The sequence below is a fragment of the Loxodonta africana genome, chromosome 12 (genome assembly GCF_030014295.1).
Source record: "Loxodonta africana isolate mLoxAfr1 chromosome 12, mLoxAfr1.hap2, whole genome shotgun sequence".
Taxonomy (NCBI): domain Eukaryota; kingdom Metazoa; phylum Chordata; class Mammalia; order Proboscidea; family Elephantidae; genus Loxodonta; species Loxodonta africana.
In genome coordinates, this window is record NC_087353.1 from 34571396 (window position 1) to 34715574 (window position 144179).

Consider the following 144179-nt stretch of genomic DNA (forward strand, 5'->3'; position numbering starts at 1 on the left):
GATGGATTTATATCTGGGTTCTCAATTCTGTTCCATTGGTCTATGTGCCTGTGTGTTGTACCAGTACCAGGCTGTTTTGACTACTGTAGCTGTATAATAGGTTCTGAAATCAGGTAGAGTGAGGCCTCCCACTTTCTTCTTCTTTTTCAGTAATGTTTTGCTTATCCGGGAGTTCTTTCCCTTCCATATGAAATTAGTGATTTGTTTCTCTATCCCCTTAAAATATGACATTGGTATTTGGATTGGAAGTGCATTATATGTATAGATTGCTTTTGGTAGAATAGACATTTTTACTATGTTAAGTCTTCCTATCCATGAGCAGGGTATGTTTTTCCACTTAAGTATGTCCTTTTGAATTTCTTGTAGCAGAGTTTTATAGTTTTCTTTGTATAGGTCTTTTACATCCTTGGTAAGATTTATTCCTAAGTATTTTATCTTCTTGGGGGCTACTGTGAATGGTATTGATTTGGTTATTTCCTCTTCGGTGTTCTTTTTGTTGATGTAGAGGAATCCAAGTGATTTTTGTATGTTTATTTTATAACCTGAGACTCTTCCAAACTCTTCTATTAGTTTCAGTAGTTTTCTGGAGGATTCCTTAGGGTTTTCCATGTATACGATCATGTCATCTGCAAATAGTGATAGCTTTACTTCCTCCTTGCCAATCTGGATACCCTTTATTTCTTTGTCTAGCCTAATTGCCCTGGCTAGGACTTGAAGTACGATGTTGAATAAGAGCGGTGATAAAGGGCATCCTTGTCTGGTTCCCGTTCTCAAGGGAAATGCTTTCAGGTTCTCTCCATTTAGAGTGATATCTTCTGTTGGCTTTGCATAGATGCCCTTTATTATGTTGAGGAATTTTCATTCAATTCCTTTTTTGGTAAGAGTTTTTATCATAAATGGGTGTTGAACTTTGTCAAATGCCTTTTCTGCATCTATTGATAAGATCATGTGGTTTTTATCTTTTGTTTTATTTATGTGATGGATTACATTAATGGTTTTTCTGATATTAAACCAGCCTTGCATACCTGGTATAAATCCCACTTGATCATGGTGAATTATTTTTTTTGATGTGTTGTTGGATTCTATTGGCTAGAATTTTGTTGAGGATTTTTGCATCTATGTTCATGAGGGATATAGGTCTATAATTTTCTTTTTTTGTAATGTCTTTACCTGGTTTTGGTATCAGGGAGATAGTAGCTTCATAGAATGAGATGGGTAGTATTCCGTCTTTTTCTATGCTTTGAAATACCTTCAGTAGTAGTGGTGTTAAGTCTTCTCTGAAGGTTTGGTAGAACTCTGTAGTGAAGCCGTCTGGGCCAGGACTTTTCTTTGTTGGAAGTTTTTTGATTACCGTTTCAATCTCTTTTTTTGTTATGGGTCTATTTAGTTGTGCTACTTCTGAATGTGTTAGTTTAGGTAGGTAGTATTTTTCCAAGAATTTATCCATTTCTTCTAGGTTTTCAAATTTGTTAGAGTACAATTTTACGTAGTAATCTGAAATGATTCTTTTAATTTCATTTGGCTCTGTTGTGATGTGGTCCTTCTCGTTTCTTATTCGGGTTATTTGTTTCCCTTCCTGTTTTTCGTTAGTCAGTCTAGCCAATGGTTTATCAATTTTGTTAATTTTTCAAAGAACCAGCTTTTGGCTTTGTTAATTCTTTCAATTGTTTTTCTATTCTCTAATTCATTTAGTTCAGCTCTAATTTTTATTATTTGTTTTCTTCGGGTGCCTGATGGATTCTTTTGTTGCTCACTTTCTATTTGTTCAAGTTGTCGGGAGAGTTCTCTGATTTTGGCTCTTTCTTCTTTTTGTATGTGTGCATTTATCGATATAAATTGGCCTCTGAGCACTGCTTTTGCTGTGTCCCAGAGGTTTTGACAGGAAGTATTTTCATTCTCGTTGCTTTCTAAGAATTTCCTTATTCCCTCCTTGATGTCTTCTATAACCCAGTCTTTTTTCAGGAGGGTATTGTTCATTTTCCAAGTATTTGATTTCTTTTCCCTAGTTTTTCTGTTATTGATTTCTAGCTTCATTGCCTTGTGGTCTGAGAAGATGCTTTGTAATATTTCGATGTTTTGGATTCTGCAAAGATTTGTTTTATGACCTAATATGTGGTCTATTCTAGAGAATGTTCCATGTGCACAAGAAAAAAAAGTATATTTTGCAGCAGTTGGGTGGAGAGTTCTGTATAAGTCAATGAGGTCAAGTTGGTTGATTGTTGTAATTAGATCTTCCGTGTCTCTATTGAGCTTCTTACTGGATGTCCTGTCCTTCTCCGAAAGTGGTGTGTTGAAGTCTCCTACTATATATGTGGAGGTGTCTATCTCACTTTTCAATTCTGTTAAAATTTGATTTATGTATCTTGCAGCCCTGTCATTGGGTGCGTAAATATTTAATATGGTTATGTCTTCCTGATCAATTCTCCCTTTTATCATTATATAGTGTCCTTCTTTATCCTTTGTGGTGGATTTAAGTCTAAAGTCTATTTTGTCAGAAATTAATATTGCTACTCCTCTTCTCTTTTGCTTATTGTTTGCTTGATATATTTTTTTCCATCCTTTGAGTTTTAGTTTGTTTGTGTCTCTAAGTCTGAGGTGTGTCTCTTGTAGGCAGCATATAGCTGGATCATGTTTCTTTATCCAGTCCGTGACTCTCTGTCTCTTTATTGGTGCATTTAGTCCATTTACATTCAGCGTAATTATAGATAAATAAGTTTTTAGTGCTGTCATTTTGATGCCTTTTCATGTGAGTTGTTGGCCATTTCATTTTTCCACTTACTTTTTTGTGCTGAGACGTTTTTCTTAGTAGATTGTGAGATCCTCATTTTCATAATGTTTAACTTTATGTTAGTTGAGTCGTTACGTTTTTCTTGGCTTTTTTCTTGAGTTATGGAATTGATATTCCTTTTTGTGGTTACCTTATTATTTACCCCTATTTTTCTAAGTAAAAACCTAACTTGTATCGTTCTATATCGCCTTGTATCACCCTAGGTTTTTCTTTTTTTTTAATTTAATCATTGATACCCTTATTTACTTTTATTTATCTGTTTTGTCAAATACAGAGAGATGATGTTAAATTCTCCAATAATGGTTATGGACTTCTCAGTTTCTTCTTATGTTTTTAATGAGATTTAGTTTTAATATTTCAAAGCTGTGCAGTTATGTACCCACCAATATTTAAAAAAGATTATAGTCTTTTGATGGATCAATTTGTATGTTTCACTTTGTAGCTTTTTTTTTTTTTCTCTTGAATTCTGTTTCATCTTATTTTAAATTTATCCTGTCTTTTTTTGTTGTTGTTTTTTTCCTTATCCTTTGCTTGGCATATCTTTTTCCAAAGCTTTATTTTTAAGCTTTCAAGTGTCTCTGTATAATCTTTTTTTAAAAATTTATTCTGCTTGGCCTTTGAATCTCAAGATTTGTATTGTTCTTTAGTCATTTGTTGAAACTTCCCTATTTTTTTCCCTGTCCTCTCCAGCTGGAATGTCTGGACCTCTTTTACGTCTTTCTTGATATCACTCAAGAAGTTTTTGATGGTGTTGTAAAAATATATATAACATGACATTTTCCCATTTAGCGTTTTTCATGTATACTGTTTAGTGATATCAATCTCATCAATGATGTTGGACAACCATCACCAATAATAGTTGACAAATTTCCATCATCATAAACAGAAACTCACTACTTCCCACACAATGGCTCCCCTCTTCCCCTCCTTTAACCACTAATAAACATTGGTCTCTATGCACTGGCCTGTTGTAGACTTTTTATCTATATTTCGTTTTATGCAAAAGAGTCAAGGAGCATCTATTGGCTATATCTTCCTGATAACTAATTTTCTTCGTGTCTGTGTATATTCTGGAAACCTTGCTGGCATAGTAGTTAAGAGCTATGGCTGCTAACCAAAAGGTCCACAGTTCCAATCAACCAGGGGCTCCTTTGTAACCCTATGGGGCAGTTCCACTCTGTCCTATAGGGTCACTACGAGTCAGAATTGTCTTGATGGCAATGGGTTTGGTTTTTGTGTATGTAAATTCTACTCCTCATTCTGAGTACTGTGATTCTGATTATGGCAGTCATATTCAGTTAAACCTGGAAGTACACCCATCTGAGTTTGAAAAATTCTCAAAACCCAACCAATGGGTGTTACTTTCCATTTTGAACGCTTCATGAGCTGCAAAAGGAGGCCCAGCTTCATAGCTGATGTGTGTTGCATTATGTTCTTTACTAAGAATACTCAAGGTTTCCCAGTTTATAGCAGTGATAATTTTATGCATAATGGCGATTATAATAAGAACTTATTTGATAAGTGTGATATAATTTACCTTACCTTCACTGATTCATTGTTTATTTTAAATTAAAGGTTGACTTCCCTAAATTTTGGGTCACATATGTATTTTCTATCTGTGAGCATTTCTTAAGTAGACAGTGTATAGAAACTACAAGAGTGTATGGCAGGTAAACAGCCAGCCAAGTTATAAAGTAATAAAGAAAGGAAAATGCCTTGTTACATTACATCGTAATAGTTAACGTAAAGTGTGGAAGCAATTGCCTCCATTTGAATGATACTTGATGCTGTTTTACCATATGCATTATCCAGAAATACATACTTTTTTCACTATTGAAACAAAAGCAGTTACCTGAAGGTTTTTTTTTTTTTTTTTTTCAAATGGAATAATTACTTTCATAAAATAGAAGAGGACTTATATCTTGTCTCTGTTCTATTAACTTCTTTGGGGATTATAACTGACAGTGAAGTTTGTTGATTGCACTCGTCACGTATTTGGTACTTTCGGTTGTGTTCCCATTTTGGCTTTATGAGTTTCTCTTTGCTGTTGAGTGGGTGATGACTTTGTCCAATCTGGTCTGCCTTCAGTGATTCCATGGGAAAGAAGGACTTGTAGAAGTTAGAGGACAGTGATAGCCCACCTTCTGGGTGTGCCACTGTGACTCCTAGAGATTAGGATGTGGTCAGCACCACTGTCTTTGCCTTCATGAGGAAGGAAATGCCTGTGTAGCTCCCTGCTGCATGCAAGTCAGGAGCCAGTTGGCTTATTTGTTCATAGGGTTCTCCCAATCATCCACTGTTTAACACCCCAACTCTAAGTCTCCTGGAAACCCTGGTGGCATAGTGATTAAGTGCTATGGTTGCTAACCAAAAGGCTGGCAGTTTGAATCCACCAGGTGCTCCTTGAAAACCACATGGGACAGATCTACTGTGTCCTGTAGGGTCACTATGAGTCAGAATTGACTTGACGGCAATGGGTTTCAGTATATTTTTTTTTTTCCTACACCTCCCTGAATTTTATTGAGTCTGAGCTTGGAGTTCCCCAGAACTGCCTTTAGCCCTGCGGCAGTCTTCATCTGTGTGTTTGGGCTGTATTTTCCATGTTTGTTTCTACATAGACCCAATTCTGCTTATTAACCTATAGAAATTCCTGAAACCTTCTTTTCTGCTAGTAACACTGGCATAGTCGTTTATTTTAGAAATACATTTTCTATCCTTTCATGTGATTTGTATCTGCTTTGGGTAAGTAAGACTTAAATGCTAGTCATCATTGAAGCCAATTTCTTCCACATCAATATGTTTTATAATTTAAAAAAAAGTCTTTACTAAAAGAAGGTTATTATATGTGTGTGTGTGTGTGTGTAATTACTATTCCCTCCGTCAGAACAAAACAGTTGAGCAAAATCTAACTGATCTGCTGCCTGCACTCAGGGAGGAAGAACATGGCTCTTTGCGTAGAGCTGACGAATATTTGATACTTTAGAAAAAAAAAAAAAGGATAAAGGTAAAAAGTACAGCTTTTTATTAATAACAAATTAATGACTGCTCTGCCTTTGTAATCCTAAGCAAATAGAGAATGGTGAGAAACCAACCTGAGTGAATGTGAATAGAAGAGAATATTTTCAGGCAACAGGTTTTATTTTTAGGCCTTCTGTGTTCTTCCAGCACTACAAATTATAGCCACCATGAGGTGAGCTGCAAAGGGCTTGCTGGGGCCACTTTGCCCGACTGTACTTTGAACAAAGGCAGCCCCAGGCAGAACTGGCTGCATTGTCACTACTAACCATGCATGAGGATCTCACGAGAGCATCAGCAGCAGTTCGGAAGGATAGGAAATTTTCTTCATCTCTAAAATGTGTATCAGAGTCAAGGGAAGCTTAATCCTTGATATTTCTAAGTCCTACCAACTGGTTTTCTCTGGCACTATTTGTAAACCTTGTAATTTTTGTTAGGAAAATTTTCCATAGAGTCTATTCTATTTTGCTGTTTCAGCACGTATAGTTTATGGACTTCAATTAACCAGAATTAAATGCAGCGATATGCAGATGACACAACCTTGCTTGCTGAAAGTGAAGAGGACTTGAAGCACTTACTAATGAAGATCAAAGACCACAGCCTTCAGTATGGATTACACCTCAACATAAAGAAAACAAAAACCCTCACACTGGACCAATAAGCCACGTCATGATAAACGGAGAAAAGATTGAAGTTGTCAAGGATTTCATTTTACTTGGATTCACAATCAACACCCTCGGAAGCGGCAGTCAAGAACTCAAAAGATGCGTTGCACTGGGCAAATCTGCTGCAAAGGACCTCTTTAAAGTGTTGAAGAGCAAAGATGTCACCTTGAAGACTAAGGTGCACCTGATCCAAGCCATTGTATTTTTAATTGCCTCAGATGCATGTGAAAGCTGGGGAATGAATAAGAAGACCAAAGAAGAATTGATGCCTTTGAATTATGGTGTTGATGAAGAATATTGAATATATACCATGGACTTCCAGAAGAAGGAACAAATCTGTCTCGGAAGAAGTACAGCCAGAATGCTCCTTAGAACCAAAGTTGGCAGGACTTCGTCTCAGATACTTTGAATATGTTATCAGGAGGAACCAGTCTCTGGAGAAGGATATCATGCTTGGTAAAGTAGAAGATCAGTGAAAGAGAGGAAGACCTTTGATGAGATGAATTGACACAGTGGCTGCAACAATGGGCTCAAGCATAGTAATGATCATGAGGATGGCTCAGGACAGGGAAGTGTTTTGTATTACATAGGGTTACTATGAGTCAGAACTGACTTGATAGCACCTAACAACAAATGAAGCAAAATTTTGAGTCCAGTGATTGTGTTTTTATTTTTAGTTACATCTCTATCTTAAGATAAAGAGAAATTCTTAGCAAAAATCTGTTATTTAGTTCAACACTACACAGAGAGAGAGAGAGAGAGAGAGAAATCACTGTTGGAGCATACCAGTTAAATTTCTATGAGTTATTCTGTGGTTTCTGCACCTTGCGCAGTGAGAAATGATGCTCCAAATGAAGCCTTTAAGAACATGCAAGACAGTCAACTGATGAAAAAAGATATACTGAATATTGTTCACTGGACTCTTGTTACCCAGCAGAGACGTGGATAAAGAGAGCTGTATGAGAAGCTTTGCCTGGCAAGAGCTCTGGTCATAGATGCACTACTACTGACAACTTGTGACCTGACGGGAAGCCAGCCAGACGAATAAATGCCCCGCACCCTCTGTGCTCTGCCCTTCAATTTCCTGTTGGTTTCTCACATTAGCTGAAAATTACCAGAAACTAGAAGGCAAGGGAGTCTGAGTTTTGCAATTTTCAGAGGTCACCATCTCAGGGCCTAAAACAGGGTGGGCGTGCAAGCAGAGGATGTCTTCTGGAGTATGGGAGGGAGTGGTTAGTCTCTGTTCACAAATACTTAGCTGTCCTCTGACATCAGTGACAGGAGGGGTTGCTGATGCCTGAAGTTTTATCAGTGGCAATTCTTGCCTAGAAGTTGCTGATTTCAGTTCCTGGTAGTTGTCTGAACTTTGTGGGATATTGTGTTTCTCAGCTCTGTGATGGAAGCCCAGCAAACTTCTCAGTTTCCAGAATCATCTGACAATACCTATTCTCTCATATGGAATCAAGTTTCTGAGAGGGTGGAAAATTCAAACAAGGTTGCAGCTTATATATGGTGCTAGGACTAGAACTAAAACTGATATCTATTTGGCTCCCGTGTATCTGATTTTTCAGTTTTCTTAAAAGTGTATCTTTCTACTTTATCTACTGAACTTAGTTTTTACCCTCTTTATTTTCCTTAGAGTCAATCTCTTAAAATTTCTCAATGGATTAGCCCTTTCTATATTATCTTGCTGTACACTTATAATATTTTAACCACTTGTTCTCCAGTGTCTTCAATTCTTTTAACCACTTGAAACCAATACATGTGACAATTCCCCAATCCTGGGTCATTAAACCATGTTTCTTTTCTGGAAGTGAGTCATATGATCAGGCTTAGATGCTCTACTCTGTAACAATACTTTCTATTTCCATCTGAACATACAGTACAATTTTACATGCTTTTTTTCCCCATTTCTTCTTTAGTTTCTTTTGGATCCTCCAGAGCCAAACCCTTACTGCTTTCCTTAAAGAACCCAGGACAACTTATGTTTCCCTCCCTAGCAATAGATGACTTTGCTTCCTATCGCACTGAGAAAATAATGACCATCAGAAATGAAGTTTCTTAACTACCCTCATTCTACCTAAAAGTCATCAATATTTTCATCTGTCCTTGTCTTCTTTCTTATGGTTTCCATTTGATGAAATCCAATAGATGTTTTTCTGAGCACCTTCTGTGAGTCAAGCCGTGTGCTGGGTGCTTGGGACATGACGATTAATCCCGTACAAAGAGGCAGTTTTTGTCTCTAGTCATTCACAGTCTGATTTGTGTGGTGTAGAGGAAGGGGAGGAGACAAACTGGGACATATAGATGCAAGCAAAGTAAAACAGTACAATAAGTGTTCTGATAGGCATATGGGTGGGGTATGGTTGATCACAAAGGACAGACTAACTACCTTCACCCAGGTGAGCCAAAAGATAATTCACAGATGAGAGGATGTTTTCTCTGCCAACCTGTTCTTCCTCACTCCTCTCGAGAAAATCATTCTATTTCATTTAGAAAATGTGAAATCCTTCCAAACTCTATAGAATAAAGTCCATACTTTTTTGCACGCCTTTAACAGGCCCTAGTAACCTTGTCTCATCTTCTCTTTGCACCCTATTTCTCACCATTTCCTTCTTGCTCTCTGAACTCCCACCATCCTGCAGTACTTGCAGCCTTCAAATCTCTGTAACGTGGCTCATGCTCTTTTCTTTGCTTCAACCTTCCTCCCAATTTCTTTAAAGCTCCAAATTCTTTTCTTCTCTGAAATCAAAAACAAAACCAGTTACCATTTAGTGGATTTTGACTCATGGTGACACAATATGTGTCAGAGTAGGCTGATTTTTCAGACATAAATTGCCAACTCTTTCTTCTAAGGCACCTCTGGGTGAACCCGAATCTTCAACCTCTAAGTTAGCAGCTGAGTACATTAATTGTTTGCACAACCCGGGACTCCCCTTCTTTTGCCAGGGTTAACTAAAATAGTTTTGTGAAGACTTATCTGACATCTTATCCCCAGAGTTACTATTTCCCTTGCTTATGGCTCTTAGCATACTTTGTTTACATCTCTATAATAATGCCTGTGACTCTGAGTAATGGTTGTTTAATTCTGTTTTTTATTATAATTTAGGTGAAAGTTTACAGAGCAAATTAGTTTCTCATTAAACAATACACATATTGTTTTGTGACATTGATCGCCAACCCCTGACTTGTCAACACTCTTTCCTTCCCACCTCAAGTTTCCCATTTGCATTTGTCCAGCTTTCCTGTCCCCTCCTGCCTTCTTGCCCTTGCCCTGGGACTGGTGTGTCCATTTAGTCTCATATGCAAAGTTGAACTACATGTGTTATTGTTTGTTTTATAGGCCTGTCTAATCTTTGGCTGAAGGGTGAACCTCAGGAGTGACTTCAGTACTGAATTAAAAGGTTGTCCAGGGGCCATACTCTGGAGGTTTCTCAAGTCTTCATAAGAACTGTAAGTCTGGTCTTTTTGTGTGAGTTTAAATTTTGTTCTACATTTTCCTCCAGCTCTGTCTTGGACCCTCTATTGTGTTCCCTGTCAGAGCAGTCAGTGGTTGTAGCTGGGCATCATTTAGCTGTGCTGTACTCAGTCTGGTGGAGGCTGTGGTAGCTGTGATCCATTAGTCCTTTGGACAAATCTTTCCCTTGTGTCTATGGTTTTCATTCTCCCTTGCTCCAGACGAGGTGGGATTTTTAACTAATTTGAGTGCAAAATCCTTAACTCATACCTGGTATACTGCGAGTGCTTACACTAAAACACACACACACACACACATATTTTGAAATAAAGACCTGACTCCAATACTGGCTGAGTAGTATTCAGAAGGATTGTAAATTCTTTGACTCCCAATTTTTTCAGCTGTAAATGGGCATGATAATACCCTGTCAACTTTACATCAATGATCACCATCTTAAAAAAATGTATGCGAAGTTGCTTTAAGCAAAATTCTCTCATTCATTCATTCTCAAATGTGAAGCAGGGCAACTGTGTAGTAAGCACTGGACAAGGCATTTGAAAAGCAAAATTTCTCTGGTCCCAACTTGAAAAGCTAACTTTTTCATCAGCCAAATGTATTAGTTAAGATATACACTTGAATAAATGTACATGTAGAATGTGTTTACATACAACACACCTACCCAGACCCCTGGTGGTGCAGTAGTTTAGAGCTATGGCTACTAACCAAAGGTCGGCAGTTTGAATCCACTAGTCACTCCTTGGAAACACTATGGGGCAGTTCTACTCTGTTCTATAGGGTTGCTATGAGTCAGAATCAACTCACTGACAATGGGTCAACCTATACCCCTATACACATACATGTTTGCAAATGGCCACTGCTATTTATTTGCTGAATATCAATAGAAGAGTAATTAGGAGCAAGGGCTCTGGAATCAGATCTACCTGAAATCTTGGCTTTACCACTCCTCAGCCGTGTGCCCATTCTGAGCACCAGTTTCATCTTTTGAGAAATGGACACAGTATTATGCGATGAGTTTGTTGGAAGGATTAGAGGAGCAAAGCTCTTTACTAGGACTTACGTGATGAGCTCTGATCAAAACTAACCTAAAAACTTCACACATCAGATGCCCAGCTCAGACAGCCTGCAATGCCCAGGCCTTTTGCCCACAGAGCTAGATTCACAACCAATTCACAGCCTATGTGACTTCAGTAAATGTACATTTCCCCATTTGTTCATTGCTGTGCTTTCAATATAAATCCCATTCACAGCAATTTGTCAAAGACCAGATTCACATCCCTGAAACTCGACTGGGAAATCTGAGGGACAAGCAAGGCGCAGGATTTACCAGGATTCAGTTCTGCACACCAGCCCTGGCTCTTAAAGGAGAGAACTGCTGGCCCCCAGTGGAGGTATGGCCCTGATCCCCAGGAGAGGTTCTTCCTGCCTAGACTCCAGCCACCCAGTGGGAAGAGGTAGTTGGAGCCCAGAGCGTATCTGAATCTCATACGTGGTGTGCTTTGTTTATCTTTCCCTGTCATCCCACGGCCCTCTGTGCTGAGCCTAACTTGTTGTGACTAGGGTTGATGGAAACTGAAGACCAGAGGCAATTTACATCTTGTAAACCCCAGAACACTGGAAACCCACACATGGCACATCTGGAGAGACCTGCATTATTTAGTGCCTCTACTCTTTTCTGCTGTCTCTAAAGTCTTACAGCATGCAGAGCAGCTGTCTCTCAGACCCACACCTGATTACATGCTCTCTCATGTTATTCTCTAATTGGGACACCAGAGTCACCCTTTTCTCCCTGCTGATTGTGGGCCGCTTTTGGCCCCTCACTATCTACTGTCAGCACGAAGCTTGGTGCCTCCAGCAATAAGACTGATGTTTAGCTGATTAATTAGCCACAGTTAATATGTAGTAAGGACATAAGTAAAAAAAAAAAAAAAGTTAAAATATGTTCAATAGAAGGATGTTTCTATTAATTTTGACATAAGAAATGATAGTGTCCTTAACCAGGAATCTCTCCTGCCCTTGGGCTGGGTTTCTTCTAATGCAGATGTGGAGGCAAGGACTTGCGTGCTGATATTTTATGTAGGACGTGACCCCAGGAAGCATAAATAAGGGAGGGGAAAAGGGTGACAGGGAAGGGTGCAAGCCAATAAAAGTTGCCACTGAAGACTGAATCCTGCTGATGGTTATCTGAGGAATGGGCTAGAATGCAATTCAGAACTGTCCCACCAAGAGGCAGGATGCTGAGGTATTCACCCACTGATTTCCATCCCTCACTGATTGAAGGTGACCTTTGGAGAGGTGAAATCCCTAGCACTCTAGGCTACAAGATCATAGCTTCACAGAAAGTCCTCAGGCACAAAACATGGGAGTTGAGGGTACTTGGAGTGGGCGGCTTTTGGTGGGTTTGAGAACTGTTCCAGAGGCTGCAGGTAAACTCACAGGTGAGCTGGCGGCTATGGAGTGGGGTATCAATGGCATCATCTATTCACTATCCTCAAAAAAGGGTGACAAAGTAGTCAATATTCACTCACTCCAAGGTAGGAAGGAGCGTTGTAAGAATATTCTTTTCTACATTTTCCCAGGCCCTCCATTTTGCACCTTTGAAGGTTTCAAAGGCAAGCCTACCTCTCTCTCTTCTGAGCTCCTTCAGCCCTGGTCCATCCTTGTATACTGCACCCTGCCCCTGGACACTGGTGATGCTACACAGGGGAATATCCACATATCTGTCTTTCAAGGAGCCCCTGGAGATCATGTACCAGGTCCCAACTAAATAAGAAAAATTCAAAGAAGCATTGTAGTCAATCAATCTTGTGATTCAATTCTGACTGTGTTACTTGTTACTGTGTAATCATGGACATGGGATTTATCACTCTTAAGGCTCATCTGTAAAATTACGATGACTATCTTGTAGTTGGAAACCCTGGTGGCATAGTGGTTAAGTGCTACGCCTGCTAACCAAGAGGTTGGCAGTTCGAATCTGCCAGGTGCTCCTTGGAAACTCTATGGGGCAGTTCTACTCTGTCCTGTAGGGTCGCTATGAGTTGGAATCGACTTGATGGCACTGGGTTTGGTTTTGGGGTTTATCTTGTAGTTATATTATTAGCATTCATGACTGTACTGAATGTGAAGCACCCATTGTGTGCCTGGTACACAATAGGTTCTCAAAAAATCATAGTTATTATCACGAACATTTTCATCATTATTATTCAGCACAAGGCTGGATTACCCAATAAGCAAGATATGCATAGTCACAATTTTGCCTTCCTACCAACCTGCAGTGCACAATTTCCCCTGTCCCCCACCATATCAAAGATGTGGTGAAACCTGTGTGAAATTGCTCGCCACAGATTAGCAAATAAATACAATTAAGCCCATGCGTGCCTTGCTTAATGCAAACCTGTGCATACAGTGTTTACTAGTTAATCCATCCTGATTCAGCATTATGTCCTGCACACAATATATCTCAGAAACAGGGCTTTGAACTGGTTCATTGTGGTTCAGCTCCTGCTGAGAATTTGCATTTCCACCCCCAGATATACTGACTCAGAATCTACATTTTAACAAGATTCCCAGGTCATTCCTGTAGATCCTTATAGTCTTATGTTTACATAAGAATCATCCAGGGATCTTGTTAAAATGTAGGTTCTGATTCAGTATATCTGGGCTGGAAGTACTAATCTCAGCAGGAAGTCAAATAGCAATGAACTGGTTCGAAGCCCTGCTCAGAAAAACGTTTGCTGAGTCAATGAATTTAATCAAACTCAAGCTCATAGTTTGCTCATAGATTGAAGATATGTAAGTTGGTAATGGATTGGTTCAAACTCTAAGCAGTCACAGAGCTGCTAGGTAGGGATTTCAGGCCTCCAGGTGATCAGGCCTTCAGAACCACTGTTGAAATTATTGCCTGTAGTGTTTAAAGGCTAAATCCCTATGGGGTTCTGGGGTTTGCTCAGCTTCCTTGTGGTTTGAGCCTTTCTCAAAAATAAGAAGAGGAGAGATAGTGTTAGAAAGTCATTGGAGAAGACTAAAGACCCATCAACTTAATATGATAGATAAAAAATGGCAATATTTTGAATGTATACACTGTACTGAGCACTGTGAAGCACTTTACATATATTTTATTATTTGTATATAAACAGTATATTTTATTTTATATAGTAGAAAGCCACTGTAACCACTGTAACCATATACTGTAACCACTGTGCCACTGGGTCTTCTTATACTATTTAACTGTTAAGACAAACTTAAGGAGTGAGTGCTTCATTTGAGAAAGGTTTAGAGGGTTTGGGCTTGTCCAAGGCCACACAGCTGCTGAGTGGGGAGCTTGAGTGTGAGCCAAGTCTAGTTGTATGCAGTAGCCCAGTACGCTTGACCACTACCCAAAATGGAAAATGAAAAATACACAAAACCACATTGAAGACAGTCAAGGAAGTGGATGGGTACACACGTTATTTCTCCCAGTAAGTCAGTCCTGTGCTGAAAGTCTGGACCAAAAGCCAGGTGGTGTGCTCTGGACAACTCTGCCACTCGCCAGTTGTGTAACGATGCATGCCATAAAGTGGTGGCTAAGAATAAAGACTCTAGCACCAGACTGCCTGGGCTCAAGAACCAGTTTTGCTTTGTGACCTGGCGTGGTCCTTCACTTTTCTGCTTTTCAATTTCCTTGACTACCAAATGGTCTAATAATAATAATTTACCTCAGAGAAATGCTGGGAGAATTAAGTGAGTGTGTGTACACAGACACAGATACACACATACAATATCAATAATATTGGACATAGACTAAGGGTAATACCAGGGTTTTCTCTTTTTGTTAGAATATGTTCCCCATTAGGTGAGGGAGTTTCTTGTTTTATTCGCTGCTATATCTGAAGAGCTTAGAAAGCACACAGCACATAGTGAGTACTCAAAGATTTTTGCTCAATGAATGGACATAACATTGTCAAGTCTCTGAGGCTCTGTATTGTCATCTCTAAGATAGAAATAGTAGTACATGTCTTACAGAGTTCATCACTTTACTGTAATGGTCTGATAAGCTGCTGGCTGCCTGAAGCCCTTTAGAAACTCCCAGAGACCAGATAAATGGGAAGCTCTGTGACCTTTGCTTTCAGTTATTTTCAGTGAAAAGCTTGGTCTAGGAGAGAATGTGTTAATAAGAATGTCCTGAAGGTACAGATGGTGCTTATGAAGAAAGAGCCTATTTTTCAATTTGCAAAAATGATTAGCTGGGATCCTACTGAGTTCACTGCACGGGCCACTGCTAGTTTTAATTTGTGCCAACAGGATGGAGGGGTGGACTTTAATGAGGATCTGCGTTTTCTAATCATGGGCAAATTTAGGGAAGGTGGTGGAGAAGGCAGGGAAGATAAAAGACGATTGGGAAATTTAGAAGATGGGCCTGCTTCCTGGGGATGGATGAGTGCTTTGCTTCCTTCCCAGTTATCCATCTATCATAGTCGTTTTCACCTGGCTGGGGATGGGGGAGTGAGGATGCTGTAATTTTCCATGGAAGTGAATAGCAAGGTGGTTCTGAACACACACTCCAGAGTCGGACAGCCTGGGGTTAAGAACAGGTGTAGCCACTTATTTGTGTGAACTTTGGGCTTCTGTTTCCTCATTTGTAAGATATGGAAAACAGTTATATCTATAACATAGGATTATTGTGAGTATAAAACATGATAATATGAAAAAGAGCTTAGAACAATGCCTTGCATCTATTAAATTCTTGATAAATCACTTTATAATAAAAGTCCATGAAATTATTTTACATATAAGTGCCCACCCATCTAGGGAAGTAGCACAGTGCCTCTTTCCTCCACAAAGTCATTTCTTTCAATATAGCAGCCCCCGTCCTTGAATGTCCCTTTCTTATATGGGTGAAAGGTAGGGTATGTGTACTTTGATAAAAACCTCCTGAGTCGTTTTGGTATTCACCCTCATTCTTAATATCAGTTGAGCATCACCCTCCTTTTATAGTGCAGAAGTTTGTGACAAGTGCATTGTTGATGCAATAGCAATATGTGGGCCCAAACCACCAAGGCAAATTTTCTACAAGAGAGATTTCAACTGAGGCAATGGTCCTAGGCTTTTCCCTCTCTTACATTTCTCTACACACATAAGAAGGGATCACACCATGACTGTATTGCTGGAAGAGCTCATGTGTCCTTCCCTTCTGAACTTCAGAAGGAAGTACAGTTGATCCTCGTTATTTGTGGATTCCATATTTGTGAATCCTCCTGTTTGCTAAAATTTATTAAAAAAAAAAAAATTTATTGGTAACCCTAAAATCAATACTCACGGCACTTTTGTGGTCTTTGGTGGACACATGCAGAGTGGTGAAATATTTGAGTTTCCAAATGCATACATTCCCAGCTGAGGTAAAAACAAAAAGGTGCTGCTCTGCCTTCTTGTTTCAGCTCTCATACCGTTAACAAGTGTCTTCACCATCTGTTTAGTGTCGTATTTCATATTTTTATCCTTTTTGTATTGATTTTGCAATACCTAAAATGGCCCCCAAACATAGTGCTGAAGTGCTATCTAATGCTCCTAAACACGAGAAGGTTGTGATGTGCCTCACAGAGAAAATACAGTTACAGTGCTGTTGGCTGTGAGTTCAATGTTCATGAATCAACAATATATATCAAATTTAGGTGTCTTTACACAGAACTACACATAAACAAGGGTATGTATTGACCAGTTGACAAAAATATTGTAACCTGATGTTCTCATGAACCTAACCCAAATTTCCCTTAGGAGAAATCACTCTGTATTCATGTTTTTAATGTCTGTGGTGACTTTATAGAACATAACTATTACGATAGTGGGAATGGTCTGTATTTGCAAACTGAAGACCCTGCCCATCGTTTTTCAAAGAGATTAAAAAAAAAAAAATTCTGCCTTAGTTGTATCTGCCATATCTCAGATGCAGGTCCGTCATTACCTTTAATTGGTCTTCTCATGCTCTGACATTGTTTTGGAGGGAGAGCAGAAATAGTGCAAGGATTCTCCTGGAGTGAGTATATGTGTTTTGAGAAATGAGAGGAGTCCGTAAATTTTCTGAAATATTATAAAAACATTATAAAATGTATATATGCATTTCACTTAGGGACGGATCAATAGACTCACCCAAAAAAACCCAGTGCCATCGAGTCGATTCTGACTCATAGTGACCCTATACAGGAATCTGAGATTCGGAAAGTATAAGAACCACTGAATTAAAAAAAAAAAAAAAGATTTTATTTATTTTTTATTGGTTTCTCTCAACAGGGCATGGTGGTTGAAAGATGAATGACATAATTCTTTCCCATAATGAGATCATGGTCTAGTGGGGGAGACAGACATATTAAACAAGAAATAACAACATAAGTCAAATAAATTCTATGAGTAGATGCAGCCTCTGGAAAGTCAGGTCATGTTTCGTGGTGGTACTTGAGCAGAGTGAGAAGGATTTGTTGGCAGGGAAGTTTTCCAAAAGCATTTCTAGCGGATGAAACTGTGGGGCTTGGTGGTTCCTACATAATCACAGGAAAGCTGACAGCTTCCCCCTGGCCAGGTCTTACCTTAGAGACTATAAACGTTGTTCTAAACCACCTCAGGAAAATGTCTCCTCATCACCTTCGCTCAGCAGCTTTCACCATTCGGGGTTCTGAGTCTTCCTTTGAGGACACTTCAATTCATTTGCTCTGGGGACAGGAGCAAAAAGGAAACATAAAACAATTCTCTGAGAACACATCCAGGAAACATATTGTTGTGTGAGCTAATTAGTTTTGGAAAAAGCAGTACTCTAATCAAGATTTCCATACAACATGCATGACCTAATTACAGCAACAATAATACCCTAGATTTACAAAGAGCCTTTCAATGCACATCTGCAATTATTTCAATTATTCAGCAAATATCCTTTGCAAAGGGAAAAGAATAGATGAAGATGAAGATACCGAGTTTTGCAGGGGCCAGTGAAGCATGCATTATTTTCAGAGTCTTGATCCTATTCCATCCTCAGTGCCTAAGACCTTGGTTTTGGTAACACTAATGTTTACAAAAGAAAAAAATCCATGGTAATAGGAGAACTTATGCTAGACTTGATTATTTTTTGTTACTGACTAAAAGGCTCCAGGTATAGAATCTGGATCATAGCTATCTCTCAATTATTTTGTGAATGAATGACTAAATTACTTAATCAGTCAACGAATCACAGAGCTCCAGATCTTGGTGGTTGAAGCAGATGCCTAGGTCGTGATCCGGAAGTCCAGACCAGACAGGTCAGGTATGAACCAGTGGCAAAAGGATTAATGCTTAAACTATATGACACATGATATTAAGGTAGTTTAGAAAAGACTTCTTGAAGGGAAAAAACTCAAAGAGGACCTCCATGGCAGTGAGTGGGAAGTTGCTTTACCTGTTTAAAGCTGCAAAGAAAATGTGAGAACGAGTATGAGCGATCAAACAAAAATGATCATCCTAAGCACATAGTAGACAATGAACAGCATAAAGACTTTGAAAATATGTTTTTCTTGAATGAAACCAATCCATTTATTTTGTATTTAAAGTGTGAGATCTCAGTAGCTTCCAGGAGAGTTCAAGGAAATCCATATTTAATTGTTTCCTCTAGTTTGCACTTGGCACGTCATGTAGTAGGTTTTTTTTTTGTTGTTGTTTTTAATGCTTTCAGTGATATTTATGACTTTGATGGGACTTAGACTTATAGGGAATGCAAACTCTTCAATTCCTATGTTCATGCAAAGCCTATGCTTGTATGAATATATCTCTTGATTAAGCCCCTAACACATATTTTAAACCAGTGTATTGGGAGGTGCATGGCAGTGGAGCAAAGTTACCCAATGAATGCCAGCAGTTGGGTAAGTATATGCAATGTCTTATATCCTACAGATAAGATTTAGATGTAGTAAATCCTAGAGGTCAAGGGCAAGTCAGACAATGAATTCAAATAGAAGAAATTTGGATTGACTACTAAGTTGGTTCAACCATTTCAAGAGGTAGCATACGATCAGGAACTGATGGTACTGAAGGAAAAAGTCCAAGCTGCACTGAAGGCATTGGCAAGAAACAAGGCTCCAGGAATTGCTGGAATATCAATTGAGATGTTTCCACAAATGGATGCAGTGCTGGAAGTTCTCACTTCTCTATGCCAAGAAATTTTGAAGACAGTTACCTGGCAAACTGACTGGAAGAGATCCATATTTATTCCTATTCCCAAGAAAGGTAATCCAACTGAATGTGGAAACTAACTAACAATATCATTATCACACACAAGCAAAATTTTGCTGAAGGTTGTTCAAAAGCAGTTGCAGCAGTATATCGGTAGGAAACTGCCAGAAATTGAGGCTGGATTCAGAAGAGGATGTGGAACCAGGAATATTATTGCTGATATCCGATGGATCCTGGCCGAGAGCAGAGAATACCAGAAGGATGTTTATTGTGTTTTATTGACTATGCAAAGGCATTCAGCTGTGTGGATCATAACAAATTATGGACAACATTGCAAAGAATGGGAATTCCAGAACACTTAATTGTGTTCATGAGGAACCTGTACATGATCAAGAGGCAGTTTGTCGGACAGAACAGGGGGATACTGTATGGTTTAAAGTCAGGAAAGTTGTGCGTCAGGGTTGTATCCTTTCGCCATACCTATTCAATCTGTATGCTGAGCAAATAATCCAAAAAGTTGGACTATATGAAGACGAACAGGGGATCAGGATGGGAGTAAGACTTATTAACAGTCTGCGCTATGCAGATGACACAACCTTGCTTGCTGAAAGTGAAGAGGACTTGAAGCACTTACTAATGAAGATCAAAGACCACAGCCTTCAGTATGGATTACACCTCAACATAAAGAAAACAAAAACCCTCACACTGGACCAATATGCCACAGCATGATAAATGGAGAAAAGATTGAAGTTGTCAAGGATTTCATTTTACTTGGATTCACAATCAATACCCACGGAAGCGGCAGTCAAGAACTCAGAAGATGCACTGCATTTGGCAAATCTGCTGCAAAGGACCTCTTTAAAGTGTTGAAGAGCAAAGATGTCACCTTGAAGACTAAGGTGCACCTGATCCAAGCCATGGTATTTTCAATTGCATCATATGCATGTGAAAGCTGGACAATGAATAAGGAAGACCGAAGAAGAAATGACACCTTTGAATTGTGCTGTTGGTGAAGAATATTGAATATACCATGGACTGCCAATAAAAAGGAAAAAAAATGAACAAATCTGTCTTGGAAGAAGTACAACCAGAAATGCTCCTTAGAAGCAAGGATGACGAGAGTGCATCTTACATACTTTGGACATGTTTTCAGGATATTAGAATCAAGTCAGCAAAATCAGGAAAGGTACTTTGGCACTGATCTGATCAATGCTGCAATAGATGGACCGAGATAAATGGGAGAAAAACATGAAACAGAACTCAAATTATTAAGAAGCAGAGACTGGAGGACCCTCTGAAACTATTGCCCCGAGGTAATCTTCAAACCTTGAAAGAAACTCTCCCATGAGGTCACCTTTTAGAGAAATAACAGATCGGCACACAAAGGATATTACCTATGAGTATGGGGCTCCATTAAAAAATCATCTATATAAGGCCAAAAGGTCAGCAATTACTCTAAATCAAAGATGAGAAGACAAAGGGGACAGAGAAAGGAACAACCAGAATGCAATTAATGAGAATATTGACACATTATGAAAAATGTTAACTGAAAAGTTGCTTAGAAATTGTCAGATGGGAACCTAATTTGCTCTATAAGCTTTAACCAAAAACACAGTAAAATATTATTTTTAAAAAAGCAGAAAAGATAAAGTAGCTGGAGTTCCAAAATTTATGCAAAGATAGCCATGCCAGTCAGGCTATACCATAAATAGATCTTAATTCCTCCATCTTTCATGATATATGTTGGTGGACACAGGCTTTAAGATATATGCTAACAGCCAGAAAGCAGGATATTCTCACTGAAGTAAAATTGCTTCTGATTAGATCAGAGGCAGATAGCTAGTCTCTCTGGAGAGTCTAACACACATCTTGCAAGTTATATGTACCAGGATGGAGACTATAAAGTGTCAAGAAGGCTAGTTCTGAAATGTTGTCTGTACATGTGAGCACCTATTCTCTATGGCATTCCAAGACAACCATTATTATTTTCCCCTGGCAAATAGTATCACAAAAGCCCTTCTATTTCTCACACATAGTATGTATGTCCTAGTTATAATCCTAAATTCTCAACCTGCAAAGTTCTCTTCTCAATTTAAGTAAAAAATAATGTTTCCTTTCATCGTATCTATCTAAAATGAAAGCAAAAAGACGAATGCTATGTTACAGATGAAAAATTATTAAGGAATTTCAATAGAGATGCTTTGTTATAGAAAGGAAATGCCAGCAGAGAAAACTGTTCATACATAGAGTGACTCTGAGAATGATTGATGGGTCAGCTTCCAAGACATTTGGAACTCTGCAAACTGTTCAGAAAATAAATTGCAAATGAATACAATTTTATGGATTTGGAGCTTACAAAGTAAGCCTTGATTTTGACTATTCATTAATGCCTAGAAATAAAAAATAAATTGTAAACAATTGGTAATACCAAAGGATTTTCCTCCAATTAAACCCATCGTAATACGTTTTGCTCTACTAGATAGATACATCCGTTGTAAGTTGTTCTGTGACATTTGACTTAAGGCAAGCGATGCAAGGTAATCGTGGGCAGAAAGGCTTCCAAAGGGGAGAAGCAATGTGATCAATAGGCTTCTTTTGTTGTTGGCAAACACTGTCAGAGGATGATCAGCGTCAGAGCTTAGAGCCAGAGAAAGCTAATGAGTGGCATGTTTCCCACAATATGCTCTAAGTATTTATGTGCTGTTCAAAGCGAGATCTGTAAACATGATGAGGGCAAAGAGAATACAACATTATTGATGATATCCTCCTGATTTATGTTTACAGCATCTGTGGATAATAACTCCATTTGTCAGAGAGAACTTCATGAATACTAATTTGGGGTGGCAATCCAACCATGACCACACTGGCTTTGGGGGAGGCTCTTCCACTCTCACGTGTTTGCTGGAGCAGTAGTACTTGGACTGTCCTTAATCTCTAAGAAAGGAGTTGAATTTGAGGAGATTTTAGGCATAGTCATTTTGCAGATGTTTGCAGGTGTGCACAAAGTCACGTATAATAAAATTAGAGGCCATTCACAGAATATTTGAAGTGGAGTCCATGCACCCTGAAAGTGATTCCAAGTTTAATTCCAAATGTTTCTAAATCCAAAAGAAGAGAAACGCTTAAAGGTAGTTTTTGTTTTGGAGGAAAGATGACAACAGAACAATGTCATTAAGCTTGTTTTCTTTCAGTATAGGTAAGTAGTCTGTTTTCTCCTAATGTTTGCTATAGGACTACCCTTTAGGTTGTTAGGGGCAGTGTCTTGGATCTCAGGGAGGTGATGCTGTAGAGATAGGGAATTAGTGGGTCATTGGAAGGGGTGAAATGAGCCATTTTCCATACTGTCTGTGAATCGGCTAGAAAATATCCAATCTGTTTGAGAGTCTTAGCCAAAATGCAAGCAATCTAACTTACTACCTGTGGTTCTGAAACTACCTCTAACTTGAAAAAAAATTCTTAATCTATATTAGGAAGAACTTGTTCTATATTCAATCTATATTGGGAAGAAATCTATATAGGAAAAATACAGTGTGTTTATTTTTCATTAATCTTTAAAAATTCTGGTATCTATATTACCTATATATAATACATATTAGATATACATGTATATATTACACACACACACACACACACACAGAGACACAAGGAGCTCTGATGGAGCAATAGTTAAGCACTCAGCAGCTAACCAAAAAGGTTGGTGGTTTGAGCCCATCAGCAGCTCTGTGGGAGAAAAGACCTGACAATCTGCTCCTATAAAGATCACAGCCTAGGAAACCCTATGGGGCAGTTCTACTCTGTCTGCAGGGTTGCTGTGAGTCAGAATTGACAACAACTACAACAACATATATTCATACACATATATAACAAAACATTTGCCATGTCAACATTTGTTACACACACAATTCAGTGGCATTAATCATGTGCATCAGGTCGTGCAATCATTACTATTATCCATTTCCAAATTTTTCCCTCACTCTTAACAGAAGCTTGGTGCCTCCTAAGCAATTTCTCCCTCTTTCCCTTTCCTTCCCACTCCTGGTAACCACTAAAAAACTTTGGGTTCTATGCATTTGCCTATTCTAGGTATTTTCTACAAGTGGGATCACATAGTATTTGTCCTTCTGTGACTGACTTATTCACTCAGCATAATGTTTTCAAGGTCCATTCACGTGGTAGCATGTGTCAGGACTTCATTTCTTTTTATGGCTGAGTAATATCCCATTGTATGTATAGTTGTCCCTCAGTATTCATGGGGGATTGATTCCAGGCCCCCTCTCTGCACCCCTGAAGATATCAAAATCTGAGGATGCTCAAGTCCCTTATATAAAATGGGGTAGTATTTGCATATAAACTACACACCTCCTCCCATATACCTTAAATCATCTCTAGATTACTTATAATACAATGTAAATGCTATGTGAATGGTTGTTATGCAGTACTGTATTGTTTAGGGAACGATGACAAGACCTGAGGTAAACAATGCTCAGACAGGGAATGCTGGATATAGACTGAGGATCTGTGATGTGGTGGGAGGCTATAGCAGGGTATGCCTACACATCACTTCATTCACGTGGATTCAGCATGGTGCTCTCATGCAGCTGATTCAAATTTTGCTTTTTGGAACTTACTTTTCTTTTTCCGAATGCTTTCGATCCACAGTTGATTGCATCTGTGGATATGAACCTGCAAATTTGAAGGGCCGACTGTATGTACCACATTTTGTTTATCCATTCATCTGCTGATTGACATTTAGGTTGTTTCCATCTTTTCACTATTGTGAATAGTGCAGCAATGGATATGTAAAAAATTTCTACATCTTACCAACAAAAAGACAAATAACCCAGTTGAAAAATGGGCAAAGCACTTGAATAGGCATTTATCCAAAGAAGAAATACAAATGGCCAACAAGCACATGAAAAGATTCTCAATGTCATTAGTCATTAGGGAAATGCAAATTAAAACCATAAGGAGATACCACTTCACACAGACTAAGATAGCTATGATTAACAACAAAACAGAAACAGAAAACAGCAGGTGTGATGAGGGTGTGGACAACTTGGAACCCTCATTCATTGCTCGTGAGACTGCAAAATGGTACAGCCACTGTGGAAAACAGTTGTGAGGTTCTTCAAAAAGTTAAATACAGAATTGCTATATGATCCAGCAATTCCTCTCCTAGGTATATAGCCAAAATAACTGAAAGCAGGAGCACACACAGATGTATATACACCAATGTTCATTTCAGCACTATTTACAATAGCTGTTAAAAACTTTCTATCCCTTTGTCTATGTACAAGTGAGTTGCCTTTTGCCAATCCTTCCTGCCAGAAATGGCCCTCTCTGTACTTGGTCCCGCCCTGTTCCTTGGTATGTGGTTACGTGAATAAAGCAGGCTGAGCATGTTGGAGCTGGGGGAGAGGGGAAATAAGCAGGAATGTAGACCATGATGAGGCCATCCTAGAGGTATCAGGCAAAGAGGAAACCAAAACTACAGATACCCTAGCCTACAGGGTACTGAAATAGGGCTCTATTCACTATAAAAAAAAAAAAAAAAAATTCACTATAGAAACAGATTATTTTTATTTTTCCCTTAAGTCCACCCAATAGAGTTATTGCTACTAATAATATAGAGGATGCCCCTAAAAACTGATATTATTCTTGCATTTAGCAGATAGATTTTTGACAGGTTGGGTTTCCACCGGTGCTCTTCAGACAAATCCTGTATAAAGCTTTCACAAGTCTTCACATGTTTATTTCATTTACTAACATCATATGTATTGTTCTACTACACCTCCTTCTCTGGCTTCTCTAACCACTTTTGGGGGCAACATTGACAACTTCAGATGCTCTGAATTCTTAGTAGTATTTTTCTGTGAAAAATTTTCCTGATGAAGACAGAATGTGGGGGCCATGGCTGCACAACATCTGTTGAGTCTTGCTAGTCTCTTGATCAAGTTTCCAAATGTTAAGCCATGTGAACCAAAATGCATTCTTATGAAAGGTATAGAAATGCAGGCCCAAGTGAGATTACTTTTAATTTCAAACCACACTGCAGAATACCAGTAGCATCTATCCCAGAGCAAACCCTATCTGACCTAAGTTCAGGCTGAGCTTGTTTTGAAAGCTGCTCCTTACTAAGAATCCACAGGAAAAAAAATTATGCTCAGAAAACAGGAAGAATGGGTTGAGTGATCTTGAGCCAAATTGTGAGTTATGTTATTTTCATCTTATTCACTAAAGAAATGGTCTTGATACACTATCTCAAGAACCTGGGCTGGAAAAGGAGAACAAATTACATATTTTCTGAAGAAGGAAATCTTATTATATCTATTTTGTAAAGGCTTGACCATTTTTAGCAACTTCCCCCATCGTATGTCTCCTTCCTTCTAGTCCATCTTAAGAACATCTGTTGTGCCCACAGCTGTTAAGCACTGACTTTATTATTCCAGTCTCAATTCCTGATTTATCAAGTTGGACAGTTGGCAGCTGTGATTTATTCGGTTGCTACCGCGCCAGAACAAGTTCAAATAACAAGTAAAAGTTGGGGGGTAGGAATGTTAACCCCAAAATGGTCTAATTGTCCACTATTGCTAGTACCTCAGAAAACAACTCTATTCCAATTTCAGAACCAACAACAGTCCTGTTCTTTTCCCCTGCCCATAAATTGCATTGAAATTGAGTCAAAACCCCACAGACTTGGGCAATACCTTTAGTAGCAAGAAATGAGGGTAACACTGGCTTTTTTGTCAAACTTTATAGACTTTGTCTGATGCTGATTGAGGAAAAAGATGATGTATTATTGTCTTCCTGGGGCTTGTGTTAAGTCAGGTGTGGAAATCCAGCAGCTTCTGAGGCGGGAGTGGGTCCCTGGAATATAACTCTATGTTCACGACCTCAGTCTTCTCCTTAAGAACATACATTGCACTGGGAGAGTTGAGTGGTCCACCGGTTACTCATAGCTTTCAATTTTAAAGATTGAAAGGGCCTTAGGAGTCCAGTCCAACCCTCTACCAAGGATAGGAATCTCTTCTACAGCCTTCATAATGGAAAGCGTTCAAGTCTCTGAGAACTGCCAGGGATGGAGACAATTTCTTTGAAAATCAGCCATACTCTAAATTGATTTTGAAACATTACTTTCCAGCTCACATCAGTATTAAGCTACTGCAATAATGAATGTGCGTTTTGGTTTGTAGAAGCAGAAAAGATTCAGTTGCTAGGGTGCCAGTAGGAGAATCCTAGTAGGGGAGGCTTTTACAAATGATCTGGTGGTTTTCCTGGGTTACTGACTCTTTGGATATCAGAGGAGAAGAGTCCAAGGCAAACAAAAGACATACAAGAGGTATAGTTTGAAGGGAAAGAAAAAAACAAAAGAAGATATTTATGTTCTCAAAATTTTCCATGAAAGAAGAGGTGTCTCACACTGCACAGCTATCCAGTGTGATTAACGGCAATAAAGGAAAGGTCTCTGGGGACTTCATTTGCATAGCTATTATGCCTTTGAGGATTGTCACTGATGCTAAAGTGCTTCCCCATGGCATATTTGAATCCATGTAGGAACTACATCCATGGGATCTGAGAGAAGTATTGCTCTGCAGTAACACAACTCAGATTCATTGAACTCAGTGCAATATATGCTGGGGTCTATGGAAGGCCTCCACCTGGGAGCCAAAGATGAGTTTTAAATTTTTCAATTTCTCTTTTGGATTGAATCATTGTACTTACACAATTTTCTTCATTCCTCAATCTCTGTAGGAATGAGTCATTGCAAGGCATGAACTGCATTGGCTATAATGATTTCACTTTGGGTCAGGTGCACTGGAGTATTAATCATGCCTGAGGGCTGAGTTAGGTATCTGCAGATCCAAATGGCTTTTTAAATCCATTACATCAAGTTCCGTGTAATAAAACCGAGCCTTATAACAGTGTTGCCTATGATGACGATATCACCAGTGTGGCCAAACTCTATTCCCCAAAGCTTTGCTTCCTCTCTCCTACATCTTCATCCTACGTCTCTCTTTTGAATCTTATCAATTGCCTTCATCTCCAGTGTTAACACACACACACACAAACACACTCCCTTAGCACTGCATCCTATTCCAGCAACTCTCTAGATTTCTCTTCCCCTTCATAAAGTCGAATTTCCCCAAAGCATTAAATTTACACATTGACTTTTTTATTTTCAATTCTTCTGTCCACCGTTTCTGCCTCACCTGATGATAAGGAAAATGGGGGAGGGGGGAGGATGACACTAAATTTGGAATAGTAGCTAAAAATGGAAAGGAGTTATGCTAAAGAGTGGCCAGACTGAGACTTCAAATGGTTATAGAATTATGTTTCTTCTATTTGCAAAAAGTAGTTATTAGGATGATCACCACTGATTTAAAGTGCTTAAAAAAAAAAAAAGTGGTGGAAAAGGACAAAAAATTCAAAGGTCTTGTCTAGAGCTCATTATCTGAGAAAATCAAACCCGGCAACCCTCCACTGTTTGCTAGGACTCTCCGGAATGGTCTGATGCTTTCCCTGACCTGCAGAACTCAGAGTCCCAAAGCAGTTATGACTTCTGTGTACTTTGACTAGTAGGGAAAGTAGGGCTAACTCAATCCTCAAAGCATTTGCCCTTTGTTCCACGTTAGAGATGCTTGACCATGGCCAAATTTAGTTGTTCTGACCTTGACGTGAACTTTTTGGAGCTTTCCCAGATTTCTTGATTTTCTTGGTGATGTGCTGAGGCATTAACTAATGGTAAACTAAGGTCCCAAGATTTTAGGTGGACAAATCAGGGGCATGTCCTTATCTGGGACTCTGCTACAATTTCTAAAAGGCTTGAGGTAGTCTTTTCATATCAAAAGAAATGTGTGTAGTCCATATGATAGAAAGAGAGAAAAAGATAAAACTCTGATATAAGGAAGAACACTCTAGAGCCCACCTAATGACTCCCTTATCAAGAAAAAACAAAAATGATGGTGTAAAGATTATATAAACCCCAACTCACCCAGTGCCCTCGAGTCGATTCCAACTCGTATATATATTTTTTTAGTTTTAAACTTTAAATGACAAACAGATCATATGAAAAATTGTAACATGTGGGACTTCAAGTCATTTGTTTAATTACATTCCTTTATTTTATACAAATGCATTGAACAATAATTAAATAATCTCCTATTATGCATCTGTACCTATAAGAGACAACAAAGAAACTGATGTTATCGACTTGTGCAAGCCCTTTAACTTATGTATTTAATGTTACACAAATAATGCATATCCTATTTTTTTTTTTTACCAACCCTGCAATGAGTGGTGCTCAGTTGCAGAAAACAAAATTGACTATAGCTAATTTAAGAAGAAATAGAGTTATTACAGAGTCACAAATGGCTCATACAATTGTTGATAAAGCCAAAAGGATATTGTAGGATTGACTCCCGCAATGACACAATAGAAATAAGCCATCAGGCGAGTTGATTATTCTGCCATGATCAGTAAGTTCCCCTGGCAAGTTGGGAAGCCACAATGCGGCTGCTTGTTCAGAACCCTGTTCTCGTGATCTCGACTAGCACATTGGATGCCACATAGCCTGTACCTTTCCTTCCTAACTCAGACCCCAATTCAAGCCCCCTGCTTATGTTTCTGATTAACGGGACTAAATCACCTTAGAAACCGTAGCTGTGAGAGATTCTGGGCAAAGTAATTTTTTAGTTTTAGCCTCTCTCCTACAAGAAGGTCATAGGAAAAGAAGCTGTATGAGCCATTTCACAATATCTACCGTAAGTATGGGTCATCTACACCACTGCTGGCCAGTCAAAATATAATGAAAGCCACATATGCAATTAAAAATTGTCTGATAGCCACATGAAAAAAATAAACCAAAGCAGGTGAAATTAACTTTAATAATATGTTTTATTTAATCCAATATACCCCAAATATCATCATTTTAGCCAGTAATCAATATAAAAATTATTATTATTATTTATTGTGCTTTAAGTGAAAGCTTACAGTTCAAGCGAGTTTCTCATACAAAAATTTATACACACATTGTTATGTGACCCTAGATGTTCTCTCTATAATGTGACAGCACACTCCTCCTTTCCACCCAGGATTTCCCGTGTACATTCAACTAGTTCCTGTCCCTTTTTGCCTTCTCATCTTGCCTCCAGAGCTGCCCATTTAGTCTCATATAACTACTTGAGCTAAGAAGCACTTTCTTTACGAGTATCATTTTCAGTCTTATAGTCCAGTCTAATCTTTGTCTGAAGAGTTGGCTTTGGGAATGGTTTCAGTTCTGGGCTAACAGAGAGTCTGGGGGCCATGTCTTCTGGGGTCCCTCCAGTTTCAGTCAGACCATTAAGCCTGGTCTTTATACTAGAATTTGAGTTCTGCACCCCACTTTTCTCCTGCTCCGTCAGGGACTCTCTGTTGTGTTTCCTGTCAGGGCTGTCATTGGTGGTAGCCAGGCACCATCTAGTTCTTCTGGTCTCAGGCTGATGGATTCTCTGGTTTATGTTGCCCTTTCTTTCTCTTGGGCTAGTATTTGCCTTGTGTCTTTGGTGTTCTTCATTCTCCTTTTTGCTGGTGGGTTGGGACCAGTTGATGCATCTTAGGTGGCCTCTCGTTAGCTTTTAAGACCCCAGATGCCACTCTCAGAATGGGATGCAGAACATTTTCTTAATAAACTTTGTTATGCCAGTTGACCTAGATGTCCCCAGAAACCATGGTCCCCAGACCCCTGCCCCTGCTACTTGGTCCCTTGAAGTGTTTGGTTATATTCAGGAAACTTCTTAGCTTTTGGTTTAGTTCAGTTGTGCTGACTTCCCCTGCATTGTGTGTTGTACTTCCCTTCATCTAAGATTCTTATCTACTATCTAGTTAGTGAATACCTCTCTCCCTCCCCACCCTCATAACCACCAAAGACTGTTTTCTTCAATACAAAAATTATTAGTGAAATGTTTTAAGTTGCTTTTTCATATTTAGTCTTCAAAATTCAGGATGTATTTTACGGTATATATCAGTTAGGACTAGCCATATTTCAAGCACCCAGTAACGATCTGTGGCTAGTGGCTAGCATGTTGGACAGCATAGATATAGAATCACCCAGTGTTTGTACATTACATACGTATTCAGTAGAACAGTTACACTAGGTTCCTCTGTGTTTGAAAACGTCTCTTAAGGCAATGGGTTTCTCTACATTAAATTACTGTTATGCATGCTCTTGACCTGTACAGAACTCAAGGCTCCTTAAGGTTAAGGACTGCGTTGATAATCTCTGGGTGGCTTATACACCACCATGCTCATAATAAGCATTCAATACCTATTTTTATTGTATAATTAATTGAATATAGTAATAAATAAATGAATGAATGGAAATAAATCAACAGTGGGGATTGGTTGTGATTAGTGTTCTAAATTAAGCAGTTAAATTGAAATTATATAACTTGGATGATGCCCAATAACCTTACAGAGTGAATGTCAATCACTCTAACATCAAGAAATTCGTGTACTTCTTGTTGCTGATTGCAGCCAGACATAATGCAAACGATTCACTCACCAGATGACATTTTATTTCTTCAAGTAGAGTGCCTACAACTAAATATAGGAGCATTAAAAATGAGGTTTTATGGGTGGGTTTCAGGCTTCTGAATATCTGAGTTGATAATGATAGGTGAGGGGTGCTTTTTTTCAGATGGTTTAACAAAGACTACTGATTTCTTTGTGACTTGTCAGATATACCAGCCCTTAATAATAGGGTGGCTAAAAGACAGCCCATTGAATAATTTTCTTCATTATTCATGGGCATGCAATATCCATTTGTGCCTTCTATGTGTCATTGTGATGCCAGACAAGTGATACCCTGCAATCTTTAAGGAATAATTTAAGAACAGAAGGAGCATAAACTACCACAGGTGCTAGCACCAGATCTGATAGTATTTCCCCCGCCCCCTATTCCTCCATCTACTGCCCACGAGGGAGCTCACTTCTGTCCTCTATGAAGGACAGAACAATTTTGGAAAGGGTCAATGATCTTTAGGAGACCTTGAGTCTCATAAATTGATGACTTATTGGCAGTTTGCTTTTACATATCTTTTTATGTGCTTCTGTGGGTGTAAAGGAAACCCTGGTGATTCAGTGATTAAGAGCTATGGCTGCTCACCAAAAAGTTGGCAGTTTGAATCCACCAGGCGCTCCTTGGAAACTCTATAGGGGCAATTCTACTCTGTCCTATAGGGTCGCTATGAGTCTGAATCGACTTGATGGCAATGAGTTTTTTTTTGTGAGTGTGTGTGGAAAATATGCACACTAAAACTTGCCTTGGAAAATAATTAAAAGATTTCCTTTGAAAGGCACAAACTACAAATATGCTCCACAATAAGTAAGACAGAATGGCAGAACGAGGTGACTAGAAGGGCTCTTCTAATTCTGAAAATTTGTAAATCTATGGCTCTAATCACAGTTAAATGAACAGAACGACCCAGACATTTAGACAAGTGGACTTTTCATCATTCTCACAGGGAAAAACCAAATAATTTTTGTTTGTTTTATGTTAAAAAAGCACAACGCAGTCTTATGAGATGAGGAGTCAGAACGGGATACATGATATTTATTCTCCTCACACTCAGTGAAAATAACTTTGGCGGACCAATGAATGAATGAACTTATAAAACATATGTGGAATACTTCTGTGTTCCAGGCACTGTTAGTTACAGGATATAAAATAATGAATATGATATGGTTCTTAACCTCAAGAGGAAAACTGTTTAAAGAGAAAAACAGACAAATATATAGATTAGAATATAATATGGATAGAATACTATCCAGGGATAAATAAAATTCCCATATTAAAAACGTATAAAACTTGAAATCTTCAGGTTTTGCAGAAAAGCCTTCATTTAAGCTGGGTGTTGAAGAATGTGTGGAAATTTGCAGGTAATACTGGAGAAGGGTATTTTAGATACAGTGAACAGTGTGTGAAAAGGCTTGGAACACATTGCACTCAAAGAAGGATGAGACTTTTGAAATCGCTGAAGCTGGTGTACCTGTACTATAGGTGGAGAGAATGGGAGAGGGTAGTAGGGAAGTAAGGAAGAATAACCGCAAAGCTATGCTGAGCCTAGAATGTTTTCTGATATGTCATTCCAAATACTTTCACCTGCATTTTATCACAGTGGTTCTGAAATGATTCTGTAGAAAATAGGAATGGGTGTTCCATTAAAATAAATCTGATCCCACAGTCAAGTAAATTTGAGAAACTCCATTTAAATGAGTTAAGAAAGATTTTTCAGTGCAATTTTTTTAATATGCTAATACCCATGAATGTATTTATTATTAATTTGTAAGTGGACTAAATACAAGAAGTATTTTCAAAATATGTTAGACCACAAAAAAAAAAAAAAACTGAGCATACTGATTAATAATCTAAGAGCACTAGGATTCCATGAAAAAAAAAAAAAAAATGAAGCACCATTTAAATGCTGCTCTATAGGCCATAGAGAAGCATCTGTCTATCCACCTACCTGTCTCTGTATCTCTCTCTCTATCTCTGTCTATCTATGTTCTGCTGACAATGTTAAACACAAGTTTTTCAAGAGATTAATTAGAAGCCCATTAGAATTTTTAAAGTTTGTATTTTCTATGGAGTCCCTGGGTGATGCAAACATTTAAGTGCTCAGCTACTAATCAAAAAGTTGTGGTTCACATCCTCAGAGGCACCTTGGAAGAAAGGCCTGGTGATCTACTTCTGAAAATTTAGCTACTGAACACCCTATGAAGAACAAATCTATACCGACACACATGGGATCATCATGAGTCAAACTTGACTCTATGGCAATTTCCTTTTTTTCTACAGAGCACTAGTTCTTTGGGAAAGTTAAGCACTGTAAGAACTAACAGAAGAAAAAAAATGTATTTCATATTCAAGTCAGTTTTTGAAAAGTTGAGCTAAAAGGTTTTGTTATCACAGTTCTTCTCAGACAGAGATTGATGACCTGAGAGAGAAACGATAACTGGTGGAGGAAGGGCCTGGATGAAGTAAAAGAGAATTGTATAAAAATGTAGGAACATGGTTAGGTTATAGTGGGAAGGGACCCTATTCTTCACACAGCATTGAAGAATGCAAACCTATGATCATTAATTCTGTGATCTTTGGTATACTGCTTTAGACCAGTAGGATCCTGCCTGGCCTCATTTGGGGGTTACATAGAGATGAACCCTGACTATTTAAGTTGCTTTGAAGGATTCTGAGAAAAAAAGTTAGACATAAAAGCCTGCTTTAAAATAGATAGCTATCAGACTGGATAGTTTCTTGCAATAAAAGTTAACAAGACAATGACATACGGGCTAAAAGACATCACAATTTGGTTGATTCGTAGCTGATTGAATGACTTTACCCAAAATGTGATCATTCATTCTTTAATTTGTTCATCATTCATTGATCGGCAAGGAGGATGAATAGGTGATTCACAAAAGATGTACTTTAATCACCAAAAATTATATAGAAAAAAAGTGTAACTCACTGTTGGTTGCACAGCCTGTCCTCTAGAGAAATCAGTTCTTTCTTACCCCCTCTGCACCACTCACCCACATTCCCCACCCCCAGGAATTCTACCCTAGGGAAGGATGAGCATTGATGCTGGAGAGGGACATGCCAAGACAATGCCTTGGCCATGGTATTAAGGCTGCTTTTTTGTGATAAAGAATAAGGTTAAAAGAACTTTGGGGACCAGGCACTTTTAAAATTGCACGCCAGATGCAATGTGATGGGCCTGGAGCTGCATCCCAGTTGGCAGTGTCTCATTCTAGTGACACCTAGTGAGGGAAAGGATGCATTTTTAAATCACTTCAACTTAACCTCAAGACTAAAAAAAAAATAAACCTTTGCAGCTTGTAGGCTCACCAGGGCTAGAATTTCTTGCCCTAGCTAGAAACGAAAGCCTGAACTTTCCTGGCCTTGCCCTTTAAACATATATCTCCTTTGTGAACTTATCAGGAAGTGGTTTTGTGGCCACAGGAAGCACTGAACAAGGATTTAAGGATTCAAGACATGTTCCTTCACTATTAATCCAAAAAATGCAAATTAAAACAGCAAGATATATTTTTGGTCTACCAAATTGGCAAATATTTAAAATAAAGGTATTATGCAGTGTTGATGAGTGTGTGGGGGTACAGATACACTCGTACTGCTGGTAGGAGTATAAATTAGCTCAGTCATTTTGAAGGATAATTTGACAAGCTGCATCAAAATCTTAAAAGAAAAGGGGGAAAAAAATCCATGAGGCATTCCACTTCTAAGAATTTATCCTAATAGGATAATTTTAGGTGTGCACAGAGACTTTTCTATATGCATATTCATTGAAACATTGTTTAGTAGGAGAAAATTTGAAATAAGCTAAATGCTCAGTAATAGACAAATGTTTGAATAAATTGTGGTATAGCGGTAGAGTAGAATACAATGATGCTTTTGAAATGCTACTATAAAATAATGGCCAAAGGAAAATAAATGAGATGGGAAGATTACAAGAGACTTATAAAACAAATTCAGTGTGAAGACATTGGATGCTGATTCGAACAAACCAAGTAGAAGACAAATATTTATGAGATAATCAGGGAAATTTGTGCACTGACCAGATAATTTGATTATATTAAGAAATTATTTAAAATACTTTTATATGATAATGGCATGGTGTCATTGTGCCTTTTTCTTTTTTTTAATTCCCATCTTTTGGAAGTACATACTGAACTATATACTAATAGTGCCTAGAATCTGCTTTAAAATAACCCAGCGTGGGAGTAGAAAAATAACAAGGATATTGATAAAATATAATTGGTAAAATGTTGGTAATAATTGAAGGTGAGCAGTAGATACATAGGCATTTATTATGCTATTTTCTCTATTTTTGCATATACTTAAAAATTCCATGGTGAAAAATTAAAAATAATTACGTTGTAGATTATGCATATGAGATATTTTCATGGTATGCTGTTGATTAAAAACATATTAAGCAGACTACATAACATAGCCCAATGTTTTGTTGTAGTACGTATGTACATTACGTATGTACATAAAAGAAAAAAAAGACTAATGCGTACTAAAATATTACTAATGATTATCTGTTTAGTTCTAGATATATATTTATTTTTAATTTACTATTACTTTCTAATTCCCCCTCCCCATTGGACATGAATTAGTTTTATCACAAAAGCAAGTCTAATAAAAATACTGATTGAGCTCTTACAGTGGGCTAAAAACTGTGCTTAATTTCAGGGCTGTAGAGACAAAAGTCTGAGCCTCTGCCTCAAAGGTTTCAAGGTATAATGGATAAGGCACTCATCCAGATCGATAATCACTCTTCATAGTGCCAAGATGGAGATAATGACATGAACAAAGTACTGTGATGGAGCGCGCGCGCGCACACACACACACACACACACACACACACACACACACACACAAACCTGGTGGTGTACTGGTTAAGTGCTACCACTGCTAACCAAAGGTCGTCTGTTGGAATCCACCAGGTGCTGCTTGGAAGCTCTACGGGGCAGTTCTACTTGGTCATATAGGGAATCCACTCGATGGCAACGGGTCATCAAGCCGATTCTGATTGATAGTGACTGTAGGATAGAGTAGAACTGCCCCATAAGGTTTCCAAGGAGAGTCTGGGAGATTCCAACTGCTGTCCTTTTGGTTAGCAGCCAAACGTTTAACCACCGTCCCACCAGGACTCCTCAGGGACTACCAAACTGTGCAGGACAGATTTAAGAGTCACTTCACAGGAGATCTATTTGAGTTGGCCCTTGAGGAAGAAAGAAAGAAAGAGAAAGTGCCCTGGAAGAGACCGTTTCTTATACAGCCACCTCATACTCTTTGGCAGTAGTGAGGAGGGGCTATAGAACCACATATGCTGCTTGGAGGGTATGTATCTTCACTTGCCCCATAATCTGCCTGGCAACCACATTTTACTTGGAGACTATCAGGCTAATTCTTGTTTTTATCAATTTTCATAAGACTTCCAGAAGTCCCACTTCATATGTCTATTCTTGGACCTTTATTTTTGTAGGGCTATATGAGCACTGGGGAGGCCCAGGATGATACAAATGGTTAATGTGCTTTGCTGTGCTGGAGGTTTGAGTCCACCCAGAAGTGCCTCAGAAGAAAGGCCTGGGGATCTACTTGAGGAAGATCAGCCATTGAAAATCCTATGGAGCTCAGTTCTCCTCTGACAGATATGGGGTTGCCATGAGTTGGAATCAGGTTGATGGCAACTGGTTTGGTTTGTCTTTTGGTACGAGAATTGGAGCAGCATTCTCCACTCCTTCCCCATCCCCCCCAAGTTCAATACTCCTGATTCTCCTTCCTCAATTTATTTTCCACCACAGTACTTACCTTCCAATAAACAACATGTTTTGTTTAGTTACTTACTTTTCTGCTTGCTTTATATAAAAAAAAAATTGCTTTACTATAGTGTAAATTCCAGGAAAGTAGGGATTATTGTTTTTTTTGTTGTTATTGTTCAGTACTGTATTCTCAGCACATAGAAGAGTACTTGGCAAAGAGTAGGCAGTAAGATATTTTTTGGATGAATGAATGAGTAAATGGGCCAAAAAATAATTACTAACATATTATGCCAATTAATAGAATACCAATAAGTTAAAAAATGATAATTACAATATGGACAAAAACCATGAATAAACATTTAACTGAAGACGAACGATAAATGGCCAATAAACATATGAAAAGATGTTCATCTTTAGTAATCAGAGGAAATTCAAAATAAAATCCTAGTGAAACACCATTTTATACCCACTAGGGAATCAAAAATTAAAATTGGTTAACTCTTGACTTTGGCAAGTACATGAAGCAATGCAAACTCTTAAATACTGTTGGTCCAATTTTTTTTTTAATTAAAAATTTAAATAATGGGTATAAAGAGGAATCAAAAATTAAAATTGGCTAACTCTTGACTTTGGCAAGTACATGAAGCAATGCAAACTCTTAAATACTGTTGGTCCAATTTTTTTTTTAATTAAAAATTTAAATAATGGGTATAAAGAGATATAATTCACATTCTACAAAATTCTTCTTTTTAAAATGTACAATTCAACAGTTTTTACTATATTTACAGAGTTGTACAACTATCGCCACTACCAAATTCCAAAACATTTTCATCACCCCAAAAAGAAACTGTACCAGTTAGCCATCACTCCCCACTCTTCCTCTCTGTACCCCCAGCCCTTGGCAAACACTAATCTACCTTCTTTTGCAGGTGTGTTTACTCTGGACATTTCATATAAATGGAAACATAATCATACAATAGGTGGCCTTTTCTATTTTTTTTTTTTTTGTTCACTTAGCATAATGTTTTCAACGTTCATCCATGTTGTGGGATATATTAGAACTTTATTCCTTTTTAATGCCTGAAAAATATTCCTTGTATGACTATCTCACAATTATTTTAATCCATTTATCAGTTAATAGACATTTAGATTATTTCTGTTGTTTGGCTATCATGAATATTGCCACCATGAACATTCATGTTCAACTTTTTTAGAGTGGATCTTTGTTTTTATTTATCTTGGGCATATAACTAAGAGTGGAATTGCTGGATCATATGGTAACTCCGTGTTTATATTTTGAGGAGCTAGCACACTGTTTTCCAAAATAGCTGTACCATTTCACCATCCCACAAACCTTCCATATTTTTGCCAAGACTTACTATTGTCTGTCCTTTTAATTTTAACCATCCTACTGAGTGTATTTTAATGTGATGAGTGTATTTTAATGTGTTTGTTGACCATTTGTTCATTTTCTTTTGAGAAATGTGCATTCAAATACTTGTTTATTTTTTATTTGGGTTATTTGTTTTACTGTTGGGTTATAAATGTTCTTTTATATATTCTAGACCCAAATCTCTTATTAGATATACGATTTGCTAATATTTTCACCCATTCTGTGGGTTGTCTTTTTACTTTTTTATGGTGTTCTTTGAAGCACACAAGTTTTTAGTTTTGAACAAGTCCAATTTCTCTATTTTCTTTTGTTGCTTATAAGAATAGGTTGTAAAGATTTACTCCTATGTTTCCTCCAAAGAGTTCTATAATTTTAACAGGTATATTTTCGTTTGGGACCCATTTTGAGATATTTTTGTATAAGGCATGAGGTAGGGGTTCAACTTCATTCTTTTGCATGTATATATCCAGTTGTCTCAGCCCCATTTGTTGACAAGACTGTTTTTTCTTCATTGAACTGTTGTGGCAACCTTGTCAAAATCAGTTGATAGTAAATGTGAAGATTTATCTCTTGTCCCTCAATTCTATTACTTTGATTTATATGTCATTCCTTATGTCTATTCCATACTATTTTGATTATTGCAGTTTTGTAGTAAGTTTTGAAATCAGGAAGATCTCCTTTTTTCTTTATTTTCAAGATTGTTTTGGCTGTTATGAATTTCATTTCCATAAAAAAAGGCTATGGGGATTTTGATAGACATTGCTTTGAATCCATACGTCAGTTTTGGAGAATACTGCTCTCTTAATCACATTAAGCTTTCAAATCCATGACCATAAAGTGTTTTTCCATTTGATTAGAATTTCTTTCAGCAATATTTAATAGCTTTCATCATATAAGTTTTGCACTTCTTTTTGTAAATTTATTTCTAAGTATTGGGTTACAAATGCATCATTTTTGGATATTGATCTTGAATTCTTTAACCTTGGTGAACTTAATAGTTCTAATATATTTTAATGGATTTCTTATGGTTTTCTCTTCACAAGACAATGTCATCTACAAATAGAGATAGCTTTACTTATCCTTTTTAAATCTAGATCTTTTATTTATTCATTTATTTGCTCGTTTGCCTAACTGTCTTCACTAGAATCTTTAATACAATGATGCATAGAAGCAGTGAAAGTAAATATCCTTGTCTTGCTTATTATCTTAGAGGAAAAACGTTAAGCCTTTTACCCTGAAGTATGATGTCAGCTGTGGATGTTCTTGCGATGTCCTTTATAGGATTGAGGAACATGTTTTCTATTCCTAGTTTTTTGAGTTGTTTCATCATGGAAGGTCATTGGATTTTGTCAAATTTTTTTTTTTTTTGGAGTCTGTTAGATGATATAATATATATAGTTAGATGATCACATGTTCTTGTTCTTTATTCTATTAATATGCTATATTAAATTGATTGATTTTTCAGATGTTAAACCATCTTTGCATTCCTGAAATAAATTCCACTTGGTCATGATGTACAATCTTTTTTATATGTTGTGGAATCAGTTTTAGGGGTATTTTGCTGAGGATTTTTGTGTCTATATTTACGTAGGTTAGTGGTCTACAGTTTTCTTGTGATGTGTCTTGGTGAAAGGTTAAATAGTATAATCATATCTCAAAAATAATAAGTAAATTGGGTTAATCCATACAATTGTAAAGTATACAACAGTGAAAATGAATTACCTAAAGCTAATGGAATTGACTTGGTTGAATCTCACATACATAAATAATAAAAAAATTTCCCCAGAGAAAAATGAAGTCAGTGTGTTTTCCTATCAGTAGAATCATCAAGTAATCTATTCAGAGCCTGAGGCACTAAATACCTTTTAACATAAATGCATTGTATAAAGCAACACTCCATTTATTTCAAGTAAAATCAGAATTTCTAAAATATCATTTGATTCACTTTAAATACATGCCATTAACGTGTCTATATTTACTAGAAAGCTTGGGATATCAAAGCATCAAAAGATGGCAATTTTTCAATCCTTAGAATGTTACAATTTGGGGGTAAATGAAGTATGGTTGCAATGGGTATGTCCAGACCTGGCAACTTTGTGAGAGAAATAACCAATAACACACTGGTGGTAACAAAGGGCAGAGTGAATAAGTGCAGATTTAGAATATATTAATGTAATGTTAATAATGGACTCACCACTACAATATCTGAGTTAATAACAGCTCATAATTAACCCTTGTTTACATAAAATTTCAATATACTTCTTAAAAATAAGAAATACATATGCACATAGATTAGATTACACCCAATTTCCCACCTTTCTGGTTAAGTTCTTTATAACCAATTATTAGAACAAGTCTCCAACATATCACTGTCTAAAGTATTGACTACTACCTTTTTTAAATTTCATTTTTTAATTTTTAAAATATGTTCAAAAAAGTATATGAAGCATTCAATTAATTTAAGAATGTTATGTATGATTTGCTTAACTTGGCTCAAAGTTCTTCCTCTTCTTCTCTCTAGTCCTTTTTCGCTCCCTTCTTTCCTTTTATCCTCTTTCCTGCTTTGAACAGACATGCTGTATACCAAAACAACTTGATATATAATTTTTAAAAGAAGCATTCCAAAATGAATGAGATGGAGAACATTTACTATGTGGAAGAAAATGGATCTGACTATCTCATGTAATGTAACAAAATATTTTCCAAAAAGGTCAAAAGAGTTAAATGCACAAAGGCAAATGTTTCAAAATGTAAAGTACTGAAAATATTGAAATATCTCATAGTAACAAAAGGAATTTAAAACCTTTTGTGAAAAAATGACATTAAATATTATAAAATGTTTATTATGAAGATTTTTGACTACAGAAAAACTGGCATGCTCAATTATTTGTGACTCCAGGCTTCAGAAGTTCTTCCTCTAGCATTTAGAAGTTTACAATGTTGTTTGCATTTAAACATCTAAACTCCTCTTCTAAAGTCACAGCTTATACAAAATAGTTCACAGAGTTTTAGATCATTTTTAAATGGTTAATCCAGACCCTTGATTCAGGATACTGGATTCATTCATATGCCCAAATATACCTTCTATGGAAGCTACAAACAAAACCCTTTCTGACAAGTGTTCTGAGAATGGGCTTTTCTTTCACTCATAAAAGTGAAAAACTTGTTGGAAATTCAATAAAAAACTCTAAGTATCTTTTTTTTTTTCCTTCTAGAAATCCAGTAAAATTCTTTGTAATAGAGTTACTTAATATTAGATCTTATTTTTTATTTTTTGTCAAAAGCCTCTGGACAGTCAGTAATTTAAGGTCCTGGCTCTGGTAAAGTTAATCAACCTTTATGGCCTTAGGTGCTAATTCTTCCAGGATTATGACAGAGGTTTTGCTGACCCTGAATACTGATACAGGAAGCAACGAGTCCAGGTGAATTATGTAGCTCCTTTCTTCACCAACGTAATTACATTGCTGCCAAGAACTGAAGTTATTCCATATGTACCCAAAGCAGCTGAATTTTTCCTACAGTAGAAGTTTGGTTGGCAAGGAATATTTTCCATAATTCAAAGACCCCAGAAACCTATGAAATACACTAAAGTGGCCCCTGATAGAAGACAACTAGGAACTGCCTGCTCTGCGAATCATTCATAGCTTTATCCAGTTGTGTATTGATGAATGGTGTGGCTGCCAATCCTCCATTACCTGTTATACAATTTTAGAGAGATGACACTGATTCCAAACAGTGTTTGAAGAACGAACACAGTTTTTTTTTTCATTCTGACTAAAATAAAAATCAACTCCAACATTTCTAAGGCATGCAGTTTTGGTAAAATCTCAGTATTTATGTGGTTGGCTTGGCAACGTAATAAGAAATCTTAAAGAATGTTTAAAGACAAAACTTTTGTGTCAGGAAAATTTGAGTTTCAGTAAATTACAAGCCCTTGAAGTCTAGGTTTGATATCACCGAAAAGATACAAATAGACTGCTCACTTTTCTGGATGGGAGAAAGTAAAACAGTTCTTCGGGGTTATAGTTGTCATGAATTGAATTATGTCCCCCCAAAAATGTGTGCATCTATTCAGCTGGACCTTAATTTCCAGCATTGTGTGGTTGTCCCACATTTTGTGATTGTAATTTTATGTTAAAGAGGATTAGGATGGGATTGTAACATTCCTGATCCAATGTAAAGGAAGTTTCCCTGGGGTGTGGCCTGCACCACCTTTTATCTCTCAAGAGATAAACAGAGAGTTGGGGACCTTACACCACTAAGAAAGCAGTGCCTGGAGCAGAATGCATCCTTTGGACCTGGGGTCCCTATGCCTGAGAAGCTCCTCAAGCAGGGGTCCATTGATGACAAGGAATCTTCCTCCAGAGCCAACAGAGACAGAAAGCATTCCCTGCAGCTAACACCCTAAATTTGGGTTTGTAACTTACTAGACTGTGAGAGAATAAATTTCTTTGTTAAAACCATCCACTTGTATTTCTGTTATAGCAGCACAAGATGGCTAAGAAAATAAGCTTCATACTTCTCCTCCTGGAAACTTGACTTGTGAAAACTGAGTTACTTTTATTCCCCAACACAATGAGCAACTGTTTAAATACGAGGAATGTAAAATCTTCCTAATTTAAGGAATACTTTCTTATTAATGAAAATAACGACCATAATCTTAATGGTAAGGGTTATTTTATTAATTTTCAACAATGAAAACATATCTAGACATCAAGACAAGGCAATGATGGTGATGTGACCAAGCACAGTATACACTATGCCTTAATTTGTTTGGAGTGAAATATTCATCAATAGCATAATTTTATAAGGATAGGATTCTTATTGAAGATTTTCAAAATTTTATGAAGTAAATAAAATAATGTTTTGCCGTCGTTTATGAATATCTGGAGGTTGAGAATCTTTCTTTTAACTGGTATTGCACTAATTTGCATATATGTATGATTCTGCCTAGTTTTTGTCTTAGACTCTGAAATCCTGGATGACTTTGACTGGGCATTATTTATCTGATATCTGACACAAGGTTAGCAAAAGCTCTGACACACAGTAGGTATCAATGAGTGTTTCTTAGGTTGAATTGAATCTTAATGTAAAAGATGTAGCCAGGAGAAAAGGACTTCTAATAAGATCACGAGGAACAACTTAGTTTATTTTCTGAATTCTCTTGAAAACTCTGTGAACACAAGGGCCATAAAAAATAAATGAAAACAAAAATCTCATATTCAGTGAAATTTGGAGTCACAGAAAACTTGTAAATTCAATTTATTGTTGTTGTTAGCTGCCATAGAGTTGGCCCAACTTATTGCAACCCCATACACAGTGGAACAAAAAGCTTGCTTGCAGATGGGACCCTTGTAATCCACAGGGTTTTCATTGACTGCTTTTCTGAAGTAGATAACCAGGCCTTTCTCCCAAGTTCATCTTAGTCTGGAAGCTCAGCTAAAACCTCTTCATCATAAAAGCCTACACCGACAAACAGGTGGTGAGATGCATTGGTTGGGAATTGAATCTGGGTCTTCCATATGGAAGGAAAAAATTCTACCACAGATCTACCACCACCCCAAGTTATTGTTGGGTATTTTCAAAAGCACAGGGGCCAGTGTTGCCAGAGCATAAAACTCTGTGGGAAGGGGAGATGGTAGAGGAATGGAAAAGCAGAGACTATGAGATGGTATTATGAGGGCAGATCTCAGAAATCCTCAGCAATTATACATTCCTAGAAAGAGATGACCCCACGCTAAGTGGGAACTATTGTGAGAGGGTTGAGATCAAACTAAGTTTAAGTGCTGCACAAAGTGGAAGAAGTGGCAAATCTCATTAAATATCATCAAAATAACATTAAAATTATTTAAAAAAACTGAGGGGTCACTTAAAATTCAGTCCTTTGGTGACCACAATCGGTGTTGGAGTCAACAAGGATAAGTAAACCATAGGACTCATGGCAGAAGTCCGAAGAAAGTTGAATTTTTAAGCTGCAGAGAATGAGCACTTAAACAGGGAAACTTAATTTACAGGAGTCTATAGCAAAAAAAAAAAAAAAAAAATTTTTTTTTTTTTTTTTTTTTTTATAGCAGTCAACATGGCTGACTCACCTGTTTCATGCACCATCTCAGTTGAGGGAAAACCCAACTTATCAGTACTTCGAATTACAGGAATCAATTTAATAATTACCCAAATATACAATAAGAAGAAATATATAAAATAGCAATAAAAGCTTCCCTATTCAAAAAAAAAAAAAAGCCAAAAAACTCGAGAGTAAAATGTAGCCAGAAAGTAGAGAGAAAATGATATTCGATACTCCAACAAGAATTTTAAAATAGCAAATGAAGCAACTGCTGTTATAAAGAATCATACTCAGCAGGAGTGAAGAACTCAGTGAAGAGAAGGCTTTAGATAAAGGCCAAACACAAAAGGAGATGAAGTGGATACTAGTAAAATACAGGAGGAAAATACAAAACCATTTAAGAAATGATGATTAAATTTCAGGGCACCAAAGAGATGGAAGTACAGCAAGGGAATCCATCAGTTATCTATTATTGTGTAACAAACCTCCTCAAATCTTAGTGATTTAAAATAAAATAATATTTATAGTTTATTACAACTTTGGCAGTGATCTGGGTAGTTATTCTGTTGCTCTTTATTGGGTTTCTCCTGTAGTTGGATTTAGCTGGTGGGTTTGTCTGAGGGCTGGGATTAGCTGGGATAGCTACTACAGCAGGGCCACTCTCCCAGTGTAGTCTTACACCCTGAAGGAGTCTAGACTAAGATTCTTGAAATGGTAATGGCAGATTTCATAAAGGGTAAGCCCAAATACCCAAGTGCTTATTAATCCTCAGCTTGTGCCACAATTTCGGGTGTCCCAGTGACAAACAAATCACTTGAGAAAGCCCAGAGTCAATGTGGGAAGATCCTATACAAAGGAGTGTAGGAAAATGTGATACATTGTGGGCCATTAATCTAACGATCTAGCACAGTCTGCTATCTGGTTTCAAGGATTCAGGCTGATTCATTCAGGCTTGAATTATGTAATTTTGTGTTCTAGGTCTGGATGCCAAAACAGTGTAGTTCCTCTAGGGTAGCTCCTGTTGATCCAGAGAGCCATGAACAAAAAGACAAGTTATTCCCCCTACACACAAAAAATAGAATGGTGAGAGAGAAACCATACAACCAGCATATACACTTTTGTTTAAAATGCTGAACATTGGAAGTTTGGAAGTTTATAGTTATCACTGGTCCATAATAATTCTGAAATCTAGCTAAGCATATGTCATTGGGGATTCTTACTTGGGAGCAGGGATGTGCCTGGTATAATAGATATAAACATTGTATCTATTATAGTATCTGATATCACAGAAGTTTCTGAGAACATGATTGTTGAAATTTTTTTTTTAGTTTCTATTTTATTCCACAATGTGAAAAACAGTTTAGTTCTACAAAAATTAAAATATCATAAATAGTAGTTTATATAATTATCTTATCTTAGCATTTCTACGATTTTTAAATAATAAATCGCCAGGTGGAGAAAATAAAAAAATTGTTTAAAAAAACCGGGATCTATTATTTGGGCTGATTTTATCTGACAGATCATACTATGTCAACGCCCATTGTCCATTCAGTTATGTTTAACAACTCTGTACACATTGCTGTTGAGTCGATTCCAACTCATAGTGACTCTAGAGGACAGAGTAGAACTGCCCCATAGGATTTCCAAGGCTATAATCTTTACAGAAGCAGACTGCCACATCGTTCTCCCACAGAGCGGCTGGTGGGCTTGAACTACTGACTTGGTAGCAGCTGAGTGCTTTAACCACTGTGCCATCAGGGCTCCTTCCAAACAACTCTATAGTATACTGATCAAGTCTGTTTTTATCTTGCTCCTATGGAGTAATGTGTGACGGTGAAGCTTTGGTGTTTTGAACATTTCCAAAGTGTTTGCATGTTAAGTGATGGAACTGTAGAAAGCCCTGGTTATGGGTGAGTAATGGGAAGTCTCTGTGGTAATTAAAATGTGAGGCCTCCGGTTCTAGTTGAGATTTTCAAGACTATACTGCTAAGATTTTTATTTTATTTAAAAAATCCTTCGCTTAGCAGAAGACACAAATAAATAAAGGGAAAGAAAAGCTGAGGGTAATGACTAAAACTCTGTCCCTTCTTTCTGGTATACTTATTCTTTTTCCCTCTCCTGTTGCCTTCTATGGCTGTTCATTCCAATGTAGAGGTCACCTTCCTGCTTTGCACTGCCATTGTGTCCTATGCCTAGCTTTATAACAGCCCGCAGCACACTGCCTTGAACTTACTTGCTTTTAGTCACCCCATTGGAGAGTATAGGGTTGCTACGAGTTGGAATCAACTCGATGGCAATGAGTTTCTTTGGATTTTTTATTGGAGAGTATACTACTTAAAGTAAAGACTATATCATATTATCTCAGTACCCTTCATACAAAGCACCGGGCCTGGAGCAAAGTAGGCATTCAATGAAAGCTTCTTGAATAAATACATGAAAGAGTACACAGAGTGGTTAAATGGATTATCCACAGAAATATATGTTGCTTTTTTCCATCCTCAAATGTTGCTATGTGTCATGGGAAAACGTTTCAAAATTCTGGGGTTTTAGGCTTAGGGAATGCAATTCTAAAAGACTGAGAAAATGACACATGATTCTATGTTACATTGTGAGTAGTGGTCCACGCTGTATGTAAGAGATAGTGTATATTTGGCACAAGAAATCATAAGGGAGTTTTAGAAGATTAATGGGTGATCCACAGACCATTGGCATATTCTAGAAGTGATCCACCTCTCTCTTCTGAGGCCAACTTCCCACAGGTGAACTTCCTAAAGAGACAGCATCGTTTCTGTCCCAGATGTGCTGACTGTCCCTGCCTCACAAAGAACTGAGCTCCCTGAAAGGGGTCTGGGGCCCCGTTGCAATCTTTTTTCTTTCTTTGCTTTTTGTGTTAAATGGTCTCTCAAGAGCTGTTCCCTCTCCATTTCTGCTTTTCTCTTTCTGTGCTGTTATTTCAGACATAGCTCAGTGCAGTTAGTAATAGTTGTCAAGATGAGAGAAAATTACTCTTTAAAAGACTGTTTTTTTTTCCCTTAACCTTTCTTTTCACATCAGCTATTTCCATAGCTAATAAATTTTAAACTGTGAAAATTGCTTTGATCAATTATGTATCTACATTTTTCATAAACATGCTGATTTTATTAGTTATGGAGACAATTAAAGACACATTTGTGTAGGATTTCTCTCGCAGTGCCCCCAAGTGAATTTTTTATATTCACAGATATTGTCCTATTTAGTGACTTTATGATGACCTTGCAGATATTTTTATTTTCACGAAATAAATAAAGATGTAGGCATTGTTTAAAAAAGACATTTTCCACGTATTCACATCCATGCTGACAGATAATGGTTAGAAACGCTGCAAAATCTCTGAAGATAAACAGGTAATTCACCTTCTCCCAGACATCACAGATGGTGAACAGGGGTGTCCTGTAGGTGGCAGCAAGAATGTTGCAGATTGTACCTACAAAATAATACCAACAGCATAATTAAAAAGAAAGGACAAATTAAAAATAGCTTTATTGTCATGTTCAAAGTACTGTATATTTAGCCTTAGGCAACAGATTTATTTTAAAGACAAAAAAAGAGCAGGCATGACGTGCATCCGGGGATGGAAATTAGATAACCTCACAGCACAAAGGGCCAAAGACGATGCCCTATTACTTTTATATGACTGGATTGAGGAAGCAGACAATAAGATGTTTTATAAAGGATTCAATTGGCACTGAGGATGGCTCAAAGGCACATGACTAAAGCTGGATGTTTCCTACTGGCTTTGCCTTAATGTCATTTCAGTTCCAACTTCCACAGCAATCAATTCAGAGTGCTGAATACTCACAGGCCAATGATTCGGGCCATCCAGAACATTTTGGAAAAATCAAATGCAATGAGAAAAAAAAAAAAAAAATACCCTGCAATACTCTTTCATCTTTTCCTTAGTTATCAGTATTGTCCATAATTTGATGCCAAAAGGAAAGAGCCCTCATCTTATGTGTGTCAGGAAGTGAGGTGTCTCTGACTGATGAAGGACCAATGCAGCCTCAGGCCTCTATTCCCACTGACCATGTTCAGCTCTCTGGGAAGTCAAGTGTGAGGTAAGCCAGAGAAGTTAACTCATGACTGCTAAGTTCAGAGAAGGATTATAGTATTCGTTTCTGGAGACTCATTGTTAGATTGTGGAAAAACTGACTTGTGAAATAATAAGTTAGAAGCAGGAAAGGGCTATAAGAAAAAAATAAACATCAGATAGGAGAAATATATGAGCAATGGCAGCCAGGATATGCAATCATTCCAAAGAACAATTACCTATATATAATAAAAAAATATATATGTGCATCTTGGTATGGATGATATGGAACTATTTAAAACTTATATAGTAGAGGGACAGCCTTCTCTATTAGAAAGGAATTCACCCTTTGATTTCCCTGGAATTTGCTGAATCCCAACCACTGATTCCATGGTCAAACTGCCTGGCTTATACTCTATCTGCTGTCTTTCCTCTCTAAAATGCAGTCTAAAAGTTCCTATGTTGTCCAGATGGGTTGAGAGTAGCTAGCCCAGTCTCAATGGATCTAATTTATAATGCTTTTCTTACTTGGTATACACAATCTTTGGGAATTTGTGATTATAACAGAGTAAAAGGGACACTTACAGATTCTGATAACGAGTGAGGAAGAGGTGAATGGAGTTAGTGTTGTCAGACGTTGTGCATTTCATATTTCTTCCCCTTCTCTTTTTCCAAAAGGATCCAAAAGCGTTCAAGGGCAAATGGCATCATTCCTTTCTTTTCATCCTATTTTGGTAGACCATTTTGTTTTTATTATTTGTCCCTCCTGTTTTGGTGATGTGTACTGAAAAACAGGCTTAGGGAACTGCCAAATGACATGGGAAAGATAACATCCAAGTTGGAGGAGAAATTCAGTCAGGCTTAGTGATTTATTCTCTTTATATAAGTAGAATCAGCACACCAAAAGGATAGAGAATGATATTCTAAATAGAAAAGGTGGATATAATTCTCCCACATTACCTGTAGCGATAACTGCCCATCCTGTGTGTGGATCACAGTGATGTACTGACAAAGCATTGCAAGTATAACTGAACTATAGAAAGAGAATAACCCTCTAATTCTTATTGCAGTAGGTTGCTATGTTTTCTCTTGTTTTGCATATGTTAAGAATGACTCAGAATTCCATCACAGGGCAGTCAGACTGGACAAGGCCAAGATCTACACAAATTGGTGGTGTCAGGGTTTGATCTCTGAGAATGTCAAGGTTAAAGGATGGAAAGGGGAACAGGCTGGAACCTAAATCAAGCTGGAGTCAGAAAACAGAAAGTTGCTAGTCAGATGCTAAGTAGACCAAAAGCAGCCACTGAGCCCAGAAGGCAAGAGGGAGTATCTAGACTGAGAACTGAAGCCAGGAGCTCTGAGTTGGCAGGGACCAGGCTGGAGAAAGAGTGGGTGGGGGGAGGCAGTGGAACAAATGAGGAGGGCTCCCAGCCATCACAGCAAAGAGCTTTAGACAAATGCAGTGTTGCTTTATCAGCTGGTGGGTGCTTGGTGCAAGAGAGAACGTGGCTTCTTGAAAAGGTCAGATCCTTCTCTTTAAGCAGCAAACACATTAAAATCATATGTTGAGCAAAGGATTTCACCTGCTTTTGGGAACTGTGGCATCACGTATCCACCTTGGCACACCCTCCTATTTTTGACACATAGTGATTTGATATAAATTGTCATCTCCTGGAGGCAACCTGACAACAAACGCTGCTAATCTTTTCATTCTGAACTGTGCCTGGATGGTGGAGGGTAATGAGGCACATGTCTGCTGGAGACTTTAATACATCATGAAGTGCACAGGGATTTGCTTTGAAGGGGAGAAACAATTAGAGATGGAGATTTACAGAAGACTGTAAGAGGCAAGGGGTCTCTCATCTTTTATTTTAGAAAGCCAAAAAATTCCTGTGAAATCTCTACTTAACTTACATTCTTAAGCTAGAGATTAAGCCTTTTGAAGAACAGACATACCTTTAAGATCAATCCACATGGCATTGCTGGGTTCAAAGAAAGGATAAAGCTCTAAGGGCCCTGCTGCTTGAATAGCCCTGTTTACCCAAGTAGACCACAGCTAACTTGTCGGAGTGAAGGCAATGTAGAAAAAATGATCTGGAATCCTCTTTTCTCCCTGGATCCATGCCTGTCAGGCTCAGAGAACTGAATCTCTTCTATGGCTGACCCTGGGGCTTTTTAGAACCCTGGATCTTATTCTAAGAAAAATGCACTGAGGTGTCCACTTATCTATAGTTGATACATTGGGTCCACAGAATGGCATTCAAGGAAGTTATAGTTTGAGCAAAAGACTCAAACTGCTTCTTTCTCAGGTAGGGCAATACCTGCTATGTATCTAAGGGAAGGGCTTGTTCAGGAAGCAATGGAGCACCTTCCTCCCAGCTTCTAGGCATGCAGTGACACACACAGCTCAGTATCCCCATACATGCTTTAAATCGAGACCCTGTTAACCGCTCTCCTTTTCTTAGCTTCACCTCTACGTGTCCCATGGGTGGTTGGCACTTTGAATTCAGAAATCATGCCTTTTTTGGTATCACTCATCATATTGGCAACTTGAAAGTTCTCAAGTTTTCCAACCATTCTGCATCACACTGTCTCTAAAATTCTTTTAAAATATTGATTCTCCCATCTTCTATAATCCGGGAACTATTACAGAATTACAGTTAGTATATACTCATTGCTGTTGAGTTGATTTCAACTCATAGTGACTCTGTAGAACAGGGTAGAATAGTCCCACAGGGTTTCCTAGGCTATAATCTTTTTAGAAGCAATGCCACATCTTTCTCCTGTGGGATAGCTGGTGGGTTCAAACTGCTGACCTTTTGGTTAGCAACTGAGAGCTTAACCACTGTGCCACCAGGGTTCCCTACGATTATTATATATCCCACCTTAGTATTTCTGCACATTCTTGAGGGGGAGCCAACATGTCTTAAGTGCTACTTATCACCTTTTGCTCTTGCCTGTTCTGTCTTCTTTCCTGATCACCTCTGGTTGTCCCTGAACTTTTTATCATCTGCTTTGCCCCCAACCCCCACGCATCTCTCAGTTTGTGGTTCTGTGGGGGCTTGCATGTTCCTGTGATGCTGGGAGATATGCCACCGGTACTCAAATACAGCAGTGTCACCCATGGCAGACAGGTTTCAGCTGAGCTTCCAGACTAAGACAGACTAGGAAGAAGTACCTGGCAGTCTACTTCTGAAAAGAATTAGCCGGTGAAAACCTTATAAATAGCAGCAGGACGTTGTAGTATATAGTGCCAGAAGATGAGGCCCTCAGGTGGGAAGGCACTCAAAATATCACTGGAGAAGAGCTGCCTCCTTGAAGTAGAATCAACATTTATGATGTGGATGGAGTCAACCTTCCAAGACCTTCATTTGCTGATGTGGTAAGACTCAAAATGCAAAGAAACAGCTACAAACATCCATTGCTCCCAATACTTAGTCAAAAACACCACACTTTACTTTCAAGGCATCGCAAATAAAAGATGTTATGTTTAAGTTAGAAGATACAAAAGCAAAATAAGGATGTTAGAATGCAGAAAATAAAATATTAAGAAATAGTTATTAGCTTGATGTTGTTGTTGTTGTTAGGTGCCGTCGAGTTGGTTCTGACTCATAGCTGCCTTATGCACAACAGAAGGAAACACTGCCCGGTCCTGAGCCATCCTTATAATCGTTGTTATGCTTGAGTTCATTGTTGCAGCCACTGTGTCAATCCACCTCCCTGACGGTCTTCCTCTTTTCTGCTGACCCTGTACTCTGCCAAGCATGATGTCCTTCTCCAGGGATTGATCCCTCCTGACAACACGTCCAAAGTATGTAAGACGCAGTCTCACCATCCTTGCTTCTAAGGAGGATTCTGGTTGTACTTCTTCCAAGACAGATTTGTTCATTCTGTTGGCAGTCCATGGTATATTCAATATACCACAATTCAACACCACAATTCAAAGGCGTCAATTCTTCTTCGGTCTTCCTTACTCATTGTCCAGCTTTCACATGCATATGATGCGATTGAAAATGCCATGGCTTGGGTCAGGCTCACCTTAGTCTTCAAGGTGACATCTTTGCTCTTCAACACTTTACAGAGGTCCTTGGCAGCAGATTTACCCAATGCCGTGCATCTTTTGATTTCTTGACTGCTGTTTCCATGGGTGTTGATTGTGGATCCAAGTAAATTGAAATCCTTGACAAATTCAATACCAGCAGGGTCACCCATGGAGGACAGGTTTCAGCTGAGCTTCCAGACTAAGACAGACTAGGAAGAAGGACCCAGCAGTCTACTTCTGAAAAGCATCAGCCAGTGTAAACCTTATGAATAGCAGCAGAACATTAGCTTGATAGTTCCTACAATTTGTCATCCATGCCTCTTCGCAGGTGCCTCTACTCATCATTTCTATGCCTCTCTGTTCTTGAACATACCTCTCCCTCAAATCCCAGCAACAACCTTGGTCTCTCTTTGCCAACTCCCAAAGGCCTCTGATTTGTGGCTGTCCCAAATCTCTAGCTTCTCACCATGAGGAAAGCCTCTTACTTTATTGTTTAAAGCATTTTCTTGCCTCTTTGTCTCAGCCTTAGTGTATTTTAAGGACTTTCTTTCACATATCCAAAAAGTCCATTAAAATATTTTCCTTAAAAAAAAGAACAAAAAGCATAATCCATTGCCATTGAGTCCGTTCCAACTCGTAATGACCCTATGGTACAGAGTAGAACTGCCCCATAGGGTTTCCAGGAGCTGCTGGTAGATCCGAACTGCTGACCCTTTGGTTAGCAGCCGAGCTCTTAACCACTGTGCCACCAGGGCTCCAAACAAAAGGAGGATGAAACTGAAGAATAATTCTGCTTTTACCTTTAGAACGATAGTATTCATCATGGACTACACATAGCTTTAAAAATAGCAATCTCGACATCTCTTCTGAATATAAAATCATAATAATTATCACGTTAATAAATCATACCAATTCCAGCTGTAAACACAATAATACTGACTGTCCTTTTGCTTTGCTTCTGTCACTTCCTTTTCCCTTAACAACAAATTTAAATGTTCTTCAGTAACTCGAGTCCCCTACCCAAATTTCAAACCCAGAATTTGCAGTGGGAAATCTTTTAAAAACTGTTTTGGGGAAATTAAGTTACTTTCACATGATCACTATCAATTTTTAGCCTTTTTTACCTAGATTGAGTCATTCCCATCTAGTCAATTCGGACTCATAGGAGCCTAGTGGTACAGTGGTTAAGCACTAGGCTGCTAACCAAAAGATTGGCAGTTCAAACCCACCAGCTGCTCCATGCGGGAAAGATGTGGCAGCCTGCTTCTGTAAAGGTTACAGCTTTGGAAACCCATGGGGCAGTTCTACTCCGTCCTACAGAGTCGCTATGAGTCAGAATTGACTTTATAGGACAGAGACTGAAATTTACCTCTGTCCACCCACATTTACTTCTTTTCTTCAAGTCTCTGCGGGAGAGCTGTTTCTCTTCCTACTTTGGGCTACATCGTCCCCAGGTTCCCTGGGTTTGGTTCCCTCTGTGAACACCCTAAACTTCCCCTTCAGTATCCATTCTCTTGTTTTTCCAACCTGTCCCTCCAGACTGATTCCTTCCCTCCATGATTAGCTACGCTTTAGTTTTTCTCATCCTCATATTGACCAATAGTTATATTCCTGGGTTAAATCTATTTGGTATTGATGTATTATTCTTTATATTTATTCTTTTATACTTTCATTTTACTCTTAACTTCTATTCACTACTATTTTATTTAGTATTTTCTCATCTATATTTATAAATGATATGGGCTGATTGTGCTGTAGTGGTTAAGTGCTACAGCTGCTAACCAAAGGGATGGCAGTTCGAATCCACCAAGCGCTCCTTGGAAACTCTATGGGGTAGTTCTACTCTGTCCTACAGGGTCACTATGAGTCGGAATCGACTCGACGGTACTGGGTTTGGTTTTTTTTTTGGTATGGGCTTATAGTTTTAACTTTTGGTGCTATCCATATTCTGTTTTAATATCATAGTTTTTGCTAACCTTATACAATAAATATAGGAAACTTTCCATCAATATATTACACGGTAAATGTCTGGATGACTGGGATAGCACTTTGGAACAATTTGTATTATATAGGAATAAAATGTTTCCTAAAAATTTGGTGGAACACACCAGTAAACATATACTCAGTGACAGTTTAGAAACATATCATTGCCATCTTTTCAAGATTCCAAATAGTTGCTTATCTATTTTTTCTTTCTTAAACGACTTAGATAACTTGTTTTATTACTTTCCACTTTGTATTTTACATTTTTCTGATTTTAATGGCTTCATACTTCTTATCTTTCTATATATATACATATATATTTTTTCTATTCATCTATTTTCAAATGTTCATTGACCTATCATTTTAGGTAGCACCTATTGGAATGTGTTATTTTCTTACTTGATCTGAGGGTCTCTAATCGGGGATTTAATCTATTTAAATGCACTGTGATTATAGTTTATGTTTACCATCTTGTTGTATTTATCAGTTCACTTTGTTTTGTCTGTTTTATTGTTAATTTATTTTTTCCTCTTTAGTGCCTTTTGTTGGATGAATAGAGTTTTTGCTGTTTTATTTTTTTTTTCGCACTGGGAGCCAAATATTTGTGCATACTATTTATACATCTAGTAGTTTATCATGTATTCTTTAACATACATTTCCAATTTTATGTATATTTTTGTTAATATTGAGGGTTATTTTTTAGGTATAAACCAAAAATCCAAACCTGTTGACTTTGAGTTGATTCCGACTCATAGCGACACTATAGGACACAGTACGTCTTAATTATCCAGTGCTGCTGTAACAGAAATACAACAAGTGGATCACTTTAGCAATCAGAAATTTATTCTCCCACAGTTTAGGAGGTTAGAAGTCTGAAATCAGAGTACAAACTTCAGGGGAAACTTTCTTTCTCTGTTGGCTCTGGGGGAAGGTCCTTGTCATTAATCTTCTCTTGGATCTAGGAGTTTCTCAGTGCAGGAGCCCCAGGTTCAAAGGATGGGCTTTCCTTCTTGCACCCCTTTCTTGGTGGTATGAGATCTCCCTATCTCTTTGCTGGCTTCTCTCTCCTTTTATCTCTTGAAAATATAAGGTGATGCAGGTCACACCCCAGGGAAGCTTCTCTTATATCGGATCAGGGCTGTGACTTGAGTAAGGGCATTGCATCCCACCCTTCATTTCTTTAATATAACCTAATCTGGCCTCATTAACCACAGGCAGAGGTTAGAATTTGCAGCACATAGGAAAATTATATAAGATCACAAAATGAAGGACAAGCACACAACAATGGAAATCTTGACCCACCCACCTTGACACATATTTTGAGGGGACACAATTCAATCTATGACACAGTAAAGCTGCCCCATAGGGTTTCCAAGGAGTGGCCAGTGGATTCGAACTGCCGACCTTCTGGTTGGCAGCCAAGCTCTCAATCAATGCGCTGCCACCAGGACTCCATTTTTTATTTTATTTTTTAGGTATATCGTACCGTAGTACAAAAAAGCATTAAAATCCTTAGATTTTCCTTTCTTTCCCTTTCCTGGTCAATTCCTGTGTTAAGGCCATTTGGTATTTTATTTCAAGATTTATTTTTTACATTATACATCTCCAAATTTTTCTATAAATTTTATTAGTGCTTTCAGTCATATATCTATTTTCTTGTCCTTCTTGGATTTATTTTAAAATTTGATGAAATATATACCACAGTAATTTTTTTAGAGAGTGGTGTGTAGGTTAAAAAAAAAAAATTATGCAACGTACAAACATCTCTGAATTTGGTTCTCTTCCAAGTACTATTTGTCTATGCATAGAATTTTAGGTTTGAAATAATTTTCTCTCACATTTTTCTAGAGATGAGTTGATTATTTTCCAAGATCTATAATGCTAATAATGATTTGTTCTGTTTTTTTAAATTGAAAATAAATTGTTTTTGAATTCTTTTTAGATTATGCTATTTCATTGGTATTGTAAAATTTCCTTTCACTGTGTTGAGGTATGGTCTTTCTCTCCTTTTTTTTTTTAAATTGATGTATCTTTTTTGCAACTTAGTAGGCTTTTTTCATTTCAAGGCTTATGCATTTATTTAATGTTGGAAAATTGTTCTTTTTATCTTATTATATCTTAATTCAATTGTATTTTTTTTAGTAGTCCTATAAAATATATTATGAAATATATGGATCTATTGTCTATGTTGCTTACCTTTTCACCATACTTTTTTTTTTTAATATGTCACATTCTAGGGGGATTTCTTGGCTCATTCTTCTAACTCTATAATACATTCCTTAGTTGTGATTCTATTTTTATTTTTCAAAATCTCTCTCTCATTTTAGCAGCCTGCTCTTGTTTTATAAAAGCAAGAATTGTTTGGCACTCTCTGAAGATCTTCTATTTGCTTATTTCATGCTTATACTATCCTTGCACTATTCAGTCTGTTTTGAGTTTATTAGGTTTCGTTTGGTGCGTCTCTTCCATGGCTTTTTTAACCATGTTTCTATTGAGAATCTTTGACTGCCTACTTGTGAATGGAATATAGGAGGTTGCCTTTGGTTATTTCTATTTGGAGAAGGGTGTGCTAGCATGTGGAGTTTGCTGGTTATTTATTACTTGGGTTTGAGGGCCCCTGTACTTCTCCTGTATTTGGAATCCATATGGGTCACTGCTCTAACCCTCCAGCCCAAACATTCACGGGTTTATCTTGTTCCAAACACAAGAGATGACCACTGTTATGCATAGACTAATAGACAAATGTAAAATAGGAAGGATGCACAGGCCTAGTTATTTTAATACAGTTTTTATACCAACTTCCCTGACCATCATTGCTAGATTACTTCCAGCTCCTTGTATCACTTGACTATAAGCCTAAAGCCCTTATGGCTGGCACATTTTGTTATCTACCAGTCAGACTGTACCCTTTATTTCCTACTGTGAGGACCTTCAGTGTGTCCAGCCCCAGAATTTAAAGGATGATTAGTTTACCTAATCATGGCAACCTCTGCTGTCCTTTCCTGTGTTTGGTTAAGAGGTAAATGTGCAACCAAAATCTGGCGAAGAAGATAAAAAGTAAGTATGCGGAGGTCTCCTGCAAAGATTTTACTCCTTCCTCCATTATAAATAAGACAGAGCTATGCAAGAAGACTTCCTCTTCCTGCTCCTTTTCTTTCCTTTTTGGTAAGTTTCATGTGAAGAGATGGTATGTGGTCAAGGAACTACATATGATCTTGACAACATGATGGCATGAGCAGAGAAGGAATAGAGGAAGGGGTTGAATCCCTGATACTGTAGTAGAGCCCTGGAACCAACCCTGTAACCGCCCATATCCAGACTTTGTGGTAGGTAAACTGATTACATGGCTTTTATTTTTGGATCACCAGTTAGTTGTCTAGGTGATTCTGATCCATGACAACCTCATGTGTGCCAGAGTAGAACTGCACTCCATAGTGTTTTCAATGTCTGATTTTTTTAGAGGTAGATCGCCAGGCCTTTCTTCTTTTTGGTTAGCAGCCAAACATATTAATCATTTGCACCACCCAGGGACTCAATATTATTATTTGGATTAATATTCCCTTGTTTATAGCTCGAAACATGCTAGACGCCACAGATTGCCTTTACCTCAATAGCCCTTCTTTGTCTACATGAGTGTTAGGTTTCACTTGTCTGTTATGTTTTACTACAAATCTGATACCGTCTGCTTTCTATCATTCTGGTATTTCTCACCCTTGAACTGATTGGAATATTTTTCATGTTTTCAGCCTTTATAAAGATTTATTCTCACTAATAGTTATAAGAAAAACGAACATACACCTTTTTGACATGTAAGGAGCTTGGAGCAGAACGGAAATGTAGAGAAACAGGTCCTGTTTGCTGTTTTCTATGATTGTCTGCTTCCAGCCTATGTTTACACCCAACGTTCCTACTCTTGAAGATTCAGATGTGTTGTCCTCTCTATGAATCTTCCTGTGCCCATCATGGGCTTCCACTGTACCCTGAGTACACCTCTATTATTGTATTTACTACACAGTATTGGAATTGTCTTACCTAAGCCTGTCCTTCCATAGGACTGTGTGTCTAGTGTTATACCTTGGGTGTGATTTATAATTATGCAGAAGGGCTTGCTCATGGTCATCTCTCAAAACTTTGTGCTGAATTGAACATATTGCTGTTCTTGAGGTGTTTATTTTCTGGAAGGATGACTTAAAATCTATCAGTTCTCAAATTCTGAAGTTTTCTTCTTGAATTTATTCTAACTACTTGAAGCTAGGAGATCTGAATTTAGGTCTTCAAGATAAACTTTTAATGGAGAATTTTATGAATGTAAGTGATCTTCTTTGTCCTCCTCTATTTATCTTAATTATTTCCTCTGTTTTGTTCCTCTGTTTACAAATTAGATTATGTCTGGAAGTTCTTATTGATGTGGTGTTAAGTGCTTCACAGGTAAATTTTCCAGGCAACTGTATTCAATTTAACTGAATTCACAAAACCCTTATTGGAGCCTATTATGTAATAAGCTTTGTGCCATATTGGGTACAGGTATCAATTCTCTTTGTTAGGGAATATATAACATCAGTTTATTTTTATCAGGATTTTGTTGCAAGTATTTAAAAAATGTGATTGTGTGACAGTTCTGAGTCTTTTTCTAATAAGCAAGCAAGCAAACAAACAAAAAAGCCCTCCATATATTCCTTATATAGCTAAGTCTGTTAAGGGATATATATTAGTTGAATTGGAAACCCTGGTGGCGCAGTAGTTAAGTGCTACAGCTGCTAATCAAGAGGTCAGCAGTTAGAATCTGCCAGGCGCTCCTTGGAAACTCTATAGGGCAGTTCTACTCTGTCCTGTAGGGTCGCTATGAGTCGGAATCGACTCAACGGCAGTGGGTTTTTTTTTTTTATTATTAGTTGAATTAGCAATATCTATTTTTTTTTTTTTTTATGGTAACACACAATTCCTGAAATGTCAGGAGGATAACACAATAAAAGTTTATTTGTTGCTCATTTAAAATCCAATCAGTGACTATTTGGTGATGTAAGGCAGTAATGTCCATGTAGGAGCCCATCCAGTCTGAAAAAAATGTCTAGCATATTTGATATGTGGTTTACAAGTCTAATAAGCCTTATAAGTCACCATGAGAACAGACATTTAGGAGGTAGGGAAGAGAGAGAAAGAGAGAGACAGATGAATTGTGCATTGCGTATATGGTGGTCTTTAATCACTCAGTTCTCAATACAGCATACATCATTTCTGTTCACTTTCCTTCAAGCTGATGGAAAATGGAAGATAGCTCCACTGACTGCAGGGAGGCTGGGAAATGTAGTCCAGCTGTGTGCAAGAAGGACCTGCATTAGGTTTTAGTGATTGCGTAGCAGTTTCTGCCGTAGACCTCTGCTACGTGGCCAGTGTGTCTGGCCAAGGGAGAGAATCGTGTGGATCCTTCAAGTATAGCTTTTGCTTTTCTCTACTAACTAAATTTCATCTTCATTTGTTTTAATAAAACTGTCCTAATTAGGCCAGCTTGGGAAATTGACCAGACTAATACATACAAATTCAAAAGCAACAATACTTATTCAGCAGGTGGCTTTCCTCAAATTCTCTGAGCTTCAATGATCAGTATATGAGGATGTATTTTCTCTTATTAGCCTCTGTAATGAACCACTAGTCAACAAGGATGCAACGCATCAGTTAATTTTTTTTTTTTCTTTAGTTTAAGGAGGAAAGACAGAGAAGTTAGTTTGTTGACTGGCCAACTCACAAAGGTTTTTTTCAGGATAAATTGGAGGGACAAGAGGAGATGGTGATGACTGGCTATGTGAATTTTCTAGAGTTTCCTGTCTTTCTAATTTTTAATAAAGAAGAGAAATGCCATTGTGTGGTATTGGTAGAAAATAAACCCAACACTTAAAGAATTAGGGATAGGGCGGATTAAGTGTATAAACTTTTTCTTCCTGGCAGAAAAGACAGGATTTTATTTCTCTAGCTGTCCCATTCCCTAGCATGGTGGTTTAGATGGATCATTGGCTTTGTGGTCATGACATGATTAGAATTGAGACCTTAGTTTGCTCCTTGCCACCGCTATGCATCTGAGAAGTGACCTCCATCCCCCCAGCATTTATTCTACATCTTTAAATTGGTATAAACATACTTATGTAACATAATTTTTTGAAAGGATTAAGCACAGTGAATCAGATCCTCTATCCTGCCACCTGCCTCCCAGTAAGCACTCTGGAAATCCTAGTTCTTTTAGGCTGGAGAAATTACATACAGAGTAGCTTTCCTATAAAATGTCCTATAAGAAATGACAGGTCTGGAACGTAAAACTCCTCAGACTATTTCTTCATTCAACATTATTGAAGCACTACCATGCCTTGAAGGCACCCCATCCTTGGTTCCAAAAGTATGCCCCAAAGTATGTGACACATAATCTTTTAAGGCACTGGCACATGTATATGCCAGTCTTTGAATTTTGGGTGTCTTTAACCAGATTTGGAATTTGTAAGTGAACAAATCACATTTTATCTTCTTTTGTTTCTCTCTTACCCCATCAGGATGAGTGCCATCCTTAATTTTGGACTAAGTGAATGGCTATGCCAGGCACTGTGCTACGCAGCATAGGGGAATAAGGATGGAAAGACAAGCCCTGCATCAACAGAGTTCATACTCTATAGCACCTTTGGCTCAACTCTGCCCTCTTGGCTGTGTTTCGAGCTCGCACAAGAAAGCTTTGATTGTTCAGACTTTTTTTTTTTTTTGTTAAAGGAACCATACTTATGTTTAACCCATGAGGATGAAGGGGATGGAAACAAAGAGAAGACAAGGGCCCAGTTCATCACTCTCCTCCACCAATCCTGGACCATGGTGAGAGGGAACATTGTACGTAGCCACACTCCTAAATTGCCTCCAGTGCAGAGTAGCTGTGCTTGTGATGATCCCAGTGCCCCCTATCAGAGTTTCCAAGGTGCCGAGTATTGGGCATGTGCTTAGGCCCACTGTGGACACTACAGCAGTCACTTTTTTTAAATTGCGAGTTTGAAAGAAAAACAAAAAGTTTGAAATGAATGCATCACGGAGTGTCCTTCATAAAATTGGCTTCTGAGTAAAAAAATTTGAACCGGAACTCAATGAGTATTTCTATGAAAATTAAGAAGAAGAAGAAGAAGAAAAAAAAGCCATAATTTTTAGCTTGAACGCAGACCTTTTTATCGTGTTTGGTGAAGTCACTCAGACCTTGCGCATCGTGTTTGTTCTGGTTTTGGAGCGCATCTTCACTGGTACCTGTATGAGAACAGAAAAAGGAGACAGGAGACGGTTGGCAAGCTGAAAAGAAACAAGAACCCCAAATTCTGAGGTGAATCAAGGCCAGAGCAGTGGCCATGGAGTGTTCATATTTTTGAAGTTAATTTTTTTTTTTTTTAAAGCTGCTCGTCTGCACATTAATTTGTAGTTTCTGTCCTTTTTTTCTGCACCAGATTTGGTAATTAACTTTTTAAGCCGAGTTCAGCAATTTATTGGGCTTAGTCTGCAGTCCAGAAACTGATCACACACCTACCATGACAAGACAGCCTTAATGAGTCTGAAATCAGGAGCTGAAGCCGTGGATGAGCTAATTCTGCACCCGAGGCCCCGAGCCAGCTCCTGGAAATGATCTCAAATGGACCCTGAGTCTTGCCACCTACAGCACAATCCCTCCCATATCTAACCCCTCCCACAGGCTGGATGGTGTGACACCACTGAAGTGTCTTCAGAAGAAATGTTTTTTCTTTTAATTGCATTTTAGGAGTGAGCAAAGAAAAAAAAAAAAAAAAAAAACAGCTCTGCAATATTTATTGCCCTGTTCAAATGGAGAAAGAACCCTACATCAGATTGTAGCAATTACGAAGGTCAAAAGATTTTCTCCCCTCCAGCCGTTTTATGGCACAGTGAAGCGGTACTTCTGAACACATAATGAACACCACAATATCTGTTTGGATTGTGCAGAAACCCCCAGCTCCCGGGAAAGGTGTTCTAATGAGATACTGTATTAGTATAATACCGCTTTCAAAGCGATCACCGGCATGCTGATTGTTCCCTGGGCAGGAAAGATTCACGAGCCTTGTTTTGTAACGAGATGAAAGCAAGTTGGACAGAAAAGATTGGTTTACAGAGGGAGGAAGCTACTCAGATGTGTGACAACTGAGCCGAAAGGACTACTGCGTCCAGCCTGAGGCTGTTAGCAACTTTGTAACGGAAGAAAAAAAAAATCAGAAAGATAAAGCAAGATACCTTGACAAGTTTCAGGATTCTAGGACACAAAGATATGTTCTCCCTGTAGCTCGAATCTTTATGAACAAACCCAGTACAATTGGGGACAGAGGTTGTTCTCAATCTAGGACCACCTTGGGAACCGGAGCTTTATCTAACCTGACAGCTCATCAGGCTGAATCCATGGGAGATTTGGGCTGCTTCTGACTCCACCCCCACAGAGTTGGAAATTCAGGTTGAAGGGATCTCTTTTGTTTAGGCGGAGGAAATGAGCCACAAAGGAAGGGACTGTCAGCTCACATAGTCTGGGGGCAAGCATCTACTCCTTCCTGGCTCTGAGCCCAGGAGACCCTGAGATGGGTGTGATCTGGGCGTGCCCTGGAAAGCTCCTTACCCATCCTCAGGGGCGGATTATTCAACTGACATGGTAAGCACAGGCTTACTTGTGCTTATTTACTAATCTGTAGTGAACAATTTCACCTGGCTTTCACCACCCTGCTACATCCAAGACCCATAGCTGAGATACCTGAGTGTGGGGCAATAGGAGTCCAGTTGGCCCTTTGTATCCGCCTGTTCTGCCTCTGAGGATTTAGCCAACTGTGGATCAAAAATATTCGGTTAAACAAGACAGTTCCAAAAAGAAAACCTGGAGTTTGCAGCTCGCCCAGCACTAGGAGGAATCCACAAGAATGAAGTAAATTCATGCAAAGTCACTGTTAGAGTGTGGTAGCTGCAGCAGATAATTGTTTCATATTGAGCCTGTTTTAAAAACCAAACTTTCAGAGATGTTCTACACAAATTACTGCAGAGCTAGGTCTCCCTCATTGTATGTTGATGTAAATGAATTTTTGACCCTGAATATCACATGAACTTTATGTATTTATGAGTGTCAGATTTCATCTTATTGACTTAGAACAAAAGAAAGAACAACATTACATATTTTCAAGATAATGTAAAATCTTTATCTAGACATCTATGGAGGAAAGCATTCTCTTCCAACATTAGGACTCCACTGGATAAGCACATACTCTGCATCTTTTGCACTTAGTAGGAAAAAAAACGTTGACCCAAATATGGCCAAGGGAGGAATCTTGAAGGGAACCACCAGAAGTTTTCTCCAGGGTGACAAGAAGCCAGTAAGTGAGACTACTTACTGTATATCGTTCAAGCATTTATAAAACCAGTTCACATATATGTATGTGGTCTGGCAAACATAATTGTCATAGTGTCAAAGAGAATACAACAAAAAAAAATTTAATTATGTTTTTAAAATCAAGGTATACCCACTCAAGAGAACCCCTGAGGGAGCAGAAGAGCAGTGGGATACAGACCCTAAATTCTCATAAAACTACCAGACTTAATAGTCAGGGTGAGACTAGAAGGGCTCCAGAGGTCATGGTCCCCAGGCCTTCTGTTAACCCAAGAGAGGATCCCAAAGCCAACTCTTCAGACAGGGATTGGACTGGACTATGGGATGGAAAATGAAGCTAGTGAAGAAAGAGCTTCTTGGATCAAGTAGACACATGAGACTATGTTGGCATCTCCTGTCTGGAGAGGGGATGAGAGGGCAGAGGGGGCCAGAAGCTGGCCAAATGGACACGAGGAAAGAGAGTGGAGGGAAGGAGTGTGCTGTCTCATTAAGGGGAGAGCAACTGGGAGTGTATAGCAAGGTTTATATGCATTTTTGTATGAGATATTGACACGATTTGTAAACTTTCTCTTAAAGCACAATAAAAATTAATTAATAATAACAATAAAAGATATACCCACTCAACAGCATCCATCTGGGTAAAAAGAAAACAAATTTAGTGTGATCTTATGTTTTCCCCCATATTATCCACCAAGGATGACTACCATCTTGCTTTTCATACCTTTAAAGCAATCAGCAGACTCACCAGTCAGATATTTCTAAAGTACATCTTGTACCTCATCATCTTTTCCATGTTTTATACTACATCTCTTATACTCCATCAATTGTCCAAAAAAACAGCAATATTCAAGTAAAAATTGTGATGTATTTAACTGATAAAAGAACAATGGTGAGTATGATAAAAACATTGAGACAATAGAAAACTTTTGAGTCAAGAATCCTGAAGTTTCCATCTAACACTGTGTTCTTTGTCAAAACAATCTTAATTCCTTAAATTTTGAATTTCTTTTATGCAAAATGAGGGAATGGATGGTGAATGGCATAGTTCTTAAAGTTGGATTTAGTACTAACATTTTATATTCTAACTTCAGTTACTGTAGACAGCCAGGAAGTGCTTTATAACTTACATGTTATCTATAGTGCAGGGATCTGCCCCTGATATGCAACTGAGTCCACTTTAAGATCCATTATCTTCAAGAGGTTTAGTTAGAACTGACGCCTCCTTTATATAGAGAGCAGAGCAAGTCTAAGAAAGAGGAAACGCTACTTCTCAGCCCGTGCATACCTGCCAATCAGAAAGACCATTGGGAGATTTGAATTAGTTGTTTCCGGTTGATGATTCCTCAGGCCAGAATTCTCGCTGATATTTTTAAATCCCTCCAATAAAGTCTTAGTAGAAGAAACCGCAAGATGAATTACACATGCTCATAGATCTGTCTCTGACAAACGTCATGGTTTTCATTCATCTTCATAATCTCAGCACTTGGTGTCCTAGGGAATCTTTGGGGAACAGAATTGAGAAGAAAACCAATGATCTCATCCCTCAGTAAAGACCAGGGTGAACAGTATTGTTTTTTTAATTGAAGGCAGAAAAAAAAAAAGTTTCTAAATCCTTTACAACAGTTATCTTGCCTTCAATTCCCTTAGGCTTAGGTTGATAAACTATTTTCTAAAGAATTTTCTTTGGAGACGCCTTTTCATTTACTGAGAAGAACTAATTGTTTTTCACAGTTATATATAAAAATACAGCGTTCTCAACTCACTGCTGTGTATCGAGGCTCAGAAAAATATTGTTCTCAAGGCACTCTCCATTCTGAGGAAATTTGCTTTTATAAAGTGCTCTCATAGCCTAGTTGTCATTATTTAAGCAATCATTAGGAGCAATTTACATGTGTTAACCAAATCAGGTTGATTATTCCCATCCTATAAATCATCAGGAAGAGCAAACAGAAATCTGCATCCACGTCTTTAACTATGCCATGACCAGTAGTTTCATCCTTGCTCTTTACTGGAGCCCTTTGACAACAAGGCAAGACCTTGGGGATTTATTCCTCAGCCTATAACCCTTCCTGCCTCAGGCCAGGCTCATCTGGGGAAAGATAATCGAGGCAAACAATAGTGTAGCTGGAGCAGCTTTCTTTTTCTCTCACCAGTCTACCTATATGTTTACTAAGTTGACAATATGGGTTAAAAGGATACATATACTGGTGTCACGTCGTCTTTAGCTGTTCAGGTCAAGGCTGAAGGCTAAATTATTCACTTTTTTCAAGATGTTAGGATCCTCGCTCTTCAGGAATCGGCCAGTAGTAAGATCAGGACCTTGAAGTGAAACTTTGTCAGACATTGGGATTAAGTCAGTGCTCCACACATGTCTCAGGAAGTCTTGTATGGTACAAGGCATGTGTCACACTAATAATATAGTAGTTTTTTTTTTTTTTTTTTTTAATTTCAGTGGATGCAATGCTGGAAGTGCTCACTCGTCTATGCCAAGAAATTTGGAAGACAGCTACTTGGCCAACCAACTGGAAGAGATCCATATTTGTGCCCATTCCAAAGAAAGGTGACCCAATGGAAAGCAGAAATTATTGAATACTTAAGTAACATTTTGCTGACGATAATTAAAAAAAAAAAAACGCAGTAGTGCATTGACAGGGAACTACTAGAAATTCAAGCTGGATTCAGAAGAGGACGTGAAACAGGGAATATCATTGCTGGTGTTAGATGGATCATGGCTGAAAGCAGAGAATATCAGAAAGATGTTTACCTATGTTTTATTGACTATGCAAAGGCATTCGACTGTGTGGGTCATAACAAACTATGGATAACATTGTGAAGAATGAGCATTCCAGAACCCTTAATTGTGCTCATACTGAGTCTGTACATAGTCAAAGAGGCAATTGTTCAAACAGAACAAGGGGATGCTATGTGGTTTAAAATCAGGAAAAGTGTGTGTCAGGGTTGTAAAATTTCACCGCACTTATTCAGTCTGCATGCTGAACAAATATTCAGAGAAGCTAAACTATGCGAAGAAGAAGGCGGCATCAGGATTGGAGGAAGACTCGTTAACAACCTGCTACGTGCAGGTGACACAACCTTACTTGCTGAAAGTGAAAAGAACTTGAAGCACTTACTGATGAAGACCAAAGACTACAGCCTTCAGTATGGATTACACCTCGACATAAACAAAACAAAAATCCTCACAACTGGACCAGTAAGCAACATCATGATAAACGAAGAAAACATTGAAGTTCTCAAGGATTTCATTTTACTTGTTTGCATAATCAATGCCCATGGAAGCGGAAGTCAGGAAATCAAACGATGTATCGTATTGGGCAGATCTGCTGCAAAGGACCTCTTTAAAGTGTTGAAGAGCAAAGATGTTCCTTTGAGGACTAATGTGCACCTGATACAAGCCATGGTATTTTTAATTGCTTCATATGCATGCAATAGCTGGACAATGGATAAGGCAGACTGAAGAAAAATTGATACCTTCGAGTTATGGTGTTGTTGGAGAATAGTGAATGTACCACAGGCTGGCCAAAAGAGTGAAAAATTCTGTCTTGGAAGAAGTACAGACAGAATGCTCCTTAGAAGCTAGAATGGCAAGACTTTGTCTCAAGTACTTTGGACATGTCTTCAGGAGTGAACAGCCCTTGGAGAAGGACATCATTCCTGGTAAAGTAGCAGGTAGTTGAAAAAGAGGAAGATCTTCAGTTAGATGGAGTGACACAGTGGCCGCAACGATGGGCTCAAACATTGAATGAATTGTGAGGATGGAGCTGGAGTGGGCAGTGTTTCCTTCTGTTATTCACAGGGTCGCTATGGGTCGGAACCAATTCAAAGGCACTTAACACCAACAACAACATTTTGATTTCACATTGTCATTGACCCATGTATTTCTAACTTCCTTAGGCAGCTCATAAATAAAAGGGGTAAAAAGCCTTGGCACAGTTGATAAAACAAAACAAAAAATCCGCAAATTATCTTTGGTGAAATTATTAATAGAAAACATCAGTAGTGAAAAACTTGCATCAGTGCTGTGAATTAGAAGGAGTGATCTTCCAGTAAGTTGAGAAAATTCCACTCTGTATAGCACAGTTTGATCTGACTGAAGGAAGAAAAGGAGACTTCACATTTCTTCATTCTGAGAAAAAGCAGTGTTATCAGATTGACTCTTTGATGGCTATGGTTTTATTCCCTTGGCATTAAACATGCTGTATTTTTTTTTATTTTTCTCATCTTTCATTAAAAGACTTAATATTGTTACATATGAATTTTTTTATTTTAAAAGCTTTCAGATGTATTTAAACATTATATTCTTTTCTAATTTATATTCATATTTATTAATTTTCTAGAGTTGAATAGTTATTTCATTTACTTTCGTTCTTTCTTATTTAATGAAAAAAATATAATTTAGTAAATGAATTTTGTTCATTGTAAATATTTAGGCACACCTATAAGTGACTAAATAGCTACAATGAGATTACTCTGATACATAATAATCTCAATGTAGTTAATTTTAATAATTTGTAAAAGGAGCTTTGATTTAGCTTTTGATCTAAGGATTATTTAGCAGAGGTTTTTGCTTTTATTTCCAAGCAATTAGTTTTCGCTATCATTTGGTAATAATTTCTGGTTTAATTACATTGTGAATAAAGAATTTATTATTATAAATGTGATCTTTTGTAATTGTTTTTAGAACATTATCAGGAAATGCTTGTTCTAAATAAGGGATACATTTTGATTAAAAAAATAGCATATATTAATTGTATTATTATAGTACTATATCCATTACTTTGGTCCAGTTGAGCCATAAGAATATAAAAATATACGCTGGTCTCCTGTCAACACTCCCACCAACACAGATTCTTTTTTATCTTGCCAGTTGTATTTTTGTTTTGTCTTGTTTTTCCCTTTCACTGTCTCTTTGAAGTAAGTGAATTAGAACACAGATTAAAGACAGATGTACATTTATACATTTATTGTGAATTATCACTTGTATTAAATAATCTCCTTTTCCAGAGTTAATAGTTCCTGTATGATTATGTACATACATATCTCGAACCCACTGCTGTAGAGTTGATTCTGACTCATAGCAACCCCACGGGATTTCCAAGGCTCTAAATCTCTGCAGAAGCAGACTGCAGAGCCGCTGGTGGTTTTGAACTGCCAACCTTTTGATTAGCTGTGAAGAGCTTTAACCACTGTGCCACCAAAAAACAAAAACAAAAAAAAACAAACCCGGTGCCGTCGAGTCGATTCCGACTCATAGCGACCCTATATGACAGAGTAGAACTGCCCCATGGAGTTTCCAAGGAGCGCCTGGTGGATTTGAACTGCTGACCTTTCTGTTAGCAGCCGTAGCACTTAACCACTACGCCACCAGGGTTTCCTTGTGCCATCAGGGCTCTCTATATATACATACACACACACATATATGCATTTGCCCTCTGTTTACTCATCTACTTATTATTATCTTTTTGTGTTTTGAGTGTTACTCTTGCAGAAAGAATACATTAAACTAAACCCTCAGAGGCCTTCATTAGGAGGATTCAGTCTCTGTGTGTATTTTATATCATAATCCGGGTGGAATATTTGTATTTATATAATTATATAAACCTTCTTCATCCCAGTCATTACTTCTCCCGAAAGTTACCACCATTTGGACTATTGTAACTATAGATTAGTTACCCTGTTTTTGAACCTTATATAAAAGGAATCATATACTATATATTCTTTGTATCTGGCTTCCTTTATTTTTTTTCAGGATTCATCCACGTTGTTTCGAGAAATAAGTTTGTAGTTTTGTTGCTGTATAGCATTTGATTGCCTGACTGTTACAAAATGTATTCATCTCTTTTCTGCTGATGGACTTTCATTTGAGTTTTTTTTTTTTTTTTTTCCAGCTTGGGGTTATTATAAATAACACTGGTTATACATTATTGTACATAGCCTTCATTATGTGTTTCTTTGGGGTATGTACAGATTGGAATAGCTGTTTTTGTCAGTTGCTATCAAGTTGATTCCAACTCATTGTGACTCCAGTGTTCAGAGTTTAACTGCTCCATCAGGTTTTCAAGGCTTCGACCTTTCAGAAGCAGATCCCTTGTCTTCTGAGGTGCCCCGAGTGGATTCAGACTCCCAATCTTTTGGCTAATAGTTGAGCGCTTAACTGTTTGTACCACCCAAGGACTCCTACAGGATTGAAATGGGAGGGTCATAGTATACTTGCTATATTTTTATTGAATTATTGACACTGCGTATTTTCCCAGAGTAGATGTACCATATTCTGTTCTAAGCATAAATACAACATATCACAGTCAGAATTGATTGTAGCTGGGTTGCAAATTTCAAAGGCTCAATCTATCTTTGGTTCATTCATGCTCCTAGAATGTAGCTCTCCCGGGGTCCCAACTAAGAGATGGGAATGTTTACTGGGATCCATGCTCCTTGGTGTGCCCTAGACTCCAGTTTTGTTTCCTTAATACAGTTCTACTTTTCAATGACTTTCTGTTTAGTCTCCTAACTTCTACCCTGCACAGCTTCAAATTCATCAAGTGCCTAGTGGTGGCTAACAACCAGCTTCTCTGTTACCTCCCTTTTGTCTGGAATCTTTGTCTTTCAAACGCTGCCTTCTTTTGTGGTTCCAACAATGATCATCTCTCCTGTTCTGTAAGACTGCCAAATATTTTGCTTCCTGTTTTGTCTCTTAGCTGTGGCCCTCTAACTAGTTCCCTGTCTTCTTGCCCTGACAACCCAGAAGAGATCCTGAAGAGGAAAGGAGCCTATACTTCTCTTCTTGGACCATCAAACACCGATTGTATCATCAGCTCACATGCCTTCATATAGAAATTTTTTTTTTTTTTTCCGTTTTGTCCAACTTGACTAGTTACTCTCAGCAGAAACAATTGATTGGAAGTAGAAGGCCAAGTCTGACCTATATTTTGTTTTCTCTTGTTGCGCCTTTTAGAAATTTACTCTTCTATCGTTTTACTATAGTTCAAATTTTATTCTTTATTTTCTCTTCTGGCTTGAAAACTGCATATCACATTTTTATTCTAACAGGAGGTTATTTTATGTCTTAAACACATATATTTGAGCTTATATTTCTACATTTACCAGTGTCAAGATAAAGAGTTATCTACAGAACTTTCTTTCTTACTTCCTCAGAACTCTCCTGGTATCCTTCCTTGCCTTCTGGAATTTGTTTCTGTTCACACCAGTAGCTTTCATTTTCTTATTTACGTAAGTTTTATGTTCCTTGCCTGACTGCTTATAATTTTTTTAAACATAAATATAAAAACTTCACTAAGCTTTCCAGAGATCTGGGCCTTTATTTATTTTGTTTGTTTGTCTTTTTATGTTTCTTTCTTTGTTTTGTTTTTTCTAGTTTTCCGGCTTACTTGACTGTTCTTGCACTGGGCAATATCTGTATTAGCCCTATTGTCAATTTAAACGATTAGGTTGTCATATATGTGAGTACCTTTATGTCTAATGCTTTATTATTTTTCATTTAAATCAGTCACCAGGTGTCACAGGACAACTCACAATTATGGTAAGGGAAGGGAGACAAGAATATGAAAAATTTTGCAGAGTGAGAAGATACTGTGAAAGAAGTATTGAACTTAGTCCCCCCTTTCAAGGTGCTTATAATTATCTAGGCAGATAGAAATCAAAGCTGTTGGTTGTCTACCGGGCATGCATTTATCCCTCCTTCCTTACAAACAGAACTTTAGCCTCTGGAGCCATGTGGGAGCCATGTGACAGAATCTGGCCATTGAGTTGTAAGTAAAGTCTGCTGGATGTTCTGAGAAGACATTTGCTTTTTAGAGTCAATGTAAAACAATGCAACTGCTGTCTCTTTTCCCCTTTTCTCTCCTGGTGTGAACATGAGTTCTGAAGCTGCAGCAGCCATCTTGCAAACAGTATATCAGTAGTGAGGAAAATGTCAGAAAACCACAAGGACCCCAGGCCTGAAAATGTTGTGCTTCTAACCAAAAGCCATCAACCTCTTACCTAAGGACTCCTTGTTATGTAAGAGAAACAAATCATAACTTCTTAAGCCACTGTAAATCAAATCTTCAGTACAGGCAGTTATCTGTTACATTAGAGAAAATTAAATAATCACAAAGGAACAGTCATGGTGAAGAGACAAATGTATGTGCTGTAAATGAAATGCTTGTATTTTTCCTTGACGTCTTCATGTCCAGGGTAATCTTTAAGCCGATCTACGAGGAAAAAAAAAAAAAAAATTTTTTTTTTTTTTTTTATCAGAAAAGCCTTACCTGTTCTCATAGGAATGAGCCATAGTGGTGCAGTGGTTAAAGAGATTGACTGCTAACTAAAAGGTCTTGGAAATCCTATGGGATTACTAGAGTCGGAATCGACTCAGCGGCAGTGAGTTTGGTTTGGGGTTTGGCTCTCATGGTTTCCAAGGAGCTTGCTGGTGGATTCAAACTGCCGACCTTTTGGTTAGCAGCCAAACACTTAACCACTGAACGACCAGGGCTTCCTGTCTGCTCTAGACTCCTGCATTTCTGTTCACATGCTGTCTTTATGTACCTGCAATTAAAATCTTGTTTATCTCAGTTCAAAGCCACTTGCTTTCTCTTTTCTAGAAAAACATAAATGTGTTCCCTAGCCAACACAACTAGAATCAGGAGATGTGTGAGGACTAGATTTTTGTTTTGAACCATTCAAAAGAGTATATATCCTTCTCTGAAGAATCAACAGAGTGAAAAATGAGTGGTCAGAACTGCTAGAGAATGTCTCTAGATGATTTAATTATGGAACCCAAAAAATCCTGGCTAAACCACTAAAGTGTAAGAACAGAGAAATTAAATTTGGGAAAACAAATATAAGAACTCAGTAATATCTGGGACTTAATTTTCCTTTACCTAACACTATCAAATCCTGGAATCTTAGGACTGATTACAGAAAAGGAATCACCTGTAAGTACTCAATTATTAATTGGATTAATTTGACCTTAATTTATCATAGTTATTGGCCCACAATGATGTTAAGGAACTTAATTGAATATTTAAAACAAAACACATACATTAACTGGACATGGATACCTTTGCCTTTGTATTGTTAAAAAGTTCTGTAGTCACTGTGATGATAAGTGACAGGAAAATTGGACCATAAAGTTTAATGCAGAACTACAACGAAGTCCAACTCACTTTTCATGCAAATGGAATTTTCTGGGGAAAATGTCAATACTAATCTTGTACTTCCCACACAAACACCATGATGTTTCTCGTTTTTGTACCTCATACATTCATCAATGCATTGCTCTAAGCATGTAAATATATTAGACACTACACAGTCTAATTGAATTACCTTCCTCCAGTTTATAACTCATACCTAGTAACTCCAACTTACTATGCAGTATATGCATTAATCAAATATATTCAAGTTTCAAGTGGAAGAAATCCAAATTGAGCTAGCTAAAGCATAAAAAGAGATTTATTGGCTCACATATTATAAAAAATAGATGGCTGAGACAAATAGAAGTCAGGGGCTCGATGCTCACCAGGAGTTATTTCCCACTTCCTCCTCCATCTTTTATATCTAGGCTTTTTTTTTTTCTCGGTATCATCTACATTTTCTCCTCCTGAAGATAGACTTTATCCATGAAGTAAGGAATGATGCTGTAGAAAGCTTTGGAATTGCTTCCCAAAATTTCTACAGCCTAGAATATAAATGAAATATGTCTTAATTGGCCCCAGATAGAATAATATCAGAGAAGCCCTATAAATGATCTGGCTTGGGTTCACATACCCATCTCTGATGATGTGTGGTTGGTGGTGAGACACTTAGGTTAGTCCAGCCTGGGCCACAAACCCACTCCTGTTTTCAGGGTGGTAGGATCTGATATAAGGGTGAGGGTAAATGAGTTGCTGAACAAGCAGACTCAGATAGCTGCTACAGTGTGTGCTATTCTCACATCCCTTCCTCAAATATTTATTTAGGTACCCCCTTTTTTTATGTTCCCACAACATTCTCTTATTTGTATCATAAAGTTTATCACAATATTTCATAATCATACTTGCAGGAAGTAAGAAAGCCAGTGCCAGAACCAGACCTTCAGAATACCTGGTCCTATCTTTTTCCATCACATGAGGAAGGACTAGATGCCTGTGGTGGCTTTGTGCTGGGTCAATTTAGCTAAGCTGCAACTTCATTTCCAATGGTTCCCTTCAGCATATGGTTCTGGGCTAGAACTAGTCATAAGAGATATTTCTGCAGGCCATTTTTATGTTCAGAAGGTGGGTATAGGCTCAGGTGCTGCCGAAGCTAACTCCTGTCACGAATCTGTGGGCTCACATTTTGGTGTGAGGCAGCAGCCAGGTCAGCAGCTTCACCACTGTACCACCTCCAATTCTGGGTCAGGGGCATGTTTAGCTCTGTGAGTAACAGCACTGACTTTTCCTCTAAGTCATCGCTATCATCCAAGTTGAAGACCTTTAAGCCTTTGTTGTTGTTGTTACTTGCCTTCTAATCAATTCTGATTCATAGCGATCCTATGTGTCAGAGTAGATCTGTACTCCCTAGGGTTTTCAAGGCTGTGACCTTTTGGAAGTAAATCACCACTTCTGTCTTCTAAGGTGCCTGTGGGTGGATTTGAACCACCAACCTTTTAGCTAGTAGTTGAGTGCTTAACCATTCATGACACCCAGGGACTCCTTGTGAGCGTTTTTAAAAAAACTCTGACTCTTGGCAATCCTATAGGACAGAATAGAACTCCCCCATAGGGTTTCCAAGGACTGGCTGATGGATTCAAACTGCCGACCTTTTGGTTAGCAGCCAAATGCTTAACTACTGTGCCACCATGTGTCCCTGTTCATCATCATGTATGCATTGTGGGTTCTCACGGTAACAGTTTGTCCTTTCTCTCTAAAATTTCACATTCATATTTCCTTCTTGGCTGCCTGCCATGTGAGGTCAGGCCCCAGCACCATATGCAAAAGCCCCAGTCACACAGACTGTCTAACCAGCCTCTACAATTGCATAGTGGACTCCCTATAATGGCCCCTTAGTTTATATCACTGTAAGGGGTTCTGTTTTTCTAATTGAGCCCTGACCAATAAAATATGCTTTTACAGATAAAACAAGAAAGAAAGAAAAATGTGTTTCACTCAATGTTTATTGAATATATGAACGCAATACATGAAGTTATTCTTGGTACACAGCACTCATTCATTTACTCACCCACTCATCATACATCCTCCTACCCAACCATCCGTTTGTCCTTTTATCCATCCTTCTGGCTAAGTACTATTTGTAAATATCCATGAAAGCAACTGTAAATAACGTGCAAGACTCTTCTACACATGCACCTGCACTCAAGTGGAAGATGACAGCAGAACCGGGTCAATAACATTTTGCAACTGACTTCCAACCTGGGGCAATGAAGGCTAGCTTTTCCAGCTGAAAGTACTGGAGAATTTTAGGTTGATGAAAAGTAATTATCTGGGCAATGAAGCAGCATGAAGCACTATAAATGGCTGCATTAGAACACTGATTGGGAGTCAGCTAATTTCTCAGGGTGAATTTTTCCATGATATCTAACAAAATTTAAGGCAATTTTCTTCCCTCCCTCCAACCAGTATCCTTCCTGCAAATATTTTCTTGATCTATTTTTGTATGTCTCTTGTCAAAAAAGATATGTGCTTGATCAGATTTATCCATCCACATGCCACTTGACTCACGCTCCAAACCATATTGCAAGTGTTTGCAGTGATGCCTGGGCTCTACTTACAACAGGGCTGTTACTCATGTGGAAGCTGCAGCCAGACTCAAGGTTATCAGACATGAGAGTCAGTTTGCTGCACTCTCTCTCCTGTTCTCACTCACCAAGTCCCATTCAGTCTTCAAGCTGTTGTTTTTCTTGCCAGGTACAGTGGAAGAATTCCCCTACCCTGTGAATATTCTTCCTCTATGTTCTCTTCAGAGATCTCTCATACTTCCTATGGCTCATGATATCTTTCTCTTTCAGGCACACACCTTTGAGTAAAACTGCCAGAAGCAAATGTCATCCTTTTTCTTTTATCAATAATCTTTCAGAGTTTGCCCAAGTGATTTGCTTCTCAACTGCTACGGAGCAGTAGAGAGGGCATGGGAGGATTTTACATGGAAAGGGCATTTCAACTCCAGAGAAACCCCACAACTTTCTGAGATGTGATTCCCTGGATGTGCAGTCTGTAAGAGGATGCTTGCGCTAAGCATGCAAATGAAGTTATGGCAAGTAGAATGGCTGCATTTTGTTCTGAATGACAGTTTTCATTTCTGGATCAGAGAGGAGGAAGGAGAAAGAGAATCTTTTCACTTAATACTTCATTCATTAAGTAAATATTGAGTCTTTACTAGTTTCAGGGATATGTATAAAAGACTTACTCCCTGTCCTCATGATACTTAAAGTCTAGAAAGAAAGAGAGGCAGAGTTCGACTAGAAAGATAATTAAATAAATTTATTACAAATTCTAGGGAGTTGTAAGCAAATGCTTACAGAGTAACCAGGAGAAGGAAGACGGAAAGTGGATGGCTGACTTCTATAAGGGAGAGCATTTAGCCAAGACACAAAAAATGAGTAGGCTATCATGTGAGGAACTTTCTTTTGAGTCCAGAGAGGAACCGTCTAATGTGACTTCTTCTAAGACTTTCTGCTACCTGGCTGTGTCCTCTGGCTCCTGCTCCATCTTCTAGACCAGCTGCTCACCATCAGAAAACTGTAGCTAAGTATGCATTATATTTTTCTACAGAGAGATAGGAACCTTATCATTAATGTGCACATACTGTGTGCAAGTCCCTGAGCTAGGCACATTGATAAATGTATGAGAGATATAAAATGCAAGATAAGAAATATCAAGAAATGACCTAGATATTCCATACACAGTGAAAAGGAAACCAGGGTATCTTTGCGACGTAACATCTATGATTCTTTTTGTCTGATGAATAAAACAAAGTTCTATTCTAAGGCCACACACCTCACTTGCAAATATGATAAAATATTCAATATTAGCATGAATTCATGGTTTCCCCAATGAGTAACCCTTTCAGCTCAACAAATTGTATTAAATGACTACTCTGGACCTACTGACAAGTGTTTGAGATAAGAGGATGTTTAAGACGATGTTTTTACCTTTGAAAGATTTATATATGCACTTTGACTATCAACTTCAATTTAGTCTACAAAGGTGACATATTGCACACATTGTGGCTTCTCTTTGAAACTTATATATGCACACATATTTACTTTCTGAGATGTCTCTACATAGCCTCCTCATCCTCTCTGTCCCTATTACCTTTTTACTTCAAAGTAAAATTGCTGTTCATAGTCCCTACTGCTACAAAGCAATGTGCATGCTGAGACATTCATCTGCCTGAATACAATAGGCATTGTCGGAAGAAAGTACTAAATAAATTGAAAGTCAGTGAGAAAGAAAGCAAGGTGCTCATTTGACCCTGTTGAATGAGCGGAGAGAAAGAAGACAAATCAGTGCAAAGTAGCATTGTCTAAACCGTGTATCATGATAGCACTAAGTCTTAAATCTTTCTACCCACATCTACACACACACACATACATATACATACACATAAGGAGGCATATACATGCATACACCTGCAAACGTGGCTTTACATCCCCTTTAGGCAGCCAGCGTATCTCTATGTGCTTTATTTTGCTTGTGGGAGACTATCTGGTGTCCTATAAATGGGCTTTGGATACGAACACACCTGGTTTTAAATCTCAGTTCTGCCAATTAGTTGAGTGTTCTTCAGAGAGTAAAGTATTTATCCTCTATATGTTTCAATGTTCTTATCTGTGAAGTGTGGAGAGTAATGGCACATCAGTAGATTAGTGTATGAGTCCCTGCTCCACAGTTAGCAACGAATAAGGTTGTCATTTTATTAACTGATTTAAACCTTTTAGAAAAGGTATATAAATTTAAGCAAAAGCACCATTAAAATATGTCAAATACATAGATGAACTCTTAAAGAAATGAACTGCTTGAGCATTTCATCCAGAAATGAAGGGGGAACTGAAATCAAGAGCAGTGAGCCTACGAGCTGGCAGTTTCTCCACCCAGGTCAAAAGATGAGTAGTAGAAAGCAGAGGGTAGGTGTTAATTTTGGCTTTTGAAGCCTCTGATAAGAAGGAAGATAAGGCCTGGGCCTTGTGAGATACAGGGAGTTTGCACTAAGACCCCTCATAGACCCTGAAACCACAAAACCTACAGGACAGAGTAGAACTGCCCCATGGAGTTTCCAAGGAGTGCCTGGTGGATTTGAACTGCTGACCTTTTGGTTAGCAACCATAGCTCTTAACTACTATGCCACCAGGGTTTCCAAAGACCCAGTGGTCCATAAAGACCTCAATCTGTATAAAGCAGACTAGAGAAAATGTCCAACAACTTCCACAGGAATAGGATAGACAAGCACCACATCTCTCTGGAATTGAAAGCGCTGATGGAATAAAGATTTGGTAAAATCTGCTTGAGAATCTCTAGATGTTCTCCCTCATTCCATATCTCTGGGTAACTACCCCATCCCACCCCAGAAGAAGTCTGGTCATTTATTTTCTAGGGATTATGAAACGTATGGTCTGAAATGCAGGTGAAAATGAACATGCTCTTAATGAATGTTGAAACTGAGTTTCTGACCCATTTCCCCAGCCTGGCTTCCAGAACCCAGGAGGCCATGCCCTCAACCCACAGGATCTTGGAGGTTGTCCCCTATAGCACCTGCCCAACTCAAGAGAACAGGGTTCAAGATGCTGCAGGATGGTGTGGGAGGTGGATTGCCACAAATGATCACCCAGATCACCTTGACACTGCCCTTAGCCATCAACATTTCTGATCAACTTCGTAGTCTGTAGTCCTCTACTCTTTCACTCTTAATCATGAGATGACATTGAATATATCTAGACATCTGAGGAGATCTTCCCACAAGAAGCATAGCTACCCAAATAAACAAACAGAAACAAAACACTTAGAGGAAACGGCAGCCTGAAAAACCTGTTGCCATCGAGTCAATTCCAACTGATAGAGACCCTATAGGACAGAGAACTGCCCCATAAAGTTTCCAAGGAGCATTTGGTGGATTCGAACTGCTGACCTTTTGGTTAGCAGCTATAGTTGTTAACCACTACTTCACCAGGGTTTCTGTTACTCTTAATGTCCTCAAAGAGATAAGACAGACTATTGCATCCTTCTAATTAGAATATATTGCAACAGCAAAGGAACATGGGTTTAGGCTAAAGTAAAGCAGAATGGTATGCATCTTCAGAAAAATAGTCTGAGAAAGTTTGTCATTCACAAACGTCTAAGGAAACAATTATTAAGTGACGCACTACAAAAATAATCACTTTGTGATATGGATGAAGAGGGTTGCAAGTAAAAAAAAGGTAAGCAAATAAATTGGTAAACGTGTGGTTAATGTAAATATTCATTAATTTTTTAAAAATAAGATTAAAAGTATTTTCATACAGAAACAAAGTGAAATTATACTACCAAAAAATATTTCAAGGAAGTCAGGAGGAGGTCCATCAGTTAGAGCATCCTGAGGTCTGCATATCATTCAGGAGGGAGCTAATGATTTGATTAACTTTTCAAATTGATAAGCATACATGCTGTAAAAAGGAAAGTAGAAGGAATATACAGCTTCTAAATTAGTGAATGAGAACAAACAGAATACAGAAAATGTAATCCAGTGGAAAGAAGAAATTGAGCCAAACTAAAGTAAGAAGAAATCATGGTAAATGAAGAGTACAGAATAAGACTGGATACATTCCACATACAAACACTCACATACATGCACATATATATACTCACAATAAAAACCGCGTATTGAAATCACTTATAAAAATGCCAAGACATAAGCTTGAATTTTGAAGACCAACAACAAAAAAGGATCCAGCTACATAGTTAAGTGAGGCACCACAAGCATAGTAACACCGACTGATCAAGAACAAGAGATCAACCACAAATAAACAACATTAAGAAAAAATGACAGCATGTACAAACATGGTAATAATTTTAAGACTGTAAATTTTAAAATTTAGAAGAAATAGATCCTTTGGTGGAAAATTTAAAAAAAATAGAAAACTTGAAGAGATCTATAATCATTAAAGCAATTAAATCAAAATAAAATGTCAACCCCTTCCCCTCCAAAAAAAAAAAAAAAAAAAACCAAACAAACCCATTGTCATGGAGTCGATTCCAAATCATAGTGACCCTATAGGACAGAGTAAAACTACTCCACAGGGTTTTCAAGGAGTGCCTGGTGGATTCAAATGGCCAACCTTTTGGTTAGTAGCTGAACTCTTAACCACTAGACCACCAGGGTTTCCCTCCATACACTCACAAATGTGGTCCCTAGCTGGTAAGTTTTAACAAACTTTGAGTGATGGAAGATTCCTGTATTACACACTGCTTTATAGAAGAATTAAAAATCAAAGAGGAAAAGCTACCCAACTCTGCTATGGATCTGGTACATGACACTAAAACACGAATCACAAGAAAGAAAAAATACAGTCCAATTTCAAAAAATGCACAGAGATAATACACATCCCACTCATAGGAGAATGGCTACCTCTAGAGAGGGAAAGAGAGAGAGGAAGGGTTAGGGAGGTAGATATTTTGCTGAATCATTGAAGTTATATTTCTTTTAAAGCAAAAACGGTGTCTAAAGCAATGTGGCAGAATTTTAATTTTTTTTTTTTTTCATCTTGGTGTTGGATGCAGGAATGACTATTACATAATTTCCTCTGCTTTCTATATTTTTGAAATAATTATTTACAATTTGAAAAATAATATGCTAAATGAGTGGCAAGGTGGGTGGAATTAGCATCCTCTGAATCATGTAAATTTTATATTAAGCCCATTGTTTTATAATACCGTAATTAGAATTAAAACTATCTAATGATACTTCCTTCCTTTACCATGTCACTCTGTATACACACTAGGAAGGACTGTCTCTATATTAATGACTTAGGAAAGCTTATTGTCAATGCTGTCAGTGAAACAGTAAATTACTCCTGGAATTAAAAATTAGGAGACACACAGGATTTTCTGAATGTGATCTGTGCTTCTTCCTTAAAATAGTATATGGGGGAATCTCTGCTAATAATCACGTATGCATTTGTTGGTGGCTTAGTTCCCAAAGAGTAGATTTTAAAATATTCTGAATGAGATCACAGTGTTAAATCAACCGCACTCTTTCTAAAAGGGCTTTGTGAAAGAGGAGAGGACAAAGGTGGATATTCAAGTTCTAGAGTTTGTGTTAAATCCCCTAGCCAGGAGCCATACTTGTTAATTATTCTGGCATCTCTGTTCTGAGTGGGTTCTTAGTATACTACTAGCCAGTGTGCATGGCTTCTGTATTAGGATAACTGTAATGCCCAGTGTGGATGGGGTGTCCTTCCTCTGAGCTTTATCCTAAAACACCAAACCTGTTGCTGTCAATTCCGACTCATAGCAACCCTATAGGACAGGGTAGAAGTACCCCATAGGGTTTCCAAGGGCCAGCTGGTGGATTCGAACTACCGACCTTTTGGTTAGCAGCCATTCTCTTAACCATATCACGGCACTGACCACAAATACTGTCAGTGTAGTTTATTTATCTTATTCTTCCATTGATAGTGTAAAATGTATTAGGTTTTAAAAAACATTTTTTAAACAAACATTTACATACAATCCACAGTGTTTGGGCCAGGGACAAATAAGATATAACATTTGCTCTCTAGCAGCTTATGGTTTTATATAGTCATTCTCAACCTTAGCTGCAAGCTGAAAACCTTGGGGATAGGAACTATGTGTGTATTTGTGTGTATATATATATATATTTATATATATGGGTTGTTCTTTTTTTTTTTTTCCAGCTCCCTAGTGTATTCTAAAGTTGAGCCCGGGTTGAGAAAATCAATGAATGACAATAGTAAATACATAAGATGGCAGGGGTTGTCAATTTGTATTGAAATAGACAGTGTCCATTAAAAGCTGATTTCAGTTACACTCTCACAACCGTATATGATTTTACTAAGAGGAAATATAATGCTTTAACATATGTTCAGTACTGCTGCACAATGTTAAAGAGACAGATGTCTGAGGACAGTGAATCACCTTGTAATATTGCAGTGAGACCCACAGGGTTCTAAGGAATAAGAGAGCATCTACTCCATACCTTGACCCTAGGTGTGGCAATTTTCCAAACACCCCAGGCCTTTTGTTTTGTTGATGTTTGTTTTATCTCAGGCCTTACAATTGCACAGTGACTTCTTTCTTGTGCAGCTGAGATTGCTGGGAGGATTAAAAGAGCCTGAAAAATGAACGAGTGGGATGTAGCCAGAACTGCTGCCTTTTCCCACACACTTAGGGGCACTGAGATATCCTCTCTTTTGTTCCTGTTTTTTTCCACCTTACCTCTTCATTTTCACTTTTCCCTATTGTCCTCCAGATCCATCCTTTTAGAATCCTCTAGCATAGTCTCCTATTCTCACTCTTCTTTTCCAGCTTTCAAAGGCCTGTGGATTTTGAAACAAGAGTAGCTCCGGGGCTTTGGGCTCTTTGTAGAGACCATATAAAGGACTCTGTTCGTTGATTCTCAAACTGGAGCATAGCTGACCCAAAGACCTGTTGGATTCAAATCTGTTCCATTTCCTATGCTGACTTACAAACAGTGCTCTTTTTTTTTTTTTTTTTTCCTATATGCTAAATGAATAGCATGAAAGCTAGAAAAATATAATGGGGTAATTAATCAAATATCTGTTCTTTATGAGGGCCATACCTATGGTTGCCCAAGTTGTGTACTGCACAATCCAAGGAGAGCCATTCATGTAGGCTCTGATGTGAATGGTGTCCCCTGGAGTTGTGGGATGTGACAGCCACGTTTGAAAGCATGCATCTGGCCATTTAGGGGCTTTCAGCTTTTAATTAAGAAGACTTCATTTTGAGACTTTAATTATCTGCAAGCCTGTCTTGAACACTCAGACTTCTTACATTCTCACATGTTTTTCTATTGGTAACTTTCTCCAACAGGATCAAATTGTAAAGCACGTACTAGCATTTGCTTTTCTGAAGTACTTAATGTGACACGTTCTCGTTCCACAATAGAATCCAATAACAATAGAAAGTTAAGGCTAGAAAAGCCTTGGAGATCAACCGATGTACTCACCTTATTTTATAAATAAAAGGCAGTTGTAAACAGCAATGAATATCGTGTAGATTTTTATTTAAAAATCATAAAATCACAATGTCTATATTAAATGCTGGTTTATAGGCCATTTTGAAATCTTGAAATAAAAGCTATAATACCGATGTAAAATGATTTCTCTTTGAAATAAGAAATAACATAATTGTGATGAAGACCCCATAACTATAGTGGGAATTTAATATGGAAGGTGTGTCCTTAAGTTATTTTACACAGATTAACACTGAACCTAGATTCTCTACAATTTCATTTAAAGTGTTAAGAACTGACCCTAATTTTGACTAGATACTACATTAATATTCATTTGTATATAATTGCCTTAATTTCAGTGATAATGACTTCAGCTACCAACTGTTTGATTGATGGGTCTTGAATCTTCTCTTGGAAGGAACTAAGATATAAAAATCACACCATTCATGCATGCCTGATATTTTTAGCTGCCTTTAATTACTAACCAGCTAAATAAGCATGCAAACCACGCTGTGATTGATAGGATCTCTTGGTTGAAGTGATTTTTTTTCCCCTCAGAATTTGGAAGATGCTCGAATCAATTGAGTACTAAAAATAACCACTGTGAGCTGAATCTCCCAGAATCAAGTTGCTCTTGAATAAAAGAACCTAACAAGGAGGGACTAACCCACAGTCTTTAAAGACATGCTGACTGGAGAAAGAACCAAAGCAAAGTTCTCATTGAGTGCAACAACCTGTAATATGCCAAATCTTTATTTACTGAAGACATGCTAAACAGCATCATGCCAGGAACAAAAAGAAACATGGACTGAAAGTTAAATGCAGACAATAAAAAGGACAAAGACACAGAGTGCAAAATATGCAAACCAGCCCTATAACCAACAGGCTGTCAAGAGCACATTCTAGTTCAGAACCATATCTGCCCTGGTGCTTCCCACATCATGATCCAATGATGGCAGACGAAATTTTGAGAAAGGACTCTAACTCAGAGATCTTTGGCAATATCACCTGTGTGAATACAGAAATGGATTCAAACTAAGCATAAAAAAAAAGCATACTACAATAATAAAAGAGCAAACTACAACAACAACCCTCCCCCCCACCACAAATCAAATAATAAATCTGGAAAAGGCTGCTCTAGCCAAGGACCTACTTGCTAGAAAGTGTTTCAGACACTTCCTGTGTTAATAATAGGATAGCATTATACTAAAGAAAGATGACAATTAGAATGTGGACCCCCTCTGAAAGTGCATTTATTGTATTGAATATCTAGCATTTGATAGACTGGAAAGTTGGCTTTCGGTACCTCCTGTATTTCTTTCTCTTCTCTTTCCATTGCCTGATTCTTGTTTACCACTCACAAAACTTTCTTTTTCATCTCTTGGCTAAAGTCCTAGACCCCAGTGGTATATCCAAGTCAAAAATCTCAAAAATAGCCCCCACGCAGTAGTATTCTTTCCTCCAGTCATTCAAAACTTCCGTCCATGTGGTGCTTTTGTAAGGGTTAGGAGGAAAGTAATCTGAATATATAAATTCATATTCTGGTAGTTTTTTTTTTTTCCCCAAGAATATCTGGACTTTTAAAGAAAAGCAAAAATTTTAATACCTATGAATCTGAAGTGGATGAATTTAGGAGATATTACAGGAAAGACAAGAAAAACATTTAAGACAATTTTTTAAATCTTAAATTCCCAAAGTTACTCAACACTATACTCATAGGAAGAAGATAGCCCTATTTAGCATATAGTTGTGGTTAGCTGCCTTCAGGTTGGCCCCGACTCATGGTGACATCATGCATAATATATCAAAAAGTTGCCCAGTCTTGTCCCATCTCATGATTGGTTGTGGATCTAACCATTCATTGTGAATCATAGGATTTTCACTGGCTGATTTTTGGAAGTAGATCTCCAGACCTTTCTTCCTAGTCTGTCTTAGTATGGAAGCTCTGATAAAACCAGTTCAGCATCATTAACAACATGAAGACCACTATTGATAAATGGGTGGTGGCTGCTCATGTGAGGCACATTGGCCAGGAATCAAACCTGGGTCTCATGCATGGACAGTGAGAATTGTACCACTGAACAACTAATGCTTCATTTGTTATATTAAGTCCCCCTTTAACATTTATCAGTAGTTTATTTGCTCAAGACTGTGGGCACTTATTAGCTATTGGGGCGGCCTCACTAAAGATTGCCAGGATATCCATTTGCAAAAAAATGAAACAGGACTCATACCTCACAACATGCACAAAAACTAACTCCAAGTGGATCAAAGACCTAAACATAAAGACTAAAATGATAAAGATCATGGAAGAAAAAATAGGGACAACCTTAGGAGCCCTAATACAAGACATAAACAGAATACAAAACATTACCAAAAATGATGAAGAGAAACCTGATAACTGGGAGCTCCTAAAAATCAAACACCTATGCTCATCTAAAGACTTCACCAAAAGAGTAAAAAGACCACCTACAGACTGGGAAAGAATTTTCAGCTATGACATCTCCGACCAGCGCCTGATCTCTAAAATCTACATGATTCTGTCAAAACTCAACCACAAAAAGACAAACAACCCAATCAAGAAGTAGGCAAAGGATATGAACACATACTCCACTAAAGAAGATATTCAGGCAGCTAACAGATACATGAGAAAATGCTCCCGATCATTAGCCATTAGAGAAATGCAAATTAAAACTATGATGAGATTCCATCTCACACCAACAAGGCTGGCATTAATCCAAAAAACACAAAACAATAAATGTTGGAGAGGCTGCGGAGAGATTGGAGCTCTCATACACTGCTGGTGGGATTGTAAAATGGTACAACCACTTTGGAAATCTATCTGGCGTTATCTTAAACAGTTAGAAATAGAACTACCATACAACCCAGAAATCCCACTCCTCGGAATATACCCTAGAGAAATAAGAGCCTTCACACAAACAGATATATGCACACCCATGTTTATTGCAGCTCTGTTTACAATAGCAAAAAGCTGGAAGCAACCAAGGTGTCCATCAACGGATGAATGGGTAAATAAATTGTGGTATATTCACACAATGGAGTACTACGCATCGATAAAGAACAGTGAAGAATCTGTGAAACATTTCATAACATGGAGGAACCTGGAAGGCATTATGCTGAGCGAAATTAGTCAGAGGCAAAAGGACAAATATTGTATAAGACCACTATTATAAGATCTTGAGAAATAGTATAAACTGAGAAGAACATACTTTTGTGGTTACGAGGTGGGGAGGGAGGGAGGGTGGGAGAGGGTTTTTTACTGATTAATTAGTAGATAAGAACTGCTTTAGGTGAAGGGAAGGACAATACTCAATACATGGAAGGTCAGCTCAACTGGACTGGATCAAAAGCAAAGAAGTTTCCGGGATAAAATGAATGCTTCAAAGGTCAGTGGAGCAATGGCGGGGGTTTGGGGACCATGGTTTAAGGGGACTTATAAGTCAATTGGCAAAATAATTCTATTATGAAAACATTCTGCATCCCACTTTGAAATGTGGCTTCTGGGGTCTTAAATACTAACAAGCGGCCAACTAAGATGCATCAATTGGTCTCATCCCACCTGGAGCAAAGGAGAATGAAGAACACCAAGGTCACACGATAACTAAGAGCCTAAGAGACAGAAAGGGCCACATGAACCAGAGACCTACATCATCCCAAGACCAGAAGAACTAGTTGGTGCCCAGCCACAACCGATGACTGCCCTGACAGGGAGCACAACAGAGAACCCCTGAGGGAGCAGGAGATCAGTGGGATGCAGACCCCAAATTCTCATAAAAAGACCATACTTAATGGTCTGACTGAGACTAGAGGAATCCCGGCGGTCATGGTCCCCAAACCTTCTGTTGGCCCAGGACAGGAACCATTCCCGAAGACAGCTCATCAGACATGAAAGGGACTGGACAGTAGGTAGGAGAGAGATGCTGATGAAGAGTGATCTAATTATATCAGGTGGACACTTGAGACCGTGTTGGCATCTCCTGTCTGGAGAGGGGATGGGAGGATAGAGAGAGATGGAAGCTGGCAAAATTGTCACGAAAGGAGAGACTGGAAGGGCTGACCCATTAGGGGGAGAGCAAGTGGGAGTACGGAGTAAGGTGTATATAAACTTATATGTGACAGTCTGACTTGATTTGCAAACGTTCACTTGAAGCTCAATAAAAGTTAATAAAAAAAAAAAAGATTGCCAGGCAAGCAGAATGCCTAGGTAGATGTGGTCATTAACATTGTGTGTCAACTTTGTTGGGCCATGATTTTCATTGGTTTCACCGTTATGACGTAGTTTGGTAGCCATATAATGATGTAATCACTTCTGTGATGAGATCTGTTATAATGTATAATCACCTCCTTGATGGAATCAGCTATGAATAGCCAATCCATTGAAAGGGAGTTCCCTTGGAGGTGTGGCCTACATCCAACATAGGTGGATTTTCTTGCAAGGCTCATTGGCTTTTGTTTGCTCTGGGTCCTGCAGCTGGCTCCTGTTCATCTGACCTCTGGTTCTTGGGACTTTGAATTTTCCCTTATCTGCTGATTTTGGAATTGGTCAGCCTCCATCACCTGTTAGCCAGAGGCCTGTTGCCTGACCTGCTGACCTTGGGACCACTAGCCCCTGTAGCTATGTGGTCAGGAGAAGCATCCAGCCTGACCCTTGGACTTGGGACTTTCTAGCCTCTACAACCATATAAAGTATTTCCTTGATATAAATCTTTCTCTCTCTCTCTATGTATATATATGTAGACGCTTCACTGCTTTTGCTTTTCTAGAGAAGCCAGCCTAAGACAGTAGCAAAGGCTTCATTGGTCTCGCCATTCGAATATTCCATCCCAACGGCGTGTATGGACTGCTTTCTCACCCCTGCCTCTGTAAAGGTGGGGATCATGGCTATCTTTTCCTTTCTAGTCTCAGAGAAAATATACAAGGTAGACATCTTTGGGAGCAAAGGGGATAACAAAATAAAAACAAAGCAAATAAACAAACAAACAAAAATGAAACTGTGATAATCTATGTGTATGATTTTCAGAGCTTGATTCCTAGGAAGTTGGTCCAGTGAAATGGGCTCAGACCCTGCTCATTTTGCCCACAGTATAAATGATTCTCTAGATGTCTGGGCAATGGCTTTTTTATCAGAAATTTTCACTGACTCCCTGCTCTTTAGGAAGGATTCTTCTGTGAAGGAAAAAGACCCCTACTTTCTCCTTTCTCTGTAGAATATACTGAAAAAAAAAAAAAAAAATACAGTGAGATGTTGCATTTGAGAGAGTCTGAAGGCCCTGTGGGAAAGTAGGGAAGCTGTGATTATGTTAACATATGGAGAAAAGTGAGTTGCTAATGCACTTGGCTTCCTTTATTTATATTCTTCCTTCTGTTCCAAATGGCCTTACTGGGCTGAGAGCACCTGATGACACACTCACACTGTGTCAAGGTGTGCTCTTCCTGGAAGCAGAGTTGCCTTATGCCAGTGCTTTCAACTGACACAGGGAAATGAGAAATTAAGTCCCATTTTCTACATTAGCTCAGAGCTGGTTAAGTCAGGAATCTTCCAGATAAAGTGTAACAGAGAGGTAACCACTCATTCCAGTGTGGGCTTCCTGCCTTGATTCTCTTTTTTCAAACAAGAAAATCACTTACATCTGCTTCCTCCATTTAAAAAAAGGCATTGTTGTCAAGCTGGTTCTGACTCATAGGCTACCAGTGAGTTCTAAACCATGACCAATGAGACTCTCAAAACCAGAGGACACATGTGACACTTTTCTGTCCTCAAGGTAGATATCACAATGAGACTAAGCGCAGAAAATATTAGGAGAAGAAAATGAATGATACAAAAGATGCTCAAGAAATATTTGTGGAATAAGTGAATGAATGAATGTAGGCTAAAAGTCTTCCTGGAGGTGGTAGAAGGTAGTTTGTTAGGCAGAGATAATTGGAGGAGGTTACAGGAGAGAAAATCTTAGAAGATGTCCCACGAGTAAGACTCTATGCTAAATACTTGCATATATAATTTTGTTTTTAATTCTCAAAATGGACCAATTGGTTTGGCTTTATTAAATCTCAATTTATATATGAAAAAAAATGAGGCTTGAAGAAACCAAGTCAGCTTTATTAAGTCACATTGTTAGAAACTGATAGAGCCAGGATGTGAGTCCTTTTCTGTCTGATGTAGCATCATCTCTACACAGACTGACTGAGCCGTCCACAACCATCTTATAACAAAAAAAATTTTTTTTTTTTTTTTTACTTCACTCTAAAATGCCTTCTCCCCATCTTTCTGTGCTGACATTCTTTCTACCCGTTATCCAGATGGGGCTGAAACTTAATTGTTTATGAAGCTTTTCCTGATTCTCCAATCACACATGGGATCCATCCCTTCTAAACCACGTGGACCTTCTCCGTACCTGTCAGACAGGACTTCCACTTTCTACCTTGCATGAGTCATTCAGCTATGGCCTTATCCTCCACTCAACCCAGTGCCGTCGAGTCAATTCTGACTCATAGCGACCCTATAGGACAGAGTAGAACCACCCCATAGAGTTTCCAAGGAGTGCCTGGCGGATTTGAACTGCCGACCCTTTGGTTCGCAGCCATAGTACTTAACTGCTACACCACCAGGGTTTACCTAGTAGATTGTAATTTCCCTGAGTGACCATATTCTAGTCCTCTTTGTCTCTATGTCCCTAGAATGTCCACTACTAAATTGTGTTAAGTTCATTTTGAATTATAGGGAACTTGTGGCAATTTTCTTATAGCTTACATTATTTGTTTATTAGATTTGTGAGTTTGAATATGCATAATTGGCTCCTTTGCTTTATATATAGATTACATAGTAATCCAGAGTGGCCTACTTCCGTAACTTTATGATAATTCTGAGAGAATATGAAAACAATCACTTTAAGAAACATTTATACTTGCAAAGCTCGTGAATTGCCTGTGTCTGTTGGTGCCATATGACAAAAAATAGGGCAATCAGCCTAAGGGCGCTTTTAAACACTACTTTGAATGAACAAGTAGTTGTCACAAGAGCTTCATGAAAGCACAGATGACATATAGATGTGTTACATATAACATCATCTCCTCCTATTTAAAATGTACTACGCTCTTCATTCAGATAATAGTGTTAGTCACAGCTATCTAGGTAGAAGGTAAGGGATGGTCATCATGACTAAAGTATTTAAGTCTTTATTGCCCCATTTCCCAATCTCAGGTGTGAGGATAGTAAATAACCTTCCTGCCCCCAGGAGAATTATTAACATGGATGTAATATTCCTCACTGCCTGTACCTCCCTAACACACTAAAGGCTAAACAAATGTTTTACTCACACACGGTATATCCTCCCCAGGGAAGGAAAGTCCACCTGAAACCTGTTCTCTCATAGGCATGGATGTGGGAGGAATTTGGGAAGACCGTTATTTCTTCTCAGTGCTAGGCTGTTGCCTACATATGGCCAGGGGGCACGCGTCTTATATGTATGATCAGCTCAGGAACATAAGTTCTTTTTTTTCATGTAATTACCTTTTATTATTATTATTTGACTATAGCACTTTAGATGAAGTTTTACAGAACAGGAAAGCTTCTCATTAAACAGTTTTTTTTTTTTTTTACACATGTTGTTTTATGGCATTGGTTAAAAACCCCACCACACATCAACACTCTCCCTTCTTGACCTTGGGTTCCCTATTACCAGCTTTCCAATTCCCTCCTGCCTTCTAGGCCTTGCCTCTGGGCTGATGTTGCCCCTTTAGTCTCTTGTTGTTTTATGGGCCTGTCTGATCTTTGGCTAAAGGGTGAACCTCAGGAGTGACTTCATTACTTAGCTAAAATGGTATCCTGGGGCCATACTCTCGGGGTTCCTCCAGTCTCTGTCAGGCCAGTAAGTCTGGTCTTTTTTTGTGAGTTAGAATTTGTTCTACATTTTTCTCCAGCTCTGTCTGGGCCACTCTATTGTGATCTCTGTCAGAGTAGTCAGTGGTTAGTGGGGCACCGTCTAGTTGCACTGGACTCAGTCTGGTGGAAGGAATATGAGTTCTTGATGAAAGGAGATACACACAGTGCAATGGAGGAAGGGCCACATGAGTCCAACCTGGTAAGTCTGGAGATGGTTGAAGTTGCATTTAAGATCCTCTTATATTCACCATAAAATATCCCTGGGTGGTGCAAACAATTTGTGCTCAACTACTAACCAAAATGTTGGCAGTTCAAACCCACCAAGCAGCACTGTGAAAGAAAGTTCTACCTATCTGCTTTTGTGAAGCTTACAGCCAAGAAATTCGTATGGGGCTCGGTTCCATTCTGTAACACACGGCATCACCATGAGTTGACATTGATTCAACAGCAACAGGTTTGGCTTTTATATCCCCCAGGGTAGTTCCTGGGTGGTGTAAACAATTAATGCACTTGGAAGCTAACCAAAAGATTGGAGATTTTTTTTTTTTAGAGGTGCCTAGGAAGAAAATCCTGTCTATCTACTTCTGAAAAATCAGCCCTTGAAAATCCTATGAAGCACAGTTCTGCTCTGACACACATGAAGTTGCCATAAGTTTGAATCACATCTACAGCAACTGGTTCTATCCACCAGTACAAATAACTATCTCCAAACCTGAGACAAGAGATAGTTCCTTGTGTTATCTTCCTAAGATTTTGTCAGCTCTAAAAGTTGGGATCTTATCTTTTCCCAGCTAAGTATAACATACTTTTTGGTTACTAGTCTTCATGCAGAACCACTGTCCTGCATACAAATTTTTTTTTGTTATGAAGTTAATCACTTATCTTCTAGACTTCTATGGTTCTTCATTTGTCTCCCCTACAATGTTTACCACTTTCCCCTTTGACTTATAGTTATTTGTGTGCATGGCTTATCTCCTTTAAGAGATGGCGAGAGTAAGATCTGTTCCGAGTCAGCTTTATATCCTTCACAGTTGCGCTAAATATGTTAAACTGAATTAAGAAAAATTAAAATAAAAAAAGAAAGAAGAGAAAAGAAAAGAAAAGGAAAGATGCCCAGATGAAACTTCTGTCAGCACTCTTTTCACTGTGCTTATTAGTCCCGAAAACAAGATGTAGGAGAAGATTGGTTTTTTTCAAAATCTTATTCATATTCTAGTGCTGTTAGCTACTAACTGTGTGATCTTGGACAATTTACTTAATGTTGCTGATACCCAGTTTCCTAACTAGACAAATGGGTTTAATAAAACCTAAACTGTGGGGTTATTTGAAGATTATGAGATTCTGGCACATTATGGAGCATGCAGGACATATGGTTAAGAGGGAATGGATGGTAACTACATTGTTGTAACCCTTTCTCAATGGACCTGCTTCCTATGGAACTGATTGAGTTAATTTATACTTTCTCTAACACATATACCCTTAATAGAAGGTCCTTTCTCAACTCCTATTGCTACAAAACCAACTTTACACATATTTACATTACACTATATATGACAGTGGGTTATATATGATAAATACAATAAACTTCACAACAGTGACAAATGACTTTGCTTTGGATGTCCCATTCAGAGCGTGTGACCGTTAGACCCTGATATGGCTTGTTTGTGAAACATAAGAGAAATCCACAGGATTGCTCTTTAGGATGACTTAATTCTTTAAAAAAAAAAAAAAAAAAAGATCTTTTTGTAATCATATCCTATTGCCTTTTTCCTAAAAGCAGAGATTCACTTGTTTTTTCTGCTCCTGTCTTCCTTTGTCCCTTAAGATACTTTTTGAAAAGAATAGCCTTTCAGTTTTTCCAAAGAAAGAAAAAATATTTTCTCCAAGAAGCTATATAAGGGCACATTTGGTGGCAAATAACAGAAAATCCCAACTTAAATTGACTGTCACAACAAAGAAAATCATGGTAATAAATAACAAAACATCCAAAGGTAATGTGCACAGTGTATCATGGACCTGGTTCTGAGTCTCTGTGTTTCACTTGGCTCTTCTCCTGAGTGCTCGCCTGACTTCTGGTAGCATGGTGACTGCGGCAATCCCAAGCATCACATCTGGTCCTAATAACATCCACAGGGAAAAATATGTGTGAATTCTGTTCCTTCCATGAAGGGTCCCCATAGGCTTCCCTTCAAATTTCATTGGTTAGAGTTGGTTCGTGTGTCTGCTCTAAGCCAATCCCAGGCATGGGGAATGGGGTGACTATGATTAGCTTAGACCAATCAGACTCTGCACCTGCAATGTGTTATGTGAAGTAATAATAGATATCTGGGCCAAATGAGTTTTCTCTTAGAAAGGACCATAGGTGTAAAACAATGTGGGACATGATGTGAAAAGTGACACCGAATGTGGGTATAGTGAGCACAGCATGGCCAAAGTAAATGATGTTGCTAAGAAGTGCTCATGAGAAAAGGATGCCTAAAGAATTTTACATATATAAGCTGGCAACAACTCAAAGACAAAAAAAATGAGTCTAAGATCACACGTGAATGGGTATAGGCATATATGTACAGGAATAGATATGGTGTATACAGATGTGAAAACGGATAGAAGCATCTATATGTACATGTAAATACAGATATGTGTGGGCAGGCACATATATTCATTGAAGACACAACCGCAGATACTCCTCAGACATAATCAAACACCTTCTGAGATTGGTTTTCTAGGTTTGAAAGCTTAAGACTGTAGTCTCATGGGACAATTCAGTCAATTGGCATAATATAATTAACAAAGTTCTTCTGAGTTCTGCATCCTAGTGGAATGAGTAGCATCTAAGGTCTTAAAAGCTTGTGAGTGGCCATTTAAAATACAAATATTGTCTCTATTCTTCAGGATAAAAATAGTAAAAAGGTAATCAAAAGCTCAGAGAAGAAATACGCCTATAAGGCTGATAGCCTATACAAGCCACAAGCTCAGCTACCCTAAGACCAGAAGAACTAGATGGTGCCTGGCTACCACAATTGATTGATCTGACCAGGTCACAATAGGTAATACCAGATAGAATGGGAGAAAAATGTAGAACAAAATTCAAATTCTTAAAAAGGTCCAGATTAATTGGACCAGTTGAGACCAGAGGACTCCCTGAGACCATTGCCTGGAGACAGTCTTTAAACCTTGAACCAAAATTATCCCCTGAGATCACCTTTTAGCAGAAAAGCAGAGTGACACACAAAGTAAAGAATATTGTCTATTAGATTGGTGCTGTACCAAAAAAAAAAATCTGTATATGTCCAAAAGCTCAACATTTAATTTAAAGCAATGATGAGATGATAAGGGGACAGGGAAACTAGAGTACTGGAAATGGAATAGCCAGAACACAATTAAAGAGACTGTCAACACATCATGAAAAATGTAACTAATATCATTGATCAATTTGTGCAGAAACTGTCAAATGGGAACCTAACTTGCTGTGTGAACTTTCACTAAAGACACAATAAAATATTCTAAAATATATACATATATATGGGACAGGCAAGAAGTAGTGATGGCCCTCACAGCTTTCTGATTATCAAAATGACTCCACAATTTTGAGAAATGAGTCATTGTCCTTTATGATATAAGGGAAAAATCGATGTTGTGTTAACTCCTTGGTTCTAGTACACAAGTAAAACAAGGGTTTGATTAATTATTTTATTTTTATTTTTAGGGGAATATCAGGGTCTCTTGTTTCAATTTTTTTTTTTCCACTTTGTAAACAAATGTTGCACCAAAGACTCTTTCTGACCTAACAGGTATAGGTGAGTGGCAGGTATTACTTAGACATCTTCAAAATTGAGCTCAATGGTAGTTTTGAACTGTGGCTTTCAGGGTCTCTTTTTACCTGGAAAGACAAATGCACAGACGGATCACTAGTTGTCTTGTTTTTCCCTAGCTTCTTGGTTTTTTCACAGTTACAGGAATTTTTTATTTTGTGTTCTGGTCCCCTGGCATCTGGACACTCTTTCTTTGAAGCCATTCCCTAAGGTGGAATTCTTTTGGGAAGCAGTGCCTATTTCTCATTACAGAAGCCTATGGAGGCCCATGCCAAAAGGTAGGCAGTTGGAATCCACCAGCCCCTCCTTGGAAGCCCTATGGGGCAGTTCTGCTCTGTTCTATAGGGTCGCTATGAGACAGAATCAACTAGATGGCAATGGGTTTTGGTTTTCTTGGTTTAAGGAGGCCTACAAGTAAGCTAACACAGGCATACGAGATCTGAGCTCAGCCAAACTCCTGCTCCTGCCCACACTTTTGAATCTAGAAGAAGCAATTCAAACATTAAGATGCAGTTGAGAAATTACACACAGGGTAATAGTTGAGATGTCAACAGTGACAACCTAACTGGGACATGGCCTAGGCGCTCTCCTGCCACCTTGTTTTTCTTGATTCCTGACTGTTTTCTGAGTCTGGTTCACCAGAATTTTGTTTAATCTGTGAGCATGGCTTTTCTTTTGATTTGCTTTGCCACTTAAATGAGCCAGATTTAATTTCCGTGATTGAATACTTCCTAGTATGACTCTCTTCAAAAATAAGAGGCTGGGGGATACTCAGAGCCAGAAGTTAATGCCACACAGGTGTCTCTTTTACTTGTTTCCTGAAACTCGGACGCATCATGAATGTTCTTGAGCCACACACCTTCTGCCTCCCAGACTGAATACAGAGCATATTTCCTTTGGAACTTTTCTTATCAAAGAGAAGTTCATAGTTATGTGGCATGGGACCTAAGGTTACCGTCTAAGAAAATGGGTATCTCAGGTCAAAACTTTGTTTTGAGGCTATTCTTGCTCTGGGAATAAAAGATTAAGGGCCAAAGTTATTTTGTGACTTTGACAATTATTTTCAGAAGTCCATTCAGGCAGGAGAAACCTTTATCCTCAGATGAACAAACACAATTTCTTGAAGAGGATGGAAAGGCTGTTGACTTTGTAGAGGGCGACAATATTTTGTTCCCTATTGAAATTCACGAGTTCTGTTTGTAAATAAAGCCACATTCTTACAAATCAGGCTCTTTATTATTTTAGCAAGTTTCTTTGTCCACAATGATTAAATATTTTATTCTTTTTCAAAACAAATAAACAAACAAATCTTGTGCGGTAGAGATAAAAAAGAAAGAGAAAGAAAGAACGAGATAAAGAAAGGAGTCATATGAAAATCTATTCAGTAAAAATTTATTGAGTCCCACCTGTTTGCAATTTCCTGTTGAATCAGGAACAGAACCTGCCATCCAAAAGCAAAGCTGATTGGTGTGATAAAATGTGTGCATAAATAACTATAACATAAGACAGAATTTATTATGTTCAGTGGCATACTGTAAACCAGCTCTCCAGAGAGAAAGTTGAACCCTGATTTAGAACACTTGCCAATCTCCACGGTATAAACACCATACCCACACCATGGCTGATCTCAAGCTACTAACATGACTTCACCGAACATGGAATTGGGAGTAAAACCAAACCCACTGCTGTTGATTTGATACCGACAGAGTAGAACTGCTCCATAGGGTTTCCAAGGAGCAGCTGGTGGATAGGTACACATAATTTTCAGTACCTCACAAGAGTTCCAGAATTTGAGAAAGTAAGAGAAATCACATTTAGCTAGTGGTTGTGGGAAGACTTCAAAGAGGAGAAGACAATTCTTCAGGGAAGGGTAAGAGTAGATAAAGTATTATACATGAGTGGAGAAGTGTGAACACAATTACGGATTTAGAAAAAGGTGGCATGTATTTAAGGAATGACGAAAGCAGAAGGTGTGTAAAAGGGAGCAGAGAGGGATAAATCAGGGAAATTGGGAAAGGCATATATGGGAAAAATGGGGGTGACAAGGATGGCAGGAAGCAGCACATCATCAAGGAGAAAAGTGTTGAGTTGGTGTTTGACATATGGAATCTCACATGTCATTAAGGGGCATGTGGCCATCACCACCTGAAAATTAATGTAGTCCCAGGTCATGTTTTTTTGGGAAGCACACTAATTAAACCAGTGGTAGAGGGCGCTAGCATCTAAGATTTCTGAGGTTCATCCCACCAGTGTTTGCTGTTGGTGAATCTAGCGTCCCCGGGCTCGCATTCGGTTAAAGCTATTTTGTGCCTACTACAGGTGCCAGCACTCGGGTGCAGGGCCACATCAGCACCTTTGAGCCAGGATGAGGATATCACTGGAGGGATTTTACTGGAGAGCAAAAACTCTGAATTGTCTTCGTTTTTTAGTCATTTTGGACCTAGCCAGACAGCCAGGCTTCCCGCAATGCCAGCCCAGTAATTGTGTGGTCCAGATTCTCCAGACGGCAGACATTCATCAAGGAGGTGCGTTCTGAGACACAGAACTCCCTGAACAGGAGACAGACTGTGCTTCCAGTATCAGTTATCCCTCTGTTTGGAGGTCTCATCTTCACTGAGGTAAAGCAAGATAATGATGATGATCCTAAGCTCTCTAAGGAGCCCAAGGCACATAAGGAAGAATTCAGCCTCTCCTTCGTCTTCCCTGCTTGGCTGCTCCTGAAGACAAAAACAGCTTCTGGAAACATCACGTGTTTACTTTCTTTCTTCTCTTTCCTCCCACCCCCATGCAGCACTGGTGCTGGGCTGCTTCCTTACATTTTATAATCATGAAGTTAGATGCTGTCTTTTGAATCAATATTCCTTTACAGCTTCTCTGGAAAGGACCTTGCTCCATCTGCCATGTCCTCAGGGGATTTCACGGGGGAACTAAGGTCCAAAGAAAGAGTCATTTTCCAAGGTTCCAAAAGGCAGTATCAGGGTTCATTTATTGTCTTCTACTGCTCCATCCAGATGGTGTCTTGATTCACAAACATCCACCACAGAGTGCATTGAGGGGGTTCACTGTGAGACTGGGAGACACTGGCCAAGAAGGACCTGGGTAAAAGCGATGAAGCAGCTCATAAAAGAAGCAAGTGTCTATAAGATGGAACTGTCTTCCTTGGCAGGTATCATGTCTAATTTTAAACACTGACTGAAAACGCAAACAATGCAGCCAATCTGTTTGATGTCCACTTGATCTCTGACAACTACTCTGCACCCCACACCCTAGATTCCTGTCTCGTTTCTGTTCCCCTGTATGGCTAAATGGTTAAGATTTCAGCTACTAACTGGACCAATAAGTAACATCATGATAAACAGACAAAAGATTGAGGTTGTCAAGGATTTCATTTTACTTGGATCCACAATCAATACCCATGGAAGCAGTAGTCAAGAAATCAAAAGACGCACCGCATTGGGAAAATTGGCTGCAAAAGACCTCTTTAAAGTGTTGAAAAGCAAAGATATCACCTTGAGGATTAAGGTACACCTAACCAAAGCCGTGGTGTTTTCAATCACCTCATATGCATGCGTATGCTGGGCAATGAATAAGGAAGGCTGAAGAAGAATTGATGCCTTTAAATTGTGGTGTTCGTGAAGGATAGTGAATACATTGTGGACTGCCAAAAGAACGAACAAATCTAAGAGTACTAACAAACTGCTCTTTAGAATCAAGGATGACAAGACTATGTTTCATATGCTTTGGATATGTTATCAGGAGGAATCAGTCCCTGGAGAAGGACATCCTGCTTGGTAAGGTACAGTGTCAGCAAAAAAGAAGAAGACCCTCAATGAGACGGATTGACACAGTGGCTGCAGCAATGGGCTCAAGCACAGCAACAGTTGTGAGGATGGCGCAAGGCCAGGTAGTGTTTCGTTCTGTTGTGCATAGGGTCGCTATGAGTTGGAACTGACTCTAAGGCACCTAACAACTGAAAGGCTGAAGGTTTGAACTAACCCACAGGCATCTCAGAAGATTACAGCAAAGAAAACCCTGTGGAGAATGGCTCTACTCTGACACACATGGGGTTGCCATAAGTCAGAATTGCCTTGAGGCCAACTTTTTTGTGTGTGTGTGTGAAGGAGGAGGACCTTAATGTTCTATGCCACACATCCCCAGGTTACCAGATGATGACCCTGGGTATATAAATTAACTCTTTTTCAAAAGCTGTAGGTTTGTTAAGGTGACAGAATCATGCTGCTCTGCAGTTAGCTCCCAGGGCACAAACTCTCCCAACTGGGAGATGACCATGACGTATGAACTCCCTCCTGTTGCCCAGCCGGTGCCTGTGATGGAGAGACTTCTGCCCTTCCATAACAACAGTCCACCTTTCTTCTGTATCCACTTATCACTTAACACAGGCTCTTTCTGCACAAAGGCTCTTGGTTCATTCCATTCCCTCCTCTGGGAGGTGCAATTTACAGCCAGGAGTGAGATCCCTGTCTTGTTCTCCTGTACCGAGTCCCTCTTAGCTGCTTCTCTCATGGTACCACATTGCTCTGCAGTCCCCTGCTTATACATCCGTCTTTTCCTTGTGGACAGGGAATGTGGCTCATTCTTCTCTGCACCCCTATCACTGAGCACAGGGCACGACAGAGAGTAGGAGATTAAAGAGTGGTTGGATTCCATTGCTCTGAAGCAGGTAGGAAACATTCATTTCAGATTAAGGCTCTGTCTTGCAATATCTTCCAAGCCAGTCCTTCAGTCCTGGAAAGGAAAGGGCAATGATGAATTAAAGGCCAGACACCTCTTGACAAGGCCCAACTAACAACACACACCCTGATCAGAAATCTATGCCCTGCCACCTGACCTCCTCTCCTGGATAGCCTCTTTTTGACTATTGGGAGATTTTTCTCTGGTCACCTGCCCTGTACGCAGACCTATGGACATCTGGTTCCTGATACCTATCCTTACTGAAGTTGTCTCCCATTAGCCCACCAAGGGTAAGGCCGGGGGAACCTGGACTTCAAGACCAGCAGGCACTTGTTTTCAAATAGAGGTAGGATAATTTGGATGTTTATTTGGCTGCTGTTTGTAATTTTTGGTCTAGTCTAGCATTCTATGTTAACTGAGCTTTACAAAGCCCCATCTTCCCAAGCAGTCTAAATAGGAAATATTCTTCAGAGCTTCCCCAAGTGCTGTGATGCAATGTTGTGTAGTAGAAACAAAAATACTTTGGGTATGGAAGACCTAAACACTTCTGAATATAGGCTTCATCTACTCTCTAAGTAGCTGAGGTATTGACAAGTCGCTTAACTTTCTAGACCTCGGTTTCTTCATCTTAATATTCTAGTAGTTGCATTAGATACTTCTCCACAGGAGCCCTGGTGGCAAAGTGGTTAAAGCACTTGGCTGCTAACCAAAAGGTCGATAGTTCGAACCCACCAGCTGCTCCTTAGAAGAAAGATGTGGCAGTCTGCTTCCATAGAGATTTGCAGCTTTGGAAGCCTTATGGGGCAGTTCTACTCTGTCCTATAGGGTCGTTATGAATAGGAATTGACTTAATGGTGCTGTTTTTTGTTCTTTTTATGGCACTCTATTTTTTTTTTTTTTATAGTTACGGAATCTGTAAGCCTTTGATTCTAGCTTTTCTTGTACAACCATCAATGCAATTAGAGTATTTGGATTTGGATGAGTCCACTTTGATCTATCCTGGGAAAGCATATTTGTTTTGATAATTGTTTTTCTTTAAACTATGAAACTAATATCTTCTCTTGGCCTAGGATACTAGTATCTTACTGCCTCAAGTAGACATTTATTAGATGTTCCACCAAGTTACACTACGGTCAAGCATTCTCCAAACAGCCATTGTTATGCTTTAAAATAGAAAATGGAGCAGTGCAAGTTTGTGGTGGCCAAGTAGAAGAGAAGTCAGAACTTTTCTGCACCAGTTGGAAAGGGTTAGCTTACACGTCCATATCTGGACCTGCACTTTTTACTGGGATTCCAATCTCAAGCAGTATTTTTAATTCACAGAGTTAAATCCAGCTGAGCTTAAAATCTGTTGCAACAAGTCACCAGAGGGACTATGTATCTTTCTCTTTCAGAGGAGAAGCCAAGCACAGCAGTTCAATTAAACTAGCACTAAGTCCTGCACTCCAAAGACTGAAGGGCCTGAGGGAAAGGCATCAAGTGGAGAGTTATATGCTCCTTTTCACCCCTCTTGGTTAGAAAAATCATGGTGTTTGTGACCAGAAAATTGAAACAGAATGAGATCCAAGATGGCAGACACTGCCTCTTTTTCTATTAACCTCCAGGCTGGACTACTCTGCAGAAGGAAGTGTTACCAAGATGAATTACCTCTTGAGTCTCAGTGTACTGCTTCACTAACATAAGAGGACTGTCTGAGAAGTTGGTAGTTCCCACCAAAAAATGCTTAAGATTATAAAAGTCATTAGGATAGAGGCTTTCAGACAAGCCAAGCAAACTAGGTATCTGGGGGGAATATATTGCTTCTAGGATTTCAGGATAGATGAGAGATGAAATGGTAGAACTGCTACGATAATTATTGGCTCTCGAATTAATGGTAATAATTACCTTAGCAACCAGTTTTTCTCTGTTTTTATGTCTTGAGACTAAAGCTCCTTGCTTTAGACTAATTCATTCTCTAATTCTTGGTAGCCTAAGCCCTTGTTGTGGATAATAACAGTAAAATGAATGAAGGAAAGTGTTTAATGGATGTCAATCCTGTGTCTTGCACAAAAGGATCCTGAATGTTTCATTCTGATAGCCCTGTCCCCACGCTGTTGTGAGGAAGTCTGGTCTTTAAAAATTAATAAATTATGGTCTCTGGGCCACATTCTGAAGGTCTGTGAGGGCTAAGACTGTAGCTGATGTAAAACATAGCTGTTTCGATTCATTTTGCGAAATAAGGACTAACAGAATGGATTCTTAGCCTGAACTACAACTTCCAGTTTGAAGAATTTTTCCTAATGTAAAAGACTCAAATTTTTCATTGATAGAACGAATGTAGTTATACCTATCAAGCAAAATTGTTGCGAGGTGGAAATGGGCTAAGGCATATATAAGATACACATACATCGGAAGAACCCATTTTTGTCTTACTCTCCTCTGGGCCCTTTCTCGTTTCCTATGCTCTTGTTGGAATCATTCCTTTGGCTTTAATATATGTTACCATTATCCAAAAAGGCTTCAAACCTTGCTGTTTAACATTGTTATTTTGTTTATATGTAGTTGTCTGTTGTAATTGCTGTCTTGAGCATATAATCCTTGGGTTACTTGTTAATCATCTGTTCGTTCAATTTACCAAGTTAAATCCAGTTCCCAGTTCTGTGCTCAGGAAGGATATTAAAATATACTCTACACAGCCTTCAACCCAATATGGATAAAAAGACATGGTTAAAAACAGTGATCGATAAGTGAAATAGAGTAAAATGTGGGAGGTGGTTCTGTACATTAGGGTGATAATGAGAAAATTGACACTGAGGTGGGACTCGAGCTTGTCTTAGAGACATTTGCCATAGTATAAATGATGAATACAGGAAACGATTTCTTTAGTTAATCCACTCTTATGTTACCAATAATACATGAGTGGCAGTCAGTTTCAAGGTGTGGATGTATATGGCTATATCTTAGGGGGACAAGGGCTGTGTGTGTAGGTGTTGGTGCAGATACTTAGAAAGTCATGCAGCATAGTACGTGGCACATCATAGTCAATAAATAACTGTCGAATGAGTTAATAAATCAGGCAGTATTATGGAATGGCTAAATGCACAGGCTTTGACATCAGCAAAGTTATATTTCTGTCACTAATTAGAAGTTGAGCAAGTTACCACTAAGATCAAGTTTCTCATTGATAAAATGGGTATAGTTATACCTATCAAGTACAATTGTTGTTAGGTGGAAATGAGATAAGGTATATATTAAATATTTGGACATTGTAAGCACCTAATGAATAAAAAAAAAACACAAAAAACATTGCCATCAAGTTGATTCTGACCTATAGAGACCCTATAGGACAGAGTAGGGTTTCAAAGTACTACTACTATATATATATATATATATGTTTTTTACCATCATCATTATTATATAGATAAGAAAGGTACGTGAGTATAGGTGTGTTGAAGAGTGTGTCTACAGGATTGGAAGGAAAGCATATTAACAGGGCAGTATGGAAATGAGTATATGTGAGTGTGGGTGTGTGTGTGCAGACGGGTGGTAGCACCAGAAAGTGAAAAAAAAAGGGGGGGAAAAGCTGATAAATCTTAGTAATGAAATTCTGAGGAGTTCTTCACTTTGTAAGCAATACTGGTTTTGGGAAAGGGCTTCTGGATTTTAAACCACAATAATGGCACCAGGTTAGGGTTAACAGTACATCAACAGCCTGACTACCTCTTTTGCCAGCAATTAATATCTTAGTGTCATCTTCACTGAACTTATCCAGGTAGTCCTCCACAGGTGATGGGACCATGGATTAGGGCATTATTTGTTTAAAAGCCATTTTGCTTTCTCAAAATGTGTCATAAACAGTAACAGTCATTCTGACAAATGCCATCTTATCCATATTTGCTAGATAACCTTAGATTTGCAGGTCCTTTAGACAGCTGTAAACTTCTTGTACTGTAATTCTAGACAAGTTTCTTATCTCTTTAACACAAGAGAACCCTCAACTGAAAATTAATTTAGGGAAAATGAAAGTTCTTTTTTCTGTGTTCACCTGTTTGTAAATGATAAGGGCCATAAACAACAGTTTTAATAATTCGGTCCTTTGCCCAAGAGTAGCAGTTTATGATCCCAGCCATCATCTCATACCCACATAAGCTGATCCTCCATTTCAAGCCAACATCCACTTTCTGTGATGAAATGCAAGGGCTCATCCCAATTTAATACATGGCTTCCTTCATATGGAACATGCGAACCACAATATCTGCTAGGACCTAAGCTCCACCAGACTGCACAGGAGAAAATTAAAAGGGGACAGAAGTTGCTCCTATTCTTGTTTGTTAAACAAACTTTAAGTTTTGCTTTCTTTATTTGTGGAACAGCAACTATAAGGGGGACATGAGACAAGGTGTAGAGTGAACAAAAGAACTAAGAGCAACAGCACCAAACGGTCACATTAAAATCTTATGGAAATGAGTACCCAAATTAATCAATCTTTTACGAATACACATGTACCCAAACTCCCACGCATCAGATTTTCATTGAAGGCTGGAAAGCTCTAGAAGCAATGCTTGGGTGTGAGCTCATTTTATTCACTTTATTTCATCTTGCTTTCTCTGTCTTGGGAGGTTTAGTGCAGATGCTGGGACAGTTTCTATGTCCCAACCACACTGGCACAGCATTTCTGGAGCTACCTTAGACCTCAGCTATAACAGACCTAGCTTGGTTTTCGTAAGGACCCCCTCTTCATTCATTGCTGGTTAGAGCACTGTTGAGTCTTTGTGCTGAATTACATATCCATTGAGTTCCAGGTTAGAGAACACAAAAAACAAAAACAAAACTTGTGTTAAAATGAGTTCATCTTAAAAATAATGGTATGGGCCAGTTTCATATAGAACACGTGGACAAACCTGAGTTCAGATGCAGGTGTCTCTCCTTGTGGACCTACTGGAGATACCCATTGATAAAATGTACCACTGATGAAAACAGCCATTACCCAATTTTCCAACTGTTGCTGTTAGGTGCCATCGAGTCAATTTCAACCTATAACTACCCCATGTGAGAGGGTAGAACTGCCCAATAGAGTTTTCTAGGCTGTAATCCTTATGGGAGCAAGTTGCCAGGTCTTTTTCCTGAAGAGCTGCTGGGTGGGTTTGAACCGCTAACCTTTCAGTTAGCAGCCAAACATTTAATTGTTGAACCACCAACAAAAAAAAACACCAAACCCATTGCCATTGAGTCGATTCCAACTCATAGCGAGTAACCCTATTGGGCAGAGTAGAACCGTCCCATAGGGTTTCCAAGGAGCAGGTGGTAGAACCAAACTGCCAACTTTCTGGTTGGTAGCCAAACTCTTAACCACTGCACCACCAGAGCCCCTTAATTTTCCTAATAAAGTTCTCCAAATCAGAAGGTCTATCCTTGAAAGAAATCACTCAACTAGAGTTATGATTCTGTATATTTTATAAAATAAAATCTCCTGAAAAGTAATCAACTTATATTAAAGAAAAGAAAAATCACATGATCATCTTAATAGAGGCAAAAAAATTTCATTTGATGAAATTCAACACCCATTATGTTAAAAACTTTATGCATAGTAGGAGTAGAAGAGGAATTCCTTGACATAATAAAGGATATCTACCACAAACCTACAGCTAACATCATGCTTAATATGAAAGAAGGAATGTTGTCTCCCTAATATCAGGATCAAGACTAGAATTTTCTCTCTCACTAATGCTATTTCCATGTGGTACTAGTAGTCCTAACCAGTGCAATAAGGAAAGAAAAAAAATACGCATAAGAAAAGAAGAAATAAAACTGTCTCTATTTTCAGACAACATAATCATTTTAAGGAAAATTTAATAGAATCTACAAAAAAGCTCCAAGAACTGATAAATGCCTTTTGCAAGGTCACAAGATACAAATGACACACATAAATCAATTGTATTTCTAAATACTGGCAAAAAAAAAAAATTAGAATTCAAAATTAAAAAAATATATATATCATTTACAATAAAAAAAAAAACCCCAAAAATGAAATACTTATCTATAAATCTGCCAAAATATGTACAAGATCTATTTGCTGAAAACAACAAAGCAGTGATGAAAGAAATCAAAGAAAATAAGCTCTAACTAGGCGTGTAGCTTTGGCTAAGTCATCGAACTTTCCTTTATCTCAAAAACTTTAACAAAAAAAAAAACAAAGTCCCCTGCAATTCTGTGAAAACACACTGCTTTTGTGCAACTTCAGTAAAAGCTGATAATACTATTCAGTATTTATTGGATAGTTGCTGTGTGGCAGACATTACGCTAAATCATTAACATTCAATATCTAATTCAATAATCACAATAACTCTGTAAGGTTGCTATTATTGTTATTCTGAAATTACAGATAGTGAAACGGAGCTGAAGTGAGATTGTATACTTTGCCAAAAATCATACAGCTAGTTTCAGAACTAAGAATTGCATCCACATGTCTCTGGCTGGATGTGCCAACCTCTCACGCACACCGTTTGTGTGGCGTGGCTGGTTGGCAGGAGAAGGAATAAACCAGTTACCGTCTACTCCAACTCTTGGTGACCCCATGTGTATCAGAGTAGAATTGTACTCCATAGGATTCCCAACAGCTGATTTTCCAGTAGGAGACTGCCAGTCCTTTCTAACGGGGCCCCTATGTATGGACTTAAACCGCCAATCTTTTAGTTAGCAGCTGAGCATTTGCACCACTCAGGGACTTGGAGAAGGAATAGGGTCTTTTAAATCACAAGCAGATAGGAATGTGCCTCCTACCCCCTTGGAGATCATTGGATTCAAGGTTATTGGCAGTCTTCTTCCTGGTTGCCCAGCTGGTTTGGGGTCCATCTTCAACTTTCATGTTCTTCCTCTTCTGGGGTATATATCCAAAGAGCTTTATCCTCTGGAGGAGGTATTATGATTTTTATAAGCACTCCATTCACGTGGTCTTCATATTCCCTTCTCCACCAAGTGCTTCACTCACATCCTAACCTGCCTCTGGGCTCTTGAGGTTAAAAGGAGTTGGAGGACATCTTCTCTCTTAGCAACTGATTCTGAGCCTGGAATCTAGGGACTAAGCCTATCTTCTGGCGTGGAAATCACCTGGACAGCCAGTCTCCGTCTCTCCCAATCAGCTACCCAAAAGGTGCACAGAGCCCCAGGTAGTAGTGTGAGTCTACTAAGCAGTAAATGTAACCCAAATAATGCTCCTAACTCCTCTATTTATTGTTCCATGCTCCATGTTTACAGCCTGTTTCCCAGCCTTGCAATGCAAGGTGAATTGTATCTAGAAACTGACAGGTGAAGATTTTTATCCATTTGCTATGTCTGGTGTGATAGCGCAAGTAGTGTGTTTTATATTAAAAAAAAAAAAACACGAGCCAGTTTTATCTAAAAATGCATGCAAGTAGAGAGGTTGGGCCTAGGGAAGCTAGTTGATGAATGCCTCCTGGTAGGCAATTAAGAAAGGGACAAGATAATGCAGGAAAATTATATTTCTCTGGTTTTGCACAAGATTCAGTGCTGTTCCCTTATAATACATCAGCTACTTCTATCCTCATGCCACATTGGAGTTTTCCTTCTTGAAATTTATGGGTGAACATTGGCTATGTATCATTGCTCTTATTTAATTTCATGGCAAATACAAGCACAACCACGCTCCCCTCTAAGCTGCACCTTGGTGCAAACGATAAATCGAAGACACATATGCTTTCTCTTGGGGATAAGGCAGGGAGTAAACGTTGCTGCAAGGTTTCTCCAGCTCCCTCTCTCTGGAACACACACTGCTGACACCCAGAGCGCACCAGGGCTTCCTGAGTTAGCCAGGGTGTCCACTGCAGTTCTGGCCATTGGAGGGTTGCTAATATACTCCAAATTCCCAGGAGACCAAACATGGCCTGGAAATTCAGCTATCTTTCAACTGCAGTATATGTTTACCTCTTTACAAATACATTCTAAATCCCCTATTCTCAGGGGTTCCCATGAGACCCAGATTTTAGAGTTGCTCCTTCTGTGGAAACAGTCGACATCTAGAGTAAGTAGAGGTGGCTGACTGCAGAGTAAACATACTCACCCTCAATATCTCTCTCACCAGCCTCAAATTATTTCTGACAGTCCTATGACATTCCACAACATTGCATCTGGGTTTCAAAATTCCACATTAGGCCTTAGCATGTTCCCTGAGATTGGACCTCAATATGCAGCAAAAGTGATAATAAATAACAATAGTAGCAGTTAACATTTATTAAGCATTTATTTTGCACTAAAACATTGCTAAATGTTTATTGTGAATTATTGCCTTGGATCTGCACAGCAATATTATGTGTTAAATACTCTTATTGTCCCCATTACACCGTTCATGGACCTGAGACTTAGGGAGATAAAATTACTTATCCCAAGGCCATTAACCTATTAAGTAGCCGAAAGAGGACTTTAGACCAAATTTTTCTGACTTGCCCTTGTGTTTAGTCAAATAACTGTACTGCCTCCCCAGTACCAATCACTTTCAGAGTGCTAATTGGTGTCCCAAATAGACTTCCGACATCTGACAGAATCAGAAGACATGAGATAAAAGGATGGCAAGCTGTGATGAGTAAAGGACAGAGGAAATTGCATGTCAGCAGACTCTTTGCCTCAACACGATTTGAACATCTTACGTCTCAGTTAGGTAGTAACATATAGAGGATTTTAATCAGATGAGAGAGAGAAACAATAGTCTGTGCTGGAAAATATCTTAGGCTATGTTGGCACTGAATTTGAGTGTTCTCTTTTCCAACAGTTTCCAATCAGTCCTGCCTGAGCTGAGAGTAGATTTCACATATGAACAGCAAGTGAAACCAGAGTCAGTGGAAATGGTGTCTGCTGGGCATGTGGGATACCATTTGTTCTTCTTATACTTAGAGGTGATGTTCAAAATATTTAGCAGTGCTTATAGCACAGGCCCCACCCAATTAGAAGAGCCTCGGTCCTAAGTGCTAGACGGAAATCCTAAAAATTCTCTGCTGGGAGGTCTGGAAGAGGGGTGGAATGGAAGGGAGGTAGGGAGCTTGGGCAGCAGTTACATGCACGCCAGGAGAGATTTTCGGTACTTTAACCATCAAGGTCCTACGTACCATCTGAGTCTCAGCCCACCTTTTATGGAAGAGAAAGCAGCAGCAGGGGCAATTGTAGCACCTACATCAGCCTGGGCATGCAGCCCTTGGCAGGAGAACTTTGCCTGACCTGGATGAACACAGCTTTTTTTCTATACTCTCCTGTTACCCCTGGTTGTTACCAAAACCTGCCTCTCCCTTCTCTCTCTCTAAGGTGCAAGACCCTACAGCATTTGCCCTAACACCAGTCCCTGGGTCAGTCCTGGAGGAAGAAGCCAGCATCAAAGTAGGCGCAGAGATCCCATCTAAGGATCTAGAATTATCCCTCTACCCCCAGTCGGGGGTTCAGCAGGCCCTGGCACAGTCCCTTCTCTTCCCTGAGCCCTGCAAACCAGCTCATTCTCCATGACTGCTTTCAGCTTGGGCTCCCTCTGCTGGGTGTTGGGCTTCCTCCTTGAGCCTGGAACATGTCCTCAACCCAAGCTGCTCTGTTGGGGTTCTGCCCCAAGCAACATCCTCCAGCCCGACTCCAGCAGTCCTTGGTTTTTTTTTTTTAAAAAAAGAGGTTTCATGTACAGTGATTAAGCCCTCAGCTTAAATTCAAGCTTCTTCACCACTAGTTGATTGTCCTCAGACAAGTTACTATTATTTTTTTCTTTTTATAAACCGTGCTTCTCCATTTCCAAAATGCAGCTGTGGTTGGAGAAATAGCTTTTTGTTTTCAGCAGGTACCTATGATAGTCACACACTAGTAACCATTCCCTGGGAATCAGTCACTCCCATCTAGTTATGGTAGAAAAATAATTGATGAAGTTACCCTGTTCCTTTGAATGTTTGCCTGTCTGTTAAATTATGCTCATCTTCCAAGAGTCAATTCAAGTATCATCCCCTCTGGGAAGTCTCCCTACTAGCAACCCCTCCACACTGATCTCCAAATTAGACACCTCTCCCATTGACTCTGAGTGTATTCCTCTATGTAGACACTTTTTCAGTAAGTTGCATAGACCTTTGAGATCAGGGACTGTTTCTTTTCCTTTTCAACCTCTGTTTTCCAAACACCCTACATAATGGCTGCTACCAAAACTAAAACCAAACCCATTGTTGTCAAGTTGATTCTGACTCATAGCAACCCTATAGGACAGAGTAGAACTGCTCCCTGGAGTTTCCAAGAAGCAGCTGGTGGATTTGAACTGCTGACCTCTTGATTAGCAGCCGAGCTCTTAACCACTGCGCCACCAGATCTACTTGAAACATATTAGAAGAATGAATATGTAAAGGGAAAATAAATAAACACTTAAAAAAAAAAAACCTATTTGGTCTTCACATGCATTTTGTAAACAGAGCAAAAAATAGCTTCTCGTGATGAAAAACTAAAGCCCAGATGAGTGAAATGATTTGCTTAGCTACAGTAAAATGAAAAAAAAAAAAAAAGTATCTATGAGAATTCAGGCTAGAACCCTGAATATGGTTCTCCTGAGAGTCAGGACTGTAATCCAGGTGTCCCACCTCCCAGTCTTGTAATTCTTTCAATTATATTTTGCTATTAAATAGGTTGCCTGAAATTTGTGTTTTCTGCTGCAACGAGGCTCCGCTGATCTGTGGTATTATCTTGAGGCAGATATAGGTCCTTGGTGTTATGAAGTGGTAATTATTGCAACGGAGGCAAAAGGAAGGGTGCACTGTGTTTTTGGGAGCTTGCTCCCTGTTATTAATTCAGGTGCTGAAGGTTGTGACACTTGTCATCTGAAAGATAATTTTCCTCAGATTTAATAATCGCAGTTCAGTCTCCGATTTGATTTTAATTTCAGACCTTGATGTCATGAAGTATTAATTATCTCCATTACCTACTGATAATATTCCTGCAAACACGCACATGTTTGATTGGCAGGAATTTTTATTAATTTACAAGGATGAACTCAATTAGAAAAGCTCATTTATCGGCACAATTCTACTTACATACCTATTTTGACTGGAGCAAAATCTGAGCCAACTCACAATTGCAAGTATTGAGGATTGTGTCATGTATGTGGGTGGGGTGGAAGCAGCTGGCCAACCCCACCAGCGCATGATTGACACACATATCATTGTCTGATCTACCTGACTTTAAAATGAGTGAGAAAACCTTTGGGACTAATTAAGATTCTTAGAGCAAGGTAATGAGAGAGACGTTCCATGTCTACTTGGCTTTTTTCCCCCTCCACTTCCATGCCCAGGGTTTTTCTTGGGGCTGGCACGGTCACACTTCATTTGAAGAACTACATTTGTTTTCACATGCTTTAATCACACGCGGGAAAGAAAAAAAAAATTTGATGAATGCTAATATTTTATGTTAAGTGAATTAATTGGTTCCTCTTAGCTACCTGCCATACAGCCAAGCAGAAAGGAAAAACTACATCAAGGAAGTGTCAGGCCATCACTTTGCAGAGAAGGAAGCTTGGGATTTGAGGAAGCCAACCCTGCTTATCCCCTGTCCTGCATGTCACTTACAAGAGCGACATAGTTTGACTGGGATAAATTCCTCTGATAAAATGAATATTTATGAAATTAAGGAAGGGCAATTCAGCTTGAGCTAGATGCTTCAACACAAGAATATTGTAGGGATGGTTTCTCTACCCTCCAACTGAATCATATTTTCACCAAATGACTTTGTAAGAACAGTGCACTCTGGTTCTGCATCAGTAGAGAAAACTCGATGCTTAGGCTTGGGGAATAACAATGCAGAATAATAAAACAAAGAATACCAACAATGCCTTTTACTTCCAGAGCCCCTCCCTAAGGAGTGCAGCTGCATGCTGTGCCTACACAGAGCCAAGCAATACAACCCAGGATCGTGTTCAGAAAAAGAAAAAATAATAGTAAATTCAGTCCTGCTCTGCCGTCTACAGGGCACACTCAAGCTTGAGTGTTAAAGTCAAGCCAGAGTCAAAAAGATATAATAGAGAACCCCAAATCTATTTAGAAGAGAGAATGATTGTTGTTTGTGATACGGGGCTAAGTCAAACAACATATTTTACTTTAAATATTTGCCTTTAGAATTACTTTAGCCTCTGCTATGGTAAAAGGACCCAAGTCCTTTTTCTACAAAAAATAATACATGTTATTGGCATTGTTTTCAAGCACATTTGAAGACATTTAAAGGGGAGTTTCTGGAAACTGTCCTGAACACAGCTGTCCTCTCTTCCACTCCTCCTTCTGTCTATTTGCTTTCCTGGCCAAATGGCTGCATGATATGTCTATCTTGGATTTGATAGTCACCCCACCAAGAGAGTACATTCAGGGCCTTCCCCCAGGTCATTGCTAAAACACGAGACCGACCCTGAGAGGTTTCAAGAAGAGGCCCAGAAAATGGAGTATCTTCAGAGAGAGGCTAGAAACCCTGGTGGCTCAGTGGTGAAGAGTTTGGCTGCTAATCAGAAGGTCTGCAGTTTGAATCCACCAGGCAGTCCTTGGGAACCCTATGGGGCAGTTCTACCCTGTACTATAGGATCAGTATGAGTCAGAATTGACTCAAAGGCAATGGGTTTGGGTTTTTTTTGTTGTTGTTTCAGAGAGGTTTGTGCCACAAAATCTCATGCCAGAGTACCTAGTTTTGCTGATTCCAGAAAAAATTAGATGGAACTGAAGTGGTGGAAACCTTTCCTGACCCCAGAGAGAATGTGATACTATTTCTGCTCCTGTCACTGGTTTCCTGTTCTGTGCCTGACACCAGTTCACACAGAGGGGCAAGCTTTGTTTCCTTTGGGATAATTGCTTATTTTGAATAATATATGCCTTGCATAAGTAATGAGTGAAGAAACAGTGCCCAAACATGCCTTTTTTCAATTGCCTCCTATTTAGGCACAGGAAGAGTGAAGATGCTGAGGTGGAAAGCCCACCTCCCCAACACAAGCCCTGTTGGTCCTGCATTAGCACATTAGCATTGCAACCACAGTCTCTCTGCTGGACTTGGAAACGAATGGCTTCAACCTGCTGCCTTGTTTACTAAATGAAATCAGCAGATAATTTCACGGTGGTAGAGACAGCATGAAAATCCCACTCACGATTCATAAACCCTGCTTTAAATTTGACCAGCTTACACACAGGCTGCCCTTTCAGCCCTATACACTTGGAAGCTGCAGAGTCACTGCAGGTATGGAAGACTGAGCTTGGGCAAGAGAAGTCAACCCTAGTCTCACTACCTAGCTCCAGGGAAGGATGTAGACACTGGTGCGATTTGGGGAAGCAGGTTACAAGGAAAGGTGTTCATCATAATCCTTAGTCACAAAGAGCAGGTATTGTAAGCCATAGGATGAAGACTTCTCTGGTCTCGGTGACTATAATTACTGAGGCCTTAGACTTTGATCTCACTGAATATGCCTTTACTGATCAGCTGCCCAGGAACAAAGGAGGTATGTTCATCCCCTCTTCCTCCCCATTTCTTCTTCCTTAGGTATATTCTTTTAAAACACAAATAGCTCAGGGCATGTCCCATCACGTTAGCTGGAAACACTGAACATGGGAAAAAAAGAAGAGTGAGAAGTAGTGGGAGCCAACTGAAATGAGATATCCCATGAGAAGGAAGAAATCTAATGCTGGCTGAGCTCGTGAATTGAAGCCCATTTCAGATGTTCAAATCTCCACTGTTTTCAAAATACAAGATGCTTCGTGTGTGCTTAAAAAATAATAATTTCAGTTCAAATCTCTTAATGCACTTCATCACACACATATACACACATATGCACACAGACACCAACAAAACAAAACACAAAAACTAAAAAAGACATGAAGCTGTATGCTGAACCTGTATTGATATGTTAGGCAGCGTTTTCCTGTTACTGTCTTGGATTGAGTGGAATTATCTCTCAAGCCAACATGGATCAATTTTGATGGAGAATTTCTCAAATTACTACTAACAGGATGCCCACAAAAGGGTCATCCTCACATGGCAGGGGCGGTGGCACTGCCCTATTTTTTGTGTTTTTGCTTTGTTAGGCAAGTGCAGCCACTGAACTTTCCAGGCTGATCAGCTTAATGATTAAGTCTGTAAATAGGAAAAACCTTTGTTAGAAACAACAATGGGCAATTGGTGGGTTTGGCCAGTATTAAATGTGAGTCAGTGATTCACAGGTTGCCATACTATCCTTTGTTGGTGGCCATCAAGTTGACCCGACTCATGGCAACCTCATGCACAATGGAACAAAATGCTGCCCAGTTCTGCACCATCCCCATAATTGATTGCAGATCAGACCATTGTGATCCACGAAATTTTTATTGGGTGATTTTTGGAGGTAGATCACCAGGCTTTTCTTCCTAGTCTTCAACTGAAAACTCCACTGAAACCTGTGCAGCATCATAGCAACATGCAAGCCTCCACGAACTGGCAGGGGGTGGCTGCACTTGAGGTGCCTTGACTAGGACTGAATCTGAGTCTCCCACATAGAAAGGGGGGAATTCTACCACTGAACCACCATTATCTTGGCAAAATCTCACCAGCTGTGTGATAATACTACTCAACTCGGTGGATAGATCACTCATTAGGATATTTATTTTCTTTTCATTGTGAATATTTTGTGTCTGCTTATGATAGTTCACGGAAACAATCTTTGAAGTTTAGAGGGAATATAATTATGGGTGTTTGCCTGAAACTAGGGAATACAAACCCCACATCTTCATGTATTTATTTCTCAATTGCATAATTTTGGAGATTTTTTTTTTGTGTGTGTGTGTGCGTGCATGTGTGGAGGAAAATAAATTCAGATTCACCTACAACTTCTCTGATGAGAAAACCTCAAGTAGCTTAGTTACTAGAATGATTTATTCTTATGGGTGTATCCAGTTGTTGGGAAGGGAACAAGAGCTTGTTATGACACCACACATTTAGCCAGTAGATTTTAGGGTAGGGTTATTCCGTGGAACGAATATCATAAATGTTTAGTTTCACAAACCTGACAGAAGATAGAGATGTGAGATCTGCTCGCTAAGGAAAGTGATTTCCAGTGAGAAATGTTTGCACCTGACCATAGAATAGAAGCTGTGCCAGACTGGATTTCAAAGTTTCTATCCATCCTTTCTTGGGATCATGCTATTGATCAAATAAACCTTGCTAAGAGAGGCAACATTAAGCCCTAGCAAGTCTGCAAAAATCTAATCATCAGGGAATGGATTAAAGCCAACAGATGAAGATTAAAAGAGAGCATTATCATTCTTAGTGATTCTTGGATAAATTGCAAGATTCAATTTAAAGGGACTCAAGGACTCATTGTCATATGCTTAATGGATACTGAACACTCCTTTTTATGAGAGAGAAACCCTCACCTGGCCTTGAAGGAACAGAGTGACTCTTCTCTGCCCTAATGGGGTTGCCTAGTTCATAGTTCAATATATTTATATACATTCAACTGGATGAGAAAAAGTGATGTATCTATTTACATTGCAAATGGAGCTGTGAGGGTCTCTGTAGAACTCTGGTGTGATTGCCCAGGTCTGCATGCAATAGACAAGAAAGAGATGTGACCAGTGATGGGAAATGATGAATTCCGGGGGAAAAATGCATTTATTTGTAAGATGCTCACTTTCTGCAGAAAGGTTAGCTTCAGCCTCTGAGTTAATGTACTGTAAACTGCTAAACTATTTCCTAAACAAAGGGAGTGCATAAATGGCACATTGATTGTTTTTGGTTGGTACATTGTATGTTTTGGGTTACAGCTTGTTTGTAACTGAAAGCAAACAGTAGCGATGTGATGGATTTGCCTATGTGTGAAATAGATCTTCAACAAGGGAACCACAAAACGTTTACACTTCTAGACATGAGCACTCCCAACACAGCATAGACTGCCTTTCCAATTTCATCCAACTGTGATGCAGGGAAGAAAAGATTCCGTAACATCAACGTGCACTTAATTGTCAGAGGGAAATAAAATTATGAAGTTTAGTAATACCATAAAAATCTGTGCTGTTATGCAAGAACCTAAAATTACATGCTCTCTGAAGGAAAATCATTATACTACAGGGACTCACAAAAGCTTTCCAAACAGAGCTGCATAATCTCACAGTTAAGAGCAGTTACTTCTGGTTGAAAGAGATGAAAAACAAAAAAAAGGAATCATTGTCAGGTTGTAGGGGGTGGACAGATTCAAGGTGACTTTGGGTCATTCTACTGCTTCTACCCCTTGGAGTTGAGGGTATAAGAGTGAGTATAATTCATTTTATAAGTATAAATTTAAACTGTGTCCTATTATTTGATTTGAACTCCAATTAGCAATTATTTTGCATTCTAATTGTTGGTTCAATCTTTTGTTTTAAAGAGCAATTGGATTCTCTTAAAAGTGGCCGTAATTTAGGGGAAAAAAAAAGAGGGAACAACATGGACAATTAGCTCATGTAATTTGGGTGATTTTTCAAAGGATAAGAGCCTTATATCTTCTTATTGAAGGAGGGCAGGTAGAGGAGGGGCACTGGGTTTTAGTAATTTAGAATTTGGGCTTTGTTTTGTTCCGTGCGTGGTAACTAAGGCAAGAAGATGTAAGATGACTTGTTCTGGGACTCTGAGTAGAGGTAAAAGTTAATGGGGTTTGAAGTCACTGCTTCAGGTTTCTCTTCTCTTGGTCTTGCCTATCTAAGATGACTCATCAGTATTGGGCTCCCAGGAGATGACCTGTCAAAAGGATCGTAGTGAGCTCAAGCTATGCAGCAAACAGGTTCAGGAACCATTGCTCTGGGACAATCTAGGGTCCCGGGGCCAAAGTCTAGAGTTCTTGGAGAGCATGTTTCACCTTGAAGACAACTACTTAATCAGTGCAAAAATCCTGCCTCACTCTTCACCTCAGTATACTGCCAAACCCTTGACTTTCTCCTTCAATTCTCCTAAGAGGCAGTGTTGTCAAAGTGAAAGAGAATGGCTTTGGACACAGACTGTCCCAGATTCTACAGTAGATTCCACTTATTAGCTGTGTGATCCTAGGTACAATTTTTTAAATATATATGGATCTCAATTTCCTCTTTTTTAAATTAGGGATAATAATACCTACTTCATAATTTTATTAAAATTAAGAAAAAATGCTTGTTTTCTTCCTTTGTCTTGGCAGCAGACTTGGGTCTATGGGCAATGAAATATTACCAGAGGGCAAAGACTCAGTTGTGGCAAAAGTAAATAGAAAGAACGGGAGTTAAATATTAATAGCCATTGTGCTTAAGGCCAGGCTAACATAGAATCACAAGTAGGGTTCAGAATTTAGTATAATTATATCCCATGCAATATTTGGAATGCACTTATATTAAAAAAAAAATAGTTTTTTTTTTTAATCTGAAAATGAAATTTAACAGGGTTCCCTGTATTTTATCTAACAGTCTTAATCAGAAGCTAAGAGTTGTGAATATGTGGCAAAAAGGATGAGCATCTATGTGAAGGTAACCAGGCAAAACTGAAGACACATAGGGAAACTGCCTGGTGATTATTACCGGCTTGGTAAGGCACTAAATAGGAAGGTGCTTGATGAGATTCCTGTAAGAATCATATTTAACTAATCACTCAGTCTGTTAGCACTCAGCCAATCAAATCATTGGTGACTGGTAACTGATCATAAGTATCATATTATGTCTAACTGGAAATTATTTTTAGTAAGTGATTGCTGATGTCGATTGGTAATATCCACTTACATGATGTTTGTGGATTATAGTGAGCTGGTTGTTTATGGATTAGGAAGGGAAAATCCACCACATTCAAGGTCTACTCTCCATTTAGAAAATAAAACTTAAGGGAAGTGTACCAACCAATCCTAGGGCATCACTGAGCAGCCCTGGAGAGTGAGGACTCTCAGGAGGGCAGGTTCTGAGCTCATCAAGATGTACTGGGCCTTTGACGACCTGCTCAGACATAAGATTGGCTCTGTGATAGTTGTGGGTGAACTAGGCAAGTACTACCTAACCCCTTCCCTGCAATAAGTGTGGTTCCTGTCTTCTCTCTCTCTCCTATCTCTTCCCTCATTTTTCGCTAGATTTAAATGAAAGCACTTGTTGGAAGATACAAAATGCAGCATCCGTGCCTGGAACATTTACTCCCTTTTCTAACTCTGATTCCTAAATCCTGGTTGGAATTCTGAATCCAAGATCACCTAAAAAGACCCATTGCCATCGAGTCATTTCCGACTGGTAACGGCCCAACAGGACAGAGTAGAACTACACCACAGGGTGTCTAAGGAGTGGCTGATGGATTTGAACTGCTGAACTTTTGGTTAGCAGCCAAGCTCTTAATGCCTGCACCACCAAAAAAACCAAACCCACTGCCGTTGAGTCGATTCCGACTCGTAGGACCACCTAATTTTGAGAATTGTGCACCTAATATATTCAGATGTCATAACTCTCACGTGACATTTGGGTGGGTTATTAAATATTGGTGCTGCTACCAATGGAGCTTGAGTGTCCTTTGGACATTGCAGACATATTCGCAATACACAAATGCAGCACCCTTTCCTGGTATGTGGTATGATTCATTAATTTTTTTTTCTTTTTGTGTTTCTTAAGGATGCAAAATTGTACCTCATTGCTTTCACTTGCATTTCTCTGATTGCTACTGAGTTTGACAGTCTGCTTGCAAGCATTTGTCGTTTTTGTCTTCTTTGTATTACATATTCATAACCTTTACTCATGCTTCTATTGGGAATTCTGACTTTATATTCTAGATATAGTCTTTAAAACCTTCAAACGTGACACATCTCCCTGTTTTCATATTGCTGTCTTAATTGTGTCTATGATGTCCTTCAAGGAGACCTGGTCATGCAGTGCTTAAGCGCTCTACTGCTAACTGAAAAGTTGAAGGTTTGAACCCACCAGCCACTCTGTGGCAGAAAGATGTGACAGTTGGCTTCCATAAAGAAGCACTATGGAGTAATTTTACTCTGCCCTATAGGTGCGCTATAAGTCAGAAACAAGTTGAAGGCAACAGGTTTGATTTTTTGGTTTTATGGTGTCGTTCAACGAGCAGGAGTTGTTAATTCCCATGCAGCCACATCCATGAATATTTCTATATTGTTTAAGCTTTTGGTTTTTTGTTAAATAAATTTTCCCTACTCCCAAAGCTATTTTTCAACATTTTTTCTATTAGTTATTTTTCTCCCCATATTTAGATCTTTAATTCACCTGAACTCAACTTTATATAAAATCTAAGTTAAATGATTTTTCTATTTCTTTTGGGTGAGTGTTCCCAACATTATCCTTCTAAACAATATTGTCTTTTCCATTTTATTATTTATTAATTAAACATGCCATTTCTGAGCTTTTTATTTTAATCCAATGGTCTATCTGTTCTTGTGCCAGTATCAGCTTATTTTTGGCAGTTCGAATCCACCAGGCGCTGCTTGGAAACTCTGTAGGGCAGTTCTACTCTGTCCTATAGGGTTGATACGATTCAGAATCAACTCGACAGCACTGGGTTTGGTTTTTTTTATAAAGTTATAGTAAGCCTTAATAACTGGTAGATTTAGTGTTCTCTTTGTACTATTCCTTTACAAAATCAAAATAGCTGTTCAAGGACGTTCATTCTCTGTGAAAATTTTTCAACGAGTTTGACAAGTTTCCGAAAAGTTCCGCCTAGAAATTTTAATGGAAATACTTTATGTTTATAACCTAATTTGGAAATTTTTTCTATTTTTTTTGAAACAATATGTTTAAGACAAATGTACTCTTTCATGACATTTTGAAAGAGCTTACCTACAAAATTAGTTGGGCCTGAAGCTTTGAAGAGGGATGATCTTTAACTACTATTGCTATTTTAAAAATGTTCATTGTCTGTTGAAGATTTGTATTTTTTTTTCTTTTCTGATTTGATATTTATTCTAGAAATTTAGCTGCTACCTAGGTCTCTTTTTTTTTTTACTTTATGAATTGATTATGTTTATTTTATCTATTTTTGTCTTCAGTGAGTTCTGTCTTTATAATCCATAGTTTTTTCCTTTTTTAATTTGCATCCTTTCTTACTTTTCTTGAATTATTGTATCGGAGTTGTACATTATTACTGTTTCCCAAACATTAGTTTTGGGTTTTATTAAACTTCGCTACTTTCCAAGTATATTTTTTATTAAAATTTGCACTTACAACCCTTCCTTCTGATTTCTTTGGTTTTACTCCGTTGATCTTTTTCCAGCTTCTTAAGTTTTAATCCTAAGTCATTTTTAAATATTTCTTTCCTGATAGCTATGATTGAACTTTTGTTATAATTGAATTTAGTGCTTAACTTGAGTCCCCGAATTTTGACATCTAGGTTTTTTACTGCTCAATTTCTACTTTTTCATGATAGTTTTTGTAAACATAGGGTTATTTACTAGCTTGAAATTTTATTTGCTAATATATGGGATCCTTTAAAGCTATTTTTTCTTATAAATTTTTTTTTTTTTTTTTGGTTTTTGGTCATAGAATGTCATGATACTACTTCATTTATTTAGCTATTTATTTATTTATTTATTGTCATAGAATGTCATGATACTACTTCATTTATTTAGCTTTTTATTGATTTTAGGAATTTATGGGTTTTTTTAGCTAATACACAGTGAATTTTTCTAAATTTTACATGTACATTGAAAAATATGTGTTACATCATTTGTTGGGTGTAGATTTCTCAATTCACCCCACAGATAAATTTCATATCCAGGTTTTCCATATTTCTATGTATTTTGACTTCTGAACCTATCTGTTTGTGAGATAAGTATAAGAAAATCTGCAGCAACAATTGTTGATTTGTCTATTTCTCTCTTATCTTCTGCCCATTTTGGCCTTATGTATTTTGTGACTGTATTTTTATAGACATAACTATTTATGATGGTTTTATCTTCTTGCTCTGTGATACTTTTTATCAGTTTAATGGTCCCGTTTGCACCCTTGTGATACTTTGTATCACAAACTATATTTTGCTAGATATTAAGAATACTTTCCCAGATATCTTGTGGTTAATATTTGCATGGCTTATTTTTTTTTCTTACTTTTTATTTTCAAATCTTTCTGATGAATATTGTTGTATCTTTTTGGTTTTCAGTCCGTGTGACTCTCTTTCCATTGGTGAGTTTAATTCAATTATATTATTATAATTACATTAGGATTTCTTTCTGTTTTCTTAGTTAATGTGTTCCCTTTAATGTACTTGGTTTACTTTTTTTTCCTTCCCTTATTTTTATTGGTTATTTTAAACTTTCTTCTGCTGGTTTTGGAATTATACATTCTAATCTTGTTTTTATATTAAAAATGCAGTTGCCGAGAATAGATTATGATCATGGTGATCCCATGTGCGTCAGAAGAGAGCTGTGCTCCATAGGTTCTTCCGTGGCTGACTTTTCAGAAGTAGATCACCAGGTCTTTCTAATAAGTCATTTCCGGGTGGAGTTGAACTTGTTTTTATAGCATCCTGTTTTTATATTGTTATAGTTGTTACATGTGGTCGAGTAGATTTTCTACTCCTAGCAACCCCATCTGACAGAGTAGGACAGACCCATACAGTTTTCTTGGCTGTAATCTTTACTGAAGCCGATCACTAGATCTTTCTCCAGCACAGCTGCTGGGTGGGTTCGAACTGCCAACTTTTTGCTTAGCAGCCAAGCACAACTGTCGCACCATCAGGACTCTTTGTTTTTATGTTAGATATCTTTAAGTAAGTAAAGGAGCTGCCTCATATTTCTATCCATATTGGCTTCTTAAATTCATTATTATCTATATCTTTCCTCTGGCATCCCTGGTAGGGAAAATGATTAAGTGCTCAACTACTAGACGAAAGGTTGGCAGTTCAAATCCACCCAGAGGTGCCTCAGAAGACAGGCCTGGCAATCTGCTTCTGAAAGGTTATAGCCTTGAAAACCCTATGAAGCACTTATACTCTGCATACATGGGGTTGCCATGAGTTGAAACAAGTCTTTCCCATAAGAAGTCAGAAATTTTAGCACACTCTCAGGTCCTTTTGGTCTTCACTCCCACTTCATCCCCACTGAATTTTAGTTCTGGATTTTTTTTCCCCCACTTAGTTTCAAGAGCGTGGTGGCTCAATATTTAAAGCAATAGACTGCAGCAGTGGCTCCTCGGGAGAAAGACGTGGCAGTCTGCTTCCACAGAGTTTTACAGCCTTGGGAACCCTATGGGGTCGCTATGAGTCAGAATTGACTAGACGGCAGTGAGTTTGGTTTTTTGGTTTTTAGTTTCAAGAGGCAACTATAATCTTTGGTCATATAGTTGATCACTTTTCCTTCCCACATGGCTTGTAGCTTCCCCATCCATGTGTATGTCTTTTTATTTGAATGCTTCTTCCGAGAGTGTTGCCCAAGAGGATTTTTGTATGTCAAATCTTCTGAAGCCTACATGCCTGAAGATATTTTTATTCACCTTCATATTTAAGTAGATATTGAGGTGGATAAAGAAGTTCAGGTTCTGATGACAATCTGATTCTTTCTCATTTTGGGCAACCTGTGTTCTTTCTCGAAAATGCCTTTGTGTGTTTGGCAGTTCTAATGTGTTCTGGTGGATGTTATGGACTGAATTGTATTCCCTAAAGATGTTGCAATCCTGACTCTTGTACCTGTGGATGTTAAGCATTTGGGAATAGGGTTTTCTTTGTTTTGTTAATGAGGCCAACTCAATGTAGGGTGTGTCCTAAACCTAATCACTGCTGAGTGATATAAGCAGCATAGACACAGAGGGGAACAAGCACACATGGGCAAAGATAGATGCCACATGAAGATCCTCAAGGAACCAAGGATTAATAACTACTAGAAGTCCGGGCAGCTCAGTGGTTAAGAGCTTGGCTGCTAACGAAAAGGCTGGCAGCTTGAATCCACCAGTCACTTCTTGGAAACTCTATGGGGCAGCCCTACTCTGTCCTATAGCGTCACTGTGAGTCAGAATTGACTCAACAGCAATGGGTTTGGTTTGGTTAGAAGCTGAAATAGACAAAGAAGGATATGCCCCTAGAGCCACACTCTGAATTCATACTCCTAGCCTCCTGAACTGTGAGAAAATACATTTCTGTTCTTTAAAACCACCCATTTGTGGTACTTCTATTACGACAGCACTAAATAACTAAGACAGTGGAGGTGTTTCTTTACCTGTCCTATTTCTTACGCTATATGAGGCCTTTGGTCTGAGGCCTTTCATGCTGGTTTTAATTACGAAAAGTTTATCTCCATTATTTTTGCATATATTTACTTCTCTCTGTTATATTACTATTTCTTCTTCTGCAGCTATACAGAGGTTGGCGCTTCTACTTCTGTCCTCCATATGGCCCAGCTTTTTCCTACATCTGTTTCTTTATCTTTTCTTGGTGCCTTCTCTGAAAGCTCCTCAATCTGACCTTGCAGCTTGTACCTTCACTTTTCAATCGTATTCAGCTACTATATTCTGCATACTTAATATCACCAAGATTTTTTATGGCTTCTTATTCCTGTTTTTTGTCATTAATACCTCACCTACAATTTTTGAAAATATTTATCGTGCTTATTTTATATTTCTAGACTATCTGTTCCAATAATTCTCCTTCATGCCATATATGCTCTTTGGTTTGTAGTCTTCTATTTATAGAGATTGTACTCTGCAGATGTATGGAAATTTAGCTTGTCATTTTGTATTTTTCTGCCTATTGGTTACTTTTTCTGGTAATATGTATGCAGAAAAGCCAAAGGCCAGGCCTAAGTTTGATCCCACCTTGGGAGTCGGATGGCGTAGACAACAAACCTTAAGGTGGAAAACCCTGGGCACCCTGGTGAACACCTACTAAAATGGCGCTTACTGAATCATACTGTTGTATAATCCCCTCCCCTTGAGTGCAAGCAGAACCTGTGACTGGCTTCTAACCGATAGCACACAGCAAGGTGATGGAATATCCTATCCATGGTTATGTGATATTGCAGAAGACTCTGACTTAGCAGACTGGAGAGAGAGATTCTGCTACTAGTCTTGAAGCAGCAGTCATGTTGTGAATTGGCCGTAGAGAAGGCCATGAGATAAGGATCTTCAGTAGCTTCTAGAAGTGGACAGAGGCCCTGACTGACATTCAGCAAGAAAGCAGGGCCTTCAGCAATACTGCTCCAATGAAATGAATTCTGTCAATACTCCGAGGGAGCTTTGAAGTGTATCTTTCCCCAGTCAAGCCTCTGATGAAACCACAGCCCCAGCCAACATTGGATTGCAGCCCGATAAGACCCTGAAGTAGAGGATCCAACTATGCTGTGCCTGTACTCTGACCTGCAGAAACGGAAATAATAAACTTGTCCTGTTTAAGCCTTTAAGTTTGTGGTAATCAGATACACATTACCCACTGCCGTCGAGTTGATTCCGACTCATAGCGACCCTACAGGACAGAGCAGAAGTGCCCCGTAGAGTTTCCAAGGAGCGCCTGGCAGATTTGAACTGCCAACCTTTTGGTTAGCAGCCGTAGCACTTAACCACTACGCCACCAGGGTTTCCAACTAACATATCACTGATTCTCTGTTTAGCCTTCCCCTTGACTAGCTTTCCTTCTTTGACTCCCACAAAACCAAGCAATTCTTCTGGACAAGTTTTGCCTTTAAATGTTTATGGGAAAGGAGCATTAGCAGAAGGCAGTTGTCTTAGTTTATAATGCACTAACCATGAAGATGTGATAGTAAACCCCAATCTATTTTCATCATCGCTTCCAGTCATGTCTGAATCCTCTAAATTTTCATCATGTTCTTCACATTTCAGACAAAAATAAGTTTAACTAAGATACTTGATTATAATTATTTCCTAAATTTCACAGAGCATCCCCTAGGATTTATTCCTTTTCTTGGTGTTTTCAAAAAAGGGTTATATTAGGGCATCATATATACCCCCAAAAGTTAAAAGAAAATAAACAAATGACTAATGTTGATTAATATAGAACAGAAGTTCTTTTTCTTCAACACTTTGAAGATATTAAGCTTCTGTCATCTTGCTTCTAGAGCTGGTGCTGAAAAATTTGGCAGCAATTTTTTTTCCCCCTTTTAAAATAACTGCATTCTCTGGAAGTATTAGATTATTTTCTTAAATTACACTGTAATGTACATAGGTATGAGTTTTTCTTTATGTAGGCTGTTTTATACTCTGTAAGATATTTTAATTTTAGGTCTTCATATTTTAAAATACAGGGAATTATTGTGGATTTTTTTTTTTATCTATATCTGCCTCTTCATCCATTTATTTTCTCTTATTCTGGCACTCTTATAAGATGAATGATAACAGTTGTCTATCACATTCATTAACTTCTTTTATATTTTTTCATTATTTCATCATTTATTTATATATATCTTCTAAATAAATTCATAATTCTGATCTTCCTGATCCCAATTTAATTTTTTACTGTATCAATTCTGGTAATCATTCATGTCTTGTGATTATTTTAAATGTTTATATCATTACATCCAATAAATATGCTTGGCTATTCTTTATAGCTCTTTGTTGCCGCTTAGTGTCAGCAATAGCATATCCTATATTGTTCAAGGTATTTATTGTATTTATTTTTTCAATGTTGATCTCTGTATTCCATTTACTCTGTTTCATGGCACATGCATTTCTTAGTATGTTGTCATTATGTTGTGAAAGATTGTACTTAGATGTCTTTTTGTTTTTCTCTTTAAGCTTATTTATCTTAGCTGGTAGTGTTTACCAAGGGATAAGGGCTTCTGCTCCTCCTGGTAACTATAATGTGGTTGATGGCCTGGACATACTCATGCTGTCACCATCAGTCTTCCCTTCTCTTTAGGAAAACCTGTGTCTTTTTCTAAGAGTTTCTTTCCCTTGGCTGTCACTACCTATACTTAGGGATTAGAAGAGAATATGGGAATGCTCAGCAGCTGTCATTCCACAAGGACTTTCATCCACTCCTTTCCCAGCCATGCTCCTGCTCTTCCTTGTTCTTTCTTTACGAACACAAAAAAATGCTTAACATGGTTTCTGCAATCCAAGTGCCTGGTTTGGAATTCTGGCTGTGCTGAGTACTAGTTGAGTGACTTGGAAAAATTTTCTCTATTTTCTGGCCCTCAGTGTTCTTGTATGTAAAACAGCATGGGGATTGTCCCTACCTGTTAGGTTGCTGTGAGATTTAAAAGAGATAATGTACATAAAGCAATTAGAACATTACTTGACACAAAGTAGGGGTTCGGTGGTAGAATTCTTGCCTTGCACGCAGGAGACTTGGATTTGATTCCTGGCTAACACACCTCATGCATAACCATTACCTATCTGTCAGTCATGGCTTGCATGTTGCTATGATACGGAACAGGATTCAGAAGAGCTTACAGACTAAGACAAACTAGGAGAAAGGCCAGTGAAAACCCTGTGTATCACAAGGATCTAATCCACAGCCAATCAGAGGAATGGTGCAGGATTGGGCAACATTTTGTTCCATTGTGCATTGGGTTGCCATACTCAATGGCAGCTAATGTGAACAACATCATTATCATTACAGTGTCCAGCACACAGTAGGTGCCCATTAAATCTCACTTATTATTGCATACTAATTACACACATCCACAGAGCCCTGTCTGAAGCTGTGCACTCTTCCAGGTTGCTATCAAGGTGAACTCACACCTCCAAATCTCCAGGAGCCTCATGTGCTTTCTGTCATGACCTATACTGCTGATCACCTGGAAAATCTGGGAATTTTCCTAGACACAGTCCAGGCAAGAATATGAGATCAAAATTTCGACAGAAGAGAAAAAATATTTAAGACGTGTTGTATCTTATACCCATGATTTCCATGTGATAAGTCTCTGCCTCATAGACATTACGGGAACCAAAAGCAATCGTACGAATATAGTCTTCACAGGGTATAATGCCTTTACATTCATTATCACACTTAATTTTACATAATGGACACCAGGTTTGAGAGTCTTTTCCTGTTGTTCAAACTCTTACCAAAGCATCTAAAGATGTATGTCCTTGTGTGAGTCACTCACAATATACTTTCTAATATTTTCTCATCATTTCTGGGACCTGGTGCCTAAGCTTGTGCTGACTTTGTCAGGTAATGAATACAGTTTGCCAGAGATAAGCCATTCTATTACCATCACATAAAATTTACCCACTAGTTTTATACTCTGTTGATAATAGAGTGTGTTGTCCATTTCCCGGAAGGGTAGGATGTGTATGTATGCTAAACAAACATACTGCAAGCCAATCAGTAAGTAGCTTTTGAACACTGAGCTTGTGCCCAATCCTACGCAAGACATTGTAAAGGAGACTGAAAAAGACTAAGGCACATGAGGCTATAAGTGAATAAGTGTAAGCCAAATGTTTGATTTTCAATGTGTGTAATACACATGCAAAAGGAAGTCAAAGAAGTAGTAGCTCTTATATCCTCATTACCTAGATGACAACTTGTCACACATTGGCATCAAAGCAGGTTTGTAGAATGGAGAGGGCAAGATCAGGCTGGGCAGATAAAATTATAACTGGGTCAGGATTTCTGGAAGAGATAGGATTTGAGATATATGAAGCATGTATGCTGTTTAGATAAGTAAAGAGGAGGTGGCAGAGCTTTCTAAATGAGGTGCAGAGATTTAAAAAAGAGGGAGTTTAGGGGGGAGGAAGGTGAAAAATGTGGGCAGAATATGATCCATTACTAGAATATAGATGTTGTATAAAGGTCCATTAAATTTACAATAGTCACATAATAACTTCTTTGAATCTGTAAGCCATATCTCCACCACTTCAATTTTTTTTAAATAAATGACTCAGCCCTTTCAAGCTGACAAAACATGGTCATTTGTTTTTTATCTTAAAAATTTCAAACTAATTATTTTCATACCAAGGTATCTGCACTGTTGGGAAAAGGCTTACTTGTCCCCTCCCCCCCGCCCCCGTATTCTATTACATGAATTTGGTGAGCTAATTTGGAAAACACTGGCATGAGGTAACACATAGCACCTGGCATTCATAGAGCCCAATACCTAAGCCAGTAGACATTACAGAAACGGTTGCTACTTGCTTATGGACATAGTGTGTCCAGTGACCCCAGAGAGAGGTAGAGAGTAGAAAACCAGGGCAAAGTTTTCTGTTGAAGAAAACTTAGTGATTCATGGAGCGGGTCAGTTGGGACGGGTAGCCATAACACTATGGATCAGAGCTGTTCTAACTAAGGTAAATGTAATTTTGTTAAACTTGAAATGCGGATGAGGCTTTGCCCATGACCTGGGTCAAACAAGGATCTGCTTCAATTCTAGCAGAGGCCTCTAAGGAGCCCTGGTGTTACAGTGGTTAAGTGCTTGGCTCCTAAACAAAAGGTCAGCGGTTCAAACCCACCAGTGGCTCAGTGGGAGAAATCTGTGGCAACCTGCTTCCGTAAGGATTTACAGCTTTAGAAACACTATGGGGCAGTTCTGCTCTGTCCTATAGGGTCACTCTGAGTTGGAATCAACTTGACGGCAAAGGGTTTGTTTTGGTTTAGGCAAACAATGAAAGGATCAGAGTTGGTTTCATCTGGCGTCTTTAGACTCTAGTTAACGCTTATCCTCAAAGCCCAACACCCTTTCCTTTAACTCTTATTTCACCCCAAAGGATACTTTCTTTTAATGGTGGGTATTGTCTTGGGGCATAGTCTGCCTGTGTCTAAACTGGGTAATCTTAAATTCGGGACCTGAACACTGCTGAGTGAAGCCGTAGAGGTACTGAGTGTGTCAAGAATTGTTCATGGCAGGGGGAGAGCCTTGGATTGCTGCACCCCTCTATTTCATCCAGAGCCCTCAAGTGTTTAATTTAATGCATTGGCTTCTTTGAAAGGTATCTGAGGCTAAATACAGATTGAAAAACTAGTTCTACTGTGAAACTAATTATAAGGTCCATTTCAGACCTTGTCAATTCAATCATGAGTCTAATGTTTAATTTTTTTCTTTCTTTTAAGTGATACAACTGTCTATTTGATATGACAATGTATAAGAAATGTGTATAAATCCAATATGCAAAGATGACCTGAGTAGCAGAGTTAAGGGAAGCCTGGAGGTGACATTTTAACCTTGGTGTACATTTTGCTGAAGACGAAATAACAGTGAGTAGATATAGATGTGTGGATGCATCCTCTCTTTAGGCTTATATGGTAACATGCCACCAGTGACATTTACTTTGAGAATTTGCCCAGCCCCTTTTTTTTAACCTTGGGATAAAGTTGGCTCAGGGTCTGTAAGCTACATAATTTGTGATGTTCTAGTAACCTGGAAAGAGGAGTTGTTTTGCAACTAGGCTTGGTTTTTTCTTAATGTTTGGAGAGAAATCTATCTGCTTGTAGATTTTTTTTTTTAAGTTGAAAAGAAACAAACTTTTTTTTCAATGTAAAGAAATGCCTATTCCATATTCATATTGGATTTGCATTTGAATTCAAAAACACTATGATTTTGTTCTCTGATAATTCGCAAAGCTCAAAAATGAGATGAGAGTCCAATGAAAACTGGATTTGCAATAAGTATTGAGAAACACAATAAAATCTTCAGTGTAGAAAGACAAGATTTATGCTTCCTATTTACCTTTATTTTATGTCCTGGGGAATAGTCATCTTTGACATTTGTAAAGGATCCTACATACAACAGTCCCACAGGTCTTCCTCATTCAGGAACTGCCCTCTGAATGTCACTTCCCTACTCAGTGACATGCTGTCATCCCATGATGAAAGGCCAAGGCCTTTAAATGGAAGGAGACACTATCTTGTGGTTAAAGCAAAAACTGAAAAAGATCCCCTGGGGGAGGGAACTCTGGGGCTGGGGGTTCTTATGCATATAAGCTCTACTGTTAGCCCGCTTGGATGGGTGGGAGAATGCGCACTGCTGCACAATTTCACTCCAGGGAAATTATTAAGTGTGTCTTTTGGTAACTTAAAGCCCTTGGGAAGTCTCTTAAAACCCTAGTTTAGGTAAACTTTAATGTTGCTGGTAGGAAACCAACAGACTGTGATTCACAATGGGGCAAGAATTTATTAAAATCATAACCCCTTTTGAACATGAAATCAGACATGGAACTATTACCAGTAGTTCTATTTTTGGAGCAGCTTCCAAAGTGATGCATACAGATGACAAGCACCATTACACTAGATTATTCCTGGCATCACACTGTCCTGAGCAGCTACAGTTATGGAAATCATGGGAATATTGCTTAATATTACTATTAATAAATTACATGGTAGAGCAATAGTGGCAGTAGCTTACCAAGTTGATGTAACAGAATATACAAGTATGCAGATGATTCATAGTCTGCAGAACCCAATCTTACTTTTAAGTTATTTGCCATAAAAGATGTCCAATTATAACTCTGCATCTCGTATCCTTTCAGTTATAACAACTTAACTGTATGTTTGCCAATTAAAACTACTTTGAGTATATACATATATTTCAGAAAAAATATTGTTTCCTTTAAGTTGCTTTAACTGAACAACCAGAATAGAAATATCTACTTCCAGTTTCTCATTTTTCACTCTGCAGCTCCTAAGATGGCAAAACTCTTCTGTATTGCCTGTGGTTTCAAGGTACGGAGAAAGAATCATTTTTCATCTTTCACTCAAATTCTCAAATATTTTTAAAGGAGAAAAGCCACATTTTTTTTCTTTTGGGAAAAGCATATTTAAAGGAGATCTTTTCCACATATACTTCAAAATATGAGCTGTGCCTGCTTTTTTCCCCTTAAAATTGCCAGTCAGGACCAATTCAAATGCACATCAAAGTTTGAACTATAGCTTAATAAATAAACCCAAGCATCTGATATATTTTTATTGTACTACAGTGAGCACAAAATGATTGTTAATTTGAAAATTTTCAAGTATGTTTACAACATTAATATCTAGAAAAACACTTACTTTTAGTATCTGAATTCAGAAAATAGTAATAATTTTATCCTAACTTGGACCAAATGCTTTTTAATTATTTGGAAATGTTTCCAAAATTAGTGTTACTATTTTTTAAATCTTGAAACAAATGGAAACGGTTCAAGTTGTTCATCTGATTTTGAACTTTTTCATATTTGGTATTTGGAAAGGGTCTAAGATCAATGTTTAAGACTGCAATGCAATAACTGTGCTGGTCAAATATTCATCTTTGTCTCTCTCCAATGTTGAATCAATAGCATTTATGTAGCTAAAAGTAAGCACCTTATTCTATAAGACAAGGAGAAGCAATCAGGGAGTAATTCAATCTACTTTTTACCTCTTATATCCCATTAAAACATATACCTGATGCACTAACACTCCTACTGGGATTCCACTGGTAGAGGAGATAAAATATCTACTCCAATAAGTCATCAGATCAATTCCAATGCTTCACCCTGGCTGCATAAAGTTAAAAATAAAGTCTGAAAACATAGAAAACAAAACAAAATTTCAAATCCAGATGATGCTTAGGTTCTGGCATAAGAATTTAACCTTGGAGTAAAGCGCTCACCTGCAACTGGTACTCTTGGGTGATAAATGAATGAATGGATGTATCAATCATATCATTTGATGCACAAATGTAGCTAAACACTATGATTCTACTTACGAGGTATTGATGATGGCAAAAGGGAAAGAAAGGGGAAAAAGATAGTTTCTGCTCTTAATACGCTAATGTCTCAAAGTACAAGATAGAATTGTAAACACGTAAAGCCCAATTAACATAATATTAGTACAATGACTTCCACATCTGGCCAAGATGGAGTGGCAATAATTAGATTTATCCTAAAAATATGTAAAAGAAAGACATAATATATACAACGATGGTTTTCAAGGCATCAGACAATATAAAAGGCAGTGATAGCTGAGAGATATAAAAATGACCCAAATCAAAATTCTAGAGATGAAGACTATAATGCATTAGATGAAAATACAGTGTATGGGGTGATGGTAGCTTACACATGCAGAACAAAACATTAGTTATGTTCAAAACATAGCAACAGAAACTCTCTACAATAAATCACACAGGTTTTTTTTTTTTTTTAATGAAAAAGTATCAGAGAGTTGTTGGATAATTTTATGTGACCTAATACACATATATTTGGAGTCCCTGAAGGAGAGAAGAGAGGGGAAAATAGAAAAAATATATATATATATTTTAAGAAATTATGGCAGAAAATTTTCTAAATTTCATGAAAGCTATAAATTCATACATCTAAGAAGCTCAGCAAAACCCAAGTACAAGAAACATGAAGAAAATTATATCATGGTGGATTGTAATCAAATTATTCAAAATTGGTAAAAAATAAAACCAAAATCCCATTGCTGTCAAGTCGCTTCTGACTCACAGAAAATGCTAAAAACAGCCCAAAGAGAAAGACACATTAGGAAGAGATGAACAAACATAAGTAAGACGGTAGATTTCTGGTCAGAAGTAATGTAAGCAAGAAGATAGTGAAGCAACATCTTTGAAAAAAATGATGTCAATGTAGTTTTTATACTCAGTGAAAGTATCTTTCAAAAGTAAAGGGAAAATAAACACTTTTTTAAAGACATAGGAAAGCTGAAAGGATTCTCCATCAGCAGACCCACCTTACAAAAATGATGAAGGAAGACCTTCAAGCAGAAGGAGAATGACACCAAAGGAATGAAAAACACCATAAATGGTAAATAGATGATGAAGATGCATGTATATACGCATATATTAAATTTTTTTTTAAATAACAGTTCAGTGTTTAAACAAAAATAATTATGATGCAATACGAGGTTTATAACATGTAAAAGTCAAATATATGACAGCTGTAGCACAAAGATTGGGATGAAGAAAAAGAAATATAGCATTTTAAGTTTTCTACACTATACGTGAAATAGTCCATCACATGAGGATAGTCTGTGATAAGGTAAGATGCATACTGTAAATCCTAAAACAAGCACTAAAATGCCACAAAAATCCTTTTATCTGATAAGCCAATAAAGAAGATAGAATAGTTTCTTAAAAATTATTCAATTAACTATGAAAGAGTTAAAAGAGCACCAGTATCAGATGAGATAAATAGAAAACAAATATTAAGATGTTACACTTAAACCTTACCACAACAAGTCTCACTAAATGTAAGCAGTTTAACAACTCCAAATAAAAGTGAGATTATTATTTTGAATTAAAAACAAAGACAAAGCTAAATGCTGTCTGGAAGAAATGCACTTTAAGTATAATGACAGAAGTGAATTAAAAATAAAAGGATGCGAAAAAGCAAATTATGCTAATATCAATTAAAATAAAGATATAGTGGATACATTGATATCAGATAAAGCAGATTGCAGAACATAAAATATCAGGAAGAAAGAAGGTTATTTTATAATGTTAAACGGATCAGCTGATCAAAATGTTGTAACAGTCTCAAATGTTTACGATCTAAATAACATCTACAAATTTCATGAAACAAAATTGACAGAACTAAAAGGAAAATTAGACAAAACTTCATTTTTATTCATATCCTTCAATATTCCTCTCTTAATAATAGATAAATCAAGTAAACTGAAAACTGTAAGGAAATAAACTTGAATAACACAATCAACCAACATGACCTTATGGACATTTATAGAATACTCTAACCCAACAGTAGCAGAATACACATTCTTTTCAAGTGCACAAGGATCATTTACCAGGAAAAATTTTAAAACAGATTTCATTAAATTTAAATGATTCAAGTATTACAAAGTATATATCTAACCACAGAGAAATTAACTTAGAAATCAATAATAGAAAGATTGCTGGAAAATCCCCAAATATTTGGAACCTGAATAACATGCTCCTAGATAACCCATGGGCGGAAGAAGAAACCAAAATAGAATTTAGAAAGCATTTTTATCTGAATAAAAATGAAAACTCAACATATCAAAATTTGCCAGATATAGTTAAAGCAGTAGTTAAGGGAAATTTTGTAGCACTCTTATCTATATTCTTATAGCTCATAGTGACCCTATAGGACAGAGTAGAGCTGCCCCATAGGGTTTTCAAGAATAGGCTGGTGGATTCAAACTGTCAACCTGTTTTGGTTAGCAGACAAGCTCTTAACCACTATGTTAGAGGGCTGTATAGGGTCTCTATGAGTTGGGATCGACACAACAACTTGTTTGGTTTTTTTTTTTTATGTCTATATTGGAAAACCATAAATGTTTCGAGTCAATGACCTCAGCTTCTACCTTAAGAGACTAGATAATTAAGAAAAAATAAAACACAGATTAAGTAAAAGAAAAGAAAAAAGTATAAGAGCATAAATTAATGAATTAGAAAATACGAAATAATAGAGAAAGGCATTAAACCCAAAAGCTGGTTCTTGGAGAAGGTCAATAAAAGTAAACCTTTAACTAGATTGATCAGAAGAAAGAGAAGACAAATTATCAATATCAGAATTGAAAGAGGAGACATACATACTACAAAGTTAGAAGGTAATATTAGGAATATACTTATGCCAATGAGTTCTACAACTCAGAAGAAATTGAAAAAAAATCCTTGAATGAAACAAACTAGAAAACTTAACTCAAGAAGAAATAAAATAACTATATATCAATTGTTGTTGTTGTTAGGTGCCGTCCAGTTGGTTCCAACTCATAGCGACCCTCTTTACAACAGAACCAAAAACTGCCCAGTCCTGCACCATCCTCACAATTGTTGTTATGCTTTAGCCCATTATTGCAGCCAGTGTGTCAATCCATCTTTTTGACGGTTTTCCTCTTTTTTGCTGACTCTCTACCAAGCATGATATCCTTCTCCAGGGACTGATCCCTCCTGATAACTTGTCCAAAATGTGTGAGACATAGTCTCGCCATCCTTGCTTCTAAGGAGCATTCTGGCTGTATTTCTTCTAAGACAGATTTGTTCATTCGTTTGGCAGTCTGTGGTATAATCAGTATTCATTACCAACACCATAATTCAAAGGCATCAATTCTTCTTCAGTCTTCCTTATTCACTGTCCAGCTTTCGCATGCATATGCAGCAATTGAAAACACCATGGCTTGGGTCAGGAGCACCTTAGTCTTCAAGGTGACATCTTTGCTTTTTAATAATTTAAAGAGGCCTTTCACAGCAATGTGTCCTAGTCTGGAAGCTCAGCTGAAACATATCCACCTTGGGTGACCCTGCTGATATTTGAATACTGGTGGCATAGCTTCCAGCATCACAGCAACACGCAAGCCATCACAGCCTGACAAAGAGATAGATGCATGGGGGACATAACAATTAAAAAACAGTATTTTAATTTCTAGTTATATATCTTCCCCCAGAAAATTTTACACCCAGATGGCTTCATTGATGAAAAATACCAAATATTTAAGAAAGAAATACTGCCAATTTTACACAAAATTTTGCCCCAAAATTAAAGAGAATGGAATTCTTCCCAAATCATGTTTTGAGGCTAGTATTACCCTCATAGTAAAACCAAACAAAGATTAAAAGAAAACTATAGGTCAATAATCCCCATGATGTAAATGTAAATTTTCTATAAAAATTTTAGCATATGGAATTTAATAATAGATAAAATGAATAGTACATCAGATTAAGTGGGTTTTCTCTCAGGAATACAGGTTTGGTTTTGTGTTAAAAATCAATCAATATAATTCACCTTAATAACAAACAAACAAAAAAATCCCATTATCATCTCAATAGACAAAGAAAAAACATTTCAAAAAATTCAATGTCCATTCCTGATAAAAATGTACAGAAAAATATAATAGAAGGAAACTTCCTAAATCATGATAAATAGCATCTATGAAAACCCTACAGTTATAATCATACTTAATTATGAAAGATATTATTCCTTCACATAACAAATAAGACAGGAATGTCCACTCTCACCAATTTTGTTCAACATTGTAGGCTCTAGCCAACGAAATCAGGCAAGAAAAGAAATAAAATGTTGGAAAGGAAGAGCGAGTATTGTCTTCATTTGAAGATGACATGATGATCTATGTAGAAAAGCTGATACAATTTATAAAAGTTACAAGAGGTTATAAGTGAGTTTATAAAGGTTGTAGAATACAAGATAAATACGCAAAATTATTTTTATATAATAGCAACAAACAAGTGAAACATGAAATGTAAAAATACCATTTATATTAGCATAAAAATATGAAATGCTTAGGGATGTCTGACTAAAAATGTGAGAGTACTATACCCTGAGTATTGGTGAAAGAAATCAAAGAAGGTCTATATAAAGGAAGAGATATACCTTATTTGTGGATCCAAAGACTCAATATTGCTAAGATGGCATATCTCTAAAAATTCATCTATAGATTCAACACAATTCCAATCAGATTCCCAGCTGACATTTTGTAGATATTGGTAAATTGGTTCTAACATTCCTAGAAAAAAATATTGGGCCTGTCACGGCCAAAGCAATTTTGAAAAAGCACAAAGATAGAGGACTAATAATAATCGTATATATAAAGCTGCTTTAATCAAAAGAATGTGGTATGGCACAAAGATTGTCAAATTGGCCAATGGATCAAGATGGAGAATTGGAAAGTAAACCTACACTTACATGGAGAATGGAATTTTGACAAAGATGCAAATGAAATGCAATGGAGAAAGAATTACCTTTGAAAAATGGTGCCGAATAATTGGATATGCATATATAGAAGAAAGCACTGAACTTTGATCCATAACTCATATTAAATACAAAAAATAACCTAAATTAAATCACTGACTTAAAGAGAAAACTAAACTCTAAAACTTGCGTGGCCTCGTATAAGGTAAAGATTTATTAGATACAGAATTGAAAATCTAATCCAAAAATTTAATTGACAAATTGAGCTACATTAAAATTAAATGCAAATGATCTTCAAAATATGTGTTAAGAGAATGAGTATTCAAGCCACACACTGGGAGAAAATATTTGTAAGGCATGTATCTGATCAAGGACTTTTATTCCAAATATGTAAAAAAAAAAAAACCTCTCAAAACTCAGTAATGAGAAATCAATCAACCGAATTTTAAAAATGGGCAAAATATTTGAACAGATACTCAATGAAAGCAGATATAAAGATAGGAAATAAGAACATTAGAAGATTCTCAGTATCATTCATCCTCGGGTAAATGTAAAACACAGTGACATACTACTACACACCTTGTTAGATTGGCTAATATAAAAGGACTGACCATAGAAAGTATTAATGAGGCTATGGAGTTACTAGATAAACAGCTAGTGAGAATGAAAAATGGTACAACCACTTTGGAAAACAATTTATATTTACCTATATATTTAGCTTTTCCAATGCTTTTATTTCCTTGAGTGCATTTGAATTACTATCTTGCCTTATTCCCTATTAGCCTGAAAGACTTCCTTTATGATGGGTCATCTAGCAACAGCTTCTCTCACTTTTTGTTTATATGGAAATGTCTTTACTTCACCATCATTTATGAAGGATAATTTTGGTTGATGTAGAATTCTTGGTTGTTAATATTCTCTTTGAATATGTCATCCAATTGCCTTCAGACTTCAATTGTTTCTAGTGACAAGTCTGCTGTATTACTTAACAAGGTATTTTTCTTCTGCTTTCAAGATTTTCTCTTCCTCTTTCAACAGTTTGACTTGATTTGCCTAGGTATAAACCCTGTTTTGTTTTCCTACTTTAGATTTGTTGAACTTCTTGAATGTTTAGATTCATGCTTTTTATCAAGATTGCAGAATTTTCAACCATACTTTCTTCAAACAATATTTCCGGCCATTTCTAATTTTTCCTCTCCTCCTAGAATTCCCATTACATATATGGTGGTAAGCTTCATATGTCTCTGTGGTCTTGATCATTTTTTCTACATTTTATGTACAATATTGTTGCAATTCTGTATTCTCACTTTCTATATTGAAGTTAGTTCTCGTTGCTCTTTTTATTTACATGTCTTAACTAAATTTGTGAAATCTGTTTCCTGCTGATACCTCAGTTTGATGTTGTTGTTAGGTGCCATCTAGTTGATTCTGACCCATAGTGACTGTAAGTACCACAGAATGAAACACTGCCCGGTCCTGCACCATGTTCACAATTGTTGTTATGCTTAAGCCCAATGTTGCAGCCACTGTGTCAATCCATCTCATTGAGGGTCTTCTTCTTTTCTGCTGACCCTGTACTTTACCAAACATGATGTCCTTCTCCAGGGACTGATAGCTCCTGACAACCTGTCCAAAGTACCTAAGACACAGTCTTGCCATCCTTGCTTCTAAGGAGCATTCTGGTTGTACTTCTTCCAAGACAGATTTGTTTGTTCTTTTGGCAGTCCATGGTATATTCAATATTCTTCAACAGTACCACAATTCAAAGGTGTCACTTCTTTGGTTTTCCTTATTCACTGTCCAGCTCTCGCATGCATGTGATGCGATTGAAGATACCATGGCTTGGATCAGGCGCACCTTAGTCTTCAAGGTGACATCTTTGCTTTTCAACACTTTAAAAAGGTCCTTTGCAGCAGATTTGCCCAATGCAATGTGTCTCTTGATGTCTTCACTGCTGCTTCCTTGGCTGTTGATTATGGAGCCAAGTAAAATGAAACCCTTGACAACTTCAATCTTTTCTCTTTTATCATAATGTTGCTTACTGGTCCTGTTGTGAAGATTTTTTATTTTTTTTATGTTGAAATGGAATCCATACCAAAGGCGGTGATCTTTGACCTTCCTCAGTAAGTGCTTCAAGTCCTCTTTACCTTCAGCAAGCAAGGTTGTGTCATCTGCATAATGCAGGTAGTTAATGAGTCTTCCTCCAATCCTGATGCCCTATTCTTTTTCGTATAGTGCAGCTTCTTGGATTATTTTCTCAGCATACAGATTGAATAGGTATTGTGAAAGGATATGACCGTGACACACACCTTTCCTGACTTTAAACCATGCAATATCCCCTTGTTCTGTCCAAAGAACTGCCTCTTGATCTATGTACAGGTTCCTCATGAGCACAATTAAGTGCTCTGGAATTCCCATTCTTCGCAATGTTACCCATAATTTGTTATGATCCAAACAGTTGAATGCCTTTGCATAGTCAGTAAAACACAGCTAAACATCCTTCTGGTATTCTCTACTTTCAGCCATGATCCATCTGACATCAGCTATGATATCCCCGGTTACGCATCCTCTTCTTAATTTGGCCTGAATTTCTGGCAGTTCCCTATTGATGTACTGCTGAAGCTGCTTTTGAATGATCTTCAGCAAAATTTTCTTGCATGTGGTATTAATGATATTGGATAATTTCCACATTCTGTTGGATCACCTTTCTTGGGAAAAGGCATAAATATAAATCTCTTCAGTCAGTTGGCCAGGTAGCTGTCTTCCAAATTTCTTGGCATGGACAAGTGAGCACTTCCAGTGCTGCATCTGTTTGTTGAAACATCTCAGTTGATATTCCATAAATTCTTGGAGCCTTGTTCTTCACCAATGCCTTCAGTGTAGCTTGGACTTCTTCCTTCAGCACCATCGGTTTCTCGTCATATGCTACCTCTTGAAATGGTTAAACATTGACCAATTCTTTTGGGTATAATGACTCTGTGTATTCCTTCCGTCTTCTTTTGATGTTTTCTGCATCATTTAATATTTTCCCTGGTTTCTAGTGAGCCATGATAATGTCTGCATAGCTTAGTGAACATCCAATGATTAGTCAGAGGTTTTGCTCAATTTCTTTGAGTCGGTAAATCTTCCAACGTCTGCCAATCCATCTGTGAGTGTGTTGGAGAGTATATTTGAAGTTCAAATAGTTTTCAAGTTTTCCTAACTTTGCTTTCTGTTATCCCTCTCATATTTCCTTTGCATGGGCATTCAGTCTCAAATACAGCAAGGGATGTGAAGATAACTTGAGCCTCTCCTTTCTCTTCTGCACATGCACACAACCTTCTAGTCAATTGCGGATGTGTGGAGAATTTATCACGAACTTATATTAATGTCTCGTTTCTTGGATGTCTTTGTTGATTTTTGTTTGTTTTCCAGCATATTGCTTTTCTGTACCAGTACTGCAACCTCAGGCACTCTAAGCTGCAAGACTTTGAGTTTTCTTTGCCACTGAGGTTGCTACTGTTGCAATGCTGGGCATGTGATTTTTCTAAGCTCTGATTCAAATCAAGTGAGCCTTATCCAGCAGCAAAGCTACTTGTTTTCCTATTTTCCCTTAGTCTGGCAGAACTACTATGCTAATCCAGTTTAGGGTGGAGTGGATATGGCAGAAACACTAAGCAAGAATGTCAGATTTTCACTGCTCTTACCTAAGGTTTAATAGTTTTTCATAAATAAACACTTGTCAATTTGTTGTATGCCTTGGGTTGATTTTCACAGCCCTAAGATTTTTGACAATTTTGTCCTGTTTTATTCTTTTTTGTGCATATGATTTGCTGAATTCCTGACTTTACTATACTGGATGTCTGAATATCTTAGAGCTTTTAAATGGCAAGATTGTAAGTTGTGAATGTGCAAATTTGCTAGATATGAGGTAAAAATTTCTAAGAGAATTTTCCGAAAAATGACTATTCAGTAGTTTTTTGTTACTAACATTTACTCTGAATAGAGAAATGCCATATTAGTTTTTAATGCTTCTAGATAAAGAAAGCACTTCTATTGTTTGGGATTCTTGGAAATGAAATTGAATATTTTATAATAGATATATGAAAACATAATTTTTTAGGTCATCTGTTGCATTTCCCACCACCAGAGAAGACTCCTAGAGTATTAAACAGTCAAGACTTTTCCTCCAAGATTGCTGAAAACAATTGCCAGAGTCTCTCTCTTTCCTGTTTATCTCAGCCCAGTCTTCCTACAGCTAATTCAGTTTTTAGTTAGGGAGTAAGCCTCTTTTGTTTGGAATTAATCTTTCTAGGAACACTTACTGATGAGTTCAAACATACTTCTGGTATCAGCATCCCAGATCATTCCTTTGTGTTTCTCTCTAGGTAAATAGACGTTACATTTTCTTTTTTAAAATTTTATTGTGTTTCAGTTGAAAGTTTGTAGTGCATTCAAAAATTTATTCACATATTGTTTTGTGACATTGGTAGCAATTCCCACAATGTGTCAGTACTCTCCACCTTTCCCTTCTTGTCTTTGCTTTTGGGCAGGTGTTGCCCATTTGATCTCATATATTTGATTAAAGCACATTCCTCACAAGGATTATTGTTTGTTTTCTACACCTGTCTAATCTTTGGCTGAAAAATGGACTTCAGGAGTGGCTTCAGTTCTGAGACAGCAGGGTGTTCAAGGGCCATAGTAACAGAGGTTCCTCCAGTCTCTGTCGGACCAATAAGTCTGGTCTTTTTGTGTGTGTGTGAATTTTAATTTTGTTTATATGTTTCTCAGGCTTTGTCTGGGACCTTCTATTGTGATTCCTGTCAGAGAGGTTGGTGGTGGTAGCTGGGCATCATCTAGTTCTTCTGGGCTCAGGCTAGTGGAGGCTGTGGGTCATGTGGTCCATTAGTCCTTTGGACTAATATTTTCCTTGTGTCTTTGATTTTCTTTATTCTCCTGTGCGCCGAACGGGATGGAACCAATAGATATATCTTAGAAGGGTGCTGGCTAGCTTTTAAGACCCCAGATGCTAGTCAGCAAAGTATGATGTAGAACATTTCCTTTATTATCTATGTTATGCAAGTTGACCTAGATGTCCCCCGTGACAATGGTCCCCAGTTAATTAGTCACTCAACTTGTGTGGGTGTGTCTAGGAACTTTATATGACTTTCCCTTGGTCAAGTTGTGCTGACTTCCCCTATATTGTATGTTTTCTTTCACCAAAGTTACCACTTATCTAGTTAGAGATTTCCCCTCCCAACCCCTTCATTACCCTCCCCTCCCTCGTAGCCATCAAAGATTATTATTTTTTTCTATATGTAAACCTTTTCTTGGGTTTTTATAATAGTGGTTTCATACAGTATTTGTCTTTTTGTGATTGACTTATTTCACTCAGCATAATGCCTTCCATATTCATCCATGTTATGAGATGTTTTGTGGATTCATCATTGTTCTTTTTCATTATGTATTATTCCATGTACAAGCTACTATTTTTTAACCTTTCAAAACCTTAAAAAAGTGACTCTGAACACGTTTGCCTAACATCCATGGCCCTTATTAAAATTGCTGATATTTTCAGTCTACAATGTTCTGCAAAGTGTTGCACAAAAGCAGGCTTGGCTTTTATCTTTCTCATATCATGCATTCTCATGGATCATACACAGGGATATTGCTTCCAGGTACCCGAGGCTTTGCAACATAAAATTTTTTATTATTTGAGGAAGATTAATTTTTCCCCAGTTTGTCTCCATGTCCCATTTTGATATTTTTCCCCAGCTATCTTTATTTCTAGGCCATCACCTGAACTCACTATTTCACCTGTCCTGCAAATTTGTCTGTCGCTCTTCTAGTTCTTTTATTCCTTTCTCTCTGGCCTATCATCTGGAATTACATTCTTAACGCCCAACATAAAAGGCTTATACTTGTGAATCATAGACTCTGAGATGTCCCAGTACTCCTTTTCTGTCATTTTGAGCCTAACTCTTCAGGGAGTCAATTACCAAAAAAAAAAAAAAAAAAGCAGGATGTAGGTTGAGATGCCTGTATTTATTTCTGGTAGTTCATAAGCAATAGTTTCACTATTGCCTCTTATCCTGTTCCAAAAGAGGAAAGAAACAGTTGGTAAAAAGATAAACACACACACACACACATTTATACATATCATTCACATATATAATGCATTTGACAGTCAAGTATGCAAAGGGAAGGTCATAACATGTCATTCAACTGTTGTCATAAATACCAAATCTAATTTGTAGGTACCCTGTCATATCTGAACACATCTAAACGTGGCCATTTTGGAATAACACCTCATAAAATATCCCCACTGTTATTCTGAAAGAGGCACATCTTCATCTATTTTTTATAACTTTATATATTCCTTAGGAATGTTTTCCTCAGCTGAAGAACTTGATTTCTGTAGAGAGAGGTGGGAGATTTCTAACTCCACTGATAACTTACTAGATAGTCACTGACTCATTAGCTGAATCTATTCATCTCAATTGAATAGAAAAATTCAGATGGAATTGAGAGGAAAAGATACATTCCTTTCCATTATTTAACAAAAGGACTATTCAGTTCAGAGTGGCAGATTTTATATTTAGTTTTGGCTAAGGAAGTGTAGGTCCTTTTTTGTCTTTCTTTTGCAGATTACTCAATAAATGAAAATTACAGAGACCATTTTCTTTTTCTTAAATCACAGAAATATAGGCACAATAAAAATCCTAAAATCTGCCCTCAAGTCAGTTCCAACTCATAGTGATCTTATGTACAACAGAACAAAACACTGCCCGGTCCTGCACCATCCTCACAATCTTTAATATATTTGAGTCTGTTGTTGAAGCCACTGTGTCAATCCATCTCCTTGAAGGTCTTGCTCTTTTTGTGCTGAACCTCTACTCTACTCAGCATGGTGTATATCATGGATTGAATTGTGTTTCCCAAAAATATGTGCCAACTTGGCTAGGACATGATTACCAGTATTGTGTGAATGTTCACCATTTTGTCATCTGATGTGATTTTCCTGTGTTGTAAATCCTATCTCTATGATGATAATGAGGCAGAATTAGAGGCAGTTATGTTAATGAGACAGGACTCAATCTACAAGATTTTGTTTTGTTTTAAGTCAATCTCTTTTGATGTATAAAAGAGAAGAGCTAGCAGGGAGACAGGGGAATTCATATCACCAAGAAACAAGAGCCAGGAGAATAGTGCGTTCTGTGGATCCGGGGTCCCTGTACTGAGAACCTGCTCAGCTGAGGAAGATTGATGACAAGGACCTTTCTCCAGAGCTGACAGAGTACAAAAGCCTTCCCCTGGGGCTAGCACCCTAAATTTGGACTTCCGTCTCCCTAAACTGTGAGAGAATAAATTTCTCCTTGTTAAAACCATCCACTTGTTGTATTTCTGTCATAGCAGCACTAGATAACTACTACAATGTTCTTCTCCAGGGACTGCCCCCTTGTGATAACATATCCAAAGTAAGTGAGACAAAGTCTCACTACCCTTGCTTCTAAGGAGCATTCTGGCTGTACTTCTTCCAAAACAGACTTGTTCATTCTTCTGGCAGTCCATGGTATATTCAATATCCTTTGCCAACAACATAATTCAAAGGCATCAGTTCTTCTTTGGTCTTCCTTATTCAATGTCCAGCTTTCATATGCATATTAGGTGGTTAAAAATATCATGACTTGTGTCAGGTACACTTTAATCGTCAAGGAGACGTTTTTGCTTTGTAATGCTTGAAAGAACTTATTTGCAGCTAATTTGCCCAATACAACATGTCATTTGATTTCTTGACTGCTGCTTCCATGAGTTGATTGTGGAGCCAAGTAAAATGAAATCCTTGGTGACTTTAATATTTTCTCTGTTTATCATGATATTGCTTATTGGTCCAGTTTTGAGGATTTTTGTTTTATGTTGAGGTTTAATCCATAGTGAAGGTTGTAGTTTTGATCTTCATCACTAAGTGTTTCAAGTCCTCTTCACTTTCAGCAAGCAAGGTTGTGTCATCTTCAAATCGCTGGTTGTTAATTAACCTTCCTCCAGTCCTGATGCTGCATTCTTCTTCATATAGTCAAGCTTCTTGGATTATTTGCTCAGCATAAAGATTGAATAAGTATGGTGAAAAGATACAACCCTGACGCACACCTTTCCTGACTTTAAGCCATGCAGTATCCCCTTGTTCTGTTCGAATGACTGCCTCCTGGTCTATATAAAGATTCTGCAGGAGCACAATAAAATGTTCTGGAATTTCCATTCTTCGCAATGTTATCCATAATTTGTTATGATCCACACAGTCAAATGCTTTTGCCAAGTCAATAAAAACATCTTTCTGGTATTCTCTGTTTTCAACCAAGATCCATCTAACATCAGCAGTGATATTCTTTGTTCCACATCTTCTCATGAATTCATCTTGAATTTCTGGCAGTTCCCTGTTAATGTACTGCTGCAATGTTTTTGAAATATATTCAGCAAGAATTTACTTACATGTGACAGTAATGATAATGCTTGATAATTTCTGCATTCCATCGTATCACCTATCTTTAGAATGGACACATATATGGATCTTTTCCTGTAGGTTGGCCTGGTAATTGTCTTCAAAATTTTTTGACACAGGCAAGCGGGCACTTCCAGCATTGCTTCCATTTGTTGAGACATCTCAACTGGTTTTCTGTCCATTCCTGGAGCCTTGTTTTTTTGCCAATGCCTAGTCCAGCTTGCACTTCTTCTTTCAGTACCATTAGTTCTTGATCATATGGTACCTCCTGAAATGATTGAAGGTTAACCAATTCTTTTTGG